The sequence below is a fragment of the Cuculus canorus genome, chromosome 3, assembly GCF_017976375.1.
Source record: "Cuculus canorus isolate bCucCan1 chromosome 3, bCucCan1.pri, whole genome shotgun sequence".
In the NCBI taxonomy this organism is placed as follows: Eukaryota; Metazoa; Chordata; class Aves; order Cuculiformes; family Cuculidae; genus Cuculus; species Cuculus canorus.
In genome coordinates this window covers 25,154,590-25,298,768 of record NC_071403.1, presented here as the reverse complement: position 1 = coordinate 25,298,768, position 144,179 = coordinate 25,154,590, and the positions used below count along the sequence as shown (strand labels likewise).

Genomic DNA, 144,179 nt, shown 5'->3' with positions numbered 1-144,179 from the left:
AACTCAAGTACATTGTATATTGTATAAGATGTGGAGCCCCTGAGAAATCCTCACAAATTCCTGCTTTCCTTTTCCTCTGTGAAGGAAATACACCTCTGCCAAGGTGATAGGATGCTCGAAGAGAAAGGGACAGGATCTGACCCAAGGCATTTTGGTGCTGTCATTACTAAACATGAAGTAATGACAAAACACGCACAGACTTTTGTGGATTATAGTGTAATTACACTAAGCAGATGAAAAAGTAATTAAATAGTGAGCTGCAGTGCTTTTTATAAGACGGAAAAGTCATACATTCATCTTATAATCACAAGATAACACATGAAAATTAATTACCATGTAATTATATGGTCACTATTTACCATCTTCAAATAGTATTTGTGGCCCTTCAATTTGAAGTGCCACTTTAATTTTAAAATATTAAATTACTAAACCTCCTCTGACTGTGATCTAAATCTAGAGAAGCAATCACTGTGTGTGGTAAAGCATGTAAGATAAAAAAGTCACTGGATGCTGAATGACCTAGTTCACTTTCCACATGCGCAAGGAAAAAACAATTGTGGCTGATGGAAATTCACTGAATGTTCCTGTTCTGGGCTTTTTATGTTATCTTTAAAACAGTTCTGGTTTGACAGACCGAGGTTTAATCTAGCCTAGCTCAAGACAGCAATTAAGTGTATGCTCAAGCACAGCTAATCTACTTGAAGACATGAGGTTTAGAACATTCTTTAAGGTCAGGGCAGGATTCAGTTCTGTGGTGCACAGGAGTAATTCATGGCTCTGTGCTATGTTTTTTCAGAGGCAGCACAGCAATGTTTAGCAGTGCTGGCAAAACTTAATATGGTGTTCTAAAAAGGAGGTTCAGTTTTTTGCCAACCCCAGGCCACTGCCACCAGAGGAAAAAGATGAACAGAAGAAAGGGGACAGAGATGTATGAGGAGCCGAGGGAAAAATCTCAGGGAAACTGGCTTGCTGTTCTAGTTGTGACAAGAGGGATGGCAATGGCAGAGCACAGGGTTTGAAGATTTTATGAGGGTCAGAGCACCAAGCAGTGGCCTCCACCTTTCAGCCTCTCCAGCAACAAAACAAGGCGATTTTTCAGGGCCCTCAAATAGTTATTGTGAACAGTGAATCATATCCAGCTCATCCTCCTCAGCAGTGTCCTGCCTAGGGCATCTGCCTTCTTTGCCTGTGCCTTGACTCTGCTCTGTTTTCTTGAAGTGAGAGGTATTTTTGCTTCATGTTGGTATGATACAGTTATTTGGCATATGAGATCCTGGGTAGCAGCCCATTACTTTGTCTTGACATGGGAAAACACATGTTGCTTTTTGGGATGAGAGGAAAAACTGTTGTTTTCAGTAGTCACTTCAATTTAATTGCTGTGGGAATGTATTTATGATAAGAATATTGGTCCTATAGTAATTGCTTTGAGACTATCAAATATCACTGATATCTGGAAGGTGATACTTAAGGTGATGGGAAAGAAAGACTTTGCCTGCCCTGAAAAAAACCTTGAAAATTAATAGCAGCACAGAGCAAATCATTGATTTGGATCAAATGAGAACCGATGAAGTGGAAAAATGTGTAAAACAGTGTCTGAAACTTTATAAGACTTCTTCCCACTCCCTGACTTGTTCCTAATACCTAGCTACACGTAGTGTATTCCATCAGTGCTTTGCATATATTGGCAATTTTGGGTTCACGAAAGTCAGGTCTTGCCAAACTAACCTGATTGCCTTCTATGACAAAGTGACCTGCCTACTGGATGAGGGAAAGGCTGTGGATGTAGCCTTCTTGGACTTCAGTGAAGCCTTTGACAAAGTTTCTCACAGCATTCTGCTTAGGAAACTGTCTGCCTCTGGCCTGGACAGGCGCACACTCTCCTGGGTGGAAAACTGTTTGGATGGCCCGACCCAGAGAGTGGTGGTCAATGGAGTTAACTCCAGCTGGAGGCCAGTTACAAGTGCAGTTCCCCAGGGCTCAGTACTGGGTCCAGCTCTGTTCAATGTCTTTATCAATGACCTGGATGAGGGGATCAAATGCACCCTAAGTAGGTTTGTGGATGACACTAAGCTGGGTGGAAGCATGGATCTGCTGGAGGGTAGGGAGGCTCTTCAAAAGCATCGAAACAGGCTGGACTGCTGGGCTGAGACCAGTGGTATGAGGTTCAACAAGGCCAAATGCCGGGTCCTGCACTTGGGGCATAACAACCCTATGCAGTGCTACAGACTGGGGGAAGAGTGGCTGGAAAACTACCTGGAGGAGAAGGACCTGGGGGTGTTGGCTGACAGCCAACTGGACACGAGCCAGCAGTGTGCCCAGGTGGCCAAGAAGGCCAATGGCATCTTGGCTTGTATCAGAAACGGTGTGACCAGCAGGTCCAGGGAGGTGATTCTCCCTCTGTACTCGGCACTGGTGAGACCGCACCTTGAGTACTGTGTTCAGTTCTGGACCCTTCACCACAAGAAGGATTTTGAGGCTGTGGAGTGTGTCCAGAGGAGAGCAACGAAGCTGGTGAAGGGGCTGGAGAACAAGTCTTATGAGGAATGGCTGAGAGAGCTGGGGTTGTTTAGCCTGGAGAAGAGGAGCCTGAGGGGAGACCTTATCACTCCCTACAACTACCTGAAAGGAGGTTGTAGAGAGGAGGGAGCTGGGCTCTTCTCCCAAGTGACAGGGGACAGGACAAGGGGGAATGGCCTCAAATTCCACCAGGGGTGGGTCAGGCTGGACATCAGAAAAAATTTTTTCACAGAAAGGGTCATTGGGCACTGGAATGCAGAGGTGGAGGAGTTACCACCCAAGGAGGTATTTAAAAGACAGGTAGACGACGTGCTCAGGGACACAGTTTAGAGGTTGATACGAATGGTTAGAGTCAATGATCCTAGAGGTCTTTTCTAACCTAGTGATTCTGTGATTTTGTGACATTTGCATAATGCTCCACGCAGCTGAAAGTTGAATGACTATAAACAATTCAAGGCAGCAGAGAATGAGGAGAATGCCTTTGCAGAATCCTGAAGCAGAAATGCAAAGGCCTTTATCACTGATTGCTCCTCTAAGACAACATCTTGTGGCTGGCCTCTCTTTGAAATCTACATCATCCAGAGCTACTGGAGGGGAAGCATGAGATATACAGAAAATCCAAACCTAAACCTGTGTGATATGGCTGGCTACTCCCAAATTCTCTTGATCTTTGGGAGCTGAAATTCCAGGTCTTGATCTGAAATCTTATTGAAAGGTTTTTCTTAATTGTCTCTTTTTCTTGAGCATGTCTTTTGAGCAATTTTGACCTTTTTTGGAGAGTATATGGAAGCCGCTATGTGAATGCTATTATTCGTTATCCTTTGTGTAGTTTGTGAAGACATCTATTCAAACACATGGGTAGGTCATAATTTTTCTGCTGACAACATAAAGGAGGTACAGTGCTGGGCAAGAAAGCTAAACTTTGTGTGGATATTCATGATTTCATATTTTTTAAAGAAAGAAGGGATTAAAGACCACCCCCCCCCCCCCCCCCCAGGCAATTCTGAATGCATGAATAGAGTGTCTTTCATCCTTTACCTTTTCTGCTTAAAGTCTTGTAATCTGTGCATGCAACACTCTGTGTCAAATGAGATTCATTTTTCATGCTGGCAAGCACGGTGGATCAAATCATTATAGAAAATCAATAACTTTACTAATTTTAGACTGAAATTAATTGATTTAACTTACTACTTGTGGTCCCCAACTCTCTTAACTCTTGGTCAGTGAGTTGTTTAAATAAGACTAGTTCTGTGTTCTCTCCTTTGCCTTTCAAGTTTTAAAATATTCTCTTCTTTGAAAACCTAGCTTATTAAGCCTCTAATTTCTACTGCTTTTCTACATTGGGCTAAAGAACGCTATGCTTAAAAAAACAAAATACCACTCATTAATCATCAATAGAGTGAGAAAGTGGCTTCCAATTACCTCTAACCATGAACAATAACTGGGATAGAAAGACTTCTTTGAAATCACATTGTGGCTTTTAAATACAAACACTAGTTATTCAAAAAAACACTTTGGGGTTAGTCAGAATGACAGTTTCTTTAGGAGTACTTGCACTTGAGAAATTACTTGTTCTCTTTGTTCTGTTTATCACAAGCTGATCAAAGAGGAGAAGCTGTCCACAGTTTTGTTTTCTGAGCGAAGTTTTGGAGGACCATACTAAATATTCAGCTAGGGTGGCCATACTTGTCCTTTATTTGTTCTGATACAAATCCAAAGGGATTGCTGATTGAGGAGTTACTGTAGGTTTACAGCAATACAAAGAGTAGAACTGAGGGTAAGATGGTGTAAGTGTATTTGTATGTTCACGGGAAGGTATTTATCAAATGGTGTACTGAATGAACTGGCATATTCACATATTGGTAATAAACTAACAGATGTGAAGCTCTTACTACTTCTAAGTCTTTTGCTGTTTATCACAGATCAGCTTAGTAGCTCATCTTTGAATATCGTAAAAGATTTCAAACATATACCCCATTTTCAAGTTAAAAATTAATGCAGCCATATATTTGATATTTTTGATTGATGAGATCCATACTTGCAAAAGAGAAACAATTTCATACTATCTGTTGTTCATATATTATACTGACCATACTATATGAAATTGATCTGGGATGCTGAAAACACTTACTGGAACACAGCCTTATAAAAAGTCAGCAGCTGGAAGTTATGTGCTTTTTCAGGCACTTACATGGGCCCTTGTTTTGCAGTAATAGACAATAATTTTTCCCTTAAAGTTCTTTTGCTTGGGTTCCTAATATTTGCTAAGGCACTTATGTGAGATTTCCTGATGAAACTGGACTTAAAGGACACTTACTGTTACTGAGTATCTCTGAAAAATAGGAGACTTAGATAGTTTCATAATTCATAATGTTAAGGCTAATATTAATAACAAAAGACTTCGATTACAGCCTTTTGTAATTTTTCAGATCAAGAATTATATCGCCTAGGCTTGCTGAACGTAGGAGCTGTGGGTCATAAAAATACCATCTGCTGGGACAAAGAGACAGCCTGCATAATTTCTGAGAAGATGATGCAACTACTGCCAATACAGCAATTGTGTCTTTCTTACGCTGTTTAGTGTGTTGCAATTAAGGGTATGTGCTTGAAACTGCTATATAGCCTTCTGGTAGCTTTTCCACTGGCAGTATAAGAGACAATTTTTACACACAATTACAGAAAGTGTTTCACTTGAAGTGGTTTTGGACACTTCTGCTTCTGGAGTTGAAAGACATCAGAATTACATTAATTATATGTTTTTGACACCAATTTACCCACCATTATTTTGATGCTTCTTAAAAATTTAAACAGAAGCAGAGCAACAGAATTAAATCACGCTGGAAAGAAGGTAATATTCACAGTAGGGAAAAATATGTATGCATTGACACTCAAGACACGGTTGTTGCCAAAGACTGTGTTTTCATTTGAAACAGCAGCATCACACATTTATTAATCTAATAATATTAAGGACTATAGTGGCAGAGAAATTTGACACTGAAAGCTTTGCATGCTTGGGACAAAGTGCTTCGCAAAAAGAACATGCAAAACACGATATAGCAGAAGGAGTCAGCATAAAATGGCACCTTTCATCTCCAAAACACTTAATAAACAATAACATACACTGTAAATTTCTCAAGCCCCATTTCTATAGATTCAGAGAATATAAGCTAGTTTCACACTGTCATGAGTCATTTTTAGCAATTTCAGTACTGCTCAGTTTCAATTTCTGTGCTCTTGACAAACATAACTTTGTGATGAACAGACTAATATTACAGCCTCTTGAACATAAATATTTCAAGCTACAGTCTGCTTACAATGGGCAATGTGAGTTATGTGCATTTAAAAAACTGAGAAGGTAAGACAGCATATGTAGTGTGTGATATTCATTATCACAGAATTATTTAAATGTGTAAATTAATTGCTGTTTATCAGAAGTTTTAAATTTCATACTCACAAACTTAGTCATTTCCTCTAGATGTTTAATTCTATGGTTGTGCAATATATTACATCTAACTTCATATCTATTTAGTCAATTATAATTTAAAAAATATAGTTGTATGAGGCATGTGGTGTATTTAATCTAGCATAAATAACGTGATTGCTATACTAATAAAAACACACAAGTGATATCACAGCAGAAAGTCCGACTCCAACAAAAAGGGTTAATATCTTGCTTTATTATTTATTGACATATATATGCATGATCTTTAACCTCATTGTCTTTCCAGAACATGGTCAATATATCTTGCACTTCAATACACTTCTTATAGTATTATAAAAATGTGGAAAACCAGGAACAAATATATGCTATCATTTGTATGGTAATTATTTTAGGTTTTCTTAATTACTTAAGCAAGCAGTATGAGTAAATCCAACATTAGGTGAACTCATTGACCTAACCAAGCACATAACAGCTAGATTAAAAGTTTATATGATACAATATCTGTTACTATTTTGTTTCATATCAGTGGGAATTACAGTAATGTAAAGTTCCTCTTGAACAATCTGTCAACTTTACTGGCTTTATCCCAGGACATCTCTATGCCATTATTCATAGAGTAATTTCCAAAAGTTAAGTTAAGACTGGGTTGGAAATGTCAATACTCTACTTTATCTGAATTTATTAAGATTAAATGACTTGCTTTTTAGAATTTTGGTTGATTTCAGAAGAACATTTGTTGAGATAACAAGATGATTGTGTATTTTGAGTGCAAAGTCAAATGTTGGAAAAAGTCTATTGGGCATATTTCAGTATTTTGCTAGGAAAGTGGAATGCTTCGTAATTAAGAAAGGCTAAAGGTGATTTCATTTAGCCACATGCAGAATTCATCACAGTTTCACATTAAAACACCAGTTCTTTAATGGCAGCTCTGGCTTCATTCTGGATCTCACTTGTCTTTTAACAAAGGCACAATACCTGTCATGTCTTGATGAGAAAAGAAAAAGTTTTAACAATGTGACTGCTTGACATAGCTACAAATGATGGGATGTTTTATTCTTTGAAAGATTTCTTTTTCTTGCATCTGTATCAGAACAAAGTGTGTAAGGAGACTACACTGTAGCATGATGAGGTATAAAGGTTATAGCAACATTAGTGTTGGAAAACCACATGAGTAATCAGACTAAAAGTCAATCATTCAGGTCACGTTGCATTTTGATACATCTGACAAAGAAAGGGAAACATCAAAGATTTTTAAGACTTTTAAGAAGACTTATGGGTGTCATTTTTATAGCTATCTTCATATTCAAGCAATACAAACTAGTCGTTCAAACAGAAACTGCAAATAAAAAAAAAGAAAGCTATCAAAAGTAGTTATACTGTTAAATCTATGATAACTTTGCATGTTTCATCAATGAAGTTATGAAGTTTTAATATTTTTTTTAAGTATTGTTGCATGTGGATGTTAGAGAGTAAAAGAGCCAGCAAGTGAGATTCCCTGTCACCAATGAAGAATTCTCTGAATATTTATATCTAGAGGTTATTTTAAGTTTTTTTTTTTTTTTTTTTTCTGTCTTCCTGCCAGTCTAATATAGTTGCTTTCAATTGAGTAGGAAGTTTTAAAGGTGAAGCTGGTGAGGGGGCTGGAGAACAAGTCTTACAAGGGGCAGCTGAGAGAGCTGGGGTTGTTTAGCCTGGAGAAGAGAAGGCTGAGGGGAGACCTTATTACTCTCTACAACTACCTGAAAGGAGGTTGTAGAGAGGAGGGAGCTGGCCTCTTCTCCCAAGTGACAGGGGACAGGACAAGGGGAAATGGCCTCAAGTTCCACCAGGGGAGGTTCAGGCTGGACATCAGGAAAAAAATTTTCACGGAAAGGGTCATTGGGCACTGCAACAGGCTGCCCAGGGAGGGGGTTGAGCCACCATCCCTAAAGGTGTTTAAAGGACGGGTGGATGAGGTGCTGATGGGCATGGTTTAGGGATTGTTAGGAATGGTTGGACTCGATGATCCAGTGGGTCCTTTCCAACCTGGTGATTCTATGATTCTATGATTTTAAAATTCCACTAAAATTTTAAACCATATCACAAGAATATTGATGTGTTGTATATAAAAGATTTCACAAAGACAGGTCTTTGTATCTCTATAGAAGCTTCATAATAGCCATAATTCATGTATAGCAAGTTCTAAGAAACTCTGCAGGAGCCCTTCAGTCTTTCAGTCTGAATATATCATAGTGAAATAGAAATACCTGGTAAGAATACAGGAGTTACGTGTTAACCTAGAGTAAAACATAGAAGCTGACATAGCTCTCCAGATCGGTAGCCTGTCTACCCAAACTATTGGCCTATGTCAATGGAGTCCAGAGCTGCAAGGCCCATGCAGATACTAAATAAATCCATGCCATATTTTGGAAATTCTCTTGCTTCCTGAGATATCCCCAAAACTACTGTAGGCAAGGATTATGGATGAATGCAAATGTGACCATCAGCCTGTCAGTGTAGAAACAGCCATTGTACTGAACTAGAATACATACTAAGAAGACACCAATTTTGGTTTTGTTTTTTGTGGGGAAACTTGTCTGCAGTACAAATTCTGCATTTGCATGATTAAAGCTCCATATTACATCTATTGCCCTAAACTTGAGCCCCATGTACAATTTTAAAATATCAGTAAAACCCTGCAGCCTGACATATTAGCTTACAGTCTTAGACAATAAATAATTCCATTTATACTTTTACAGACATATCTTTGCTTGTTTCACCTGTTCTTTAAGCCAAGAGAAGGCTTTACTACCCAGCTTTAAACTGAAGGTTTGGAGCAACATGGTAAGCCTTGCTCAGAGCAAAGTGCTGCCTAATGAAGCCATGTGGTTTCTGGACAAGAACTTGCTTGCATCCACTCAGCTCTGAGTACAAGCAGAACAAGCTCAGTGCTGTCGGCAAAAGATCTGACAGATCCTGAAATAAAGTAAACTAAAGCTCTTCACTGGAAACTTAATAAATGGCTAAAGCACCAATTTTGAGAGCAAAGGGTAAGACAAAACTGTATTTGAGAAACAGTAGCCTGAAGGCAGCATTTTCACATAATTTTGGAGTGCTTGTATATAGGTACAGTACTGCATCTTACTGTGTGAATAAAGCATAGATGTAATTGAGAGTGATGAATGGACTCTGGTTTAAAAAACATAATTTTAGGATTATTTTATTTTTTCGACATCCCAATAGATTTAATGTGGAAGATCTTCTTGGGCAAAAATATGGAACCAATGTATATCTGCCTTCGTGTGCATGTGTAACACATCCATGTACTTGTACTTCTCTGTGCCTATGTTTGCTCTTATTCACAGATGCTCCAGAAGAAAAATAATGAATGCACTAGAATAACAGAGGGGAAGTCAACATAGACACTGGAGGCAGAAAGCAGAATGTTTTTAAGAGAGTCAGGTGAAGGTAAAGCTAAGTCCTGGGTGTACGTTCTGATGAATAGTCCATCATTTGTTTTTCAGTTTTCATACTTGCATTATACATCAGATATTCTCTTACGGCAGGCAGAAATCATGTGGGAAGAAATCCTGCAGTCCTTATGCTTCAGTCAAGAAAGCTGTCAGAGAGATCAGTTGTTCCTGAGTGGATTCAGACCAGTAAAACATGCTTCTTATCTGTTGTTTTCCACGAATTCCATAGGATATTAATATGCTGAATGCATATTTCAGGCACAATTAGGTCTTGCTGTGCACAGAAGCATAGCACAGAGGCTTAGACTCTTTGATGCCCAAGGCCTCATCTCTTCACGCCTCTCTCCTCTCCACACTGCATTAGTGTAGGGCAGCTGATGGAAGAGCAAGGGGAAAGGAGAGTCTCTGTGACTAACGTGCTGATTTGGTTGTTTTCTCCCAAAGCAAGGCAACCACTAAGGACTGAATTTTCATTCTCTGAGTCTCAAGATTCAAATCACTGTGCTCCTAGGGCGGTGCAACTACATGCTGCTGGCTATTCAGGGCTCATCATAAATCAACAGTCTTGCCCTTAAAAGAGCTGGATTTTCTGAAAGCAAGAAAAATACTGTTGGAGAGAAGAGGGACACATTTCAAAGTGCTGTAAATAGCTTATCTCTGTTAAACTTGGTGGAATTTGACTGCTAACATCAGTTCAGGATTTTGACAATATTTTGGCAGAAATGAGCCTTGAGGTTCAGTATAGTGAGTTCATTGTTCCTGTTATTTTCTCTCTAGGTTTCACAGCAGGAAGAAATGAAATGAGTGTGAAATCTTGTTAGCTATCTGAAGACCATCTGTATTTTCCTAATGAATGCTGTACTCCTCTTGGAACCATGAAATATGCAATATAGTATGTTGATTCTAAAATGAATTGTGTGGAATTTAAACTTTACATATACTCTAAACTTTCTTTTATTTAGCAAATTCTCCTGTGAAATCTACCAATGTGATATTAATCATTTAGCAGCTGCTACAAGAAAGAGCTCTTAGAAGGCTCACCTTAATGCCTTGCATTGGAGTAATTACTTAGTGGGTACAGGCACTTGATTCTATCCAATAAGGAATTCTGAATTTTAGGTCATTACTTTTTACGATGACTATATCCTTTAGTGTAAACCTTTTATTGGTTGTAAGCAGCCTATCCATACTAGAGCTATAAAACACAAGTATGGGAGAGGAAGAGTTATACATGCAGCCTACCTGAAATTCTTTGAAATCCTTTGAGGAAACCTTTGAATAGTACCAAATGTTAATGCAGAATAGCAGTAAAATATTCAGCTCAGTGTCACAAATAAAATTGGGTATTTCATAAGTGTCCCAGAAGACCTATGAAATGTCAAGGCTTATAAGCCATTACTAGACTGCTTAGATTCTGAATTCAGAATTGGTTTGGTTCAAGTTTTGCATTATCATTAACACAATTATGCAATACACTGAGGTTTCACAGAACCTTTTAAAAATCAAGATGGCATGAAATGTGGTTGTGGGATAAGAGACAGGCTGTGCCAGAGAATCTCCACTGCTCTCACTTACCAAAATAATTGACAATTCATTATATGAATATCGTGGAATCTGGGATATATTTGCAGCTCCTAAGAGCAGATGCACATACAAGCTGCAACCACTCACTGTTTGAAAAGGATACAGGCATGTACCACCCCTGTAACGCTGCCTGACCCTGGTTCCCATGAAAAGAAAGTTTGCACTACTGAATGGAAGAAGACCCTGGTAAACTTTCCCACATTCTCCATATTCTTTGTTGTAGACATGGAGAGTGGGATTGAGTGCACCCTCAGCAAGCCAATGACTGGAGTTGTTCATGGCCAGGCTGGATGAGGCTTTGAGCAAGCTGATCTACGGGAAGGTCTCCGTGATTGTGTCAGAAGAATTTGATCTGGATCTTCCAGCCCAAACCATTCTATTATTCTATTAAATAAGACAGAAAAGCTTGGCTTTATAATCTGTGAATTGCTGGATTTATAAGAAAGCCCCGGCTATAAATCACGTATTGGAAAGAAAAACTTAAATAAAATAAGGCTTATAATAAAAACTGGCAGGGACCATTAACTTTGAGCATTGTTACTGCTCTATGACTATTTCAATTAAGCATCTGCCTAACTTTGAGACTTTAAATGGTCTCACTGCTGGCACTAATTTAGAGCAGAGCTTGTTTAGTGACTGTCCTGCAGCAGATTGTACTTTCTAATGTGGCTGCAGCAGAGAGGAGATGCCTTAACACAACTTTTTTAGGTGTATGCCTCTATGATGACTTTACCTGAAGAGAAAACTGCTGTATTAAACAGAAATTAATTTCCGCTGTTAGGCAGCCCCTGGATTGTTCCAATATACAACTTTCCAGTTAGCTGTGATGGCATTTTCAGAACTGGGAATTATTTCACTCTGTGTCTCCCTGGAATTCCATGCCAGTGTTTAAAAGGGTCATTTGCAAAGAAAATCTGACTTCTCATCACACACTCTAATGCAGGGATTTGTCTCTTAGGTGAAAACCTGTGTAGGCAAGAGATCTGTTTAGACTTACCCACAATGTATAGAACATTGTAATATATATAAGTTAGGGAACTGTGTCATGGGATGTTGTTTAGACAATACATTCATTTCTTGCAAGATACGCATTTTCAAATTCAATAATGTTAGGCACTTAAGGGTAGATAGGATTAGTTGCAGGCTCTGTTTTCGCAAGCAGGGAGCAGCTAGGTAGGACGTATACACGTGGGTACTGAAAGTAAAATGAAAAACAGGAATTGCTAATGACAGTAGTTCACACTGAACGAGGAAATAATATCAAATGAGGCCTTGATGAGTTTTCTGTTTGAATTAGACTTTTGTTTTCACTGTTTAGAGCTTGCCACAGGCTTTGGGGGTGTTGATGCAAAACTGATGGTCTCTGCATGCCCCTGTGGAAGTGGGGTTTTGTACCTTGTAATGGCTCCATATTCTTTCTGTAGAGTTCTGAAATCCTCTGCCTTCAGTATAGCTTATTTCAGCCTGCAACTTTCCCCACCTCCACAGGCAAGCATGGAACAGAGTGGTGGAGATATTTATTTCCACAAGCTAGCAAGGATTTCATCTTGTAAACTGTTGGATATCAATATCTCATCTTGAAGTCAATCAAAGTTGGGGGCGCTCAGTCTTCTCCAGTATCAAATAAAGAAAAACCACAATGTCTTCCAGAAACGGAAAAGAAAAGAAACTCTATACTGGCTCTAGTCCTGTGTACTTCCAGGGTTAGTGATTCTTTTGAAAGTGAATTGCTGCTGCTTTTTGTAATTTTTAATTTACAGTGGCTTAATATCACTTGCCTTCCTAGATGAATCATAGAATCATTAGGTTGGAAAAGACCTTTAAGATCATCAACTCCAACCATACCTGTCCACTACTAAATCATATCCCCAAGCACCTCATATACTTGCCTTTTAAACACCTCCAGTGATGATGACTTAACCACCACCTATCTAAACTCCCCCTGACACAGTTTAAGGTCATTTCCTCTTGGTCTCTTCTCCCAACTGATAGGTGATAGGATAACACCAACCTCTCTACAACCTCCTTTTAGGTACTTGTAGAGAGCATAGAACATAAAAGCACCAGCCAGTGCTTCATGTGCTCCAGTGTGTATTTTGCATAAAAGTATTCAGAACAGTTTACCTAGCTGATTTCGGGTACTTCTTAAAATAATCCAATTGTAACTACTACTGCAAACAACATACAATTTTGAAATTAAATGGAATCATGAAAAAAAGTCACTCTTCTTTAAATGGAAAGCTAGGGATTAAATCAGGCCAATTCAAAACTGTTGATGTTGTTCTCAAGGCTACCCCTACATTTAAAGTTATTCAGATGTTAAATCAGCTGTAATGTTTCTGCCTATAAAACATAAGGTCAAATCCTGACATACTGATTAATTTGTTATTTTTGCTCTGCATTCACAATACTGCAAAGCTAGGTAGTTTTTAGAACCCTGGTGATTTATTCATAAATCCACCTTTAAAACAATGATGAATTTTAAAATTCTGCTAAACAAAAGTTTGAAACAGCTATAACTATAACTACTTCCTTTCAACAAAAAAGTTAAATAGCGACTTTAGCATTATTTATTTTAATATTGCTGGAGTAATGTTTTCCCCTATACGGGCTTTCCGTGTTGAATATCTTTATTTTAAGTTAAGAAAAAAAAAGAAGTAAAATTAAAAGCCGAGTGCCCATCAGACAGCATAGCTTCATGTAGACTTCAGAAGGCAGAGAATGAAATAGAAACCATCTCTCCAGGAAGAGTGCTTCATAATTTATAAGTAAATTACACAAAAATCAGTTGCTATATGTTTACTTCCTCATATGCCATATGAAGGATGTTATCAACTCATACTTCTTAAATAGCTCTTCAAAATGGGCTTGTTCTGTATGGTTTGCAGCTGTTCACATTTTTAAAAGTCTGGAGAAAATGTAGAAATTCTGGATGTAATTGCACCCCTTCAGCTTCGTATCTCAAAGAGTTTTTAGAGATAAGGCCAATATAAAATTCAACACGGAAAACCAAGATTGAGTAGACTTGACTTTGCCTCACAGACATGGTACAGCAAGAAAGCTAGGTTTCCTTTTCATCACCATTCATTTATCTGAATGTAATTTTGAAAACTCAGTGGTTATTGACAATAATTTAAACACAGAAATTGGATAGTAACATTAGATTGGTTTTTATAACTGATCATACAGGAAAGGCAGAAGCCAGTGCTCTAAAATTCAGTGCAGGTCCTGGCAGAGTTACTTAACCGGTTCCAAACACTAAAAGGAGTGTATTTTAGTTAGCACAATGCCTTCCTGCAGCTGTTTTACTCTATCTAGTAATAGCATTGCTTTGACTTTCAAATCCCATGCTGCATTTGTCTGACTGAGATCCAAAGTGCAACCCTAACTCCATTTAACTTAGAAGACATGGTAGGGTCTCAAGGTAAAACACACTTAAAATGCTTCATTTCTCAATATCTTCTCAGACTGCAGCCTCATCTTAAACATTGTTCCAAATAACCCTCAGACACAACTAGTTGTTAAACTTTTACCGTTCAAAACTTACATGCAGAAAGCTGTTTGAGTCTTGATTCTACCCCTTGCTTTGGAAAATTAACATTTCCGCAGAAAATCTTCCTTTCCAATTTACTCTATGTTTTACTCACATCATAATCCCTTTCCCTCTCCCTCACTCATTAATCCTCTCTGCACACTGCAACAGTTCTTTGATCGTTCATCACTGAAAAGTCTGTGCAAATCAAAATGATGTTTTTTTTCATTCTGGACTTCTGAGGAAGGATTTGCTTCATCTAATTTAACTGACCAGAATGTATACATTTAGACTTTCAACCATTGAACTAAACTTCATTTGCAGTCAGTGGAGAAAGACAGACATCTTCAAGTATAATACATATTCATCCTATATAACCGAAATACATATCTTATTAATCATTCCTCGATGATGGTAGAAAGGAGAAAGCTTAGGTGACAGGACTTAGATATAAAGCTACATGTACAGCTGAAGTTAAGTGAGATGAAGCAACTTTACCAAAAATCTAGTTGGTTCCCAACCATCCCAGCTGAGAGGCCAGTGTTCCCTATACATTTCCAAATTACTTCCTCCTTTTTTTCTTCTATGCCAAATCATTTTGTGTAATAATATTTCCAGCCAATTCTGTTGTTCGCTACTGAGATGAGAGACAGTCAAATTCACATCAGATAACATAACTGCACTAGACTAGTTGGCTTCTCATTGTGGGATTACTTAGGAAACTAGTGATGATTTCAGAAAAAGTGATCTCTTCAGGGTTGCTTGGGTCTACTCAGAGGTTAAGCATTTACATTACCTATGACCTAGATTTCTTTTGAAGATCTTTGATTTCATAATAGGTATGATTGTTATAATAGTTATAATTTCAGCAATAATTGATACCCCTAGAAATTTTGTGTGCAGAACGAGTGAAGGTATTAGCCCTATATTACTTATTCCTTTAAAAGAAATGGAAATAGGTTAATAAAACCACAAAAGTTATATTTAGGCAGCACAATACAAAATAGTGAAAGCATCAATTTTTTTTCTGTTGAAGCATTTCTGTCCTTCATTTAATGTCTTTGATTTTCTAGCTGAACATAGCAAATTTTGTGGCTTGTGAATTGTAATTTCTATGAATGATCTTAGTTGTTTTACACTTCTTTGTTATATGCTTCTGTTTCAATCTGCCTGATTTCTATAACTTTTAATCATTTCACTCCCATCTTTTACCCAATAAATCTCAGTTCTACAGTGCTGCTTCCTCCTGCTTATAGTTCTTCCACAGTGGCAATGAAAATCCCTTAAAACAGTCTCATTTCCTGCTTTGCTACTATGACAGTGCAATTGCTGTGTTACCAGTCTGAAGTTTTGCCCTTTTTTTTTCCTGTACAAGAAGCAAGGGGCTGGAGCTGAGCTGTAGTGCTGTAGGAAGATGTATCTTCTCTCTAGATACAGCTGTGCATCATAACTCCATGAGACAGGGATAAAGTGGTAGGTAGAACTGTTCCCTTGCTGTATGGTGGGACATCAGGAGAGAGAATTCTCTCTTACTTTACACAGTTGAAACCACTCAACCTTATTCACATTTATGCTACAAGTACACTTTTGAAAACTACATAGGCTTTGGGCTTAGGTCCATACATTTCCTCTGCTATAATTCTTCCTTTCCTGGAGCAAACTGACAGATGATGGGTGACAATTGTGTTTCACCTTTCCCACCACACAGAGTTATGAAATTCATACCCCCATCTCCTGGGCTGAAGCAGGGCTAGAATAATCATCACCTTATAGAACACATCTTTTGATGAATGTACATGATAAATGTAGCATCCAGTCCAACTCACCGTATTATCAGACAAATAACTTTTAAGAGAAAGTCATGATGTAGTTTTCCATTTTTAGCTGCTTTGAATTTTATCAGTGAAAATCTGCTGAATTAAATAACACAGCAATAAATAATAATGTAACCTAAGAGAGAGGCCAGACTGCATTAATTTTTGTCTGTCCTAGCCGCCCAGTTTTGTGGAGCAGCCTGTTAATTTCACACTGTGATGCAATGCATATTTAATTTTCAAGCCTTCGCCACATGAAGCAATACAGAAACACATGGGATATTTAATCTGAGAGGACAGTTGAGGCTGGATTCCTTGCCATTTTCTGGTAATACTGAAATATCCTCATTAATGATCTGAAGAACAGAATAAAGAATAAACTTATTAAAATTTTAGATAATGCCAGGCTGGATGATTTGAAAGCACTTTGGAAGAAGCAGAGAAATCAGAATTCAAAGGCTCTTGATAAATTTGAAGAAAAAAATGAAAATCGAGGAGACAAAATTCACTGAACACAGGTGTATTGTTCAAGATTTAGGAATGCAAAATCAAAGGTGTAAGTACAAAATGAGTAATAACTGACTTGTCAGAGATACTACAGTGAAGGCTGTAAGAGTTGTAGCAGATCAGAAATGAAATATGAACCGTGCCAAGATATTATACCAAAAATCAGTGTATCTCATTTTGTGATACATTAGCAAGAATGGTGTAAAAAGGAAACAATTACTTCCTCTCTTAAGTGCTGGTGAAAAACTGGAACTTGGGCAACACATTTAAAGAAGGATCTATAAAAAAATTAGTGAATGACAACTTAAACGAAAGAAAAAAATCACTTCTGAAGCAGTCAGGCTTATTTAATCAAGAAAAGGGAACAGATGGGGATGTGGTAGCAGGCTGTGGCTACTAAAATGTTAATATAAGGAAATTCTCCACAGTTATCAGAGGCAAAAGTTGCTCTGCAGCAAAGAAGATTTAAGGCAACTACTCAGGGGAAAACCAGCCTTAACCCTACTTTGGAGTATGGGAATGTCCTTCCTGGGTGGTGTCTGGCATTCTATTTGGCAGAGATAATGTAGTTAAAAATCAGTGTACCTCAAGATATCACATTCAGTTCTTGGGTTCCCTCACTGAAAAAAATGCCTCTGATTCTTTCAGATAATCTGTGAAACCATTCAGCCTTGAAGAACAGTGGTTGTTTTACTTATTTACTGTGAAAAATATTTTAAAAGATATGAATATAGATTGCCCTAACTTGAGAGACAATGCAAGTACAAGCAGAAATACATGGAAGCTTATTTATTGTGCTCATAATTTACTGTAAGATATTGCCAAGGTGAATTACTTCCTTCCAAAATATTTAAAGGATGAAACAGATGGACAGGGATTTTTTCTTGCTATACATCTATTAAATTGTAATTTATGCCTACCAGACTATGAGCTTTATCCAACAGGGGACACATACATGTACAGATTCAGGTCTACTCATAGATTATATCCTTACTAGACAAATAGGTGGATATCAATCTAAAAACACAAAAGAACTTAGAAAACAAAAACTAAGACCAAAAGATATGCCTAAATAATTTAGAACAAAATTCAGTGAAATTAGCTTTATAGAATTTTGGAACTAGAAGAGGTTTTTTTCCCCCCAGCGTTCTTTGAGCCACACAGATCCTTTGCTTTTGCAGCATAGCCTAGTATGTGGTAACAGCATGCCTTGGTAGTGATGTTGCTCAGTAAACCAGATATTGACCTAAAAATGCTGCTAGGTCACAATATCTTGGATAAAGAATTCCATTTAAAGGTATGGCCAGTGGGCTCAGAAGCATTCTGTATATGAAAACTGAACTTGATCAAATACAAAACCAGGATCAAGTAGAGCATTTTCCTGAATGAATCAAGGAATCTGATTGCTGGATTTTGCCCCTTTGCTCCACTCTCGTGAGATCTCTCCTGGAGTATTGCATTCAGTTCTGGAGTTCTCAGCACAGGAAGGATGTGGGTCTCTTACAGTGAGTCCAGAGGAGGGCCATAAAGATGATGAGAAGGTTGGAGCACCTCCAGATGGAGGACAGGCTGAAAGAGTTTGGCTTGTTTAGCCTAGAGAAGAGAAGATTCTGAAATACCTTATAGCAGTCTTCCAGTACTTAAAGAGAGCCTACAGGAAAGATGGGGAAGGGCTCTTCATGAGTGACTGTAGTGATATGAGAAGGGGGTAGCAATTTTATGGTGAATGTGGGTAGATTAAGATTAAATATTAGGAAGCGATTTTTCACAGTGAGGGTGAGACACTGGAACAGGCTGCCCTGGAGAAGTTGTGGATGCCCCAAGCTGATGAAGTGGAAGGTGTCCTTGTCCATGGCAGAGGAGTTGAATTGGGATGATCTTCAAGGTCCCTTCTAGCCAAAACATCCTATGATTCTACAAATCTGAGAGAAATTAAAGGCAGAGTTCAGAGAGCATTCCACAGTCACTTTAGGGGCAGGAAAGGAAAGCAGTTCTGTTGGGATGAAAGCTGTGGGAGTGGATGCGCTTAGGCAAGGAGAACTCTGCTGACATTCATGAAAGAGGGCTGAGGGACTGTATCTTTCACTTTGCTGTGGCTCCCTTAGGCTAATCACACTGGTGGAATAAGTTAGCAGAAACATGTCTATATTTTACCAAGAAATACAGTACCAAACCCTCTACTTGTGATTCCACATACAATGTCATGATGCTGACAGTAGTAGTGAGACAGCTCTATCCGCATTCTGCTGCCTCTGAGATGTGTAGCGGCTTACGTGTCCCTGGCAGCACATTGTTTAGCACTTCTGTGAGTTAATGCAGGTGCAGTCAGATAAGCTGTCAATCAACCCGCACAACAGACTGACTTTGAGAGAAGCAGTGCTGTTAGACATACTGCCACCTGCTGCCATATCTGAGGCTGACTGAAAGAGTTGCACACCTCTATGGTGACTTGAAGAGTGCACACTAAGGTATTTTAGAAATTGACTGGTGTATGTGATGCTGCCATTGGTCTCCAGGAATGAAAAGCTCTGGCACCTGTGTCAGTTTTTAGATGTTGTCATAGAAAGCTCAGTATGACATTTCTGTGTGAGGATATAAGACATATCAAACTAGGTTAGACTAGGAGTCTGTCTAGTCTGGTGTTCCTGTCTCCAAGAGCAGACACAAGCAGATGCCCAAACGTGTAGCTTTCTTAAGTTGCCTAAAAATTGTTTTTCAATGACAGTTTGGCTGCATGTTTGTTTATGAGCAACTTGTGTTTGAATGAACAGTTGGGTAGTGGTTGTTCTTTAGCAAAAACTCTTCACTGTGATTCTCGTGTTTAAAAAATATTATCTGGATGTTTGGGAATATAGTCTTTGTAGGTGAAACAAGAAGAGAAATACTGTGTCAAAGTAACTTAATGCAGTTCTTAGAAAATCAAGACAGTCTGAGGAAGAAGGAATAGGTTTGAAACTGGGTTAAAAGTGAAGTAGCAGTTGTTTCAATACAGACATAGGCTTTGTCTGCCATATTTCAGAAGGTGAAAGGTTGAACTTGCGTTTCTCCAACAGTGTACAAACATCCATATTTATACTGCTGCATTTTGGAAGGAGATGTGTATCAAAATGAGAAATTTTAGACATTTCCTAAGGCCTAAGTGATCACTTTCTCTCCTTCTTTGCCTTATCTACCTGTGTTCCCTTTTTCAGCTGTCTCTTTCATGCTTCATAACTCCTCAGCATATGAGCCAATTTCACAGTGTTAGTAGATGCAGAGATAATATGTTCACATAATGTTCGTCAAAATGTGCAACTAGGTAGTTCAAATAGGCCCGTAGCCTCCCTTATGAAAAAAAAACCCCTGACTTAAGAATGTAATCCTCCAGAGACATCAGAGAATACACAAGAGAGAGCTATTATGAGTGTTCTAATTGTGAGAAAATTTTTAATCAGATATCATGCCTAATTATATGCTAGACAACCCAACTACAAGACCTGAATTCATAAAACTAGGCTCCCTTGCTTCTTCTGCTAAAGGATCTTAAAATAACAAGATGTCTATTAAGAGGATGGGGCTGGTGATGAACTTCACTCAAAGACTTCTGTGGGAGGTATTGTTATGTTTAGTAAATAGAACAAGAAAGAGTGGCATGTTTAGGTAAAATGTGGTGGTGGAGACGGGTGTTTAGAGAAACTTTTTAAAACCAGAACGCGTTGTGAAGCAAAAGCCACAGAAGTAATTATCTTCAGAGGAGATAACAAAGCTCATTAAGCATGTATTCTTATATCTTGGGGGTGTAGTATCATACAATGGAGATATTACCTCAAGTAGTAGAACAATGCAATCAACAATGCTTTGAAATTAATGTTTCTGGACTTCACAAGCAATTTCAATTATTTTATGCTAATATATTAAATTAGGAAAACAAAAGTTATATAAGGCTTTTAGATAACATTAGGGTGCTGAGCTGGTAAATGAATGAAGAGAATTCTCCTGTACTGGGAATAAGGGACTGAGAAAGGACTGAAGGAAGGTAATTGGGAAATGTCCTCAAATTGAAGCAGTCAGCTATTGAGAGAACAATGAGAAACCTCTATAACACCAGGTATGTCACCAATAGATGTCTCTTTGGGTAGGAAGATGGAAAAGGGTTCAATTATTTTAGAGACATACTATTGAAGATACTCACACCAAGCATCTCAAATACTATGTCTAGTCACGCAGATTTAGGAAAGGCATATTCCTCTCGACAGCTAAGACTATCAGGGTATCGCAAACCTATGATGTGAAAAGCAAATGGAAGAGCAAACTGAAAATGGAGAAGGGATGGAATACAATGAAAATACATCATGAAGATAAGCTTATGGGAGGGGAGAAGGAGTTTCTTCCCTCTTAAACTGAAGAGCAGTGCTGTCGCTACATGAGATGAGCTTCCATGAGAAGAAATAGTTCAACCACTAAAGCACTGAGCTCCCGGGGCAACAAAATAGCTGTTTCATAAATGACTTCAAGTTTCAGCACGAAGGGAATGCTCTGGTTTCCTGAGAATTTCTAGTTCTGGGTATTCTGACCTAGAATGTTTCCTCTCTAGTTCAGTCTTAAGTTTTAGATATCAGACTGGCAGCAACTGTAGAAAAAACTCCAGAAGGCTACAGAGTAGGGAAACGACTGGTAAGGAGAAGACAACTACCTCTTCAGTAAGGATGTTAGAATCATAGAATGATTTGAGTTGGAAGAGACCTTAAAGGTCATTTGGTTCCAACCACTCTGCCATGGGCAGAGACACCTCCCATCAGACCAGGCTGCTCAAGGCCCCATACAGACTGGCCCTGAACACTTCCAGAGGTGGGCCAGCCACAGCTTCCCTGGGCAACATGTTCCACTGCCTTACCATCTTCATTGTGGAGAATTTCCTCCTTATGTCTAGTCTAAATCTTCCTTTTCCCTATTTTTAGCTGTTCCCCTAGACCTATCATTACACGCCTTTCTAAAGAAAAGTCCCTCCTCAGCTTCCTTGTAGGCCCTCTTTAGGTACTGGAAGGTCCCTATGTGGTCTCCTTGAAGCCTTCTTTTCTCCAGGCTGAACAACTCCAACTCTCCTAGCCTGTCATTGTATGGGAGGTGCTCCAGCCCTCTGATCATATTTGCGGCCTTCCTCTGGCCCCGTTCCAACAGTTCCATATCCTTCTTATGTTGAGGATTCCAGAACTGGACACAACACTCCAGGTGAGGTCTCACAAGAGCAGAATAGAGGGGCAGAATCACCTCCCTCGTCTTGCTGACCATGCTTCTTTTGATACAACCCAGGATACAGTTGGCCTTCTGGGTTGCAAGCATGTGTTGGCAACTCATATCAAGCTGCTCATCAATTAGCACCCTCTAGTCCTTCTCTGCAGGGCTGCTCTCATCATCCCCCATATTGTATTGAAAGTAGTTTTAAATGCTTCTCATTGTTTTCATGTTGTAGTTGCCTTAAATGCCTCTAAGTGTTTGTGCTGAGAGTTTAACAGAACCTCTAAGATATCTTTATTAACAATGCGGTCATCTGTAAAGTCAACCACTTTGTAAAGGTATGCATTAATATTCACCACATGGAGATGCTCCAAGGTAACTTAGTCACAGGTTTCATACTGGGTTTCAGAAATTTTGAAGACTCCCAAGGCCTGTTTTCTGACTAACTTTCAGGGATAATTCTAGAGAATTCCTAAGTGGAAAGGTTTAGTAGATACCTTGCAGAAGTTCAATGGCTCGAAGTGAGCTGGCTCAGGCGCTGGGACAGTGCAGGCAGGTGATTATATTGCTGTGCAGCTATGCTGTACAACAGCAGAGCTAGGTCATTCTGCTCATGGTCTCACTGGTCTGGGCAGATAGCCAAGCTAGCTAAAGTGTAGTATGTCATTTATAAATTCTACCTCAATTCTTTAACATCAAACATGAAAACATGAGTATTAATGCAAAGTCCAAGTTTGTCTGGAAAATTAAGGCTCTAATTCTGCAAACACTTCTGCAGTTGCTTTACTTAAGTACGGAAGGAGCCTCAAAATAATTTTTGAGGCTACAATTATATCTAATATTTGCATCATCAAGGAAAAACACTTGAAGTGCGGAAATGTCAGATTTATTTCATTAACTCTTTGATCTCTGTGGCTCAATGGGATTGGGAACAGTTAGAATTATTATTATGGTGCACATTCCTGCACATTTTTGCTGATAAGATAGAGCTCATGAACCATGTTTTCATCTGTAAATACATATATGAGCCTTATAAAAAAAGGTAAATGAGCTCTGTCTTGCTAGACGGTATATTTATCTGTGAAAAGCATTCATCTTGAAGCTACAATGTAATGCATCAGAGACATGTAAAATCACTACGAAGATTAAGGTCTTGGTTCTGTAATTTTTGTAAGAGGTTTTGAATGATAAAATTAAGTGCTATTGCATTTAGAGCTGGTAGGGAAAAGGGTGCTTTTTACTATAAATCAAATAGAACACAAAAGAATTTTTCAGGCATCCAACACAAAAGACATGAAAAAAAAGGGAGAGAAAGCAAGCTGCACTTCTAACATTCTCTCTTGTTGACCTAGATCTCATATAGCTGATGGGTGGCCTACAGGCTCAATCCTGCTTGCCAGGCAGTGCTATCCAGCTCTTAGGAATGCCTGGCGATGCATCTGTACTTATTATTGCTGGGCAGCTTGTCCAGGGTTGTGGAGAGCTCTGTGGGCCCGTATGGTGCTCTGTGCTAGCCAGAAGCCAGGAGTCTAGGTGCAGACTCAAGGGCTGTGCTGAGACAGAGCTGACAAATCCTGTAGGACATGAGCTGAGACTGTGCAGGCAAATATTACTGTAGTAAATTATCTGGTATGTATAACTGTACCTGTTTTGTTTTTTTTTTTTCCTGTTAATCAGTGAATCTCAGATAACAACTGACTAAATTTTTGTCCTGCCCCCTAACATTTACTTGCTGTCTTTGAGCTCAAGACTAGGCTCAGTATGGTATAATCACATGACAGCTTGGAGCTATATTAGAATAAAAGGTTTCACAACCACTCTGGATGTAATTGGCACATCCAGTTGATTACACTACAATATATTTGGTTGGCAAAATGAACTAATCAAAAAGCATCTGATTGCCCGTGTACCCTTTTACATTTCATTTTACTGCACTTATCAGTGAATTAAATTTAATTTAGTGACAATGAAGGGACAGTGGTGTAAGGGTGTGGGGCTCAATATTTCAAGGTTGCAGAGGCTTGAATCATTCTAGCAGGAAATAGATTTTTTCTTAAGTCAAAATGCTGTCTGAGATTGTAAAAATATAGAGTTGGTGTAGGAGAGGGCATGATATGGCTAAGGAAACCAAGTGGACATAAGGTGGAGACAATGTCAACAAATGCCAGAAATTGTAACAGTGCTAATAACAACACTGAGCAGCTTAAAAAACAAAGTGAACTTCAAAACTCGACAGTATGTGTCTAAAAGATGGTAATCATTATTAGATTATTGCTATTAGATGATTGCTCCTATTGCTGGAATAGCATCATTGTGGTATAGCAGCAAATCAGTGACTATATAGAAATTATTTTGAAACCTTTTGCAAAAACTCTTCCATTTTGATTAACCACATCTCACTGAGTATATTTTCTTCACACATGACAGAATTCAGATGACAAGCATGAAAATGGAGTTGGTGACATTTTCTTCATTCAAGAATTCTATCACTGAAAAATAGCCTCTTTTCAGAAAAAGAAATATCTCATTAAAAGCATTGAAATTAGTACACGATTTCCCCCAAATAATCTTAATATTATTGTAGGTGCTACTGAAATAAAAACTCAAACTTTTTATTAAAGGCAAAAATTTTGGGAGTGGTTTTGATCTTTCATGAAAGTATCAAGTAGAACATCACAACTTATTTTGACTGAGAAAATGAAATGTGATAATTTTTCACCTTCCAATGCCAGCAGCTTTGTTTTCTTTCATTTTTTTTTCTGATTCATTGTACATAAAAATAAATTGCAATAGCAATTGTCATTGAACTGCTAGTTAATTTTTTTTTTATGTGATTAGGCAGGATTAAAAATGAAGGCAATCTGGATTAGATCAGATGCGTTGCTCTCAGACTTCATCTAATTTTTAAACTTGTGAGTCCTTTACCTGTAGTGGGAGTTTAGAAATTCATGGTACCTCTACATGCAGACATCTCCTCTAAGATATCTTAAGCTATAGCCAAGTCTTTTGCCTAAAGGCTTGTTGTCCTATCCAAAGATTTTATTGGAATTAAAATACATGTTGTGACAATATATTTCTTGAAAGGAAGTTGCTGTTTTAGTCATTGTGAGAATTTACATGGGATATTATGTGGTGTGGTGAGCCAGGATGTAGCTAGCTAACGGCCACAGAGGCAGGATAACTGTTTATCCGTCTCACCTTCCCTATTGCTGACAGGTGTTGGCTTGCTCTGAGACTCACACTGGCTGCACATTTGGTTCAATGAACTATTTTGTGCTGAAGGACCAGCCTGTGCGCAGCTTATGTGGGACTTATTGCTTGTTTTGATGCATGAGAAAGTTGTGTCCACAGCAGCCTTATCATTCACAGATGGGGTTTCAGCATCTGTAACAGCCCCTTATTACTGGCAGTGTTAGAAACTCCCACACTTTCTATGCGTGATCATCTTTTTTAGGTTTCACTTCAGTGCTGTGCTTTGAGAGGAGGATTATTAAGTCAGCTTCTTCTGACATTCAGAGGCAGAGGCCTGTCTTTCCAAACACACAAGGCTTTGTGTACAGTAGGTTGGCGTATCCATGGGGAGTTTATAAGTGAGAGGAAGAAGCGGATCATTTCAGAAAAAAATCTATTTTAAACACAGAAAGTTGTATGTTCTATCCTAGATTAACTTTATGATGTGATATTTGAAAGCAAGGAGGAGAAATGAAAGGGGAGAATGAATGAAATGCTGCAGGGATTTCTGTCATGTGTGAAGAAAATATACTCAGCGAGTATATATAAAAAAAAAAAATCAGTCTCACTATACTTGTTGAGTTCATGATGATGATAGATTTAGTTTCAGTAAATGGTATAAATTAATTAAACTTTTAAAGAATGTATCCAAATTAGCAAAGTTTTATTAGCTCAGGAGAAAGAAACTTTTCCTGTCTGATAGAAAGGAAAAGGATTTTTGAAGAATCTAACCAATTCTTCCAGCTGCATTGTTGCAAAGTATAATAATCTGTTTTGGATAAACTTGGCATTCACTGGAACCAAATGCTCTGTTCTACTGGGAATACGGCACTATTCATTAAATTTCTTCAGTAACAGATATTTCATTTTTTTGCATACATATTTAAAAAAATCCTAACATGATTCTGCTAACCATTTGCTATTTTAGAATACAGCTAGACTCTGCAAATGTAGGTTATTTGTACAGTAAATAAAGCAATGACATATGAGCATGTAAATTACTACTCTACTCCTCTGAGAACTTTTTAAGTTAATATTTGAGGGTAAGATTACACAGACCTAATAAAGCCCCTTTTTCCTGTAGCAGATGTCATTTACAATCAGAAAAACCTAATGATTGTTCAGAGTGCTGCATAATTATGTTGCTACAAGCAAGACAAAGTAACCTCAGCTGCAGTACCATACCGATTCAGCTGCCTTGCTTGCTGTACATAGCAAATTCATGTGACAGTCCACATGAATTCAGTCTGATCCTGAACTCTTATAGGAGGTTCATGTGTAACAGCTTAAAAAGAACTAAAATTCTGCTCTTGAAATCTCAGCCAGAAGTCATGGGAACGACCTGCAACAATCTTTAGATCAGGATCTTGATGAGAACTACTGCAAGAAGAGAAAGAATGACATTAGACCTATGAAATAATGATCAAAGACTGTAGTACACTTAGAATGTTCTCTTTTTATTTTAAATATACCTATTACAATAATTTGTTAGGCTTATATAGAGCACTATTATTTACATAATTCAGTGTTTATCCTTTGGGGAGAATTCCAGTGCTCAATAAATAAGAGTCGGTGAGCTGCTTGTTAACCATCTTGGAATCAGAGTTCTCAAATATTAATTTCACATAAATGCTTAAAGTCCTTGAAATGGTAAGAGTTACCTGTATTTTTATACAGTAGGTATCTTCTGACTGCAGTCAAATTGTGTTGAAAAGTCTGAATGTAGCTATATGTTATCAGAAGAAAGTTCAACAATGACATCAAATTAAAAAAAATACTGAAAACCATCAGTGGTTGAACCTCTATTTTTCAGAGGCATCTCAGGGTTATGATATTGTTCAAAGGGAACAAATAAAGAGTTTGGTAGAATCTCTGTTATAAAATGTCTAGATCATGGGGCAAAATATACAATCACTAATAAATAAAAAATACAGCTTTTTACAAGATCTCCTTTTAACATGGCATTTTAAAACATGCCTGCAGGTAATAATGGTTTTCATTATTTATATTAAAATTAACTTTTCCATGGTTACTATTTCTTACACACGAATTTATGCATTATATATATACACTATAAAACACACAAAAGATTAAGTTGTCAGTACAAGGAATATCATTAGTTGAGAACATGAAGCAAGGGTTCATATCAGATCCCACTCAATGCTATGTGTGTAAGCTCAAATACACAAAAAAAGGACTTTGGTCCTGAACTTGCACTAAGACAGTAAATGTGGTTCCACGTTTCCACATGCAGAGCCTGCTATCTCTACTGAGATTGTAGCAGTTCCTACACGCATCAACCATCTTGTTTTCATGTGACCCACCACAGAAAGTGGATTTGAATCAGGAAAAGCAGCTTGAGAGAGAATTATCTTAATTCTCATCAACGTATTTCAGAGGTCAAGTCCATGGCACATTATGTGAGTGGCTGAATATCTGTGACATTCAGCTATGGCACCCAGTTTCATTTCCCCAACATACAGAAAAAACAAAATGGAAATGCATCTCATAGCTACAAGGCATTTATCCTGGCAAAGGGAACATTGTCATCGTCACCATGAAACAGAAACTATCGTTTATTTACGGTGTGCCTGCTTGTCCAACAAAACATCTTCGGTTTCAGTAGCAATTACAGTTTGGCAAAGAGTATTTTCTGAATTAACTTTGTTACAGTTTTGAATCTCTGGCACATTTAAAACATCCACGCACCTATTGAAAGAATATTTTAAAGCGGAATTAATGTTTGATATAAAATAACAGTTGTGTTGTAAATGTGGAAAAATAGTCTACAAAAAAATAAGTATAAAAGTGATCTCAGATGTTTCATATAAACAAGTCCAGGTGACTAATCTGCGTGTTAGAAATGGCCCTTGGTAGGCTGTGCCACAACAGTACATCACATTTTTCACAGTTTACAATAGCACAGTTAGATTCACAATGTGATGACACCTTATATAAGAAAAATAGTATTTTACAAACTATACATTTGGCATCTATTTTTAGATTTTCTTCTGTGTCTTTTTCAGCTCCTTTTTTCTTTTTCCTTTCTTCTTTTCTTACAAAATAGTGCAAAATTACAGTGCGTTAATAGAAGGTTTTGCAAATCCTAATAAAAAGTCAGTATATTTAACTGTTTTGTCCATTCACTGGAAACAGCTTGGCACATTAGGATTTTTTATAGATGGAAAAGTTTCTCAGTTTCTTCTCTTCAGTGTATCCATTCAATCTTTAAAGCATTAAATTGCACCAAGGGAGTTAACTTTCCAAAGTTTTTAATCTCATCTTATCTCATCTCTTATAGCATATATGTTACAAAAGAAAACAGCAAAGGGAAATGTAGGTACTGCAGTTAATTTATTTGCCAAACAGCATATATCAGACTGGATTTTCTTATCATGCTATAAAGGAAAGCATTGATGGGAATACTTTTCATCTAGTGACTGCTGAACTGTTTAGTTATAGCTTTAAAGCTTTATAGGAAATTTATCCCAACTTTATATATATATATATATATATATATATATATATATATATGTGTGTGTGTGTGTTGGTTTACTACATATCTTTCAAATTTTGCTATCATGCATGTCCCAGTATCTAGATCCAAACAGACTATATTAAGTTGGAGGGTAGTGTTTCATCAAAGTGTGTTTTTCACTGGACTAATTCATATAAAGAATAACAAACAATTTCTTTTGCTGCCAATTTGCAATAATTAATTTATTTTCTTAATGATTATTTACTTAGGAATGTTAATGCAGAGTTCTCCCATGAATGAATACTTCATTTGTACAGACTGGCACCATACCTCAAAAAAATGCCAACACTCTTATTACTTGGAACAGCAAAGCCTTCTGTGTAATCATAAACAGGCGTGGTACAAGCTGCAAGAGTCACAATGTTCTAAGCCACAGAACATGAGCATGCTCAGAAAACTGTAGAAGATGTCTCATGAGTCTCAGGTCAGTTCTTTGCCTCCTTGGCTGAAAGCAGGAATGAGAAACCTGACTGAGATCATAGAGTCATCTAGTAGATGTTGCCAAACAGCAGTCTGTACCAACCTACTCATAACTCAGGCTATTAACCTGGAGGTGAAAGTCTCCCTGACACATAAGCAATTCTCTGAACTATTCACTTCACAGAGACTGTTGGTTTCAATTAATTGTGTAGAGAATATAGCGACATAAAAGATTCCCAATTAATTACCTTTCCAGCAGAGTAATGAAGTGACTTTTTCCAATATGAAAACTGCAGGGTGATGTTTCCAGGCCTAATTATTTCTCATAAGTTTATGGTTTTATCATCTGTATCGCTCTGTGACATTTGTGCTGTGAATTAAAATTACTACGGCATGGTTTATTTAATCAACTTCTTTGCATTTCTGTACCTTTTATGAACTGTCTAACCAGAACATCTAACAGTTCTCAGAAGGTAGAATTGGCTATAGCACTAGAACTGGTCATTCAAATATTAGAATGGAAACTTCCACGAATAAGAAGGTTGTGTTTTATGCCAGCCATGCCACTCTTGGTTCAATCCTTTATTACTAGCATGGAAATCTCCCAGATCACCTATTGACTCTAGGGGAGTCCTTGACTAAGCAAGGAGTGAAAGATGAAGCTGAAGTAACTATCTTGTACGAATCATATAGATTGATTTCTAACATTTAAAAATCACTTGCATTAAAAACAAACACACAAACCAGAACTGTAAGCCAATATTAATGAAAAAAAAACACCAACTTGTAGATAAATTCCCCTTCTCTCAAAAAGTCTTCTCAAAAATGCACTAGCTTTGACCAAGGAAACACTTGATTAACTTTCACCACTATGTTTAAATAGGTCAGAAGCCTCCTTGTCAGCCTTCACAGAGCCACATCTTGTTCCCACTTTTCACACACAGTCATTCACTGACAGAGCCTTATCTAGACTGAACCAAATATTTTCCTTTATAAGGAAAATCAGGTATGGTTCAGACTAATACTCTCTAGAGCACACTCACTCCAGTTTAGGATGCACACATAATTAGGTTTTATGCTTTCTTCCTACAACAGTCCTCGAGATACTATCTCAGCAAGCCTCAGATCCTCTCACCTCCTTATACCACATGTAAGTTCGTCCACCTTGCACAGCACAGGTAGGCTGTAAGTTGGAGTGCCATGCTGAGTTGGTGGCATGAGGCAATGGTGGCACATATATTATGCTGAAGCACAAGAGTACAGCAAAGCTATGTTGGATAGACACTAAGTCAGAACTAGTACAAACAGTTTTCAGTGTAGAGTAGCCAGTCGACTCACAGGATGGACACAAATGATGCAAATGAGGCCATGCAAGTCTTCCTCTGTTGACTATAGGCTGTGTTCTCCAGCATAATTCTCAAAGGCAATAAAAGCACTGTTTGAAGTCCTGGCGCATTAAAGCATTTAAGATGCTCTTAAATTTAAGCACCTGCTTGACTCTCATGGTCATAAGCATGTGCTTACGGTATTTCTTGAATAAATTCCAGAAAGTATTGTTGCATGAGAACAAGATTTACATCAAAATCAAAAAAGGCAAGAAAATTATAAGGGTTCTTCAAGTCAGTTAAGAAATATGATTAGCTTACTGACAGAATTCTCTCTTCCCCCAAATATTATTTTTGTTTAATAAAAGAGATAACAAAAGGCCATCAGGAGTCCCATTCTTGAATAATCAGCAACAATTATTGGTTCTTTAAATGAAGCTTGCTTGATTGGAGCTGGAAGAAAATTACATCCTTTTTTTAAATCCCAGTTTGAGAAACAAACATGACTAGCTAAAAACAGTAAGTTGCAGTTTACTGTGCTCGGTATTACCAGTTTCTCATATCTTGTTAAGCCTGCATGAAGTCTACAAATCCCCATATTCATGCTCTCTCAGTGCACGTTAATTTTAATTTTTAAATTCTGCTGGCCTTGCTTAGGCTGCTTGTTCATTGTGAAGTATAAACTATCTCAGAGGGCAAGAGGTATTCAAAGAAAATGGCAACTGTGATCACTAAGGAATGGCAACACACTGTGCAAGAGCTGCTGCAGTCATTGAGTGTCTGTGAAATGAAAGGAAAACTCTGCTTTACAAGGATCAGCTGCCAGTTTTGTCTCATGTTTGCTCACATTTAATGGAGTATCAATGCATCTGCAGTTAGTATTTTATCTGGTTTGGGTCTTATTTTCCACACTGAGGAAGTCAGAAATGTTGATAGCTCAGTGCACAACAGAGAGCCTAAAAGCATCCAAAAGAAGCCATTGTAAAGAAAGAATAATGATTGCTCTCTGTCTTTAATGACTGCCAACTTAACTAACTGTGACAAGTGCATATGCAAGATTATTGTGGGCTGGAAAATAAAACAAACTGAATACCTGAAATAAAATTGTTTAGAAAATAGTAAAAATTGGTGTGATTTCTCATCTTTCATTTCTTTTTTCTTGTACAATTTTCTTCTTGACAGGGGTACCAAGGCATAAAAACTACCTTGTTCTCTATTTTAATTGATTCCATGTAATTTACCTTTCTGTAATTAATTGGGTTTTCTAATTATCCTCCACATTATTTGAGTCTAATGCTAACTGTTCATGTATGATGGCTCACTGAAGAAGCGCAGACATCACAATGCGTAATATTATATATAGACAGAAATCAATCTTCTGTGAGTTAGGTGTGCAGGTCTAGGTAGACTGCTTTTATGCATGCATGCAGTCCAGATATTTTACATCCATTGCTTCACATCATTTATCACGTAGGCTCAAAACTCCAGAAGATGTTTCATCTTGTGTCAGCAAACCTCTTTATATCCAGAACTGCTTACGGCTTGATACCTGTAGATTGCTTTGAAATCTTCATAAAATGGCTGGCTCGCTTATGTTCCAGCCCACACTCTTCAAGAATGTCAGTGAGGCATTAGGGTCATGTCTCTTGTTTAGGATTTGGTCATGATCCTTGGTCATTTCAATCTAGATTAGATTTCTTTCCCGTTTTATTAATCTTTGAAACAATTTCTGCAATACATCCTGAATGGAAAGTATAGAAGCCTTGTGAGGAGTTTCTGTGAGGAAAAGTTCTATCAAAAGACTTTCATATTTCTTCAAGTTCAGCACAAGATTAGCCATGTAGACTGGGTTCAGTGCTCACAGAGGTAATGACATTACTTGCAGGCTTAAAATTCAGCATACATTTCAAAACTTTCCGGTGTATACACCATTACATATCTGAGGTAACAAGTCATATATCTTATTATTGTGCTTACTCATTATTAATATAAGAATTTATTGGCTGAATCTTGATACCAAAAATACCAGTCTGATTTGATGTGAGCCCTTGTAACACACAGAGCAACTCACACTGTCAGAAATGAGGAATAAGAGAGTGTGCATATTCTCTGAGATCACTGTAAAGAACTTCCAAACTGCATCAAGGGAATCAGGTTATCTAGCCAAAGTAGTGGCATAAACAGTGACTGAGAATTTCGTAGTCCTCCCAAAAAGAAAAGGTACGATAACCTACAGGACAGAATGTAGGCAAAAGCCACTTCCCTTTGAAATTACAGAAATACTACTCGCATTACATCCATATCAGCACTTTTTTTTAGAAGACTGGCCTTCATTTTATAGCATTAATTTGCAAGGTAAGCTCATCTGGTTTCATACTGGAATGCTGGTGAGTTTAAGAGATTCACAGTATGCTGCAAACTACTTTTTAAAGATAGCAATAAATAGTATAGATAAATATCTGGATCAGAAGAAAAGCTTTTGAAGCCATAAGGCTTCAGGCGCAAGTGTTTCTATAACCTTTCCATGGAGTTTCCTGTTTTATAAATGTAGCATTACTCTTACAGCTTCCTGTGTTTCTTTTCCAGCTGGGGTAAAAAATATATCTGACAAATCACCTTATCTTTTGCTGAGGGTTTATAATTTTTTATCCTTTATTCCCTTACTCCAGCAATGTTGTTGTCTGCCAGTTTAATTTTAAGTACTTGGTCAACTGCTTTGCTTGATCAAAGTCTCATGCATCACATAAGCTGAAGGTTGCTCAGTTAAATTTTTTTTCCAGTAGAAGGTGAGATTTGTAAAATTTTGACCTGAAAAAACAAGCCTGTTTGCTTTCACTTGATACCAAAACATATCCATCATTTATGTCATTAAACCAACCTTGTACATATGTATATATATAGTAATCAGGTATTTAAGCCTTAGCTGTAAAAAAAAAAAATCAAATCAAATCACACATATTAAAGTCAGACATTTTAAACAATCATGACAATCATCACATTTTCGTACTTCGTATCAGAGTAAATTTAATACTTAAGGACTTATATATATATTCAAATTTTGATAGCAACTCCTGTTCTTAAAGGGTGCATTTGTTTATATTTGTCACATAAAATATTTTCAAAACCAAAACCTCATAAGCTTAATGAGTTGAATGTTTGACTGTGTCAGCCTGACAACTTAGTTACTGAATGTCAGTATATTTATTTCAGAAAATAAACTGTTTGGTCATTTTTTTCCACACATTCATGAGCCATAATGGCAAGACATTCAGCTACAATTAAAATTGAAATTGGGGATAAATTCACAATTATTCAAGAAATTATATGAGAGAAATTTCTAAAATTTCTCAACAAGCCGTTTCTAAAAATCTGTTATTCAGGATGAAATCGCCGCATGAAGCTGATGTGATTGAATGCCTATGTTAAAATCCATTTATCTTTGTATCAGTGTAACACCACTTACAGCCCTGGTCCAGGTAAACAATACTTGAGACTTAATGAGACTTAAGGACATGCTATATTTAAATACACTCAAAAATGAGATGAATCTGGGTTTTGGTCACTAAGGTTGTTCAACTTCTCTGTATCTGACTTCTTTATTCTTCAGAAGGTAAGAAGAGATATATTCCTAAAGTAATGTAGTGGAACTATTTGTCAGGAAACATCATCTTTTTAGAAACAAAGGCTGTCTACTAGTGTAATAGATTTTCAAACTATATTTCTAGGTTCATCACCCTTAAAAAGGGGTGCAATTCATCACACAGGAATAATGGTAGGTGTTGAACTTTACTGTGTTCTTATAATATAAGATGAACCATAAAAAACCTTACTGTCTTTTTAAATACTACACACATTCGAGATGGGAATAGGAAATTATGTTTAAAATTTTCTCTGGCTTTTAAAAGTTGTGTCCACATTTTCCAGCTAGGTTAAACAGCACATGTAATGTTAAAAATAATAATAAAAAAGTGTTAAAAATTACTAATTTAAGTGTAAGACTGGGACATATTTCACAGAAAATGTGGAAAATCTTGTTTAAAAATTATAGTAAACAATCAACTACTTTTCAGTGCACATAATTAGTATGTACATTATAATTTAAAACTGAGTATTGATGAGTGCTGCCAATCTTTTAAAATCTCTTACAAAATATAAATAAGATATCCAAGAGAGGACAGCTGATGAACCATGACACGAAGTTCTGTTCTCCTTATTTTGTCTGTTTTCCTCTCCTCACCCTTGGCCGGAAGTTTCTTCTGGCTTCTTCAAAAAAGTGTGTCTGTGCACGCACATACACACACACACACATTAATTCCAAAACCATTTTTCTAAATTTCCAATGGACTTGTATTCCTGGTGTCTTTTCACATGATCACAAGCAAGACATGCATGTGATTCCCAGAATCTAGGAAGATGCACCGAGAAATCCTTCTTCCAGTTGAAATAACTAAGGTACATCTTGTTATTTTTGTCAAGCATCAGAAGATATTCTGCCAGCTCTCTAGGGGAGAGAAAATCTTCCACATGTATGAAAGAGTCTGCTGGAATGTAATTCTCATAGTTTTCTCTGGAAGGGCCCAATACAACTGGGACTGATCCAGCCAGAAGAGCATTGTAAAGTTTCTCAGTAATGTAATCTTTGTGGATTGAATTTTCAAAGGAAAGGTAGAATTTGCAAGTGGAGATAGTAGGAATCAAGTTTTTATCGTTCACATAGTCTCCAAAGGCTTGTCCATAGGTATGGATTTCAATGTATTTGCTAAGCTCGTTGTAATACTTGACTCGAGCATGCTCAGGGTTCCAATTACTTACAACCCAACAGACCAAGTTTTCCTTACTCGGCACTTCAAATGTAAAGGAACTTGTACCGACCATCATGAAGCCGTAAGGCACCTGAATATCCGAATCACGCCGATAAGTCAGGGTTAGGTTAAACAGATGTTCAATGCCACTCTTTTGAGGAGTATGAGTTGGAGACTCCAAGTTCATCCAAATCCACTTCTGGAATGGTGGCCTGGCTTGCTGAGGTAAATTAGTCAGATCCCAGCTAATATCCCTGTGGTGAATGAGAACAGCATGGGATTTGTTATATAGTGAGCGGTCAATAGTCAGATGGCACCCGTGGATATTGAACATTGTTTGGCAGGATGTTAGATCAAATGTCTGACCAAATGGCCAAACCCAGATCAAGATAGTAGTTTCATTAAGATTATCAGTTTTGGAAGAAAAGAAGCTCTTCATTTTCAAAACTGAACTGGCTGATTCTATAGGACCAGAGATCCAGCTATTTGTTGGTTTGATATAAATAAGTATAAATGCCATGAAACAACCGAGGACAATGAAGATAATAAAAAATGGCCGGAAAATTCCTTTAGATGTCGATGTCATAATTTGTTCTGAGAAAAGAAAAGGGAAGAAAAAGAGAAAAATCAATATCAGATATTAAATTATACACGTCCTGTTAAGCAATCAGACATCAGACATAAAACTAGATAGAACCTCAGTATCACCAAGCTGTAATCTCAGAAATTTCCTCTAAGTGGAAAGGGTATGGGTTCTTGCATGTTACTCATGACAAAGTAACAATATTTCTGATCTTCACGTTAAAAGCTAGTTGACATAAATTAAAAGCAGGATTTAATGCACCTCATACTTGATATAAATCAGTAAATATCTTTAGAAGCCATTTTGCTTAGAACTTAGGCCAAGAGTCTGAGGGACATATAAGACAGACAAAATTACCCTTTGATTATGTCCTTGTGTCTGTGTAAGGGATAACATGCTGCATTTTTGGTCCATTCATATTTGCCTGTATATGAGCATATCGGATTCGAGGAATGAAAAAGGAAGGGACTGGAACTTTAATTCTGTAATCAATACGGCTATTAGAAAACTAGTTCACGTCTGATGGCTACATGGGGCTGAACATACACGTCTCCTCCAGAAGATTCCTAAAATAGCTAGGGAAGGAAAGCAGCAAGATTTGCTGTCCTCAAATGCAGAGCTGGATAGTTCACATACGGAGAAAAAGGAGTAAAACAATGCCCTTAAATGTTTGGTTATGTTTTTATGCCATAGCCCTGTGTTATAAATTAGGAAAAGCAGAGATATGCTGCATCTTTGTGAGGTTTTTCCATGGGGAAAACAGAATTCATATAGTCTCATTTGTACTCTTTCTGGTTGTCTCTTTCCAAAAGAAGTGATAAATCACTTTCCAGAACACCACATCCACACGGTTCTTGTGAAATCTAGCAAAGTTAGGGACTGCTTATTGCTAACCTTTGCCCCTGAATGTAGCCCTAGAGGTGTTCTATACATAAAACCAGCTAACAATGTAAAGAGCGCTATGACATAAAAGGAAAAAGGAGTGGAAGTTAGTTACCAAAAAGAAGTGTTCTGATTATACTGGCGTACTGTAGAAAGGTGATTTTGCAGTGCATTTCAATGACTATAAAATTTTCCTGGCTTTCTTTTACTGCATACTTATCAATTATTTAGGTTTCTAGGTTTTTGTTACTTTTACTAGCTAGGCCGACAAAAAAAGTTTATAAAAATCCCATCCCTAAATACATACTTGAAATATAGAATACAAATAAATAAATAAATAAATCAAAGCCACAGAAAGTAAAAAGAGAATTCCAAGCCTTTTAAGGCAGTTTCATAGCTTATCTTCTCTAACCAGTAAAAAAAGGAGTCAAATTGAGAATGAAGACATGGTAGAATGTGACTCAGAGGTCCATTAATGCAACACGACTTTGGCTGCTTTGTGAGTGTAAAAAGGGAGTTATGAGTGTAGCATTACACTTACAATAAAAATGTTTTCACATTCGTTGTTGAGAAAATTAAAAAGAAGGGAATGCCATTCTTAGCTTTACTCTAACATTACTCTAACATTAGACCTTGAAGAAAAAGGCATTTGCCAAAATGTCTCCCCTGTCTGGGGAAGGCTGATGGTCTTAATTATTGCTCTGCGTTAACCTTGATTGGCTGCCAGACACTCACCCAGCCACTCTCTTACTCCCCCTCCTCAGCAGGACCAGACGAGAAAATAAGATGAAAATCTTGTGGATTGAGGTAAGGACAAGGAGATCACTCACCAATTACTGTTGCAGGCACAACAGACTCACCTTGGGAAAAATGCGATTTATTTCCAATAAAAATACATTTGGATATTAGAGATAAAAGTCAAAATAATACCTCTCCCCTACAACTTCTTCCCAGGCTCAACTTCTTCATTCATTCTCAACTCCTCTACCTCCTCTCTACCCCTAAACAGTGGAGGAGGATAGGGAATGGAGGTTTGCTGTCAGTACAAAATGATTCCTCTCAGTCTGACTTTCCTCCTCACATTTTTCTCCTGCTCCAAGATGAGTCCTTCCCATGGGATACAGACCATTCAGGAAAAGAACCTCTGTTCCTGCATGGGCTCTCCATGGGCTGCAGTTGCATTAGGGCATAGACCTCTGCTCTTTTGTGGGGTCTTCCCAGGGCTCCAGTACCTGCAGCACCTCCTCCCATGCTCCTTCTCTTATCTTGGTGCTCACAGTGTTGTTTCTCACACCTTATTTTCCTCATTCCTTACAGCCTGTGCCTTCTTTTTAAATACACTTTGCCTGAGGTGTCACCGTCTTGGCTGTAGGCTCAGCTGTGCCCTGCAGTGGGGTGGTTTGGAGCTGGCTGGAATCCTCTGTGTTCACAGCTCCTCTCCTCACAAGGCTGCCCTGCAGTCGCCACTGCCAGCACCTGGGCATGGACACCCAATACAGTCATATAAGATGTAGTGGTACGTTGAGTCTGACTCTTTCATCTCTGTCCCTTTGTTTTGGACATACTTAGCAGAGCCTCTCTGCTTTCAGCAAAACAAACATGAAGGGAGTAAAGGGGAGGAACTGCTGTGTCCATGACTCTTCCACTTATCCTTACCAGTTTAAATTCTTCTGAAAGAAATCTGTGGATTTACAGCAACATCACACTGGGTCTTTTTTAGTCTATGTTGATTTTTGCTGGAAAATATGTCTAAAGGGGAGGTTATGACCCACAAGAGCAGAAGGCTGTTTCTCTGCCTTACTATAGTGAAAGTCAGAATGAGATCTCCGAGGAAGAAGGGATTTAGGTTGAGCAGCTCTAGGAGATGAAGCTTAAGGAAAAGACAAGAGCCTGAGCTGATCTTCATGTAACACTGTTCTTCAATTCTGTGCTGTTGAAACCAACACAGAGAATAGGTATAGCTTTTCACTGAACAAATAACGTGAGCTGAGTGAACAATAGGTTGGGAAAAGTGTCTATTCACAGAGGCTGTTCATTTTCTAGGGATTGAAATGGTTGAGAAATCAGAAAAGGACTTTAACATTGTGCTTTGTAACTTAGTCACCCTCCAGTTAAAAGCCCTTTGACACAAGTCTCTCTGATAAGGATTATTTTACACTAAGCTCTTCTGCTAACTAATAGAAACCCTGCATCATCACATCGCAATTCTTGCTACATAGGAAATGACCAGATATTATGTATTCTGTTCTCTGTCTGAAATTCTAGTGTGTCAGCAGTGTTGTATTTGTACAGGAAGTCTTTGAATAGTAGTGCCAATATGAGGATAAATGCTTGCTGTCTGTGCTACCCAGAGTATCAATATGAACATCTTACACCACTAAACAAGTGAATGTAGGTATTTCATCCCTTACAGATCTGTTTTGCATTGCTTTGCTGCCCCTTGGATTCATTTGCTCCCTGCTGATCTGGAATCACGGTTCTTAGACTTTGCCTTTCACCAGAACACTAGCTTAAAGTCACAATATTAATTTTTAGTTTTCCATCCTTTGGTATCAGAAAACCAACTGTTCATTTGGCAGACTCGTACATCTGCTAGACCTATAGGCATCATTAGCATGCATTACTTTGAAGCTACTGCTAGCAGGATGGCAGAAAAGGGTTGTAAAAGCAAGACCCATTAAAACCTGGAATGACAAGCTTGCAAGGAAGCAAAAGGTCTGAGCAGACTCCTAAAAATACCACTTACCTATAACCCAAGGAGCAGAACAGGATTTTGTCATGGAATACTATTTTTCTATTCCATTTTGTGTTAACTCCAGTAAAGCTATTAGGACATGCCCTGGGAATAGCAGTAATTGCTAACCTCAGATACAATAAATCTGTGTTTCATAAAGCAGATTGAGGAACCTATGGAACAGACCAGCAAACTCTGCCTTCATGGCTTTTGGGACTGAGTACTACACACACGCAGCAGTACAGTGAAGATGTTGTAAGCAACTGTTGACAAACATTGTCTTCTTGTGGAGTACCTTGTCTGTATTCCTGGGAAGTGTAGGATGCTTTTTTTTTTTTGTACACTAAAATTAATGGAATATTTTTTGACAATATTCTCCAAAATGCAGAGTCTTTCCCATATTTTATTTCCTTCCTCCCTTTTGTGTCCAAGGTAACCATCGGTCTCCTGCAGTGATTTTCACTATAAAGGTGAGCTAAGGAGACATTTGTTACCAGACATCCAGCCAAGTAACCTTAGCTCACCCTTCCTCTTTCATGGTTTTCCTTCTACCACAGAAAAACAAATTTCCCTTTTGCAGATCTGCCCCCTCCCCCCCCCATCAATCCCTGGCATGACAGACTCTGAAAAGAAAACTTTGTCAAAGAAATGTGTTTACTGAGATTTTTGCCAACTGGAATAATTTGGTACTTTTGATAGTTTTGTTATAAAGTACATTTCAGAGTGTTGTGGCAAAGCAAGTATTTTCTAGATGCCTTTTTTCCAAGCTGAAAGTATAATATTTCATCAGTACAAGACTGTTTTCTCAGTACAAAACTTAGCAAGGCTCCTTTTTAAGTGCAAAGCTTGGCATTACATCAGCAAGCAACTCCATTTAGTAGCAATACAAACGGGGAGATAGAAATAGGGTACCAGTAATGTTAACCCCAAGTACACCCGGCGAGGCTTGTAAAAATATATTTGTTTCGTGAACGCATCATGCTCACTTAGAAATAAAACAGAATTTTATGCAAATTGTTTTATCATTGCATCATTAAAACAATGAATTCTCAATCACTCAAGAAGGGATAGACCTGGTTTGTTTTTTTTTTTTTCTGGTTATGCAGCACTGCAGGAGACAGAAAACGTAACCTTTTGGGTTAATAATACCATTGTCTGTTTCCCTGGTATATTTTTTACACCAGTTTCTCTGGTATGCCCTCAAGTTTTTGCCAGTAGCCCAAAATATATTGCTACTTGCAGAAGTATAGCTTTTATAACTACTCTTGTACTGAGATTTTCCGAAGGCAAAGGATAAGATTTTAAAATTAAGCTGGAACAAAGATTTTTTAAATCAAAGGAAAAAAATCACTTCCTACTTTCCTCTTAGAATTCTTAAGTGTTCAGGGCTACCTCTTATCTTCATCATCAGTTGGTCTCAGGATAACTCAAGAAATACTTAGCAACCTCAAGATAGCCTCTGACGATCCCTCCTGGGATCAGACTGGACATTTCTAGCACAGGGGACTTATCAAGATTGAGAAGCAGAAGGACACTGAGGTTAACAGATGTGTCAGAGGTAGGCTGATTTAGAAGCAGACAGCTGGCTTGGTGGATACTCCAGGACTACTAAAAGGACAGTCAATGTAGTGCGAATGGATAGGAATCACAAGCAGACAACCGTTATTGTAAGAAAGAAGGGTCATTTGAAATTGGTCTCCCTGTCTTCTGGCATGTTTCACCAGCATTTGCCATGGCATATCTTCATTCATGCTAAAAGCTGTATTTTCTTAGACCACAATTCCAATTAGCTGGAGCTTGTCCAACTGCAGTATTGAAAAAAAACCCCAAAATGATTGCCTCAGGATAGTCTGAATGCGACTTCTTCTTATCTCCAAGTCACGAATGTGTGGATGTACCCCAAGATGCTTTTGCTGTAGCTCTCTGAAACTGAAGAATGCTTCTTTCGCTGAAATGAACTTTCACTACTCCCAGTTATGCCTTCTCTGTTGCAACTGAAATGGCGAATTTTCCCTCCCACTATCCACACATGCGCTTAATTCTATGCCTTTCCACGCCTGTCCCACAGATTTCTGAAAGCAGCTGAGTATGAAAAGGCTCAACAGAGCTGCTTATAGTTAAAGGCTGGAAATGAATGAACTGCTAATCTCAGACTGCATATTTTTGTTCTATTTGCAACGTTCTCTTTCTTCCCCTCTCCACCTCCTTTGTTTTCAGATTATTTGTTCAATACCTCAGATTCCAGGTTTGTGTATTTGCATTTTCAGAACCGTATAGAATAATTTTATTCAGTAGTGGAAATTTTTATTTTGAACAATTTTAGAGAAATCATCTATAAGCACCTCAAGGACAGGAACAATTAAGATTGATTGCTTAGGGATGGCGCTGAACCTGCCACTGAAGACTGTTAAGAAAAGGTTAAACAGGCATCACTCAGCAATGAGAGATCAGACTCTGCCCCCAGGTCCTGGGGCTGGGCTATATAACCTCACTTGATTCCTTCCAGCCTTGTGCTCTGTGATAATGTTAAACACAGATTCTTGTAAAATGCACCTAATAAAAACACAAGTCGGCAGTCTAAAACTGCAAAGAATTGCTGAAAAAAATCAATAAAGACGTCCCCCATCTTGAAATCTGTCTTGCAAACTATGAAATAGCCATACCGTACACAGTGAATATGTTAAGAAAACCAAAAGATTGTGTGGACAGCAACAACAAAGTCCCTATTTTCAAAAGCAAAACATAAAGCTTCCTCCCAACTGCTAGCTGGGGTACTGCTGCTTATTTTTTAGCATCTCTGAATCTTGTCCCCTCAGGCCTTGCTGAGGAAAATCCTATTCTCAGCTCCCTTCTCCCAATTGCTGTGCAACACACAGCGTGCTGCTATGGCTCAGCAGCCCCCAGCCTTCTCCTGTTCTTGTCATCTACCCTCCCTTCCCCACAGCAGTCACACACTGTCACTCTCCAGCTGCTTAGGCAACAGCTCAGTGGTTCCTTTCTGTGATCCAGCTGTACAGCAAAAGGCATTAGCCAGGGATGCAGAATCTTGCAGAATAACAGAGGGAAATGGCTATAGCATTGCTGTTCAAATTGGACTGACCTTATCTCTACTCCCACTGGCACATATGAAAAAAAGAAGCAGAATTACCCCAAAATCCTATCTGCAGGGAGCTTTTCCCAGACAATCTGGCATTAGTATGTCATGGTTTAATCCCAGCCAGCAACTAAGCAGCACACAGCCACTCGCTCACTCCCCCTCAGTGGGGTAGAGGAGAGAATCAGAAGGGTGAAAGTGAGAACGCTCGTGGGTTGAGATAAAGACAGTTGAATAAGTAAAGCAAAAGCTGTGCACAGCAGCAAATTAAAACAAGGAATTCATTCACTACTTCCCATTGGCAGGCAGCTGTTAAACCATCTCCAGCAAAGCAGGGCTCCACAGTGCATAATGGTTACTTGGGAAAACAAAACGCCATAACTCCAAATGTTCCCCTGCCCGCCCTTCTTCTTCCCCTAGCTTTATATGCTAAGCATGATGTCATATGATATGTAATATCCATTTAGTGAGCTGGGGTCACCAGTCCCAGCTCCCAACTTCTCGTGCACCTCCCACCCACTGGTGGGGTGAGAAACAGAAAAGGCCTTGACTCTGGGTGAGCACTTCTCAGTAGTAATGAAAACATCCCTGTATTACCACAGTTTTCAGCACAAATCCAAAACACAGCCCCATACCAGCCCAAACCAGCACAAGTGTCATGACTCCCCAGTTCAAGTGTCGGGATACCCCACTTCACACGGCACCTGTATCTCTTTCTAAATATAAGCTTTTAGATTTGTCTCAGAGGCAACATGAATACATGCTATTCCCTCCCTGGCACAACTGGAAAATACATGCATGCAAAGCTTTCAGAAGCTCAGCAGCATCGCCAGCCTTGGTAACACGCAGAGACAGGACCTTTTATATCTCAACTTCCACACTGACTTGTCTACATCACAACTAGTTTATGACCGAGAGCATTCTCTGAAAAGGGGTACTGGCTTTCCATACCGTGCTGGCTACAGAAAAGGGAATTCTTCACTACAGCAGCTTAGTAGCAATCTTTATCTGCCTTGCCAGCAAAGTGCTTTTTATCTTCCTGAAGATAAAGTTCATTCTAGCTATGCAGCACAAGCCAGTTCACACTTCTGAAAAGGCTCTGCACCAAATGAAGCTCATCAAAGAAAAGCTGCTCCAGAAGCAAGTGGTCTCTTTTTCCCTTCTTTCCGTGTGGTTTGGAGACAGCAAACCGCTGTTCTCTCTGATTCTGCCAGAACTGCAGAAAGGGCTCTTTAGTAGCTTTGCGGCTGGCTTGTAAAACTGCAGCTGACCATCTGAAATACTAATAACACACCTGAACAAGCTATGTGTTTGTGATGGCCACCAGTCCACCAGAAACTCCTAATTAGCTCACACGAGCTATGCAAATTGTCTGAGCTAAGCCAAGGAGAGATGGGGCATCAAGTATCAGAAAAATAATCATGGGTTTTGCTGTGCATGTGTGCTAAACTCCATGACCCAGAATCACGGTTGTGGTTATTCCCTAGTATACAGTACCCTGGTACAGTGGAAAAACACCTCTCCATGTAAAAGAGACAAATCAGAATCAGGAAAGAGCAGAGGATGCCTGCTTATAACAGTGAACAGTTACTGTAGGGGACATTAGTTAAGTGGTAAAGTGAGGCTTTCGGTGCCCTAAGCACCAGCTGTTTGTGTAGATATGATTAGAGGCTGTGTGCAGTAGTTACATTGTTGAATCTTGCTGCATAGGCAAGCTCAAAAATTTTAGCTGGGATTTAATGCTGCTTTTTTTTTCCAGATATAAATATATAGATCTTGAGGATTCTGCCAGTGGCAGCATAACTCCTGAGACAGCTCTGTAGCCTGGCAAGAAAGCCTGAGAGGCCTCTAAAAATACCATAAAATCCTCATAATCTGATCTCTACTTAACATTTCACTTCTCTGCCTACCTAGCACCTTTTCCTTAAGAAACTCATTATGCCTCTGGGTTTGGGATCTGTACTATGTAGTTGTTTTTTTAGGACACAGGTCAATGTTCTTGCTTCAACTTGCAGTCTTAACTGCTACAGATACTAGTTGCCAGAGAAACAACTGCCCTAGAGAGAAAAGGGAGCAACTGAAGTGTTCAAATGTGTTACAGTCTGCTCAATGGTACAAAGGGAGAATGGCATTTACCAAAATAGTCAGGAAGAATATGAAGTAGACAGGTGATTTAAAGGCCTATTTAAATTTTTTTAAAATATACTCATAGTCTTTAAAAATAAGACTTATTTTTCCCCTTCTTTTTTCCTCTAACAGGATGGAAGGATGGACATTGATTTTAGAAATACAGCCAACCAAATTACATTTCTTGACTATTCTGAATAAAGAATACTAAGTATTTGTCAAGAGGTCTAATGATGGCCAAGAGTCCTCATCCAAGTTCTGCTACCTGTTCTAAATGAATTGAGCTGAGGTTCTCACTGCTCTCTTTCACAAGAGATCACCAGTAACTCAGAGCTTCAGGTTAGATTCTGTTTATAGAGAATACAAATCCTTGATGCTATAAGATGCTGAGTGCCAAAAATGATGGCTGTTTGTTTTCCACCTTGGAAAAGTTCAATTCATGTAAGCTACGTAATGCACAGCAATTGTGAGTGTAAGGACATTGGCATGAAATTAATGGACAACCAGAGAAAAGGAACAGTAGCACGAATCATTTTCCCATTGCACACCAAGAGTTATGTTTTCAAGGTGACTTGTCTTGGCAGTGGTAAATGCTTCAAAGAGAGAGGCTGGTAGGTGTAACATAAAAGGTGATTATTAAACAGGACTCTGAAATGAAGTTCTTTGTCTTGCTGCAGCAAATCAATTAGTAAGTCATTATAAAGACTAGCCAGATTTGGATACTGAAAAGAGGAACACAAGACTTCTAAGAGTCCAATCCAAGTGGCTTCTTATTCATGCCAGAGATAAAGAGCAAGATTCACACAAAGTATATTCAGAATAGTTAATAACAATATTACAAGAAGTTTAAACATATGCACACATAAACAGAAACAAAAACATAATCCCCCAAACCCTAAACCATTAAATAGCAAGAATGAAAGCATATTTTAAATAGAATATATATGTTAGATAGTATATATTATAAAAATAGCAAAAATACAATCTCTAAATCTCTCAAACTGCACACCTCTCTGAGAAAAAAAAAATTGCAGTTGAGAGAAACTAATGGTTAATTTCTTGGAGTGTCTCTTTGTATGTAATACAAAAGGAAGAACAGAGAGCTGGAACTACTAGTACAACGAGCTGAGAAATACAAAGCTTAACCAAAAGTCACTGAAAAGACCTTTTCTATAGAAAAATAAAAAAAGAAATCCTTCAGTCAAGAAATAGCAAATACATAATAGCAATGGGTTGAAGGAAAAATAGTCTGAAAAAGTCTTCCAGGAGTTACAAACATCTACATGTTCTAAGACGTTTTCTTGTTACTACCTACTCTCCAGCTTAACATACCCACTGGTGCCTCTGAGAGCAACTCTTAAGGTTAGAATATGAGAAAGAAAAATATTCTGCATAAGCTGTTGACAGTACAATGTACAAAGTAGATGAGTAGTTGGTGCAGAGATCATACTTCATTTGAAAAGACTCAAGCTACCCATTATTGTCTTCTTTGTACGCTTGTTTAAAACTTAAAGCAGTTCATCCTGATGCTCAGTTACTGGATTTTACTGTCATATATTATTCTACTCTTAATAGAGCAAAAATTACATAATGAACTGATAACATTTTTACCACTAGAGTAACAAGTTAACATAAAATTATTTACTCTATCTTAGAAATACAACTTGCCAAGCAATCTTTTTCCCATCTTAAGGTTTGCAGCCTTAAGACTTTGCAGTCTTTCTCTGGTACAACGCTACTGTACATATCAAAAAGATATATTTAAACAGGTGAAAGAAAAAATTTTTCATTTGCCTCTACTACACAAGGAAGACACTATATAGCCATCTTACTCAGAAAGACACTTTCTAAAGAAAGTCAGCAGAGATAGCTAGGAGGAAGTACAAGGAGAAAGAGAGAGAGCAAGGGAAATAAATTGGAAAAGAGGGAGAAAAAAGAGCTATATATGAGGTCAGCAGCACTTTATTTAATCTGTATTCCTCTCCTTTAAGGACACTGGAAAAACGATGGCAGGCAGTTGCCTTCGCAAACAGTTTGTGAATTCCTGCAGTTAACACAGCTTAGCAAAAATGCATAGGACTAATTTGATGACAAGACTGATGAGAGACCTAAACTCCTGATTGATTAGGCTACCTGAAGTCCTAAGGAGCTCCAAACCAGTAACAGGCACTACCAGTACGGCTCAGGGGAAATACCTGTATCTGGCTCTGAAACTGCCACTCTAAAAAACCTGTGTTCATTTGTTTCTAAATGCTAGTCATGTTTAAACTCTCTCTGGCCCTTTGCCTTTCAGGATTCTCTGCAGTTAGCAGCCTAGTGCCAGCACATCCCCAGAAGGGGCTCATTCTTCACCGCGAAGAGCTATTAAAAATCGATAAACTGTCTATTCCCCTAGCTCTCAGCCCCGAGGATGCAGATGTGCCCACAGGAGCAGACTCCATCTTAAATGCAGTGGTAGCAGCAGTTTTTTTGTTTGTCTGATTTTAAAGAAACAGACACAGGATGAAGTTCCTTTATGCAGCAATTGAAGTTAAATATTACCTATCAAATATGAATCATACTTCAGCCTGAAGTGATTCAGACCTAGATATTTAATTTTCCTTAAAGATTACCTAGCTCCTAGGTGTAAATGGCTGTTGCCTTTAAAATATTTGAAGACATTTAGGATTAGAGGCAAAGAATCATTTTCTCCATAGTTGGTCCCTAGCTGCTAATGGAGATACCAGTATTTTCCCTTGACCTCTTTCTATCTCTTGCCTATTGAATCCCTAATGATTTATGCCTAGAGGCACATCTGCAGCAGTAGAAGGTGGAGTCAACTTCCTTCTCTGTGCAGTTTACAACCTTGTGAAGGCGAAGTGGCAGGGGGGGTTTGAATCTCCTTTGCTGGAAACATCACAAAACCAGATCTGTGTTCTGGGCAAATCCTCCTCTGGGTGTGTTTCAAAAAGTGTAATTCCCTTTCATAAAACAAAGAGGCTAGTTCCCTGATCTCATAGGAGGTTTACCAGCTCCAAAATTCAAGGGTGACCCACTCCTTCAGAGTGCCGGATGTGTCTCGGTGAGGGATGGCGGAAGACATACTCTGGTTCTTTTCTTGGCAGCCTCTCCTACTGCTTGTGCTGTGTGTCTCCATTCCTAGGTGCCCAACTAATTTCCTGCATTGAGTAGGTGCTCTAGGCACCTTAACGAGGCTTTTGGGCTAATGGCTAGCAATGGTAATACCTGGTGCGCAAGCTGGATTTGAGTGCAGCCTTTGGTCTACATGATCGATGTCACACAAAACAAAGACGAAAATACCACAAAGTCTCCCTCCCAGCCAAACTAAATAGGATTTCTGCTAGAATATATATAAGTTATCATAAAGGGAGTGAAATCAAAAGCAATAATAATAATATTAGGAAAACTTGATCTTACTGATGATCATACTGGTATGATGAAGGACAGCACAGTTTTGCCAGGGCAATCAGAGCCTGGTGGTGCACAACAAGTCTCATATAGCGGGCAGAGAACAAATTGGTAGAAGGACTTCCTGACTGTTCTATCATTTTTACTTATATTTAGTTGAGTTGCATTTAATCTCCATTAATTTAAATGTAAATAACTTTCTAGATAGTTTTCAATGCCTATAGCACGAGACGACATTTGGTCTACTTTAATAAAACACACTTAAAAACTAGAATTTAAAAGTACCATTAAAAGGACTATTACTAAACCAGCAAAATAAAGTGCTGCTGTAGTAATAATTCCACTTTGAAATGCCTTCCTAAAAGAATCTTTTGGACTTTTACAAACATTAATTGAATTCTACCACAGCACAGTCAGAAATCTATTACTGAAACTGCCTTATGGAGAGTAAAGGAAAGGTGGAAATGAAGTTCCAGAATGATAAAGTAATTTCCACAATATCATAAAGATTTTTACAGGTATTTGACAATGATGACATCATTTTACATCAAAACAGATGAGTCTGTAGGATAGAATTATTTTCCTTCAAATGTCTGCAGAAATTAGTTATATCATTTTTATTCAGACAAGATATCTCTGGCAGGTATCTTTGTTTCGAGTGTCTGAAAACACGTCCTAATTTTCTTGATTGTAGTAAGTTAGTAAAGGGAAATGGAAGATTTAATTAGATATAAGTCAATAACCCCTTGATCTGTACAACAACAAAAAATACAATCCTTTTTTTCAGAACTATAGTCGAAACTCTTTCAGCAAAGCTGAACTCTTTCAGCTGAAGATTTGCTGAAAGAGAAGAAGTGTCAGAGACAAAATCTTGCTCACAGGAACACTGGAAAACATTCTATTAATTTTAGTATAGTTAGGGATTTGCTCTTTCAGCTGATTGCAGAAACATGTAAGAGAGAAAAAAGAGCTCAAAAGCTATTCCTTTGTGCTTAAAGTTAACTTTGAAATGAAAAACCTAAGGCAACCTAGGAGACAGCAAGACAGACACAAGTCAGAGCTCAGGGAATATAAATGCTGGAACAAGTAACAAATAACAAAACCTCTCCCTTATACACAACACATACACAGCCCACATAAGCTATAAACTTAGAAAAGATTTAATAACCTATTGAAAGTGTTTCTCGGTTTTCATGCATGCAACAATTTATATATAAATAAATATTTACATATATGCATACACATGCAAATATATATACACTCATGCTATTTATGTGGTATTTATAAGCTACCGAATTTCTTAAATTTCCTTAGTCTCTCTTATCGGATCTGCTTTATATTTCTTTGTATCTATACCCTTACATACATCACACATATGATCATGGATATATAGGAAATTACTGCCCAGCCTGCTGGGTGTGGGAAGAGGCTGTGGTCCTAATGAGATGCACTACTGCTTTGCATTCTGACAGTCAGCAGGTGCAGAAGGCAATGGACCCACCACTACTGTCATATTGGCAAATAGGAAGGAAAGAAACAGAGCACTGAATTCACTGAAGCACTGAATCAGACAGCAGTAGATGGGAAGAGGAGGTGGAAAGTAGAGACAGGGATTACTATTATATGAGAAATAAACTCTTTTTCTTTCTTATATACTTTAACCCTTTTGTCAGAGAGGACATAAAAGAGCATTGCTCTCAAACTGTTCTTTCAACACGACACAGAGGAGCAGGCTGAATGCTGCAATCCTGAAGATCATTTACAGCTCGAGATGCATGAGATGTCCGTATATATATGTATGGAGATGGGACATCTGCCTCTGGACTTTTGGAAAAACTCTGGCAAGGAAGAAAAGGCAGTTGCTCATCCAGGGATGCTGATGAAATATGTCATGGGGGAATGGAGTGGGTTTACTTAAGAATTGTTTTTAATAGGCAAACAAGCATGTTTATTGACATAGTTGATATGAATACAAAGCTTTAAAGATAAAGGATTCTTAAAATTCAATTTACTTTTCATTCACGTTCTATCCCTTTTTTGCATTTTCTATGTCAGCAATGATTACCAGCTTAATTTTTATTCCCAGTTTCTTTCAAGATTTCTGTGTTTTTAGGTTTTGAGTCATGAATATAATAAATATGATAATTGTTTTCAACCAGCTCTTTCTAGTGTGTTAATTTTAACTGTCAATACAAAGGCCTAAGATTTATGTATATGCTCTTAAAAGAAAAAAAATTCTAGGGACATTTTAGAATAAATTCTTTAAAAGTTTTTTTCCATATATCTACTGCTTATTTTTTGAGTTATTCTGTGCAGGTTCCTAATTCATACCTTAGCATCTGGTTTTGTAATTTATGGTTCTGAAATTATGCTTTGCAATGCCAAAAGGGAAGATTAAAATGTAAGTAAAATACATGGGAATTTATTATGGGAAATTATTATTAAAGGCTTGTGGGGATAGGACCGGGGGAATGGGTATAAACTGGAGAGGGGCAGATTTAGACTAGACATTAGGAAAAATTTCTTCACCATGACAGTGGTCAGACACCGGCACAGGTTGCCCAGGGAAGCTGTGGCTGCCCCATCCTTGGAGGTGTTCAAGGCCAGGTTGGATGGGACCTTGGGCAGTCTGATCTGGTGGGATGTCCCTGCCCATAGCAGGGGGATTGGAACTACATGATCTTTAAGGTCCTTTCCAACCCTAACTATACTACGATACTATTCTATTTAAACACTTCTGTGCTCATAAAGTGCTTGTTTTGCTCTCTTCAGCATGTGAGAATGAGAGGAGGATGAGCTGAGTGTGCACATCCAATTTTGTTTCTTAACGCTGCTCAGACTAACTGCCTGGCTGGGAAAATGTACCTTTGTCTTGTGTGTAGGAACAGGCTTTTACTGATCTGCTCCTATTGTGAGACCTTCAGCAATAGAGAAGGTTTCTTCTGCAGAGTGGTATTCATACTGCAGACTGGTATTCATACTGCAGACTGATTTACCACTACAGAAAGTTTGGCCAAGTCAGAAAAATGCAGGCATTGTATGAATACATATGAACACAGGGGTCAGTCTTTGGTGTTCCTTATGGGATAAACAGCAGGTGGCATCTAATGTATGCTTATGTAATAGATAAATATATCATATATATTGTATTTATCAACTGAATGTATTTTACCTTCTTTAAACAACTAGAATAAAAATATTGCTTGTTTCAAATTGTTAGAAACCAGAGATTGAAAACTTAGCTGTAAGTCATGTCTACCTTATGTCAATCTCTTCAAGCACACATTTGCAACTTATTTTATTTCTTGGATGGTGAAGGAGCGGCAGAGAAGATGTAGCTGCTGGTGGCCACTGGCAGTGGAGAGGAAAATATACACAGTACGTTATGAAGTAGATGTCCCTTTATAAAGCATAAGAACCATTTCAGGCTGCCACAGCCTGGTTGTTTTGGAAGCCCTGTTGCTGAACACAGGCAGGGTTCATGCCTGAGGACCCCAGAGTGGTCCAGCCCTCACCTTATTTTGGAGCTGAATATCCTCATGAGTATCAGGGAACAGTTTTGAAACAAAGACTAATGACTCCTAGGAAAAGAATATAGTTTGTGCTTTTCTTTTAAGAATCTCTTTAAGAAATGAACCATCAGGGAAATAATTTCAGAAATGCAATATGGGTCCGAAGTAGGTGACTAATGCAGACAATGACCACAGCAACGAAGCCACGAGAATAATTAACTATGCTTGATGCTGTTTTGTAATCCCAACAGTAAAATATGCCAAGATCTGGTATGTTTGTCAAAGGAACAGAAATAGCTTGACATATTAGCTGTATGTCTAATAGTACATTAGCATAGCTAGTGTCTCTGAGAGTTCTTTCTGCGTGTGTTTGTAGTTCCTAGTGAGCTCCCAAAGACATCTGTTATTAGCAATTGATATGACAGATGAGGAGAAAGACTATGTTTAAAGATCAGAGAAGGAGTACTTTCAAAAATTGAGTCACTTTGGATTTTTAGAGGTGTAACTACATGCAGAAAACTTATTCTAGATGCCAAATAATGTAATATTAACTGGAAAATATAGTTTTTCAGGCACTCATGAAATATTTAGAAAATTTCTTACAGTTTAAAGGAAGTCTTTCTGCTTTAAGCTGTGTGTTTGAATGCCAAGCAAGCATTTTTTCAATGTCCACGGTGTAAGCATTTAAGTGGAAAGTAGAAGATCACTTAACAGAACTTGTGTGCGATTGACAGATATTGGAATTTGACTGCAGTTCTGTGTTATTTAAGATGATAAGAAATGAAATGCGTGCATCTGCAAAAGCTGGTTTTGAATGGATGACCTTCATTTGCTGATGAAAGTAAAATGAAATAAATTACATTTCAGCCACTCTGAAACTGGAGTATAATGCAAAACTGAATTCTAAGAATTTCAGTAGGAGACTTTTAATAGGTTCTGAAAGATTTTTATATTTTTTTTATCTAAGTAGAAAATAAAATATGATAATCTCCCAGGAGACTTCTGGAAAGATATTTTAAATTGTCATTTTGTGCAGGGAAGCAAGACAGAGCTTTGCAGAGCTGATGTGTTTATAGTATGATTGCTTTAGCTAGATTTATTTTTCCATTGGGATTTTACACCACTGTTTTATTTATCTGCCACATAAAAGGGAAATTACATAAAAGTGATAGTGATTAGGCACGTGTGGCACAGCATTCAGGTCTGGAATACCTTGATTTACAAAACCTAAGAACACAGAAATATTTCCACTGCTCTTCTTTGAAACTCAGAGGAAAGATTTTTTATTTCTTTCGAAAATTCCTGCAGTGTATAAGCTTTTGTTCTCCGCTACGTGAGGACAAACTCAGATTTACAGAACAGTAACGATAAACTTTTGTGGAAACGACTCTTTTTTTTATATTGGACAAGATGAATTAAGTGCTCTTTGTTTCCTATTCTCTCTCCTTACATTGATTCTTAAATTATTTTGGATTCTGATGCATTGGGCATAAAATTATATTTTCATCTGTGAAAGCTCACGGACACTTGATCACAAAATGTTTAATATATGGGGTTTTTTGTCTGCCACCAGTTTGTCAAAACAAAAACTTATCTAAGAATGCTGGGTTCGTTAACATATTCTCAGGGATTTTTTTTGTCAGATTTTCAATAACTTTTCAAGGAAGTCCACGGCTGCTTTAATACCCATGGAACTCCTTAGGGAGGGTTTGAAAGATTTCAGTTCTGCCCTGATAGCAAAATGAGAACATTTTCAAAAAAAATTTGTAGAGAATGAGGAATCATTCCAGCTATCAATTGATGATACCCTTAATAGCCAGAAGATTTCTCATCTTCTGTCAAGCCTAGAGGACAGGTACATGCTGTCACATGCTGACAGGATGGGGTATGACAACGGTATCACATCTTTCTCCTGAGCTGTACAACTGAATTACCTTTTAAAGGAAAATGAACAAGGGTGGAAGAAATACGTCTCACTTCAATACAGACATAGCCTGAGTGATTAGTAGATTCCAGCAGGAGACAATCCAGCAAGAGACAGTCCTGCAATTGTTGCTCTAATAGCAAGCACCCAGAGAAGTACCATGCTTCGTAATTGCCCCTAAACTTCTATAAAAGGGTGCCTTGAATGATCTCCCTCGAAGAGCTTACACTTGTAATGTGCACATGTGCAATGCCTCTGAGATACGTTATGAAAAGTTCAGTCTCCACGCTGGTACTATACTACTTACCCCTACAAATGGATGTCCGTGGTGAAAGCCTCATGGTCTCAGTCTCAGACATCATTACTCCTACTGAGAACAGCTTCAACCCACTCTCTTGGCTGTCTCTTCCCCCCGCCCTTCTAATTTTAGGCTACCTTTTCTTCATCTTTTGACCCTGTTTCCATCTTTGCTTTGCTCCTTTTGGGGGCAACATCACACCTTTTCCATGTCTCAGAATGACCAACAATTAGAGAAAACTCACAGATCTAGTAACATTATAACAACTTACTGAACTAAATAATTAATATTGTCAATGATTTCCCTGTCCTTCTTCCTCATTTACAGTCTGGTCTTTACTATGTATTTGTCTGTTTTAAAGCACTCCAACAGGATTTTGTTCTTGATAGGGCTCAGCATTTTAATCCAATAGTTATAAATACAGTTATTTATAAATGGAATAGTTATTACATAAATGGAAATAGCTTGAATAAAGGCCATGAGAAGGCTGGGAGAAAAGCAACTGGAAGCAGTGAATTTTTATTTCAGGTAATCTGCTCCTCTGAGAGAGGGGAAAGATTATCAGTGCTCAGACCAGTAGTACCAGATAAGGGACTGGTAGCCTTAGGACTTCAAGTGTGTTCAGGACAGACAGGACCTTCAGATTTCCCCAGAGTAAAGGCTGAAGAATAGTGGCAGTTTCTTGACAGTGTTATAGCATTGTTTGTTAAAGACATTTTATATTATATACACATTCTACTGTGTCATTTAAAATTGATTCAGAATTGAAGAACCGTGGCTTTACCGTTTTATTTGCCATGCAGAATTAATTTCCATACCTACGAGTGTATACTTGACTAAGGGTGCTACAGTTACTTGCACGGGGACATGGTACAGCATGTATTATATCCCTCACATTTCCTGCAGACTTCTTTCTTAATCTTACGTGCATTTCACACCAGCCTCACTCTGCTCATCATTCATTACTAGAGTTATTTCTCGTTCCCCAGCAGACACTCTGAATTAAAAACATCTGCAGGATCCAGATCACTGATGCTTTCAGGTGAAACCTTGGTCCAATTAATAAGCATGAATTAAAATCCCATTAATGTGGTTATAACGCTGGTGTTTTGCACATATCCTCTGTACCTGTGGTTGCAGGCTTCATGTAGATTACCGTGTAGATGCCTCATTTGAAAGAAGAGGCTTTATGTCCTTCCAACTGTGTTCAGCTCTGTCTGCTTTCAGCTCCAGTTACCTCCCTGCCCTGCTTCTCAGGCCTTCTGGAAGAGTCTGGATGCAGGTGACGATGCTGCAGCCAAATGATACTGCTGTGAACCAACCGAGTCACATTTCCCATGTTGCTTGGTATGCTGGTGCCAGAGCCCTGCTGATAGCCTGCTGACACAAGTCCTGCTCGAATGATTAGTGGGGCTCCATACTGGGCCTCACTTCTAATATGGTTTTTTACCTCACCAATTCGTAACCACTGCTCTTGGTGCTCCCCTAATGGTTGGTCGCAGTATAAATACGACCACTAAGCAGTATAAATATGACCACTAAGCTACCAAGATGTCTATACTCCAAACAGTTCATGCTTTAATGCCATAAAAAGCAGCATAATAAAAAAAGCCACAGAATGATATAGAGAATAACTAATATAAACTATACAGCACACTAAAATCATTCCTGCTGTAGCTGCTGAGGAGAAAAATCATATAGATAAAGCAACACAAGGGGAGCTTGGTAAATAAATGATACAGTGAAGGCAATTCTTAGCCCTCTGTCTTTTGACTTTAATGGAAAATCCTCCTAAGCAAAATGATTCCAAATGGAGAGTTGAAGAAGGGTAATAGATGGACTTTCTTCAACAGGAAAAAGGATACAGGCATGTATTCCACAAATTTGGGCTTTCCTGGTCCTCGGTCACTGGCACTTTGCCTTTTGATTTACAACTTTGAAAACTGTTGTTACTCCTTGAATTATAAGACCCGCTTTCTCCATAATAATTGTGGCAGATGTTTGCTACCTTGCTTCTTAAGTCTGAAAGTATATTTCCATTGTAAATACAAAGTATGAAACCCAGTATTTGAACGCCATTCCCTTGACTAACACTCTGTCACTGTCATTTTAGCATCCTAATTACATCAACATTGTCCTTTGTGACTCATACTGCAGATTTCCAGTCAAAATGTCTCTGATGAGGGAAGTATCATTATGGCAATCAAGCAGTAGAACAACATCTCTAAATAATCTCAGCTTGTTCAACATGCCAACTGCACTGCAGAACATAGCTCTGAACAGCTGAACGTGGCAGAAAAGTACACATTGCTGTGAACTGCTCTGACTTACGTAGCTATTGTGGAGCAATTAATTATGAATAAGAACTGCCAGACTCCAGTGCATCTCACTCCTGGAATCCCATAACATCGAAAGAAGGTAAAGAAGCAAAACAATATAATTTATGGCTGTCAGTATTTTTCCTGTATGCTTGCATACATGCAATTCACAGAAAAAAAATTCCCACAACATAGACTTGAAATACACATTTTCACTAGTTGTTTTTTATTCACTTGCATGGTAAGCCTAAACCCAGGAAGCCTTAGATTTCTGGGTAGCCCAGAACTGTGAATACACAGCTTCCATTTTCCCGAAGAATTACATTTCTAGGAATCACAGTTCTAGGGCAAATTTTAAAAAAATAACCTTGCGAACCCCAAAAACTAAGATGAAAAAAATACAGTACTATTTACAGCAAAACTTATTATGGGACTGTGGGAAAGCAGCTCTTGACTTTCACTGTTTAATACTTCCAATATGGTTTACAGAACTCACTTATTGTTCTCTCAAGGCAGAGAACTTTTAATGTGCGAGGTTTGAAATAGTCTCAAATAAATGCTCTTTTCATAATTTTTTTTAAATTTTTTCTTTTGATGCCACATGGATCTGAAATATGACTGCAGATTACTTTGTGTCTGAAGCAAAATTATGCCGAATACAGTTGTCTGCAATGCTTCTTATGAGCTGATTTATCAACTGAGTAGGCCCAGAGTATCTGTATTTTAGAACTTATTTGAGATATGAAATGGATATGGTCTGAACTGTTCTAGCTCTATTACTGTCACAGGATGACCACTATAATTTAGAGAAATTTTCTATTGATTAGATGTTTCCATGCTGTTCTACTGCATGTGAGAACTATGCTAGTTAGCATGTGCTGTAAACTATTTTCCACACATTATTTGTTTGTTTGTTGTTTTTGTTTTTCTCCTAAAATGATTAATGAACTTCAGTAGCAGAGAGTCCCCTCCTCTGTTGAGTACTGCAGGACCCAGACACCTGCAAAATAAAGGCTCCTGCTTAGGCTTGTCTCTTGCCTGAAAATGGTATAGCACTGCTGTTGTCACAGAATTGCCACTTGATAAAGAAAGCAATGCCTGTGGTTTGCCAGCACCTCCTGGAAACTCCAGTCACTGACCTCACTTCTAAAACATGAAGAAAGATGGAGAATGGATTTACTTCATGGCAGTGCAAAAATACGCAGAATTTTTATTCTGCTGGGGAAAGATATGCTGAAACAAAAAGAAATGTTTTGGATCTACTTACGCTATGAATAGTTAAAAGCATCTCTTTTCTTATTTTGTTCAAAAAAAAAAAAAGAAGTCAGGATGCTTACAGAGCTCTCAGATCTTGTATCTGTTCTTGGGCAAGAACCTCACACCCATCCATTACACCTGCCTATTAAGAATAGGACATCGATATGCAGCAAGTCTTTCCAAATGCACATGTACTCCCCACTCACATTCTAGTTTCTTCCACAGATTTTCTTCTGATTCTCAGTCTTAATACTCAGTCAAGTCTTAATATTCAGTTTTTAACATTGCTTACAAAAGATTGCTGACTGTTACAGCGTAAGTTTGGATATACCAAGGTATCTCTAAGGCATAGCTAGACGGAGCTATTGCCTATAAACAAGCTTCTTTTTTTTTTCAGAATAACTGAGAAAAACATAGTGACTGGGCTGGTATTAAATTTTACTATGAATGAAAGATTTGTCTTATATAAATAAAATCTCCCTCTAGACCAACAGGGAGAGTTTTATTTCGGTGTAAACTCATTTACACATTTAAAATATCATTTCATCCATTTACATAGAAAAGCACACTTTAGACTCCCATAAAAGAGAAGCTATGATGGCAGTTTTGACAGAGAGTGGAAATGAAAGTGACCTATTAGGAGGATTCACAGACTTTCAGTGTGGATGACATTGTACCTGGTTTGCTTGAGTAGTGGGACAGGTGACAGTGACACTGGCAAGTCAAATCTCATGCCTGATTTAGTTTCCTCAAACATAAAATGGAGTTAAGGAGACTCACCTTCTTTGTATAGTATTCTGAAAGTAGGTACAGAAATTGTCATGTAATTAAGACTGGCTCCCTTGTACTGACTGCATCCTCTGTTAGGTGAGTAACTGGGATCTGCGATGGCTTTGGACTTGCAAATTGGCACAGACGAGATCCAGCAGACTGGAAAAACAAAAAATGAAAAGTGATCTATCAAATTACTTCCTAATATCAATGTCATGTCAAGTGCACAAAGTAGACTGTACTGATTGCAGAGGGAACTCTGATTTGTAGCACTGGTAGGTCCATATAATCAGATTACAGCCTTGGTGTGTTTATATTCCAAATAATTCCAAACAAGGACTTCATGAGGACTGGCTGTACTGATGCCCTTAAACACAACCCAGAGCAGAGGTGGCTTGCTTTGAGTTTAGACGGAACAGTAATGTGGCATAGATCTAATACTTACCTACAGCATAGACATTGTGACATTCCATATGAATCACATATCATTTTTATTAACTTATGTATAAGGGCAATGAGGTCAGAACTTTGCTCACAGAAGGCATATACAGGTAATACTACAATGCACAGCACTTGGCCATCTGAAAGATTGCTATACACTTTCTTTGATAGACACCAAGCTTTTTAGGTTAGTAAAATACAACCTCTATTTTAGCATGACTTGAATGCCTGGAATAGGCAGTTCATGGTCTTGAGATGATATATAGAAGAGATGGATGGAACCGATGGATACAGAGGAAGAACAGAGTAGATAAATACACTCCGATCTGATATACCTATAATTTTTACATTTCCTCTCCCTTTGTATATCATATGTTTTGAGACTATCTGTCTCTGTTCATCTGTTCATTACTTTCAGTGAAGTTTCAAGTGCTTTTTAGCTGGCATGGCACTGAAAAAAAACGGAGCAAAAAAAAAAAGTAGACTGTGGCAGATACACATCAGTTACAAAACACAAAAATGTATTTACGAAGGTCTGTTCCATGTTAACTTCTGTTACTTTTGAATTGTGCCATTGTGGCATTTTGCTACAAATTATAATCCATTTTTCTGTATCGTAACTTTGAAAATGTCTATTGTAAATCTGTAAGATTATGCTCTTTGTAAACTCATAATCACAGAATCACAGGATGGTAGGATTTGGAAGGGACCTTAGAGATTGTCTAGTTCAACTCCCCCTGCTAAAGCAGGTTCACCTATATCAGTTTGCACAAGAAGGTGTTCAGGTGGGTTTTCAGTATCTTGGAGAAGAAGATTCTACAGCCTCTCTTGGCTTAAAGCTGCTAGTCCTCATCATATCACTACACTCTGTGATAAGGAGCCTGTCCCCAGCTTCCCTGTAGGCCCTCTTTAAGTACTGGAAAGCTGCTATAAGGTGTCCCTAGAGCCTTCTCTTCTCTACACTAAACAAGCCCTACTCTCTCAGCCTGCCCTCATAGGGGAGGGGCTCCAGCCCTCTGATCATCTTTGTTGCCCTCCTCCAGACTCGCTCTAACAGATCCATGTCCTTCCTGAATAACTGAATGCAGTATTCCAGGCGAGGTCTTGCATGAGCAGAGTAGAGGGGCAGAATCGCCCCCCTCAAGCTGCTGGTTACAGTTCTTTTGATTCAGCCCAGGATATGGTTGGCTTTCTCGGCTGCAAGTGCAAATTGCCCCGACTCAGGTGCAGGACCTTGCACTTGGCCTTGTTGAATTTACTGAGGTTCACGCACACTCACCTCTCAAGTCTGACAAAGTCCCTCTGGATAGCCTCCATTCCCTTCAGCATCTTGACTGCACCACCCTGCTTGGGGTCCTTGGAAAATTTGCTGAGGGTGCCCTCAATTTCACTATCTATGCTACTGACAAAGATGTTAAACAACATTTGTCCCAATACTGACCTCTGTAGAATGCCACTTATCATCAGTCTCCACTTGGGCATTAAATCATTGACCACAACTCTTTGAGTGTGAACATCCAGCCAACTCCTTATCCACTGAGTGGTCCATCTGTTAAGTCCACATCTCTCCAATTTTGAAACAAGAGAGTTGTGTGGGACAGTGTTAAATGCTTTGCACAAGTCCAGATGACAATCTGCCCTTAGTGAAGCCATGTTGGATATCACTAATCACTTTGTTTTCCACGCGCCTCAGCAGTTTGCAGGATGATCTGCTCAATGATCTTGCTGGGCACAGAGGTGAGACTGACTGGCCTGTAGTTTCCCAGGTCTTTCTTTTGGCCTGTTGAAATGGGAGTTATGTTTCCCCTTTTCCAGTCAGTGGGAATTTCACCATACTGCCACAACTCTAATATGATGGATAGTGGCTTAATAACTTCACCAGCCAGTTCTCTCAGGATCTGCGGATATATCTGTTCCATTGACTTGAGCATCTTCAGGTTCCTTAGGTGGTCTCACATATGACCCTCTCCTACAGTGGGTGGTTTTTCAATCTCCCAGTCTCTGTCTCTGCCTTCTGTGACTTAGCTGCTGTGGCTTAAGCCCTTGCTGGTGAAGACTGAGGCAAAAAAATCCTCAGTCTTCTCCGTACCCTGGGTAACTAGGTCTCCTGTTTCCTTCCAGAGAGGACCCACATTTTCAGTAGTCTTCCTTTCATCATCGACCCACCTGCAGAGGCCCTTCTTGTTGTCCTTAACATCCTTATCTAGACTTAATTCTGTCAGGGTTTTAGCTTTCCTAGCCTTATCCCTGGCTGCTCAGACAATTTCTCTGTATTCCCCCAAGTCTACCTGCCCTTTCTTCCACCCGTTGTAGATTTCTTTTTTGTGTTTAAGTTTGTCCAGAAGTTCCTTGTTCATCCATGCAGGCTTCCTGGCAGTTTTGCCTGGCTTCCTCTTTGTTGAGATGCATCACTACTGAGCTTGGAGGCAGTGATATTTGAATATTAAGCAGCCTTCTTCGGCCCCTCTCCCATCCAGGCCTTTATCCCATGCTACTCTATGAAGCAGATCCCCAAAGAGGTGAAAGTCTGCTCTCCTAAAGCCCAGAGTAGAAAACTTGCTGCATACCTTCCTCACTTCCCCAAGGATCTTGAACCATTTCATGGCCGCTGCAACCAAGGTTTCCCTTGAGCTTCACCTTTCTCACAAACACTTCCTTATTGGTGAGAACAAGATACAGCATTGAACCTCTCCTCATTGGCTCTTCTATGACTTGGAGAAGGAAGAGTTATCATCAGTGCATTCCAGGAACCTCCTGGATTGCTTGTGGTCTGCTTTGTTGTCCCTCCAACAGCTGTCGGGGTGGTTGAAGTCTCCCAGGAGGACCAAGGCTTGGGAATGCAAGGCTGCAGTTTTCTGTCTATAGAGCACCTCATCCACTTGCTCTAGCTGGTCTGGTGGCCTGTAGCAGATCGCCAGTATAATGTCACTTGTCCCTGCCTTCCTTTTAATCCTGATAATATGCTTGTTGCATATACTAGTTCTCATATCAAAGGAGAGAGACAGACATCTCCGTAAGTAATTCAGCTCATCATAAAATAGCTGTCTGTGAGGGAGAGTAGGTGCTTATTTCGTCCTGGGATGTAGAGACATCTGTCCTCTTTTGGAGTCAAACGGATGAAGCAAGGTCAGTCCTTTCTAAGCTGGCAGATGAGGGATGTAAGGAGCAGCTGTCTATAACACTGTTCTGGAAGACAGGAGAATGAAATCCAAATCCCTTCTGTGTTTGATTTGTTTTCCTGTCTTCTAGGACAAATGATTAACAACTAAGCTGAAAGGAGACATTCAGAAATAAAGATCTTTCTACATCCCAGGTGAAACTTAAATACATGGCTACTGTAGCAGAACTTGAACATGACCAAAACACTGTGGCTGTGGATGCATCCACTCCATCTGTGATGAATCCCAGAACACAGCAACTTCACGTGAGACCCTGCAGAAGGTGTAAATCTCTGCTTCAAACTTCAGACAAAACATATTTTAAGCACATCTTGTGATATTGTAGTTGAGTGCTTCCAGCTACATGTCAAGTAAATACTACTCTCTCCGTGCTGACTCATGTGATGCTCAGGTATGCCTGAAAAATGCCGGCAGGGTCTAAGTATGCAGGGAGCACAGTGAGAATACACATTGATTTGAGGTTCCTAGCAGGGTAATAGAATGTGCCACAGGTCAGTCACACTAGAAGTGTGCATAGTTTCCTCAGAGTTCAGAAGCCAATATGTGGACTCGTATGTTGAAGACTTCACTGACAGAAACTTGGATGCAGAGGTCTCCAGACACAGGTAGCCTAAAAATTCAGCTAATGTGTCAGGGGAATTTTTAAAGTTTCTGGGTATTGTCCAGTGATTAATATTCATACGTTTAAATTCAGCCCTCTCCATAGCTTGTACTTGCCTTTGAAAATGAGATTTTAGAAATCATTATATAAGATGCTTTTAAAAACTACCCTCTCATTTCTCTAGAAAAATGCAGATTTTGTTGGTTCAAACAGAGCCTTAATTTTCATAACAACAGGTTTGCTTAAAACGTCGTGAAGAAATAAAGAAGGAGGATATAAATGCTAATCTTTTAGGGCTTTGATCTTTTTGAAAACGGAATCCAATTAAACCCCCATATTTGCTAATCTTTCTCTTAATAAAGTTGCTGTGGGTGTTATCAGCTGTTTAAACCACGAAAACATCAAGAAACAGTGTGATTATGTTCAGATTTGTGTTTAGATTTTTGCCATCATAATCCTATGAAAAAACTGCTTGAATGTATTTAATATTAAAATCAGCAAATAATTTTAAAGGACAGAATGTAATTAACTTCTTAGATATATTTCTAGTTTATACTATGCATAAGATGTATCACGAGTGAGAGATATAGCTGAAAAAGACTGTACCGTGGCTAAAGAACCAAACACAGAATCAGCAGAGTTTGATTCCATTTTCACATCTTCAGCAGACTTATTGTGTGACCTTAACCAAAATATTTAATTATTCTCTTCCACAGTTTATCTCTAAAAAGGAAATAACGAGTCAACTTGCTGAGAGGTTGTGGGAATTAATTATTTAATATTTATATCTTCAGATAGAACAGAGATAGAATTGAAGAGTATGATGAATGATCAACGTTATTTTGCTATTAACAACCTCTGAATTTATAGCCTGGCTATTTTATTGTACAAAAATTTTCACTTTTTATAGTCCTGCATATGGCAACTACTCTGCCTGAAATGTATTGATCAACAAATGCAAAGTCCTTCTCTTGCCTGTCAAATCTAATTAATGCTCAGAGTACTCTCAGAAGTAGCAGAGAACAATAACATGCAAGTCTACCTTCATTGTTGTCACCTGCTAGTTCTACAGAAGGATGAGTAAAGGGTATCTTCCAGATAATGTATATTACCACAACCTGAAGGTTTTAAGAAACCTAAACCAATACAGAGCACATTGACTTAATATGCAGGTCCTGGAGTCTGAAAAAAGCTAGGATGCCTTCTGCTTCTGGTCAGAGTAGAAAAGCATACTCACAGGTAACAGAAAAGATTTGTTTTGAAGGTGATAGGCTCCTGAAGCACAGATCTGGCCAACGCAGCTGCTGAACCTGGCTATCTCAGATAGTATATTAAGCAAACCACTCAAGAAGTAGTTAAAAGAAAAATGCCGCATATATGCCCCAGAGGTGTGCCAAATGCACTGTAATGGGTGCTAATGAACTGTTCAGAGAAATTACAGAGTAATAGTCATGATGTACAAGTACTGCCATTTTAAATCAACAAATAATTGCTAACAAATATCTTTAAAAAAAATCCTCTACTTATTTTCAATATACAGAGGTAAATAATCCTTTTAATTCAAACATTTTTTTGTAGCAGTATTTCATGAATTATTACTTTGAATTGGGATGTGTTGACAAAGTTCTTCAACTTCTTTAAATATCTGATGCAGCTGAATGAGTTGAACTTCCCATCTGATTTAACTGTCAACACAAACTAGGAGAAGGTGGCGTGTATCCTTTCTGGTATTAAAAGGAATGAGGTGTTGAATAGACGATTGCTATCCCTGCGGCTGTATCTTAAGACGAGTCCTGCATACCAATGTCTGTTCCTGATCACAGTCAGGGTACACAGCAAAGCCCAGGTTAGCTCACAGCTCAGTTGTGGCGTCTCCCTACAAATACACAAGGAAAAGTAATTTTAACTGTAGAGCTCAGGCACAGTTTGAAGAGCAAAGAACTCATGCAAATACTTTGGAGAAAAAAAAAAAGAGAAAGTAAAACTTCATTATTTCCTAGTAAGGCACCCAACAGGTTTAGAATAGACAACAGAGAAATGCAATCAATTTGTCTATGCTATTCTTATGTCTGAGGATGATGCCACTGAAAAGGGAGTATATCAGTCTCATATCTTAATATGAAGTTTTTACAAATACATTTGATTCATGTCTTCATGAACAAGGAGGTCCCCTGTGAAAGGAAGATTAATGGCATGAGCCTTGGGAGGCCATCCATGGTGTTTTTTAACCCAGGGGTAATAGTAATGAATTAACCTATGATCTTGCAATTGTGTTATAAGCAAAAATTATGCTTTCTGAAAGTAGCAATCTATATGGGTTCCTGAGGCTTGACTAAACTGTCTAAATCATTTTTTGTGAACTCTGAGTGTGGCAAAATTAAAACAATTTTAAATACCCTAACCTATATAAATGCTGTACAGGAAAGATCTTCCACCTCTGGCTTGAATCTCTCCTGACAGCATCAGCTTTGTTTCTGAGTAGCCCTAGATTGTGCCTTGCAATAAACAAGCATTAACAACCCCAGCTGCCTGGGGAAGCTTATATTTTTTGATCTTGACGAACAAATGAAAGTCCTGCTAGTTATAAAACATAAAAAGAGAGTAAAAGTAGGAGAATAAGAACTTCTTGAGAATAAGATCCCAGGTGTGATTATCCCCAATGCAAACATTTCACCCTAGGGCAAAGATCTTTTTGTCCAGTAAGGAGAAAAAAGAAAATACATGTTCATGCAGAAAAGCCTAATATCATTATTAAAAACATTTTCTTTAGCATGAAGAAAAATCTAATGTTATCATACAAAATATGTAACAAAAAATAAAATTAGTGGATTAGGACACTATCATATCTACATTTAATTTGCATAGATGTAGTGTCATGTGGGGTATGTATGAAATGCGATGACATCAGAAATGTTCTAAAGCTTATCTATGGGCTTAAATTGGACTGTTTAATCTGAACTGGTGTAAAAAGGATGCAGGGGAGTGTACATATGACTTTTGCATATACAAGTCTTCTCTACCTTCTTTCACAATAGGGGTCTAAACGACAGAGGTACCAGCTAAAATGTTGCAGATTACAAGGAGCTCTTTATAAGTCAACTGCCAACACCAACCCAGGATCTAAATTCCATCATGCAAAAAGGCCATTGCAAACATGAAGTGAAAAAAAATCCGAGAAAATAAAATCTGTCCCCAATAAACACAAATCCAAATATGATTTATGGAAGTGGTGAGATAAAGAAAATATTAGAATAAAAAATTTAGGAAAGTAGGGAACAAAGATTACTATTCACTTATTTGGTTAAAATGATAATGTCACCTTTGTCATCTAAAATGGTATTAGTAACATCCAAAACTATAAACCAGTTTTACTGTTATGAAGAAAACCAATGTCTTTCAGGACAGAATCATAACCTCTTTTATTAAGCTCAAAGACAATTAAAGATTTGTAAGTGTGGACATTCTTAAATTCACAAAAAATAACATAGAGAGGAAAAAATTATGATTACATGCTGTTGAATGACAGCTATGGACATCGAAGTCACTGACCATGACAAGTGAAAATGACAGATCTGAACCGCATAATAAATAAAGCCCAAACGTATTGAGTTAACTAAGGATGTAAAGAAAAAAAACCTAAACCATTATTTTTGACTTAAAGGTCCAAAAATTGGGAATGCCCTTAGTAGGACAAGATGCCCCTACCTCAGACCAGTATGATTACATTTTTAACACGTCAATTACATTTACAGCCCTGGATATACATTTGCAACCTATCAGATTAATCTAATTAAGTAAGTGTCAGACATGATTTGAAGCAACAGAAGGAAGCAATGCAATTGGAATACTAAAAAGGCACAACATGTTTATCCCTTTTTTTGCATGTTGTTCTGTCCAACACTCCCCTGTGTTTGTCACACCTCTTTGATCCAAACTCCAGGAAAAACAACCACACGTGTGAAACATTAGGTGTTTTATTTTGTAGACTCATAACATTTTTTTCACCTTTCCTATAATACCATTATGCATTTCAGTCATAGTTTAGGTCATCTGAAATTTAAACAAAAGAGTTTCATCTTTTTGTGAAGTTCAAAAATGTTAAAAAAGAGTTGATTTTTATATGCTTCATACACATTAAAATATTTCACTCGGTTGACTGTCATTGACTATCTCAGAAAACACCACAGTATAGTTCCTGATTAGCCTCTGGTTTCCTCTGGATTATGACAAATTTTTCTTCAACACTGAGGAGGTCAAAGCCTTTTGAATAGTCGCAGCTTGATACTGTGTAGGGCAAGGATTTCAACTGAGTGTTGTAGCTTGTGTTTGAACTGTTTGGTCTGCTAAGGATACAGCTAAGCCTGTGCCAAATATACAGCACATTTTGGAGGACAGCTCCAGGAGATAACCACTATGCTGCATATCCTTATCTTTAAGCAGTTGAAAAAATCTTGGGTTAGAGCATTTATTAGATATGCACTTATGAGGCCAAATTGTACTATGGGAAAGTATAATAACTTAAAATGAAATTAACAGCTACTTGCTACAGTGAGATTTCCCAGTGAGTGACTCTCTTGGATACCCTAAGCAGTTTCTTACAGAAAATATTGGAAATAGATAGCAGCACAAAACCTTGCAACTTGCTAAGCTTGCTGGCTGCCCCTCTCCTCCCTTTTCTCTCAGTGTCTCTGCTTACACCTTCAGGGAAATGAAAAAATGAGTGTGTGTCTTTGTTCTCTATTGCTCCATCTCAATGGCATCAGCTCTCAGTCACTCTCATTCTCATGAGCTTTCAGTCTGATCGCATCTAGGAATTGTGCTTATTAAGTCACCTAAAACAACAGTTTACAAAGATATCGCTAGTACAATGTACATAATACAGAATCAAGGTCAGGTTGCTTAACTTACATGTTTTTTTCAGATGTTTTTCACTTTCTTACTGCAAATGTGAGCCTGGGGACTGGAACAACAAACTTGATTCTCTCAGAGATCAAAAATAGAGTAATTAAAGTAATTTCTTCAGCTCTACCTGTGAAACTGGGTTTTTAGACTGGGCTTTTAAGATCTTTTATTGCTGTTTTGAAGACTTGTTTTGTGGGTTTTTTGTGTTTTTTTTCTGAAAATGCTAGCTAATATGCAGACAAAAAAATTGGAGGGCACTACATTATCTGATAAATACTAAAATGCATGTAAATAGTGGTTGTACTGTAAAACATATGTGGAAAAGAGTATGCTTAAGACTGCAAACAGAAGTTGACATTTGCTGATAGCTCTAATCTATGCTATTATATATCACCACAAATATTGCCACCTTTTTTTTTTTCTCCATCATACTACACAGAGAAGATTTAGATCACTGGGAAATCTGAAATATCTTTTTGTGTACAATATATTTTATTATGAATGCTATCAGCTCAGTGGAGTCTGCCTTACACTTTTTTGTTACGAATGTTGTCTTGCTTATGCAATAGATGATGAAGAAAGCCTACTCCATAAGTGAGTTGATTTGGGTCATGAGTGTAGCTCAGACTCTGCATGAGCACAGAGCCCTCTCCTTTATAAAGGTGTATGGGTTTGGCTGGCTGATATACCACTTAGTTACTGTTTCTAAAATTGTATAGAAATAATATATCTTTTGGCAGGTTCCTCGTTAACCCCATCAGAATAGAAATTTATTCTATTTGTATTATGAACATTCACATGCAAGAAAACTTGCAACAGGGAGCATTTTGCCTGAGCCAAGGTGCAATAAATGAGTGCTGCAAAAGATAAGAATAAAGACAAAGCAGAAGTAAGATCATACCTTTAAGCATGCATGTCCAAATTGCTTTAGAAAGCTTATAACAGTCCTACATTAGCCATCTTGTTTGCTGGTGAATTCATAACAGAGTACTCCTTTTTAATTTTTTATTAACTTTTAAACTTTTTTTTTAGTTTTCATTCCAAACAGTGTGTCTTTAGGTGTTAATGGGAAGATCAGCGTTAGAAAGCTGTTGTAATATTAAGGGGCTACCTAGTACGAACTTGAAAGATGTTTGCCACGTGAATAAAGGTAGACATGTTTCAAGGTGATGTAAAATAGCAAAACCACAAAGGCTGACTTCGATGTGGTAAGAAACAGAGTAAGGAGATAGAGCTTCAGAACAGAGGCAAGCCTGCTGTAGTAACTGACGCGACTGTTTAGGCAGCTGGATTTCATATGAGCAGAAGTGTGCAGTGACGAAACTGGTTAAAAACCCAAGAGCAGATGAGGTAGTTAGCAGCAATAGCAGGAAAACACAATGTAAACTCTTTTGGAGGAATGAGTGGTTGTAGATGGCCTTAATATGGCAACAAAGGCAATGGAAAACGAGGAACTGAAAATTTCCTGTGGCAAGTAAATGGGTCACTGTTTTTCATACCATTTGGATTGTCTGAACACTCTGCAAGTACTACCTCATGGAAATCCGGTCTAATGGTGAGAAGGGGTGGACCATCTGGGTAAGAGAAACACAGAGTATTCCTATGGCCACACACTTAGTAAATGTTTTCATTGCTGGTCCTGATTTTATTCCCTATATTTCCAGAGTACGTTAGTATTTTTCTATTTAGCAAATATTTCCCATTATGTTCTCAAGTCTCCCCCGTTGATTTGTATTTGCTCAGTGCTTGCTGCATCCCCCGAATGATGCGAATTCTTTAAATCTGATTGCATTATTTATTAGTTAAGTGCTTTTGACTAGAAAAGTAACTTTATATAGCCTCTGAGGTATTGGAACTTGTGAAGATACTGTTTTGACTGCCATGGAGGCCAGCATTATCTTCTCTTTTCTCTTCTACAGTGTGGCCACCCCAATGGAGGTGCTCTCCCCTTGACCCTTTTAATGAAGGGACTTTCTCTACAGGATATGTCCTCTTTGAGCATAGGTGAGGAGGAAACTTTATAAAAAGTATTTATACTCAACAAGTAGAAGTTAAAAGATATGTATTGCCAGTGCCACAGATGGTACTTGTATGAATTATGTCTCAATAATTGCACTGTTTCTAAGTTATATCATTTTCTTACCCATTTTTCCATCAGTTTTCTCCATCAAATCACAGGTACATTATCTAAATGCAAAATCATCCTAAAATTACCCTAGCACACTACAGTCCTTTCCCAAACTGAGTTTCCATCCCAGATTACATTTCACAAATCAGCTTTCCATCCTTCAACTACTCACTTCTCTTCACTTTAAACATTAATCTCTGAGGTGAAATCATCTTAAACACTTTTTGAAATAAATTCTGCACAGGAGTTAAGCCTAATATCCTTTGCTCCGAACTCAGATAGATCTTCTATGCACTTCTGCAGGCAGCAGAGTGGCCATTTTTTTCTGGTTCTTCTCAGGAGAATTATGCTTTTTCTTTCTGCAGTATATTGACTAGAATCCAACTCCTGGGGTAATATTTTTTTTCTAATGAAAGGGAAAACTGGAGAATGACAGAATACAGTGCTCAGTGTCACTTGTCTTAAGAACTAGAAAAGGGTTCAGGCAACTACAGTTTAATGGTGCAATGCTGAAAACTTACACACTTGGAGCCAAGTATAACTTTGCACTGAAAAGTGCACTGTGTTACTGGGAAGTGGAGAACTTGCAGCAGGGTTTGCAATATTAACTCAGGTGTCCCTGTTCCCTTGAATGAATGAGACATCTGGAAGCCTCCAAGAGGGATTTGCACCTGTTAGTAGGTGAAACACTTCGATACTTAAACCAGTCCAGAGGAGGCTGAATCTACAACATCATTTCTGTTACAAGTAGGCATCTACTTGTAGGTAGCCACGTCTCTTAAACTAGAATATAGTCCCTGAAGCCTAGCTCCTGAACTTGGCTACGAAATTGGGTATTGACTATACTTTGTTTCCTTTAATAGGAAAGACAAACAACTGTTTGAGCACAACACTTAGCTGCAATGAGTAGCCTCAGAAGAATGTCCAAACCAACCAGCAGTAAATCATTGTAGAAAGATGGTGAGATAACTTTTCTTTTTTTGCCCTGTTGTAGCTTGTCAGACAAGAATGTGAAAGACATGGAGGCAGTTTAAGACCTTAGCCTGAAAGGCTTTAATCTTGCACATATTGGGCGCACAGAACTTCAGACTCAGGTAGTTTCTCTTTCAGCTTGCTTAAGCTGATTGACGGTCAATTCACATTTCTCATTAGAAAAGGTGAGATCACCATTTCCACCACAGGCTCTTGTCTGTTACTCTAAAAAGATTAAATAAATTCCTTTAAATTACTATCTGAAATGGCATCACTATATCTAAGAAACTTTTCTTTGCATGTTGTCTGTTGCTTATCTTAATTTGACTTTTTATTTGGTCAGCTTTCTTCTCCTCCTCCTCCACCTCCTTCTTCTTCTTCTTCTTCTTCTTCTTCTTCTTCTTCTTCTTCTTCTTCTTCTTCTTCTTCTTCTTCTCTTCCTTCATTGTCCCAATATATTTTGATACAGTTTCTTTCTCTTTTTTCTAGAATTGACTTTTTTTTGCTGTTTCTTTTAGTCTGTAATATATTTTTTCTTATGATCTTTCATACCCTTTATTTAACTACTTATGATACAGATATACCCAGCTCATGAAAAAAGCTCATTTAACAATGATTGATAACAATTAATTGACTTCAAGACACAGAATAATTTTAATATAGTTTGCAATGTAAGCCAAAAAGTTTGTATCTATGAATCACTAGAATCACACTGTGTTTCTCCACAATTCAAATGACTATAAAGATGTTAGTATTCCTTAATGCACTAAGTTTCTAAATGAACTATAAGAATAATTTCTACTAATGCACATTGGTAGTTCTACCAACTGTTGCTCACATGCGTACAGTTAAGCACATGAAAAAGCATTTAATCGGAATAATTTTAAGACAATAATCATTTTTGTGTAGTTATTTAGAGAATATTGTTCTGGACCAATTTGGACTCATGTTCCAGATTTTTGTTTGTGAATGGCAAAACTAAGACACATGCACATCTTTCTTCACACCTGCATATGAGTACTAAAATTTTTGGCACCTTCACCAAAACAAAAAGATCACCTTAGATAGCTGTAATATGGACATTATCATTGTAGCTTGTCTGTATGATATGTTAAAAAAATATGTGGTTTCCTTCCAGAAATTCTACTTGAATGAAGAATTCATAAGTTGCCAAATTATAGCTTATAAGAATATTGGCACCAGCATACATGATTGTATCCTGTGTCCTTTGAAGAGACCGCAGCTACATGTAGGTAAATATGACAGCTAACAGAACAGGCTTAATAAAAATCAACAATATATTTGTTTGAATAAAGATTCCATGATCAGGTTATTTACTAACAGGCTGGCAACTACCCAAGGGTACAGGGCCTTAGAGAGAAAGAATACCCTACACATACAGTGAAGACAAGTGATCTATCTAGACTTCTGTAAAGCCTTTGACACAGTCCCACACAACACCCTTCTCTCTAAATTGGAGAGATATGGATTTGATGGGTGGACGACAAAGTGGTAAGGAACTGTTTGGATGGTCGTATTCAGAGAGTAGTGGTCAATTGCTCAAAGTCCAGATGGAGATCTGTGACAAGTGGTGTCCCTCAGGGGTCCGTACTGGGACCAGTGCTGTTTAATATCTTTATCAATGATATTGACAGCAAGTTTGCAGATGACACTAAGCTGAGTGGTGCGGTTGCCACACCGGAATAATGGCATATCATCCAGAGGGACCTGGACAGGCTGGAGAATTGGCCCTATGAGAACCTCATGAGGTTCAACAAAGTCAAGTGTAAGGTCCTGCACCTGGGTCATGACAATCCTCATTTTCAGTACACGATGGGAGATGATGTGATTGAGAGCAGCCCTGCAGAGAAGGACTTGGGGGTGCTGGTCAATGAGAAGCTTGACATGAGCTGGCAATCTGCACTCGCAGCCCAGAAGACCAACCGTGTCCTGGACTGCATCAAAAGAAGCGTGGCCAGCAGGGTGAGGGAAGGGATTCTGCCCCTCTATTCCTCTCTTGTGAGACCTCATGTGGAACACTGTGTCCAATTCTGGAATCCTCAACATAAGAAGGATATGGAGCTATTGAAATGGGTCCAGAGGAGGCCTACAAGGATGATCGGAGGGCTAGAGCATCTTCCATATGAGGACAGGCTTAGAGAGTTGGGCCTGTTCAGCTTGGGGAAGAGAAGGATCCAAAGAGATCTTATAGCGACCTTCCAGTAGCTGAAGGGGGACTACAGGAAAGCTGGAGAGGGGCTATTTGTAAAGGCTTGTGGGGATAGGACCAAGGGGAATGGGTATAAACTGAAGAGGGGCAGATTTAGACTGGACATTAGGAAGAATTTCTTCACCATGAGAGTGGTGAGGCACTGGCACAGGTTGCCCAGGGAAGCTGTGGCTGCCCCATCCCTGGAGGTGTTCAAGGCCAGGTTGGATGGGACCTTGGGCAGCCTGATCTGGTGGGAGGTGTCCCTGCCCATGGCAGGGGGGTTGGAAATGGATGATCCTTGAAGTCCTTTCCAACCCAAACTATACCATATTCTGTGATACTGTGATACGATGATACTATGATACTAAGACAGGTTGAGATTTATAGAAAATATTGTTTTAGAATTTGAGAACTGTTGTCTTGGGAATATATAGCAACACAATATTTCTGCTAAATTTCTGCAGTACTGCACGCTACAAGCCTGACCTGTGTTGGCCCTGGAATTTTCATTTCTATGTACTAGGGCAAACTATATACCTTACAGCTATTCCCTGCTCACTGTTTCCTGTTGTTCCTTAAAACACGGACATTTGACACACATGAGTTGGCAGTATTAGAATTAGCACAAGATAAGTGACTTTTTGCTGCACTTTTTTCTCATCCACTTAGGAAGATTAAATGATGTAGAACAAATTCTATATGCAGAAGACATTTCTTTTGCAAAAAATTATAAAATGCTTAAATCCTGTTGTATGAAACTTTTCTCTAAAGTGAAATGCTCTTTATGTTGCAAATAGGCAGTTCCAACCAGCTCATGTTTGTCTTTTTGTTGGAGTGTCCTTCCAATGGAAGTGATTTATGCCACCAAAATAACGATATAGCTAGTACAGTCTTTAGCACTTATCCAAACAAAATAGTTGCATTGCAAATAGTGTGTTTTTCTTTTTATACGCAGAAGAATTAGACTATTCTATCGCTATGAAAACCGACAAAGAATCCTGTTCCTACCTGACAGTATTGCCCTACCAATGAGCACACTATTGCCCTATAGAAGAATCCAGATTAAATTACGTGAATTGAACGAGTAAGGGACATTATCTACAATTAAAAAAATAAAATAAAATTGGTATTTCACTATAATCTGCAAGTGCGTGATGGGAAAAGGAATAGTGAGAAAGAATAAATAAGTACATACAGCACTTAACATTTAAGTTAAATTGGTTTTCTTTTAAATATAAATTCACTTTTAAAATTACAAAATTACAAAGACATCAGTTACAAGAACTAGTAGTAAAGATCTCTGCTGAGCTTTGCAATTCCACCTATAAACAGCACTTCTCTGTATCTGCCAACCTTTTTAGAGAAAGGATACTTAGTTTTAAATGAAGGAATGAAATAATTTTTATATAATAATAACATTTTCTTAGTTTATAGATTTTAAATCACAAGTATTCATGATACACTACTAAGCTGCAAATTAATAATCTAAACTGTTCAGTGGTTCCATGAAATGCTGGTGTGGACCTTTTGTAGTCTTACCAATCCAGTCTCTATCTTCATAAACAAATATTATTATCTACCATTTTTGCCAGAAGTTAAGAAAACAAAGTCAAAACCGAAACAAAACCCAAAGTCTAATTTCACTTGCAACAGTGTGTATTTTCACAAAGACTTGAATGATAGAATTATTTGGCTTGGCTACCAAACCTGTCCTATCTATTACTTTTAAGCTAATGAGAATTGATCAGATGGATGTAGACAACTACAAAGATGATCAGAATTAAGACTATGACAACCAAAGTTCCTTATAATAAAAGTCTCCTTTTTTGAAAGCAGAGGTGTTAATTTCTGTGGAATGACAATTAAAAAAAGTCAAAAGCTGTGTTCTGCTGAACAGTTCTTATGTGGAAGCACATAAAAAAGGGTGATGGTCTCTTAAATACCATATTAATTTTTTGTGCTTTCAAACTTGCATTTTTTTATCTTTAACAAATAAAATGAGCTGAAAACTACATGGAATTCAGATAAATATATGATTTCCACTGCTTTCTCTAAAACTTGTTAAACAGTGACACTATGGCCTTTCACATGAAGCTTTGATTATAGGCACATTCAGGCTGCAGTACGAGGGAGGTGTGTGCACCTGCTTGCCATTTTGCATTGCAAAGAGGCCCATTGATTTCAGTATGTCAAGCTGAGCCTCTGAACATGTCTTTGCAGGATCAAAGCTTAGCTGCTTTCTATTTCAAACAATAATACTATGACATGCCTAGGTCAAACTTCTTTTCTGTTTCAACAATCTGTTTCTGTAGTTGATTTTCTTAAATAGCCTGTTATATATCCTACTGCACATAATTAAGTTTGTAGTTCAGACTCATATTTATTTAGTGATTTATTAAAAAAAGCTGGTTATGCTGTGTTGCTAGTTTTGTCAGGAAAACATAGAATGAGTAAAGCAGGTCAAAATTTTTGCAGGCAAAATAAACCCAAAACAACAGGTCAGGTAGCAACAGAGAAAACTTATTTAAAGCCATAAGAATAAGAAAACTTAGAATGAAATTGGAAAGACAGAAACAAAATTGTTTTCCCCAAGATTAAGTGCCTACGAATTGCACAACGCAAAGATTGGCCAGCTATTTCAATTTAGAGCATAACATAGCTATTTTTCAAAGCCTTGAAATAGCTCCATAACCAGACATAAAAAAAGTAATGGAGTAATGCACAGCGAAAAACTTTCCTTACTTCTATCTAACAGCATCTGAAAGTGCAGGCAACCCAACGAGACTTTTGTGCCTTATATTTTAAAACATTTGCAGGAATCTTACCACATGACTGTCTCATCTCAGAAGACTTTTCTTTCTTTTATTTATACCTACTTTGTGAATTCATACCATACGGGTTTGCTAGGTAGAAAAGTCAATGTCTTTAAAACTGATTTTCTGATGTGTGAGCTTTGCTTTGTAGATACAACGGAGAGTAGTCAGATTTTTTGTCAGGCACTCGTAAATCAGTCGACCAGGCCTGCCTGTGGTGGAGGTTAAACTGGTGAATAGTTAGAAACCGAAATAAGCTTTATTGGCTGGCATAGACTCTAATAGCTTAGAGACAGCCAAGAAATCTCCAGTTTACAAAACTACTATAATAATCTCAGGTGAATTAATCTTGTCTCTTTTTTATTCCATTCAGCCTTCAACTTGATTATTGCTTGGAGAATATTATGCTTTGCATAATTCTGCTTTTTGTCCCTGCTGTCAGAGGACAGAGTGACCTGTAGTATTTGGGAGAAAAACGGTACGGAAAGTCCTTTTCAGTCTGCACAGGTCTGGCAGGTCACATTCTCAGGTTAAATACGTTTTTCATAGGAGTTAGTATCTACACTATTGAGCGTGTATGAACTGAAAGACCTAACACAGAAAAATCCAGTTCAAATGACTGAAATTTTATAAAGTGACAAGGAACCGAAGAATATATGAAGTATTAGCTCTGCCAATGCCAATAACATGGCCTTGAGGTCTGGAAGTTTACTTTTAAGCACTCTTTCACCTCTTTTTCACCTTCTGAAGACATTGTCAAAGTTTCTGGGTGGTGGCACTGATTGCTTTAGATTTATCCAAGGTTTCTTCTGGAGCGAGTGATGTACTTTGCATTTTTTCTAAGATCCTGCCTTCTGGTTTTGATGATCTATGGACTCTTCCAGATGGTGAACAATCTTCATAAGGTAAGACAATAAATCATAATCAGAATAAAAACACTGTAGTCTGAGACTGAGTGGGAGCAGTATGGTTTCCTGTGTCTAATGATCTTCCAGCTATGTTCCATATACTGGAATTACCAGCTCATCCACAACATACTTATCCTACTGATGCCATGCTTTATCTTCCCCACTGAAATTTGCAGCACTTTTTTTTCCCCGGTTGCTCTACTGACTAGCAATTAAATATAATTAAAGACAATTACTTTATAATTTGTCTGTGCAACTGTGTTGTCTCACCATTTGCTTCAAACTGTGCGTGATAATCTGTTATCAAATACAATATGGAGTAAAATTCGTGGTGATGCAGAGGAATGTAGTTTTGCAACTACTATCGACAATAACAGAAGTCACACAGCTTGATCTTTTTAAAGCTTGCTGGAATTTAAGTGTTAAAATATTCCAAAAACTGTTTAAGAAATTCACCTCTGTCAAGTGAAAATCAGTTTCTCCTGTACCAGTTTTGGCCAAAAAGTTTTTAGCTGTCTTTCAGGATAACAATGCCTTTTGAATAGATGATCTTTGACTTTCCTTATTCACTGAGCACTTTCCAACTTTTGTGCTGAGTGAGTCAGAGGTCCTTTGGGAAAAATACTATGTAATCATGTAATTAAAGATTTAATATGCATATTCACATGAGGGTAGACAGAAGACTGACAAACAGCCTTGATTCTGGCATTTCCTAGCTCACAGTGCTTTGGCTTTCCAGCCCAATTAACATTCTCCAATGTATTTTTTGTGGGAGAAGAACTGATTTATGTGAGTGAACATTTGTAAGAAAGGTGATTCAAATAAGGAAAGGAATAGTCTGAATTAAATTCAAGTACTGCACAACTTCCCAAGGAAGGTCATTTCATTGTGCGTCACATAGACCAAGAAACCTATTTTTTTCTTTACTCTAAAAATGCATTGGCTTGACATCATCATGCCATTGTATCTTTTTCTTGCCTTTGAGGCAACTTCTCTACTCTTCATTGTAGCGTGTAATTATTATTCCTGCCAGGTATGTTCAACTATGGCTGTCTAGATATTCAGCTTGTAGATTAAAGGAGTGATTTGACTGAATTACCAAGTTAGTCTACAGAAGATTAGGATTTGGACTTCAGTAGTTTAAAAACAGGGCAATAGCACCTTTGGAAGGATTCTTACAGGCTGTTAATCAGCTGTGCTAATTTTTGGTAGCCGAGAGCCTGTTTGGTGCAACTGGCTGCATTTTGAATTAAAAAATATACTCCTAAAAATATGTATGGAAGCTAGATAATAAGAATTGTATAATCTCCCATTTCTCTTTCAGTTCCACTACTGGGTCTATCCTGCCTTGAGGAAACTGAGATCTTTTCTGATTAAGGTACCCTTGCTCAGTTCTCATTCATCCCAGCAGCTTGGTGGACATTAACTGAATACGAGTTCATTAGCTGTGACCATACATCAACAGGCTAGGACTTTTTTAATGCTACAATTCTGAGATTACATTTGAGTCTTCAATTGTCTTACTAAAATTAAATGGGAAAATAGAAGCACACAGTCAATTGAACATATGAACTCCAGCTACTGAGTCATAAAAAGATGACATCTTTACCATAATTTTAACATTGTGTGAAACAAGTAGCAGATACTTCTCTTAGTGAACAAAGCTCCATCCTTTTCTTAGCATCTGGACCTGTAGACTTCTAAAGCAACAATGCCATAATAAAGACAAAGGTGCCCGCCATCTGTTCTGTTTTATGAAGATTATTTGTTGCCCTTGTAATCCTGGAAAATTTCCAGCAAATGTTCAGGCAAATTTGAGTATAGAAATAATCGAGCATGAGGCATAGGACCATTACTGTGTCTGCTGTGCTATAAAGCATGAAGCAGCAAGGAAACACAAAGGAGAAGATAAAAATCGAGCACCAAGGAGAAGGAAACAAATGTTAATAGAGATAAAGGATAGTTGGCATTTTTATCTGTTTTCACTGAAAAGTAATAATTCTATGCATTGAAAAAAGCAATGTTAATGTGACTTCAAAGCCTTTAAAGCTAGAAAGTATGGTGTTGGTGAATTCCTCATCAAATGCACAGGTGTCCCTGGTGGTTTTAGGAGAAGCTGCACTGCCTGGGTGGAACTCAGCTGACTGTGAGGTCTGGAGCTTGTGACAAAGATGATAAGATACTTACATCATGTGTAAAACATGTGCAAACATCTCTAAAAAAGGATATGGAATGAATACATGGACAGCACTTCAAACTAGGAATAAATTATTGTAAAATCATTAGGTTTGGAAGAAGAATTGACAACAGGTTAACAAATAAAATTTCTATCTCATTTTATCTTTCCTGTATTCACTGACTGTTTGAGGTTGTCCAGGCCTCGCTACGAACTAATGAGGTGCTCTCACTGTCATCTGTTCAGAAGTGCAACAGAAACAATTTCATACTTTCCAATGAAATGTCTTCTAGAAATAAAAAGAACCAGGTGCAAGTATATCTAGAAAACATTATTCTGCCCAATAGAGTCAGGTTAAGAGGAATGGTGTTTTGAGCGAGACAGAGAACGAATGGTTCTATTTCTATTCAGAGATCAGCACAGTCTTCCTCTATGATCATGGGGAAGACTTATATGAGCCTGGATAGCTGGCCAGAAGTTGAACATCTACAGATGCCAGAGACCCTTATAATCTTTTTTATTAGGCCTTTTATGGTTTGTTTGTTTATTTGTTTGTTTTTAGCTTGAGTTCTTCAAAATTTTGATTGGAACTCTATGAAAAGACAAGAAAGAAGTTTGAATATGTCAACCAATCCTCAAAACTTGAATGGTAAGAAGTCTAAAGTTTCCTTTTAATTTTGTTTGAGTTTTGTGAGCTATCCTTAGATGTTTGGTTCTAGAATCTGGAATCAAGCTAATACAAGATACAGATTAGAAAGGTCATGCAAAGTCAACGCTGCTATCTCAGTTTTCCATCAGTATAAGTATGCTTACTCTTCCAATGTTCTCCTGAATTGCTGTTAATGTGTTTGCCCAGCCAAAAACCAAACTATTTTTTATCTTGATAAGATAAAAACAAGGTTGTGGTCCATGGTGAAGACAATATAAGCTGCCAGAATTTTCAGGGTTACTAGAGTACTAAGAATACATGCTGCAGTTCAGGATTTCTTTAGATGTTTTTGCTTTTTGTAGTTAAAGCCTCTTTTCATGTTAAGATATGCATAAATAAACTAAAATAAAATCGTATGTAATGAAGGGGTGCTTTTGAAGATGCATCATAAAAAAGAAATAAAAGAGACAACACCTCTCTGTACTACTCAGGGGAGAACATACTCCTGAACATGAAGGTTTCAGAGGATTCTGATAAAAACAGAGCACGACCATGAAATGGAAGCAAAGGGATAAAAAGTCCTGAAGGAATTGATTTATGAGAAAGATCAAAAGTGAAAACAAATCTATATCTAAACAGTGACTAAGGATAAAATAGAGCAATAGAAGTTGGCATCTTTTATAGCCATGCAGGGAAGTGTTACTCGAATAATATGGGGGGTTTGAGGAATGGCAGCCCTGTGAATTAATTCCATGATGATCTGGTAGAAGAATTAAGTAGGCTGACTAACAGTAGAAAAAGAATGGGATAAAAAAAAGGTAGTGATTGTATACAGGGACAGAGAAAAGAAGACTAGACTTTTAATTTCAAATTCGGAAGCATATTAATGTTAAAATGGAGCCGAGAGAAAGAATTAGTAGTGCGGTCTCCTATGGTGGCTGCACTCAGGCTACATCACTTGCCTTTTTTTTCAGTGATCACCTTTATCACACTGAGTGAGGAAAAGAGAAGGATCATGTATGCCCATGATGCTAAGTTGCTTGTAAGGCAGGAAAGACACGAAACCTTCATTCACTGCATGGGACTGTGGAAGGAATTGAATCTTGCTCACCGTAATTAGTGCCTAACTTTCCAAACTCACCTCCTGTAATTATTTGTTGTATGAGGGCAGATGAAATAATTCTCTAGTGACCACAGATATATTGCTATCCACCTAGAAAAGAAACCTTTTGTTGACATGAAATGAAATACTGTAGAGCTTTTCTGGTGCGTGAGTTGATGGAAAGGTCTTGATACCAGGCTCCAAAGGGCACTCTTGAGTTTATGAATTATAGAGTTTGGCAGGTACATATGTAGAGGGAAAAAAAGCTGGGATGAAGGTGTTAATTTTCTTTTTTTTCTCTTTTGGATGACATGAAAGTCTGTGGATACTCTAGTGAGGTAAAAACACAGCATGTGTATGAATGGCCATGCCTACCAATGACAAACCTGGCTCCAGGATTTTGGCATTGATAAAACACTACGTGGCTTATCAGGGAAGAGACATATATTATCTGAAGATTCAAACAGATTCAAGATATTCCCTGGCATCTCTTCAACGAGAAAAACTTTTAAAGATGTCTGTCTGAAGATGACCAAGACGTTTCTTTGTGAGGGGTGTTTTGTTAAGATACAATCTAATTGTGTGCTAATAGGCACAGCTGCAATCCAGAGGGTCCTAAACTGGCTGGAGGAATGAGACAGGAGGAAGATTTCTAAACTCAACATCAAACGCCAAGTCCTGCGCCTGGGAAGAAGACCCCTTGCAATGATATAGACTGAGGGCTGTCTGATTGGGGAACAGCTCTGCGGAAAAGGACCTAGGGTCTTGGCAGACAGCAAGCTAAGCATAAGCCATCAGTGTGCCTCTGCAGGAGAGAAGGCCAAAGCATCTGGGGCTGCATGGGAGAAAAGCCAGTGGATCAAGGGAAGAGGTTATACCCCACTATTCAGCACTCAGATGACACCTAGATTCTGTGGCTAGGTTTTGGGTACCCCAGTATAAGATAAACTGACAAATTGGAGACAGTGAAGAACCACCAAGATGCTCAGAGGGCTGGAGCACTTGCTCTGTGAGGAGCAGCTGAGGGACTGGTGTTTTTTGATCCTAGAGCAGAGGTTGCTTTGAGGGCACTTAACAACTCCCTAGACGCAAGAGGAGGTCATTGAGAAGAGCAAGATATGATTGTCTCCAGTGGCACATGGTGAGAAAAAAGGAGACAATGAGCATAAACTGAAAAGACAGGTTCAAGCTAGATATAAACTTTTTCATCCTGAAGACAGTCAGGCAACGGAGTAGGGTGCTCAGAGATGTGGTATAGTCTCTGTTCTTGGAGATTTTCAAGACCCAGCTGGACACAACCTTGAGCAACCTGGCTTGACCTCAGATCTGAAACTGCTTTGAGCAAGAGTAGACTAGAGTTGTTGTGAGGTCCATCCTACCTGAATTCTAGAATTCTTAACCAATAAATATCAAGGACACATATAAAGCATATGCAAAATTAGGTGAGAATATTTACAGTAAAACCAGAAAATAGTCTCTAGGCTGACTCCTGTAGTCTTTATTCAGGTGAAATTGTCAGTTCAGTTGGGTTATCTTGCATGGTCTGGGCAAGTGAAATTTAGTGAAGGATTTAAACGAGAGTACTACACTGAACTGAAATCAGAGAGGACTGTAGCTAATGATTTTACTAGAGCACTAAATTAAATACCCAAATACGCTGAAAAGTATAACAGACTTCTCAAATAATTTCAGTAGGACTTCAATTCAATCTTATTTAAATGAACAAGCTAATTTCTGCTCACAGTTACACTGACTTAAGTGCTTGCTTTTCCACATGTTTGCATATGCCAAAAGGAGTACATTCACTAATATTCCATAATAGTAGCAACTGAAATATAATGGTTCAGTGTACAATCAAGGGAAAATGAGCTGCACAAGGAACTGAAACTACTCTTTTCAGATTTACCTGCCTGATTTATAAAATCTCTAAAAACCAAAACAAAAAAGTCATAGCAGAAAAAAAAAGTATATTTTTTAATGGATTGCACCCTAGAACAAGAGTCACTTTATTAATTTTATGTATTATTTAATCAAGAAATACAGAACACTTGTTATGCTACCATGCCATTTTAAAAAGCATGTTAATCATGCTCAAGTGACTTACAACACACTTTCCCCAGGCTTCATTTTGTATCTAATTTATTTAATCCAACAAGCATAACAATGCAGAAGGCAAGGTAGTCTTTTCTAGTTTAAGCAAAGATGTGGTGGGGAAGAAACTATAAAATTTAATTTTTGCTTGATTTGACATCCACAAAATTATTTTAAGTAGAAGGACATCATTTTTATCCTGTAATTACCTTTGTCAACATTGCCAATTTTGTGCCTAGGCTTTGTAAACAAAAAAATGCTTATTTTTTTTTTCCTGGTTATCTTCCCCACTGCCAAAAATATTATGTTTGAAATGAAAGGTACTCATGGTACAGCTGGAAAATCTACATTAAAAATCTGTTTGCGGTATCTATATTAACATACCTTATTGTTATAACAAAGGTACAATGAAAGCAAATTTGTTATGAACTGGATGGACTCAGTAAAAAGTGTACTCAGTGTAAAAGTGGATGTAGATTTTCTTTTATGTTTACTGTGCTGGTTTAATATGTGTTTTCTCTTCTCTGCCTTTCACCTTTTGGAAGTTATCCAAGTCATCTCAATATTTGAACTGTACATTTGTTTCCTACTTACTTTAACCCCCTCCTTCCTCTCCCTTCTTTGGTACACATTCAACTCCCCTTTATTCCAACCCATGACTTGACATTTGTTACTCTAGTAGTGGATGTCACAGAATCAGTAATATTTCATGACAGATATACCATGGAGCAGGAGAAGCATGCAGACTATTGAAAAAAGGAACAGAGAAAACTTCAGTATTGTAGTATGGGAGGGCAGCTGAGTTGAAAGGAGAACACACAGACAGTTCTCATTGTCCCTTAGATATCAGGAGCCTAGAACTGATAGATGGAACAGCTCTGTGAGGGATCATCAGCAGAGAGCAGCTGTTGGGATGGCCTTGTTCAAGACAAATAGGAGGAAGCCAATGTTATAATATATAAAATGTCATAAATATTTTTTATATATATATGCACTACTGTTGCTATTATAATTCATTTCTTTGTGTTTCTGGTTTCAAAGCCAGAAAATCTCTAATAGTCCTTTCTGTATATTTCGATATCAGAATTGATCTCTTTTTAAATGCTCTATTTTAGTTATCACCATAGGCTGCGTAATTAAGAGACTATTGTGAGTAGCTGAAAATAATGTCTGTGGAAGATGTTAAAAATTTCTAATCATGGAATTCATCCCCGTGGAATATGAAAACGTAAAGTAAACAAGTCAGAGTACTGTTAAACTTTTATTCTAAGAACAGGACTGTGATTAAGTCTGTTATACACGGAAAAAGACATAAAATTATTTATTACAGCTATACTCAGAAGTCACATAAGAAACATGCTTCTGAAATTATATTCTAATACAAGGGTATATACTTTTCTATCACAAGAGATATGATATTGCTGTCTTCTGATGAAACAATTACTATCTGAAATCACTTACAATGTAAAGTGACGAGAAGTATCACTTCTCCTAAACTGAAATTAAAGATGGTAACACCTATTTTTTCAAAGCTGGGTAGTTTCCAAACTATATACCTTAGGATTTATTAAAAATTTCCATCAAGCAATTAAGGATAACATGTGTCATCATCACAAATAATGAGGATATTTTGAACGCAAAATATAAACATTTACTAATATTTATTCAGGACAGGAAGAACTGAATTTACTGGGACTTTTTATGAGGACTTGAAGTACTTGTATGTCATAAATTATTAGAGAAATACTGCATTCTTTCTGATGAAAACATTTAAATAAACCAAGTTAGCAGAAAACAAGTTGTATTGGCCTGCGTAAATCACTGTGCATAATTTCTGTCTTAAACTGATGGTTTTTAATATAGTGACCTGCTGTGATTTTAAAACATGGAGTGTCTTCTCCTAAGTTTTATATTAAAGCACAAAGATTTGAATCTTAATTTTTGCCAGTCTAACTGAACAGGTGGCCACACACTACTGCCATGGATATAATATAAACCCCTGGTCAGCTGAGATCAGCTCAGTTATATTACCCAGATTTCCCAAGAGAAAGCGGGATCATGCTTCAACAAAGTTAAAATAAAGTGGCAAACACATATCTGAAAGAAATAAATACTGCCCATTACAGGTACACTATGTAGGCCATATAGTAATGAAATTTCATAACAGGAATGTAATTTGGTTGTAAAAATGAATGAAATTATGGGTGTGGGATAACATAACATAAACAGAAAGCTTTTTAAGCATGAAATGCTCAGAATAATGAAGAAGTTACAGCTCAGAATGGAGAATCACAGCGTATTTCCACAGAGACCTTTGTGAACAATTGCCCTGCACAGTAGACTTTAACAAAATATTCTATTTGGCTCTTGTTTTTAAGGCCCCTAATGGCCGTCTTTTTTTTATTTCTTAATATTCTATTAATATCTCTATAAAGAAGGAAGATGAGACATCAATGTGTGCCATCATATGCATATTATCACAGTCTCTAAACAGCTTCTTTGCATTCCAGTGCTTGTGCACAGGTTTTCGATATTCAGACAAGAGCTACTGCTTATGCCATGGACTGAAATACCTCAGTTTCCCTTTATTTCTATGTGTTTCCTCTCGTATGAAGCATAATATAGATTTTTAGCAATACAGGGGAGGAGGGGACAAGCCCTGTCCTGCTGATTGAAAATGATTCTGCAAGAGCCATCCCACTGGTAGTTCACATTAACAAAAACCAGGCAAGCAAGAAAAGACACATTTGTTGTGTGACTCAACGCACATTTTACTAAAGGGAAAATTACCTCTTAAAAGTGTATTCCTGACACATTTTGGTGCACATGTAGGCACACATATGTTAATTAGAATTTTGCGATTTCAAAAGGGAAATACTTCAAAAGCATGTTTACATTTTGAGTTGGGTCCTTCAAATCAGGTACTAACATTTACAGTGTTCTCTAAAATGCTATGATAGATGTCTTAATTTGTAAGATCACATGCCATTTCCCAGATAAAATGCTTTTATATCTTCAGCTCTGAAGAGATCTTATAATTATATAACTTATTTTTCTTAGTTACATTTTTTCAGTTTTTAAGCTATTGCTACATTTCGTAATTCTAAACACATTTTATATTGAACCACATTTTTAACATTTGCATTGATCAAGTTTTTATGTGACCTTCCCTTTTTCTGATCCACATTTTGACAACTGTCTCTGTGTACATTTATTAAACCAATAGCCAGCAATGTTTGTGTTTTGCAGATAAATCCCTGTATTTGACCTGTAATCTATTCATATACTATTTCATAAGTATTGTGTAGATTGAAGCCTGAGCATGTTTTGTGTTTCTTTGCAGTCTATTGTCTAGAATGAAAATAGCAGATAGTACTTTCTCCAAGTACTGAATATGTCCTCAAAATATTATTAAACTATTCAATTAATGTAAAACATTTTAAAAAATGTATTTAGTACCATATATATCATTAAATGAATACAAATATAGAGACAATGCATCTTTTTGTCTTTGCAGGCTGACGTTTGTGATTCCTGTTGCAAAAAGCTAATACAACTTAGTGAGGCTCAGAAACAATCAAATATTTGTGCGGAAACTCAAAGATCCTTACCCAAAGAAAATGTGACAAATCATTCTGCGTGTAATGTAATGAATATGAAGATAAGGAATGAGAGCAGAAGGACAGACTAATAGAAGTAGATGAGTTCCCTCCATACCAGGATCAGACCCTTGTCACAACTTGGCTAATGTTTGCTGGGATAGATCCAAGTCAGGATTATCTATTAATCTATCTAGGTAAATAGATAAAACAGATCTATGTAGATCAATGACTAATAAGATTCTAGTGGGCATAACAGAGGAATAGGCTATCCAGAAGGGATTTAAAGGAATGGTGGAAAATGGATAGCTATTTCTAGAATGACATACAGGCAGAACACAGAGGAAGGAGCAGGTCATGGGAGAAACAGGAACAAGAATTGGAGGCTGAGGTATCCACATTAAAGAAGGTGAGGTATCCACAGAGTGTGCAGGCAGAATTACTGCTAAATTCTGCACCTGAAGGACTGGATAGCAAGATGAAGGGAGTGTACACTGAGGTATAATCCTAATGGTGGTGAAAAAGTGAACAAAACTTGGGAATGGCGAAGAAGAATTAGAAATGATCAAAAATAAATTGAAATGGTAGCAAAAGCTTGTCTAATTTAATGTGTATGACACAAACAGAAACAGAAATAAATGGTGCAAGGTGACAAAATCATTTAATTTTCAGGTTTTAGGAAGAAAGTTATAGCAAGGATAATAACTGCTAGAGAAGATACAGTTGCAATTTGTTTCTAAATGCATTGTGCTCTGTACTTCAAATGTGCAACCATATGGATCCTTTATTATAGGTCTATATGGTGACTCCAGCTGTGGTTTACTTAGAGACTGATTATTAAGTTTTTCCACAGAAATAGTTTACTGGGCACAGAGTAAAATGCAGTCTCCAAGAACATGCCCAAGTGACTGCCCATAGGCTAGAGAGGAAATAGTGCCTAAGATAATGCTTGATTTGAGCAATGTTACTCAAAGGCAAAGCATTACAAAAATACACAAATCTTGTAATGCAATACTTATTCCATGCCCAAGAGCTTCAGCATTTTTTTTTGGTGCAAGACTATGGAATATTTACAACTGTAATATTTAATTTCAAATAATTTAATTTCATTTCATATGTTAATTTTCTAGTGAAAAGAATCTAAAAAAGTATCCAAAGAAGGGCTGTGCTAATTCCTGAAAAAATAAATAGCAAAAGGACACAGTCCTACGTTCCTACAGGTCAAGAGCCTGAACCTGTGAACATAAACATGCATCTCCATACACATCTGGATTCTTCAATCGCCTTTGCTTTGCTACTAATGAAGTTATTCACTGCTTGGTGAATCCCAGATGCAGAGCCAATGCCTGATCCCTCTCCCATCCCTTCTGAGCTGTGAGTATGGAGGTGCAAAGGGTAAGTCTAACTTATTTGCCTGCCTGAAAACTTTAGTTCAAGAAAGTAAGTTCCATTAATTGAAACAACATTGTTAAAGTATTTAAGAATACATTTGCATTTGCTCAAAAGCTCCAAAATCCTATTTCCTCTTTAGCTCAGGTTCTGGGCCATAACATATCACAGGGACTGAGCAATTTACTGAGCACTTAATTATTGAGTGCAAATTTTCTCAACTGTCTAGGTAATGAGTTTAGCAAAAACAAGCAAAGGAATAAGCAGAAAGAGGTTCAACACAGGCTGACTTTTATGAAATTAATATCAATGCCTTTGCCATTTTGCATGTGGGTAATACTTCCTATATTGCTTTTGCAACTCCAACTGGAAAAGATATATTTCCCTTTTCACTTTTAAATTTTGTTGCTATGCACCATTGATCCAATGCTGCATTTTAACTCCAAGCTGCTCTAAACTCCACAGTCTGATATTTCATTTTCAGTTCATATCTATATTCTTTATTTGCTTCACATCTATATTCTTTCTTATCTGGGCTGTACAGCTATAAGAGCAACAGTCTGCAAAAATGACCCTCGAAACTCTAAAGCACTTTCACATGAAACAGGAATTATGGTTCTAGAGGAAAGTCTTAGGCTCATCTCTGGATTGTTCTCACTATGTTACATCTCGCGTAATCACTCACAATTCTGCTAAGTTGGTGTAAAAACATACAACATCAGAACCATGTTGTTCTCCATCTGTTCTGGAATTACTTTGCGCTGGTAAATCTGTGCACTGATAAACATGAGAAAGGGAAGAGAAGGTAGAGAATAAGACCGACCCCTCCCCCCAGTAAAGACAGTGTAATTTTGGATCATAAGTGAGTTTCTTTAAATAATGCAAATAAAATAAGGGCCTAAGAACTGGTAAGCTAAATGACTACTAAATTCTCTTTCTTGGATGAAATTTGAGAAACTGATTCCATTTTGCTTACAATACAAAATATACGTTTCTAACTTGGTAGAAATAAATGCCTTTATAATGTGGATTACTGGAAATTATTTTAGACTTCTTGTCATACAGGCTCACTTAGCTAAGTCCAAACAGCCTTGCTATTTTCATTCTGAATCAGGAGAAAGAGTCTTGAACAGTGAAAGGGGCAGGCAGAGAGGGAAGCACATTAGTTGTACATGCCGAAGGGTAACCAACATAGAAAGAAACCACTCACCCTTTAAAATTAAATCTCACTGTGTGCTTTACTGTATTCTATCTACAGGATTGCTCTTTTTGCCATTCTTGAAGTTCTCTTCCAGTGCAGAGACAACAGCTACTACTGTAACTGATCTGTATTAATTTATACCATATTTCATAACATACGTATTGACAAATAAGGTTTTTATTAAATAATCTGTATCAACATATAATTACCAATCATACCTTTCTCCTGGATAATTACTGATAAATTTCAAATAAACTGGATCCCTGAGAAATAAATATAATTTCATCTCTAAATAAATATAATATAAGCTCTATTTCTGTAAAACTTCGAAATCATACCTCTGCAGCAGTAGAACACTCTGTTTGTATGAATACGATGTAAATTAAGTTACTGCTATGAGTGATGTGCTAAAATGTATTATTTATTATTTCATAAGTGTCACAGAAATCTTGGTCCTGTCCTGATATGTAAGTCGAATTCTCCTCATTTCCCCCAATTACTAACTGACACAGTCTACAGAACTGCTCTCAGCAAAGTCTAAGGCAAAACTTCATTTGCTTCACTACTGCAGGGTAAGTTCTAGTGGCAGTCTAAAAAGATAAATTTGTCTAATAACATCAATTTATAAGTGGTCTCTTTATGCTTAAGAAATATTCTCTGTAAAGGCATGTACTGATAAAGGACATGCATATGAAACTGAGGTATGTGTACTGGTAAGCATCTTACCTGAATATAGAAATGGAGTTTAAATGTGAGGTACTAGAATGTGTCCATAGTTGTCTATTTCTGGGTATTTTCAGAAGCCTTGGGTCCTGTGTGACTATAAACTCCACGATCTTTGGATTGGGAAGTACCAGAGCTAAAGCTGATGAAGTTGTAAAAGTTGGTAAAGTTCCATTTCTATGCTAGCTATGCTATGCTATGCCATGCCTCACTCCTCCCGGTCCCGGCAAACTGTATCTATTTACCAGGACTCCTACATACACTACTTCTATCTATAAAGACATTTCCAAAAAACAAAGATTTCAGGTTGGCCAAAGGAGGTAATGTACACCCTAGAATCATATTTGGCTGTGACATGTAAGCATACAACTATAATTTCACAAAGCCAGGCCTTAAACTAGGATGCAGCAGAATTGCAGCAACTTTGAAAGCCAGCTTCTGACAGCTTGGGTGTGTATAAATGGTCAATCATAAAACAGCTTATATAGGGAATACCTAATTCAAATATCTCACTCAAGAAAGACAATGACCATGAATCTATTGTCACGCATATAGAACAAAAACCAGGCCAGAGCCTGAGGATGGCTTATGCCTACATGGCTGAGCACAAACCTATTTCTCCTGAAATGGAACAAATTTGTCAATATGGTCAGCTGAAACAATTCTGAGAGTTTTGCTAGAAACAATATTTTGGCATTTCTTAGCACCAGATGGATAAAATCAAGCCTGGGAACACGCTAAAAACTAAACGGTACAAGATGATGCTAGTGTCTTGCTTATTTTACCAGTGTTGATGTAGCCTTAGTGTCATGCATTCCAGTCTTCCCTGAATTTTCAAAGTTATTTTTAGAATTTCAGCAAAATGTAAATACTCTGTCTAAATAGAATAGGACATGAGAAGATCAGCTCAAGACAGAGAAATCACTTCTGAATCCCTGAGTACAAAGGCACTGGCAACAGAGCGTATGAAGTGGGACAGAAGAGGTGCAATGGTGTACATTTTGACCAAAGTGAGGTCAATATGGAGAAAGGTCTAGCATGGTTTTTAACAGCTGTTATGGAGAAATCTGTGGCAAGTCATCAAATGTCTGTGATTTGCCTTTTTCCTTTATTACTTAGTCTTAGTATGATGCTTTTGATAGCAGAGAATATCCCTAGGTATTTTTACTTCTGTAATTCAGGACGCTAGTTACACAGGAACTTGGCAAATCTGTTGCCACCACTCTGATGCCTCCTGCTCTGGAGCTTGTTTGCTGGAGCTGGGAGCCTCTGTATGATGCAGCAGTTAGCTGCAGACAACCTTCCTAGTGTCAGCTGAAGGAAGCTATGACACAGAGGGCTATCCTACAGGGCAGTATGGTCTATAATTACATATATGTTGTTTTCTCCTTTGAGTACTAGCGTCTTCGTAACCAAATGCTCAGGACTGAAAGCACCATTGTATTACTTCAGCTGAGGTTACTGCTCGTGCTTACAGTGAGACAATGTGTTCTAATTAGTCTTTTAAGTACTACATTTAGTTGTATGACCACATTTGAATGTGCTTTTAAAAAATGGGTATGATATTATAACTTATTCAAATTATTTACCACACATACATTTCAATTGCACAACATTCTGTGCAATCTATTTCCTTTCTACCACACAATCTCATCGAGGATGATGTCTTCTTAGACAACTTTTTCTTCAAAGATGAATTTATGATGATCTTTTTTACACATTTATCAGATTTCACAAGGTCCAGGTTTTAAATTTCTCTCTTGATAGCAACAGTTATGAATATCTTTTTTTCCAAATAATTATTAAAGATGACAAGTAAAAATGACAATTAGCAACAAAATTTTTAGGAACTGTTCGATAATTCATCAATTTATGCATTTTTGCTTATTCCCTGAATTTAGTCCTTCAGATTTTGAACTATATGAGTTTATATTCTACCAGGACAAAGACAAGATTTTTATACAGCTTTTTCATGCATCTGTTCTATTTTTTTGCAATATATGTTGTGGAATATAAAAGAGGTTTAACAAGACCAAATGCCGGGTCCTGCACTTGGGGCACAACAACCCTATGCAGCGCTACAGACTGGGGGAAGAATGGCTGGAGAGCTGCACAGAAGAGAAGGACCTGGGGGTGCTGGTTGACAGCCGACTGAACATGAGCCAGCAGTGTGCCCAGGTGGCCAAGAAGGCCAATGGCATCTTGGCTTGTATCAGAAATGGGGTCACCAGCAGGTCCAGGGAGGTTATTCTCCCTCTGTACTCGGCACTGGTGAGACCGCACCTCGAATACTGTGTTCAGTTCTGGGCCCCTCACCACAAGAAGGATGTTGAGGCTCTGGAGCGTGTCCAGAGAAGAGCAACAAAGCTGGTGAGGGGGCTGGAGAACAAGTCTTATGAGGAGCGGCTGAGAGAGCTGGGGTTGTTTAGCCTGGAGAAGAGGAGGCTGAGGGGAGACCTTATTACTCTCTACAACTACCTGAAAGGAGGTTGTGGAGAGGAGGGAGCTGGCCTCTTCTCCCAAGTGACAGGGGACAGGACTAGAGGGAATGGCCTGAAGCTCCGTCAGGGGAGGTTCAGGTTGGATATCAGAAAAAAATTCTTCACAGTAAGAGTCATTGGGTACTGGAACAGGCTGCCCAGGGAGGTGGTCGAGTCGCCTTCCCTGGAGGTGTTTAAGGAACGGGTGGATGAAGTACTTAGGGACATGGTTTAGGGAGTGTTAGGAACGGTTGGACTCGATGACCCAATGGGTCCTTTCCAACCTTGTGTGATTCTGTGATTCTGTGATTCTGTGATTCTGTGAAGATTTAAAATTAAATGAAGGCAAAAACCATTCTATCCAACTTTTCATGGAGCTCTACAAAATCTTTTGGTGTGAGAACATACAGATGAGCAACATCTTACTTTGCCAGTGTAATGGCATGTCACTATGTAGATAGTAACAGCATAAATGTACTTTGTAACCCCTATATGAAGATCTGTCAAAACATCTGTTGAGAATCATTTAATCTACAAATCATTGATACAATGCTCCAGAATAAGATTGTGGCATTGTACCTGCACTTCTATAAATCATATATGAATTGTCAACTCTTTTAAGACTGGCAGGATTTTGGTGTGATTGTTAAATCTTTACATCATGATAAGAATGTAATTTTAAATAATTCCCATGCATGTAGAAGATCCTTTCATACAGATGCTTGAGAATTTTTTTTTTGTGAAGTCCAGGACATGAAGATCCCAATGCAGAGGGGTAGCCTGAGTACTGAATTTTTGAAACAGATTTTTTTAATAAGATTGGGCCAGGAACAGTCTTCACCATCCAACAACACGTTGTCACAGAGAGATACAAGATATTTCTTCCATTCTCCTGTTTCCTTTCCCTTGGAATTATATATATATACACACATAAAAAAAATTAAAACCCCATCTTCCACTAGCATCTTGTATCAGTGCTCTGCACTCAATAGGAGAAACTGATATTCTTCATGAAAACAAAATTAAGGTTCCCAAAAGTAGCATTCAGAACGTATTCATATTTTTTAAACATACATTTTCCTTAAACTCCATGTAATACATAGTTTGGAGTAAACGTCTCAAAGGAAGTTCCGTTATTTCTCACTACACAGCCTACTGTACGTAGAATAGCTAAAAAAGACATGAGAATGTATTAGTATTCTAGTGACCTTTTAGACAGACTGTATGGAAGTCTTGAAGGCTAATATACAGCTAAATTAATTCAGATGGTATGTAAAATACAAGGTCAGACTGTGGTCTTTCCAGATATTTTTTGTCTGAACAAAATACTAATTCTTAATTTCATTTTTAAAAGAAAATAGTACTTCTCTGTGTCCCAAAATATGCAAAATATTTTAGGAAAGCAATAAATAATGACTCTCAAAAGCACTTTAATCACAGCCTCAAACCAAAATAATAAGAAAATGTTTAATTTGTTTCTTGGAGAAACTATTGGTATTGTGTAGAGTGCAAAGGGGATCATACTGAACTCATGACTGGGAAATGTGTTGAGTTCTGCCATTCAATCACAAATCTTTTTCTTCTATTATTTCATCCATCTTTTGCTTAAATCATACATAAATCCAAAGTCATTAATGATGCATTATTCCAATGGTCGGAGTACAGCTGAGAAAAAATGAGAAACAGTATTCAGAGGGAAAGGGATAGGTCAGATCTGGTAAAAGAGAACAATGATCACAAACTACAGGAAGGAAAAGCGCCAATAGTTTATATATATTCAAGTGCCAGTCCTATTTGAGTACTTGTGACTATTTCCACAAAATGAAATGATACCTTATCCGATCCCATTATATTCTATGCAGAAGAGTGAAAACAATTAAATACTGGATTTGAATCTAGAAGTGGAAGGCACAAGATGGGCAGATATAGTTACCTTTTGCCTTATGAGTATCGGAAGCCTCCATAGGCTGGTATTGACTGAATAGGGCTATCAGGTCATAGAGTGATCTTTTCTTTTTGATGATTGGTAATCATTATTTTGTTCCACAGCTGCGGTCCTGTAACAGTCATTGATCACTTCATAGATTTTAAGAGAACACTATAGTCATTTAGTCTGATCTGTGATGTGACACAGGCAGTAAGACCTCACCCAATAACATGTACATGAAATCCAATAATTTATGGTTGAATGCAGTACACCTTTTAGAAAGAAACCAATATTGATTTTAAAATGTATGATGGACAGCATATCTACTACTTTCCTTCATAGATTGACCCAATGGTTATTTTCTCTCACTGATAGCAATGTGTCTCATATTTCCATTTTGAATGCGCCTATTTATAAAGTGTAGGCAGTGGGTTTTGTTGCAGTTATAAATAACATGCCATCCACTAGCCCTCTCCAACTGCATACTCCTATTTTATTATTTTGTTACAGGTCAGTTTTTTTTACTTTCTCCGAAAGATTAGTTCCTCAAATGTTTCCTTGTGAGGAAGACTTTAAGCCCTATGATTCATTCTTTTGAGTAACAGGTCTACAAGTGAGGTTTTTTGGCCCACTCCTTGGGACTGTGAACTACAGATCTTAGATTTATAGAGGCAATATAAGCTTTTGAGTCTTGATTGGTATTTAGCTTTATATGATGAAATAATTAAATATTTGTTCTAATGATCTTATGAAGATGATTGTGAACCTTGCAAATGTTTGTATTAATAAGGAAATAACACCTGCAAACTAGCAAATGGGATAGAATCCATAGATAGCCGAGCATGAAGAAAAGAAACTATTCAAGTTACATAGTCCAAAGAGGTCTCCTTACCAATCTGAACTATCCAACAGGCTGAGGAAACAGAGATTCACATAAAGGAATAAGTTAGAGAATACCAAAATATGTACTATTTTCTGGATCATAATACCCACTGCATAGGCACTACCAATATCATTCTAATTGCAATTTATCTTCATCTGTATGTAACATGTTAGAGATGCAAAATATATCTTTTATATTATATATACATTTTATTTTATTTTATTTAGTGTACTCTTTTAAAATCTGGGATGGTGGTGTATTACTAAGTGCTAGAAAACAGGTCTAAGCTTGAAATGTTCTTAGCAGCCACTCAGAGAGATATAGTGGCTACTTTTCTATCCTTAATACTCTCCTGAAATGTATTGTAGAGGTCCTATTTCACAAACGCAAGTAAATTCTCTGCTCTAGATTTGGAAATTAGTTTCTAGATTTTGAACAGTCTTTTTAAGAGTAAAGCCTTCTCTCTTCTTTCAGAACAGTCTGATTTAAGCCACTGTTCTCAAGCAACTCAAAACCAAATATGTTGGATTTCTTGATTTTTGTAATGGAATAACCTAGTCTCATCAAAAAAGCAATGGAAGTTTTATTATTTGTTCTAATAGGAGAAAAAATTGGCAAATTTGAAAAAAAATTCTAACCATAATTAATCATCTGCCATGTTGAGCTGTAATGAGGAGTCAACCTAGAATGGGTAGGATACCTGGTAATGCAGTTGCCATCCAGTTTGACAATCCTTTCTCTTTGGAAAGCAATGCCACACTTTTATCACTTGAAACATCTTTATTTCAATTGCTGTAAGATCTTATAGATAGTGATTGAACAGTTGATGAAGAAAACAGTACTGTGTTTACAAAGGATAACACGAATAACAATTTATAAAACTATGAAAGAACAACTTTAGGATTTGTTTAATATTATTTTAGCAGTATAAAAGCATCCACTGTAAGCAGTAATCCTTGTAAACATCTAGAGTCAATGGAGTGAGTTGGTAACTCCTGTGTGATTGAATTATTTGGGTTGTAAGGGACCTTAAAGATCATCTAGTTCCAACCCCCTACCATGGGCAGGGACACCTCTGACTAGATCAGGTTGCTCAAGACCCCATTCAGCCCAGCCTTAAACACTTCCAGGGAGCAGGCATCCACAACTATCACCTTCTATACTAAAGTGAATGGACCTTTGGATAAAGGGGAGAGCTGTGGATGTCATTAGCATGGATTTTAGTAAGACTTTTGACTGTTTCTCACAGTGTTATTGTACTTAAGCTAGGACGTTATGTTCTGTGGGGGTGGAAAACTGTATGGATGGAAAGAGGACTGGAGGGTTAGACTCAGAGGACAGCTTTAATAGGTCATACTCTATTTGGCCAGTAACAATTAAGCATCACAGGGGTCTAAATGAGGACCTGTCCTGTTCAACATTTGTATCTGTCACCGGGAGGAGGTGATGGGGTGCACACTCATCAAGTTTGCAAATGGCACCATGGCCCGTAGCTTTGTGGAAAAGGACCTTGGGATCTTGGAAAGCACCAAGCAGAACTTGAGACAGCAGTATGCCCTGGCAGCAAAGGCTAACAGCATTGGAAGCTGTATTAACAGGAGCTCAGCCAGGAGATCAAGGGAAGTGATTATTCTCCTTTTCTCAATATTTACTAGACAACATGTAGATAGTGTCCACTTCTGAGGCTCTTCTTCCCTCATCTACCAGTCCAGGAAAAGCATCAGTAACTTGGGAAGAGGACAGCAGAGGGCACCAAGACGCTCAGGGAGTTGGAGAACTTGTACTGTGAGGGAAGGCTGAAGGAGCTCAGCTGGAGAAGAGACAGCTTTGAGGGAGGCACTCTGAAGAGCAGACCACTAACAGCTATGAGGAGGTCATTGAGAAGTGGAGCTAGTGTCTTCAAAGTGGTGAGCAGTGGAAGGATGAGAGACAACAGGCATAGGCTGAAAAAAAGAGAGGTTCAGACTAGACAGAAGGAGAATGCTTTCTGCTGAGCACAGCCAGACAGCGGAATGGGTTGCCTGGAAATGTGGTGCTGTCTCCACCCTTGAAGGTTTTCCTGTCCCAGCTGGATAGAGCCCTTAGAAAGAGTAGGCCTGACAGGAGATTTCTGAGACTCCTTCCGTTCTGAACTATCCTAAGGTTTCAACTCTTCATAAGAGCTTGTTGCCTTCAAAAGGTGCCTAAACTGCTATGGAAAGAGCCTTGATTTAGTTGACTAATTTTTAAAGTGCCAATGTTAAGCAGGATTGTCATCCTATTGGGGAATGTGAACACTTAGCATTTAGTCAGTGCTAATGAACTGACTAAATTATAATAATAATCACTGAAAATGACTGTTAAATGATAAGCCACTTCTCCATGTGGCTTACCATGTAATAGTGGCCAAAAAGTGTTTTCCCTTGAAGAAGCCATTTTCTGTATGGCATTCATATATCTTCCTCCTTCACCCACACGTTCACATGTACACTAACAAAGCAGCAGCAGTATCAGCACTTCCTCCAAATTTCTGAACTGTATTTATGCCTCAATATTACTCTTACTCTTACTGACCTCAATGTTACTCTAACTCCATGTTTATGGATGAGGACATAAGACACAGAAGGACTTAGCTCTCCTGGTTTCTAGGCTAATTCTATAGACACTGGACTATCCTTCACCTCTATCAGACGGTCTTCCTTGAAAGTTATCATCCAACATAACAGTCTAATCAAATGAAGAAGTCAAGGATCAAGGTGCTGCTTGTCACGCTTTATTCAAACAGTGCCATTTTCTCCCATATCTTATATACTTGCTTCAAAGCAGTACCTGTTTTCAGGTCCAATGTTCTTACAGGCACTTCTCACTAGCATTTGGCTTTTAGCTCTTTACAACTATGAGCTATTAATTCATTAATAGAAAAGTGGTTAAATTACAAATGCAATGTCAATAAAGACCAATGTCTTAAGCAAGAACAAAATTAAGAATAGTTTCAAGGAATATATTGTCTGGAGTACAGATGTGCAATGATAAGATCAGCACAATAAGGGGAACTGGTGTATGAAGGAAGGGAAACCTGACAGACAAGGGTAAATTATGAGTTTTTCATTCTTAGATAAGGATTTTCCTATCTCTATTATAATGTAGGATAACTAGATAGAAGATGGAAATAGCCTTGAAAATCTCTATAAAGAGATTAGCAGGAAGTGGCAGGAGCAGACATACAACCTGCCTGTTCTTTACATTGAAATGAGTAGAGGGAGCCTAGAGATCTGGAGGTGTCTATAAACAATATGAAAAGTTTGGAGAAAAAATATGGGCACCTGTTCATAGGAATAGAAAAAAGTTATATGTGTCTTAAGCCTCTTATCTCCATTCTTTCCATTCAGCAATTAGCAAATTAGTAAATTTAATTTGTAAATAGTCAGCGAACCTTTAATTTACATGATTCTAGTACACATACATTAGCGAATGAACACAACTTTGAAGAACTCTGTCCTTCCTTGTTTTTAACCTCCCAGTCATGCCATCTGGTCCTGTGCAATGGCTGTTTAAATCGTTGATTCCCTTTTTAAGCTGACCTTGGGTTGACTTCTTCACATTCCACATAACTGATTAAATTTAGTGGTAATTATTTTCAGATACTCTAACATACTCTCAGTCCTTTTTCATGTACTTGCCAGAAATCTAATTTTAAAATAAATTTGCACGTATAACATTTTGTTATTTGCTTTGAATGTATAATTATACTCACAGCACTGTGCAGGCACCTTCAATATGTTCATAATGGGTGTAGAGATATGCCTGTAGATGTATTCACAAAGATAATTTTAGTATCATCTTTCATATGTATAGGTAATGGTCTAACAAGGGCTTTAAAATTACACCTGTAGTAATACATGTGTTCCAGTAGATTACTGTCTCCAGTAGAGTAATGTGTAAAACTACATCTCAGTCATCTATGTTGGAAATTTCTTGAATCTTTGCCATATGCTGAGGCAATCCCAGTTCAGTAGGCCTGTCGAATTACTGAATAAAATTCAAATGGCATGTAGGCATTTTGTCTCAATAACTTGATTTTGTATTGTCATTTATACTCAGAAGTTATTATAAATTAATTAAAAGACCATCTGAAACCCCTCAGGTAATTTTCAAACACAAGGAGAACCTCCCTTGTAGTGATACTGCTGTCCCTGTCAGTCTGTGAAGACATTTCAATCAGACACATTAATTTTACTCCACTAAAATGAAAGCGGAAAATATATGCTTATGGCATGTGCCTACTGTCAGTAATGCATAAATCTACTGGCAGAAGTAGGATGCACAGGATGTAAGTCAATGGCACAAAACCAGGGCATTATTTCACTTTAAGTATAGCAGCCTATAACAAAGTAAAACCACTCTATGTGTAGGTTGTCAGGTGTAAGAATGCCAAGATGCAAAAGAATTTAACGCCTTTGACAATTAATAGACATATGTGCTATGATAGCTCATGGAAGTGGTTGGCAATAGCACCCTATAAAACAGTAGTTTAGCTGAGATGTTCAAGGATTCAGGAAATTCACTGATGTCTGTCTGAAAGATGCTTCTTTGTGCACATCTCTTCCCTCAGTCTTATTCCATGAGGTTTTTGAAATGTAACATAATTCATGAGCTGTCATGTGGCTGAATGGACTGGAAAATGATTCTCCTCTTTCTCAAGTTTCATCTTGATTTGGTTTTGTGCATGTGAGATACCCACCACTTTTTCAGGCAATTTTGCTGCCAAACGAAGACACTGTTCTTGTGACTCGTCTTTACTGCCCTCATGCTGACTTCTCTGCGTTAATAATTAGCCATTGAAATATGTTTTCATTAGAGCTGATCTATAGTTTCTTGTAAGCTTTTCATATCTTTGCAGGAAACCATGTTTCTTTATATATTCCTAATAAATTATAATTCTCATTGTTGAATCCTTATTTCCTGCTTATAGGTGTTGGAATCCATATTCTTGGTAAGATAAAAGTAAAGTGAAAAATCACAACAATTTTCAGTTCACTTATCTGCTTTGCAGTTTCATATTCTCATCCTTGTAATTTTTTAAAGGCAAAAATCTCAATGTTTTCCTGTTAGCTACATGAAAAGGAATATGACAGTAAAAGTTACTGAACTCTTCTACAGAAGAGTCTTCTCTTCTACAGAAGAGTCAGTATTGGGCTTTTTTTTGTTGTTATTTTGTTACCATATTGAAACTGTGGAGAAGACGTACAGAGAAAGGAGCAGAGCAAAACAGAAAGGGTCTCACTTACTGAAACCTGATCAAACCAACTAACTAACATACTTTAGTGTTTGAAGGAAAACATAGATCTTCCAGGCATGGATACAGTGATTGTATTTCTGGTCCTAGTCTCTAATACCATCTTTAAGGTAGGTGTATTTGTTTGTAAGGTAAAAATATGACAGATAGAAAGCTGCTTTGGGGCAGTTCCTGAGGCTCAATTCCATGCTCACACAAAATAAATAATACTGTACTGATACTGGACAAGCAAAGTCACGTCAAATCATTTTTGCTTTCCTTAGCCTTTAACCACTTGTTTTTAAAATTAACAGTGTCATTATCCAACACAGGACAGTCATTGTCTTGTAATCTTACTGTTTGAAATATAGCTTGAGAGGAGTGTGTTAAAAATAAAATAAAACAAAATAAAGCAAATATCATTTATTTAATAAAACAAGTATCATATACCGAGGTACCTACAAATTAAAACTTCTGCAGATACATTGTTTTGGATTTTTTTTAATATTTATTTTAAAAAAATATTGAATTCTGCATCATATCTTGTTTTGGGTCTCAAAGCAAATATAAAACAGGTCAGCCAAAAGAAATACCTAGTTATGAAGAATGCCTGTGGTAGTGCCTGTCTCAGCATTTTGAGCCAAGTTCCATAACCAGAACTAAGGGCACAGGAGTGTTGCACTTACATTTTTTGACTGATCAGACTATGCTGTAACCTGTGGAGTAAAAAGTGGTATCACCATTTACTAAAGACAAGGAGAGACCTTGCAACATGCAACTAATCCAGCATGAATCAAAGACAAACCAGAAATAAATCTTAACACACCACACACAAGTGTGCTTTATATTTGGGTCTGGACAGTGAGAATCCCAGGCGTTTAATTAACTGTCATTTTGTTTGCCTCAAACAAGCAAGAGATTAATAATTGAAAAACAACAGCCAGAACCACAACAACAAAGTATGAACAATTCTGTCATCATGCACAAGACGATTTCCATGTATCTCTGGCAACCTTACAGCAAAATTACCTGAGTAAGTCCAAATTATACTGCTAATACATTTTTGCACTGGATACCCTGGACAGAGACAAAGAAAATGAACAAAGGGAAAGGACAGAGAAAACAACACATGGAGAGAAAACAAAAAAAAAAAAAAACCAGGATGCATAAGAGCATAATGAAAAGGGGTAGAATTGGAGAGGAAAAGAGAAGAAAGAGAAAGATGGAGGGAAAATTAATACCTATTAGACAGAAGGAAGCTTTAATAACAGTATTCCCTGAGCTTGAATTTGTTCTTTCTTTTTGCTCATGAGAAATTTAAAAGTATGACCTCCCATTCAAAAGGATCATTCTATATTTTCAAGGAAATTTTACAACTTTTTTATAATTTGCATAGTCCAGTAAATATATAGGGCACTGTGTAAGATAAATTGATGTCAGATTCTATCTTGGGCATATATATGAAAATACAGAGAAGAATTAAGCTTAGCACAGCATATCTAAGTCCACACTTTAAGTCTTTCATGAAGAAGCTTTTCTTTCAGTGGGGATGAAGACATTCATGTTAAGTCTGTTGCTTACCACTGTAAAGTCACACAGTTCCAGTCAGCTAACGGTCTGCATATTATATTAAAAATCTCCTTAGCAGACTGTTGATGTACAAGAAAGCATAGATTTGAGTTCAGATAAATGACCACACACAACCTGTAAAGGCTGCCTGATCACACTTCTTACCAATTTGGATGCAACCTATTGGCTTTGGAAGCAGAATCAAAGCAAGCATCATTTTAGTGTTTACAGGCTATTTAGAGGGATATTAGCCTACTGACATTGTTTAATTTGAAGAAAGAAACTGCTCAGACTGCCCAATAGGGAATCAGCTAATTATATCTTGTGGAAGTCAAACAGATGATAACACCTTTCTTTTAAAAAAACTCAAATATTTTTTCTCAATTTACTCAAAAACCACAGCATTGGAAGAAGGCAGTACGTCCAGACTGAGTCAATGCAAGTATAGTTTACTCTTTCAGGGACCACTGATGCTCCCATCATTTTAACTTATTTTTTCTCAAAAAAATAAGGACAGTTGAGCAATACCATCTCATTTTCATTAACCAAAATAAATAGTTGAGAAAAAATAAGTTAGAATCATAGAATAGTTTGGGTTGGAAGGAACCTTAAAGATCATCTAGTTCCAACCTCCCGACATGGGCAGGGACACGTTCCACTAGATCAGGCTGCCCAAGGCCCCATCCAACCTGGCCTTGGACACCTCCAGGGATGGAGCAGCCACAGCTTCCCTGGGCAGCCTGCGCCAGTGCCTCACCACTATCATGGTGAAGAAATTCTTATTTATGCCTAGTCTAAATCTGCCCCTGTCAAGTTTATACCCATTGCCCCTAGTCCTGTCACTACAAGCCTTTGTAAACAGCCCCTCTCCAGCTTTCCTGTAGGTCTCCTTCAGGTACTGGAAGGTTGCTATAAGATCTCCTCTGAGTCTTCTCTTCTCTAGGCTGAACAGGCCCAACTCTCTCAGCCTGTCCTTGGCCCTGTATTGATACCTTGGTTTCTGCTGATGTTGATAAGTCTAATGGTAGAGCCTGTTGCCATCACTACACTGCTCGGCTGGCTTGAGCATCGTAGGGCTGCACCCTGTCAGCGTGGGCACTGCCTCCCTGCACCAGGGCTGCCTGAGGCCCCCAGCACCCCAGCCCTGAGGGAGCCACTGGACCGCACAGCACCAGGGCAGCGAGCAACTTTCTCAAACCCCCACAGTGGTCCCATAGCCACTGCTGTCCTCCACAGTCCAGCTCTGCACCTAGTGCTGCCCTTGACACTCCCAACTCTTCCATGCTGGTTGAACAAAGGTACAGGGGTTTTACCATCAGATCCAGGTAATACTCCCTGCTTTACCCAGGAGAAAACAGGTATCAACCCTCTAGCACCACCCTCTCCTGGCTTTCAAAAAAGGCCCTAAACTAGGTCACCTCCTGTACGGAGCCAATAGCTGTATATGACTGAGACTCAAATACTTACAATAGAAGAAGAATCAGAAGAGATGGGCACAGGTGATGCGCTTGTAGCGCTTAGGGAAGAAGGTAGAATATGATGACAGTTACGGTAAATGAAGATGATCTTGAGCAAGAGATTGGCCTAGGTGATTCTATGACAAAGTGACTCATCTACTGGATGAGGGAAAGGCTGTGGATGTAGTCTTCTTGGGCTTCAGTAAAGCGTTTGACACAGTTTCTCACAGCATTCTGCTTCAGAAACTGTCTGCCTCTGGCCTGGACAGGCGCACACTCTCCTGGGTTGAAAACTGGTTGGAGAGTGGTGTTAAATGTAGTTAACTCCAGCTGGAGGCCAGTCACAAGTGGGGTTCCTCAGGGCTCAGTACTGGGTCCAGCTCTGTTCAATGTCTTTATCAATGACCTGGATGAAGGTCATGTGAGTGCACCCTCAGCAAGTTTGCAGATGACACTAAGCTGTGTGGAAGTGTGGATCTGCTGGAGGGTAGGGAGGCTCTGCAAAGGGACCTGAACAGGCTGAACTGCTGGGCTGAGACCAATGGCATGAGGTTTAACAAGGCCAAATGCCGGGTCCTGCACTTGGGGCACAACAACCCTATGCAGTGCTACAGACTGGGGGAAGAGTGGCTAGAAAGCTGCCTAGAGGAGAAGGACCTGGGGGTGTTGGTTAACAGCCGACTGAACATGAGCCAGCAGTGTGCCCAGGTGGCCAAGAAGGCCAATGGCATCTTGACTTGTATCAGAAACGGCGTGACCAGCAGGTCCAGGGAGGTTATTTGCCCTCTGTACTCGGCACTGGTGAGACCGCACCTTGAGTACTGTGTTCAGTTCTGGGCCCCTCACCACAAGAAGGATGTTGAAGCTCTGGAGCGTGTCCAGAGAAGAGCAACGAAGCTGGTGAGGGGGCTGGAGAACAAGTCTTACGAGGAGCAGCTGAGAGAGCTGGGGTTGTTTAGCCTGGAGAAGAGGAGCCTGAGGGGAGACCTTATTGCTCTCTACAACTACCTGAAAGGAGGTTGTAGAGAGGAGGGAGCTGGCCTCTTCTCCCAAGTGACAGGGGACAGGACAAGTGGGAATGTCCTCAAGCTCCACCAGGGAAGGTTCAGGCTGGACATCAGGAAAAAAAATTTCATGGAAAGGGTCATCCGGCACTGGAACAAGCTGCCCAGGGAGGTGGTTGAGTCACCTTCCCTGGGGGTGTTTAAAGGACGGGTGGATGAGGTGCTGAGGGGCATGGTTTAGAGATTGTTAGGAATGGCTGGACTTGATTATCCAGTGAGTCCTTTCCAACCTAGTGATTCTATCTATGATTCTATAATTTTGTGAAAGAGGAAATTCAGTGGAATGCTACAAAGCCAAAGAGAGTGTAACAGTTTAGCCACTCAAACCAGAACAGAGAGTAATAAAAACAGAACTGGCAAAGGAGCAAGGCTCTTTACCTTGGCCTACAGTTTTCTACAAATCATCAATTAATATAAATAATGTACACAAATAAAAAGTGATATATCAGTAATTAAAAAGTAAACTTAAATCTAAAACTCGTGGCTTACTTCATGCATTACAAAGCAAGAAGTATAACATTTTACCTCTCAAAGGGTGAATTACTGCTTTGCAAAAAGAAGTATTAATTATATGGTTCTTGAGATTACTTGATTACATCCTGGAACCACTGAAGTCTACACAAAGTTTCACATAATCCACTCGTTAGTAGTAGTCATTAAACATACATGTTTACAAATACAATTTGTTTAGTGCACATGTCCATATTTTAATGACTTGATTCCTCCAATTCCCTTCAATTATTAAGCTGTCTTACTAGTATTTGCACCTTCCCTGGTGGAGAAGCTGATCTACTCTGTCTTTTCCATAGCCTCAGGAAAGCTCTGACCTAGCCTGTACAAACTCCTGTGTCACCACTATAAAACCATTAGCACCACAATACTGAATACAATACAGCCTATATAACTCAGTACCAAAGTGAAGCACTGTTAAGCTGCATGATACTTCTGGATTCTTCCTAGGTCTCTATCCCCAGCAGAATATGCAGGAATGCTTAGAGCAACATGCTCAGCAGCATGCTGCAGACTCATCCACACAATTATTTTGTCTGGATCTGGGGACAGCCTGTGATCTCCGTTTGGCCCTACACATTACGACAATAAGATACCGAAAAACTTCCAGTGACCATAGCGGGACCAACATCAGAAGTTAAATTCTGTTACTGATGACATCACACGAGCAAATGTAAGGAAAAGTAGAAAGCTGTGACAGACTGGATTCACTTTTGGCAAGATGTAACATGCTTCACCTTTCACCACTGACTTATCTGAAGAAGGAATTGTGACAAAGCTGACTTCCCTCTAATGCAATTTGAAAATCCCATGCCATGGGAGAGGGACGGATGAGAAATAGATAAGTATTCTATATAAGCAAAATAAATAAGCAAACAAATGAACAAAAACACATACAAAATAAAGACATCCAGAAAAACAATATCTATTATAGAACCCAGTTACTGCAAACCTGCTGTTTTCAGCACAAATAAACTCTACCATTATGTCAGAAAATGCAATTCTGACATCACAGCACAGTTACAGACCATGGTGTCTATCCATAACCACTGATGAATTTTCAGTATCCTAGTTTTTGACTACTACGTACCTGACACCACCAATCTGTCTTGGTGTGAGAAAGGAACTCGGGATAGTAAGGGGATTATTTGTTCTCTCCAATTCATATGATTGAAGAACTAACCTGTGTTTATGAAAAACTGATGCTTACCATACCTACTGTACTGTCTAATTAGCATGAGGTATAAAACACTTGTGCAATGAGCTGGAGCCTCAAGCCGTTACTTAGTTGGTCCCAGGCCGGTATTCTCCAGGCCAGCTGAAGAGACTAGAGGTTTTATTTTGGCTGTATCTAACGAATAATTATGTTTCATGTCAATCAGTACTGTTTATAGATTACAGATCGCAAGTGATTGACTGTAGGTGTGAACTATGAACCAGAACTGGAAGCTTCACTTGTGTAACGGCAAGTATTTCTAAGAACTTTCTGCTGAGCACACAAGTAACTTCTGGCTCCCTTCAGTTCAGCTGCCACCAACCATTCTCTGTTCCTAGGAGGACTGTGTCTGTGCAATGCAGTTGTTAACTGCTCCTGCCTCAGTCTCTACGGAAATGGAAATAAAACTGAGATGGTACTAAAAGGTTGCTAGGAAACAGCCAGATGATGATGATGAAGACAGTATACTAGCCTCTCTTCTTCAGGATATTGCTTCACTATTTGTCAATCAAAATTGCCTTTGATGATTTGCCAACTCCAAGTTCTTCTAAGGTATTCTATTAAAAAAAGATCAGGAATGCTTTTTGTACCTGCATTTAGCAAGACAAGATTTTTCTGCCTTCTTCAACTGTACATGGAGCTACTCTTAAAATTCATTCAAACTGGGGCTGACTCAGAATGCAGTAGATTATCTTACAAGTTATATAGTACATTTATTATACCTTATATATCCCACACAGCATACTTACAATGAATATTTGAGTGTCTTCCAGTAGCGCATTAAGCAATGTGACTAATGCTTGTTACATGTTTACTCTTTCACTCCTCTCCCCAGGGGAAGATGTGTCTACTGTGCAATGTTTTGTTTTACGACATATAGTGCTTGTCTGACTGTTTGTCTAAACGTTTATGTTACAGAAAGAAAGGTTAAGAAAATCCAATTTGCACTTGCAAAGGAAGGTTGCACTTGAACTTGTGCTGCTCCTTGCCTCCCAGAGAAGTCAATTTTTTGGTCTCAGAGTAGCCCCAGCAAAAGCACTGTTATCTATTCAATACAATTTACCATCCTTGCAAATGTTTCCCTTTGCCAGTAAAACAAAATCGTCAATCACTGTTTTCATTCTGGGACTTCAGTTTGGACACCCTGAGCCCTGGCCACAAAAAGACTCAGTAAACCAGTGCAACTTTGAGTGCAATTCAGTAGCTGATGAGACTGGAAATAACGCTCTGTAAACCACAGCAGCTGCTTGTTAGCTGGAAGAGTTCAAAATTCCCCATAGACCACCATTTTCCTACCAGGAAGACTGTTTCTCTTGCCACACGACACTATTGTGACCTGCAAAGGCACCGCAACCAAGAATGATTCTATTCAAAAGCAGGGTTCTAATGGCATACACTTTGGGAGTAATGCTTATTTGTGCAAGAAGCTTCTGAATGTGAAAAATATGAGGATTGGCAGCATCTAAACCTCCTCCCCCAGAAAGACCACATCCCTGGAGAAAATAATAGATGGGAAGGAAAAGGAAGGATTTGTAGTCCTTTTTGTTTTGATGTTTTGTTAAAGCAGAAAATCTTTGAAAGACAGTAACTTTCCCTAAATGATTGGTTTTGCTAATTTTGCAATAAAATGTACAATTATTTAATAATTGATTTATTAATGTAATAAACTATGTCACTAGAATCTAATTTTGAACCTTTGCTCTACTAAGTTTTTAGTGACCTAGAGGTGATTTTGTAAAAAAGAAGTATAAAAATGATACAGATTTCAGTTTTATCTTTATTTAACACATACTTTATAAATAGTGGAATTCTGTCATGAAATTCTTACTTCATGCTTTATGGTATTTTTGTACTTCAGTTGTATTATTGTCATTACTGTATATTTCAGAGAATATAGTGTTTCCGAGAGCAATAGCAATGTCTTTCCCAGTAACAGGCACTGTCACAAAGGCCCCTGAACCTGAACGTATGGCATAACTTCTGGAGACAAGCTTTGCAGCAATCAAGACCACATACCCAGCCTAGAACATCTGGAATGGCCACAAGGCTCAGGCTTTTCATATTGGTGAACCAGAACATAAAGGGTATGAGGAGATGTTAGTAAATTCAGAAAAAAAGGTTACCTGCTTGCAGCAAAGAGTGAATCTGTGTTTGTTTGTTAATACATGCCACTCTTGTTTCCCTTCCTTTTGATAGGGCAAACACCTTCCCATTTTTTTTAAATTTCTTTACAATTTGTAATAATCTCTAAAACATAAAAAAGAGTTATGGATCAAACTGATTTTTATATGAATTTTCCAATGAAAAAAGTAATGAATGCTCTAAGAGATTATCATTTTTTTCTTTTCTGTACTCCTTTTATATTTTAATGGATATTAATTACAGTTTGTCAAAACTGTATCTCAAATACCTGCTCTTCTGAAAGAATATAAAAATAACCTTTTTCTCTATAATACTCCACTACAGAAAGAAACACATTCCCTTTTATGATCTATGTTTAAAAGCATAACATCAATGGGATATATGTGGGCAAATTAAGACTCTGTTTTGCATTCTCTTGAACCATAAAATAAAATATGTTGTTGGAAAATGTATCACTCTAGGAATGGAGTTTTTTCTGGTCTCATCAGTCAATTATTAGAAAATAAAAATGGATAAAAAATCTGACCTTGATTTCATTGGTGACAGCGACTGAATGACCTATCAATTACTACAGTAGGATAGATAGGGTCCCATGGTTTAAATAACGTTGCTATGGGCTGTAGGATTGAACAGAAGTGTTGAAAAGAGTTTATTGCAACTTCAGCGATACAGAATTTGCTGCTGAAAAGCAAATTGAAAAAGTGGGTACTTTTGAAAAAAAATTAGGAGAAGAAGTCAAAATTACTCTGTACTCTTTACCTTTGAAAAAGAAATCTACTGCAAATCTGGAAATCTACTGCTGATCTTTTCCTTACTTGACTATCCTCTCCTCTGACATTCCTTTATATTCAACTACATTCCTTGCTGAATGAATAAAAATGAGTTTCTTTCAGTTTTTTTCATATTACTTAGCTGATTCATATCAGTCATATCAATATCAGTCTCAGAGGAAAATATCTGGGGGTCTGTTTTGTAAAACACACCTTCAAAAGCTTTCTTGTAATAGCAGCTTTAGTATTATCTACATAACATCTGACAACATTTCATTTTCCCTTTCTAGAGACTAAAAGAACTGGAATTGAAGATCACCTAGACGTCCTGTGTTTATATGTCTATCATCTTTGGATTTGATCCTTCTAAGGGGAAACTAGCCATCATGTCTGTCCAAGTTTGAAAAACTATAAATATTGTTTTTCTTGTTTATATCACGCAAAATTTATATTTCAAGAAATAAAAGTCTCCCTGGTAAAGTCACACACACAAATGTTCTGAAATCTGGTACTAGTTTTGATCTCTTCCATTCAGGTAAAATCTGTTTAGTCAGAAAAAGGATGTGACAAGCCTTACTATGATGATGTGAACAGAGTTGGTTCACTTAACAAAGATAAAAGTGGGAGGTCTTGTGATTACTTTTTGTAAATGTATCAGAGTGAAAATGGGAGATAAAAGAAATACTCAAACTGAAGGATGACAAACATAGTGATAATTTAGCTAATGAATTCCACTAAATATCAATTATAGCCTTAATTCAAACAGAAAAACTTTTATTTTTCTCTTATTTGAGGTTCCACACTTCTTCTCAGTTCAGCGGGAAATTGGATTATAACTTCAGGCCCGAGTCATGACCTCTTGCTGTGAAAAAGGTCTTGCATGGACTCAAATACTATCAATTATAACATATTTTTGTGTTATTTAATTTATTAATAAAAAATACATTATTATTCCTGTGTATGTTTCAATCTTTTCTCCTACAAATTGTTCACCATTAAAATGAGATTTTGTCTTTCTGGAAGAGGCTACAAATATATGTTATTCACTCTGAAAATTAAAATAGATGCCACAATCAATGCCAAAATGCTATGAAAGTATTTTCAAATCAAATGGAAATCATATAGAATGGTGCAGCCATGATATGCTACAAATAACAAACTCCTGTGAATTTGAGCAGAGTGCAAACCCCTAGAATGCCATTAACTGTGTAAAGTAATATAATAAATAAACAGGCATTCTCTTATTTTTCTGTTATCCAATTTTCACACATTTTAATGGCAATGTGACTGTTCATGCATATGATTATATTCATGATCGCATATGGTGACCATTGATATAATTAAGATGTTAGTGGAACATTTATTCATCATGAATGATGTCTCATTTTAACTGATGTCTCAATTTAAAATTTGCACACAAACTAAATGGGACAATTATTGTCAATAGTTGTAACAATGAGGACTAAATCTGTAACTGCTACCTGCAAAAAGGAAATAAAAACCAGTCATCACCTCTGTCACTATACATGTTGACTGCACTCTAATTTAGTATTTGCTCTGCAAAAATTTCTATGGTATGTATGGGCTTCGACTTCAATAGGAAGATGTGCGAACACAATTTTAGATTTCTGGCTAACAGCTAGCCGTCTCTTTTTTGGGTTCAGCTTCATGAAAGCATTGCTGTTCCTTGCATGTGCTTCAAAGTGCTATGGAAAGTGATTTATTCCTGCAGCCCAGAAATGGAGCCAGACCCGTGGTCTCTGCTTCAGAAATCATGTTACCACTATTAAACCTTGTGAGGATATGATCAGTCATCACTGGACTAGGAATCACGATAATTTCTACTGTGGGATTTACCAGAACTTGATGACCTGGAAAAACTGGAAACAGTAATGACAGATGGAACTAGGTAGAGAATACCTCTAGAGAGGCATTAGAAGAAACATGAAAATGCATAAAAGCTACATGATGTGAAGTGGAGAGAGGAATAACTGACAGATAAGAAAGATGGAACCAAATTAATTGATTACTTTAATGGAAAAAAAAATGGAATGGAAGGAGAAGGTGAATGCTAGTAAGCTAGAACTAAGTGCTAGATCAAAAATTAGATATAGTTGGAAGAACCTGTTGATGAGTCCAGCGAGGACTGATGAAATACATGTAATTGATGAAAATAAAACCCTGAAAAAAAATTTAAATTTCAGTGTATGAACCATTTAAGTTTGCTTTGTGTAAGGATAAAGGAATATTATGGGAGGAAGTGACCTTGAACATGAATTTTGAAAAAGAAAAGCCATCTGTTCTATATGAGAAGTCAACTCAGGCCTAAATTTGAAATAACATGAGAGAAAATAGAATTATCTACAAACTAATGTTCCACACTGTGCTGCTTTAGTATTGTTATTATTATTTTTGGAAAAAGGCAAATGGATGAAATAATGTTTCATTTATAACCACCAGTTTTGGATGTTGGGCCTTGTAAAAGCTATACAAAGTCAAAAACATCGAATGATCTCTGTTTAGAGCTTGGAAAGATGGGAAGCAGAGCAAGTATTGAGCTTCTAAATATCACCATTAAATGGGAAAAAAACATATACAACTAGATCACCTAAATTTATGTACCAATTGCAAGCAGCATTTACACGCTTAGATGGTTCTCATCGAGGGCTCAACTATCTCTTTTTATGGTCCCATTTACGCAGACAATTGCTACTATTAGGCAAGTAGTACAGATTCATCTGTCAGAAAATCCATCTTGCAAAACTTAGAGGGAGAAAAAGTTTCTTGGGAAGTAGTAGACTTTTTAAATTCTGTCTCAGACAACAGGCTCTGCAGGTTTTGAAGAACACATATCCTCCTCTGTGTCACATACCTGCCAAAGAATTTGGGTTCTTCTGAAAATGAAATCTTACCTCCTTGAAATTAGAAGGAGCTACATCACTTGTTCCTTGTCTCTCCAGCAGCAAAGCAGCAACATTCTGCTGGAGGAGACACTAAAAAGTGAGCAATAAAGATGCCAATTTTTGTGTTGGCTTTTGTGGATCTTATGCTGTTATCAAACAGGTCTACCATTTATACACTTAAAAATACATGCTAATCACAAAAAGTTTGGAAACATAGTACAGAGATATTTATGAATGGGAAAATATCTAAGATTTTGTGTAAGATGTGATTACTTCCACTTCCAGTGAATTTGGGATGACTTTTGTGAAGCATGAAAAAGGAAAAAATCAGGCTATTTTGGAGAGGAGGACTGAAGAAAACAGTTTATATGGTCTTTTTACATTTATTAGATTAACTTTGCAATCTTATTCGTTTATTTGGAGAGCTCATTTTCACAAAAAGATGATATACAACAGTGTTTCCATCTGTTTAGAGAATCAAAGCAATTGTGATATATGGGTCAAAGATGCCGTATTCAGTTTATACCGTACTTTGTAGCAAAAAAGGTGTGCTATAATACTACTAGAACAAGCTAAAGCAAAAACCCACTATGTGTTAATTTGATAAAAACCAGATACAATAAAAACCAGGTACAATATATTATAAGCACTTAAAAAGCAATAATAAAAGCTAAGAAGTGGAAATCAAGGCTGACATCATTTGAAATGTTCATAAGGTGGGATGCAGAAAAAGTTAAATTTCCCAGTAGTACAGTCAGCGCTTTGATCAGATCTAGCAAATGAATCATTATCAACCCTTCAGTGTATCTGGGGAATGATTCTATCCCGTGGAACTTAAAAATTTTTTCCAAATATAAAGGGTATTTAAAAAATGTGGGGGGGTTGTTGATTTCCCCAACTTGTTCAACTCATTTATGATGCTTTCATACTTTGTCTTTGTTCTCTGGAAAAGAGCAACCGAAGTGAGACTTCTTTGAGGGACTGAATTGGTTTTCTGGCCACTTGTGAAAACAAAATTTTTTTTTGGTAGTAGTAGATAAGAGAGATGTCAGCTGTCTGGACCATTTTCCCTGCTCATTCTCTTCCCGATGCTAGTTTGACTTATTCCCTTCTGCATTGCCAACAGCTTTTCAATCACTTTTCTGTGTCATACATTCTTCTGTGTTATACTTCCTGTTGTATCATGATTTTTGCAGTGAAAATACATTACAATTGAAGACAAAGTGAAGGCAACTGAAGGAAGCAGCCCAGGCAGTAACACAACAAAACAAGATAAAGCCAGCTGTTCTTGCTGACTTCATCGTGTAAAAATCACAGGGGAATACGAAGTGAGAAGGTTTAGTTGGGAACGGTGAGTTTTATGTTGTCCATATGTGTGCCTTTCCGTTATGTCCCAAATCCTTTCTTTTATCATTCCCTGCTAAATACCCCTTTGACAATTCAGTCTATTCTTGCTGCAAAAAGCTTTCATCACCAGCAGAGAAATCTCCACTTCCCTGACAATATAGACCCAAATTCCATTTTGGTCCCTATCGCCTCCTGAAATGTGCTTTAACCTTGTCCATTCACAGTCTGGGCAGCACACTTTCAATACAGTTTTGCCAGGCCTGTTCATGGAAAGGGATAAAATCATGTCTTAGAATGAGATAAATATTATCAGTCACTTGACAGCCACTTCCACCTACCCTAACCACAAACCTCCATTCCCAGGAGACATGTCGTACATTAATCATCCTATGTTACGCAGCCATTGTGGCCTTTGCAAGGTTGTTTCTGACAAGTTTCACTGTGCCTCCGTGATGAATAGCTCTTATTTTTTTGCCTCCCACACCTGTTTCTAGGCACAAAAACCAATATTTAACCTTCGGGGTATGTCATAGATTCAGCTATTATTCTCCGTTAATGAGACACTGTTAGCATTTATAGGAATGCCCCTTTTTATTGGGTTTGAATATCTTTGCTTAAGCATGCTTTATGAAGCAATTATTGAGTTTGAGTTCTCAGCAAACTAACCATAATTCAGTTTCTCTCCTTTCTGTGCTTACATAAAATACTATTAGCGGCTTCCTTAGGTAAACATAAAAATGTGTAAGATGTATTATATCATTAGCTGGTATATAAAAAAACCTGAAATGTTTCTGTAAAGCAACTAGTTTTGATTATGCCTGCTTTTCCCACACATTTTTCAATCTATTTCCAGCTCTGCTCTCATAGGCACAAGGGATTCTGCACTTATAATAGCTTCTTCCCTATTCTCAAAGGAAATAAAACTGATAACATCCTTTTCTATTAAGCAAGCAGTAAATTCAGTGTGCTGACAAGATGTTAATTTTTTTTAAATTTTCTCATTTCCTTTTTCAAATGTTACTTCATAGTAGATAATTTGCCTTGTGTGCATGTGTTTGTAGTTTTAAACCCAGACAGCAATTGTGTTGTTGCTTGTTTCCTCAGTTTAAAATATTTGTAAATTAATCCATTAATACTTTAAACATTAATTTATATATTTTCACATGGGATTATTATACACTTAATTTTATTAATTTATAAAGGTTATGCCACATTAATTCTTCAAAGTAATGCCAAATCATTCAATTATGTTCTTAAACGTAGCTTTTTCTTGTTTTGGAAGAGAGCCAGTTTCCCACTCTTTGCTCTCTCTCTCACTGCCCCTGTCCACTAATTCCAGTGGTCATGAAAAGAGTTTCTATTTCATGACTGCTTCAACATTGAGTGCTCCTCTCTTGTTAAAAAAGTCAAGCATTTCTTACTAAACATTAAACTGACATTTTTATCATGCTGCTGATTATGCTGAGTGAGAAGACCTCAGACAAAGAGAGCTTGTATAAGGGAACTATTCACAGGAGGCACTTCATTTCTTGGGAATGGGAAAAACTTTACCTAGTGACAACTAAAGGCAGCAAAACAGAACAAAACTGAATGCAGTAACAGTGCCTCAGATTTCCAAAGCTGAAAGAAGAAGTGATCGGTTACAGGCTCCGGCATTGACCCTTTAAAGTTAGGAGATAATGAAGCTGAATATCAAACAATAAGAGAAGGCAAGTCAGGATAGATGATGTGATATTTCCTTTTCTTGGTTTTTAGTGTTATGATAATTTAAAAAGATACAGAAAAAGGATGACTGAAAATGCCGTAAGTGCAAAAGAGACATTAAACAGATTGTTTCCTGCTAATAAGCCCAGCAGCAAGACTCAAATTAGGATGAAAAATTTTAAGTCTTTGCATTTCTAAATCAAGACTTAGAAATCACTGTTCTGCCTAATTCAGTGTTCAAACACGGTCCCTGTCCAATAGTTAGACACTGTTGCAACAAGCTAATGGATAAAATCTGACAGGGTCAAACATGATTCCTTTGTTTGGATATTTCCCTCCCATGCCCCTTTCTTCAGCCAGCTCATGACCAGGACACAAGAATTACAACTCTATCAGCTAGCTCCAGTCTGATAATGAAACCTAAATTGAAACATAAACAGATTCCAACAGGTTTCCTCGATTCTCGAGAGGGGACTATCTCTTCCTCCTACTTAACTTTATCTTTGCAATTTAAGTTCCACTCACTGATAATGTTGGCAAAATGAAACAAACAAACAAAAAATGTATTTTTTTGTGTAGTGTAATACTTCACCACACACAGTTTAGCATTGAATCTGAAAATTTGGTTAACTACTTTAATAACTAAAGCGATGTCTTTGACTACTTTCAGAAGTTTATCAAATTAATATTGGATTTATCAAGTATGAGTTCTTTAAATATACTTGAATATATAGGATTTCTCAGATTTTCAAGAATAAATACGTTGAGTCCTGTGATGGGATCCCTGAGTTTGGAAGGCTCTTCTAGCCTCAAGACTAGACTTCATACACTGCAGGTCTTCACAGAGGTTTAGTGTGACATTTTTAGCTCATCAAACTGTACATGCAAAGAAAACAGCCTTCACTTTAAACTCTCATGGATCCTTATCAATAGACATGAAAAATGGGCATCTAACCGGAAATTTTATCTGGTCCCATCCTCTGACAGTGCCCTTGTTTACCCAAAAAAGAACAACTTACTTTTAGCATAAAAGAGATTTAATTTTTTTCCCACTGAAAAAGAGGAATGAACGATTGATATACAGTGAGGTAACTAGCAACTGTTCATTGTTTAATATTTGAAATCACTGTAACTTCATGTGTTTCTTGAGGTAACAAGACCATCTGCAGGTTATGAACTACTTCTCAGAAGTGGGAAGAGCAAAGGAAAACTGAACTTCTCTCTTAGAATGAGGTAGCCTGGGTGAATCTGCCATAAATGACATGGACATGGCTAGTTTTGCTGCCGGTCACTCCAGTGTGTTTGGTTTTTTTTCCCCTTAAGCAAAGTTCAGGTCAGTATTTTCAAATACTTAATATGTGACTACTGTCAGAAGGAGATTTTTGGCTGGAATTCAGGGGACATTCGCAGATCTATATTTCAGAAATGAGGTTGTATAAGCTAGGTATGTAACATCTATCTCTTCATAAATCATTTGTGCCTTAGAATTTATGCTGACATTGATTTTTTTAATACGTCTACTTCCCTTTCTTACTAATTTAGAAGTCAATTTCTATTTCTTTAACTGGAAACACATTTAGAAATTATTTTGGCAATTTAGCCATTGTGTTTTCAACAATTTATCTGCAGTGGCTGTTAGAGTCTTCAATATTTTTTACTCTTCCTCTTTCTTTGCTAAGCATAAAACTGTTTTATTTATTTTTTCTGATTTTGGTTGTTTTCTTTAAGACCCTTCTCTGGATGATCATTCCCACTCAGTTACATGCTGCCATTATTTCTAGTCTGTAAAAAAAAATGTTTTTATCCCTACATATTAGCACAACCTTGAAAGATCACTAAATGATCCACTTTGAATGACAAGTTCACTGCAATTTCTTGCTGATAAAAATCTCTAATCACAGAGACACAAATTCTCTGGGACATAGATTCATCATCCACTAACCAAGTTTCTTTCAACCTTTTTAAAAAGCAGATGAACCAAACCAAACCTTCATCAGGTTGGGTTCACAGGGAAATGCTGCCTCCTTGAGCAAATGACACAGCAGGCATATTCATAATCATACAACTGCAGTAAAATTTTATGACTCGAAGTTAAACTACAAAACTGAAAAATCACCTCTTAAAGTCATATCTTAAACTTGTCTTTATTTGCAACATATTCTGTTCCTTGCAAAAAAAACTAAGCCCCTCACAAATCCTATTCAGGACAGATGAAGAGTAAGAACACTTCTATTCTTTTAATCCTGAAGTTATATTTTCTGTTATTCTATACCAATCAGTGGAGTTTAAAGGTCTTGGAAAACAGTCTGCGTGAATACCAGCATAAACTACCTTCATTCAAAAAGAAATCTATCAGAAACTGTTTTTTTAAATGTTGCTGTTTGTATGAATGAGAAAGTTCTAAAGTTAGAGACCAGAAACAGATTCTTAATCGTTAGTGCAATAATTTTACCCTGAAAACAGCTTACATTTAATATCACAGCAAGAGCTTTTTATACTACTGCCAAAAATATATGCTGAACTGAGTTTAATTACTTTATTAAATAAATAAAAATTATTCGTGCTGTGAAGAGACAGTAAGAACCAGAGCCAAAATAAATTTGAAGTGCTGATAAAAAAAGCTGACCATACCCATGCAATTTTCTAAAATTAATACTAAAGATCTAATTATATGCATGCAGAGGGTCACATTATTTAAAGTAAATATGTGTATATTCACCATAATTGTTTTATTTGGCATTAACTATACATCTATAGGAAGAAAAACTACTTTTTTGAATCCAATAGATACATCTCAACATAGTCATAAAAATTACCTTAATTTTTAAGGACTGAAATTTATCGCTTTTATCAAGATTTGGCAAGTTCTGAAGAATGGACTGATAACTATACTATGGCTATAACACACAGAAATCAAATCACATTGACTGCAACAGTTATTATAAACAGCATGTAACAAAGATTACAAATGCCAGTTGTGCAATATTTTGGCTAGGAATTTAAGGCTGGGGTTTCTTTTGGTTTTGGGAAAAAAATACATTTCCTTAATTAGAAAATAGTTTAGAAAGCAATTTTATCCAACAGGTGTAAACAGTAGCGGTTAGGATTTCTGGGAGGACAGTGCTGCAGGTGCCTTTTCACTCCTTTTACAAATAGGCATATACACCACAGTCCATTCTGTAGTTCCCATAGAAGAAGCAGATCTATTATCCCTGACCTTTCAAGACAGATTCAGAAGCCTGGCACAGTGACAGTGAAGGACTGTGAGTTTAAAACTTCTCCCTTCATCTCTGTGGTGAGTTTCTCATGACAACTCCCCAGCTGATGGGTGTCTGCCGAGAAGCCCCAGAAGACACCTGGAGGAACTGTGCTGGCTGCTGTTGGCTGCTGTGACACAGCATTACCAGCTTCAAAGCAGCAGGGAGTAGCAAATCTTCAGGACATCAAGGATTGTTTCTTTTTCTGAATGCTTCAACACACCTATGATGCTCCAACCTTCCACAAGGCAGCTAGGTCCCACAGAGCAATGGGAATGATTCTGTGAAGGTATTTCTTGTAGGGCTGGCACTTATTCTTTGTGTTTGCAATGCTCCCTAAATGGAAGACTACTAAACTGAAATAACAGGAAGACTATGAAACAAAATACACTTCCTTTGATACTATTTGCCAATGTCCAGAGCCAGATTATGCTACCTGCCAACCACAATTAGCATTCAAGAACAATATATGTCAAAACTGAATATCCTCACAGTTAACCTGAAGTCTGGTCTCCAGCATTAGCCTTCTGAATCTCATCCAGTGGCATTCGTCAAGAATTGGTCCATAAAAGGCTGGTAACTTAGCACTCAAAATTTTTCAAGCACTTTCTCAGTCTTGCAGCAGAATTAAATGGTAAAATCTATCTAAAAATCTGTATTTATCTGCATAGTCAGTTGATGATCCTTCAATAGATATCATAGGACAAGAGCACAATAATCCTTGAGTCATACAGAGAATACACCACTGGGCTAGAAATTAGTTAGGGATCGCACTAAATGAACTGAGATTTTCTGCTTTCAAAAATTAGAGCCTGTGAACCAGACAAAATTTCAAAGAGATTGTAATTTAAATTCAGTAATCTGAATAAGATACAACAAACCAAAAGTTTTCCTGAAAATATTAGAAAGAAACAAATTCACGTATTTCATGCTGCCATGAAATCACTGATTTTAACAGTCTTTAGGATACCATTGTCCAGAATGTAGCATGGGAATAAAATTAAAATTGGAAATTATTATTGACTGTGGGTATAACCAGGAAAAATATGAAAATGCAATTAATTTCTAAAAATATGTGGTAGATAACATACTTTGTTACAACATAATGCTGATAATAAACTAAGAATATATTAATGTTTATGGTGGGACAAGTTCCTAAAACAGTAGAAAACACATAAAGCTAAAACTCAGATACAACCCACTGTGATTAATGATAAAATAAATTACTTAATAAACACGAAGCGCAAGTGAGAGAAATACTACTACCTTTTTTCCACAGGCAAAACTCAAGCAAGAATATCTCCTGTGAAAGTGGGAAATCAACAGACACACAAGATACTAAACAATACTTTCTCTGTCCATATGGAGGGCCCAGAATGAATGTTGGCGTTAAAGGTCTTTTCCAACTGAAACCATCCTGTGATTCTGTGACTTGAGTATTTTCCAAATGAAAGCAATAGTTAGAGGAACAATTTCCAGTAAGTGGCATATGCTCATGTGCAGACCTTTAGCTCTTCTTAACACTTTTCTAGCTCTCGAAACTGCTGCTGTACAAAAGTGTACACCTCTACCATTTTAAAGTGTAGCATCAAGTGATTCAGACTCCTTTCTCCTGTTGCATTTTTAAATTATAATTTAAACTTGCGCTTAAATTTTAAGTTTCAGCAACTTCTGCAAAAGCAAAAGCAAAAAAACCCAGATGAAAATACGTGAGCATCTGGGAATATACAGTAGAATAAGTACAATGTATGAAGCAGTAATGTACAAAGAGCAAGACCTAATGAGCAATTAAAACATGGAGAAAAGCAAAAGCCTAATGTACAGCATTATGAATGTCAGAAAAGCAGATGCTCTGGGAAATCTGCAGCTCGTGGCATCAAATCATAATGAGTCAGCATCACCGACTCCCCACACCCTATCCCATAGCAGAAAGACACATAGACTAAGCAAAGATTCAAATATAAGTCTTAACTTCGGATATGAAGCAAAAAAGTGAGCAGTCAAGGCGAGTACTACTTTGCAAAAGATTATAATTATAGCAGTAGAGGTTACTGTGCTGATTACTCACCCTGATTTACATTCATACTGGTGAGTAGTCACACTGATGTCAATAGTACTACCTGCCTAAGCATATGATCATCAAAGCATGGGAGGTAAATTAGAATTAAGATTCACCAAGGTTAAGATAGTTCAAGTTATATCTAAAAAAGATAATTTCTTAACAGCCAGCCCATGAAGTTACATATTCTATGTAAAAGTGGTATGGTTTTATTCCTAATGGCTTTATTTTTTTATCACAAGAAGTAAAATTTCTATAAGCCAAAAAAAGATGTCTTTTTTTCTGCACAACTCCAGGGTTCTCAAAAGGGATGAGAAAACAATTACTTTGAGATTTTTCAGATTATATAAAGAGTATGTGTAAAGCAGAAAAGTCTCTCTCCTGCCCCATTTTTGAAGCACAAATTTATCTGACTTCAGCAGATTCACTCAAAATCCTTGTCACTCTCCAGGCTCTATCTTAACTGCCCCAGTCGTACAGATTGTTTTTTAGAACTGCCAAAGGAGCTCAAAAACAGTAACTGAAGCCCTATGAGATGGGCCTAAAACCAATGTGATTAAAAGAGAAGGATATCTGGACACTTTTAAAATATGCTTTCCTTGGTTTATTATTTGATGTATTTTGAAGCTGTGTTCTACACTCATAATATCTAGAAACTTAGCATTTGGAAACATCATCCTTCAGCTCTGGTTACAGATCTGAGTAAACTAAGATTAAGGTCCATCTACCCTCATCACCCTGGCAGCTGAAAGGTCCTGTGATTCAGCAGGTTCAACTGTTCACGTTAGAATATACTCATATAACATGCTTATCCTTTGTTTCAGGCCAAAACATCTAGCCTAACTTAAATACTTTAATTAGTACAGGTTTATTAACAGAACAGAGAAGACAGTAATATTTAGTAGGCTTAGAAGCTAGAAAGGATTTTGCATAGAAAGTGGACTGTGCATGCTCATAGCTTTCTCTTCTTTCCTAATGGTGTTTGAGATTTTCCTGCAATGCTCTGATTTCTTAATTTGGACCACTGAGAGAAAAAAATTCACAGCAGATATCATAAAATAATGAGATTAGGTATTACCAGACCTTTCATATGCTCATAAACTGTAGGGAAATGATTCAGTGAATTTGTAAGAGTAAAGTGAATGTAAAGTAATTAATGCTATAAAACAAATCTTAGTTACATTTTTTTGTATGTGTTGTTACATTTAACCCAGAAGTCCAGTCAGGCACTTGTGTATATATGAAAGAATTGAAGTTAATTTTCTACTTGAAGAAGGCAGAACTGGATCTCAAACCTAACATTATTGCTGTTCTGACAGTTCAAGGGAAGGGGCACTACCAATTCTCTCTGAGTGTACCAGCTCCCAACTCAACTCTGCTGAGAATAACAGTGATAAAACTAGTTGACTCCTATGTTTAATTGGTTTAGGATTTCCTTACACATAGAATTAATAAACTCCAAAACTGGAAGGACTTTTAGGTGAAATAATATGCAGCAATCCTTGTGAAAAACAGTAGTCAACCAAAAGGGGAAAAATCCCCATTCCAATGTAAAATATATTTCCTTTGGCAAAGACAAACTTCATTCTACCCAGCCAAAATACTTCCTCTTACAAAACAGTATATAGCATTAATATTTCAGGGGCTAATTTAAATGACATCCTGTCAGATGGCACAATGATAATAACTTCACAGAAGGTCAGGCTTTCAGTGAAGAATGCAATTTTATCCTCCACAGCCTTGCAGTTCAAAAAAAGTATTGACATATCATGAAGAGCTTCAGAAAATATTCTTTGGAATACTGCTGTGAAGATTTATTGATGCATTTAGGTTGTGTATACTTTTATTTCAGCTGTAATTAATGGTATGAACTTGTCTATTAGCCTTCAGCGTGTATTCATTCACAGAAATTAATGAAAGGACTTTTCTGTAATTAAATTAAGTTGCATTACTACTACTATTCAAAAAAAAATGAGTACCAGGATGTTCTCACTTTTTTCCTGATTGGCATATTCCTTAATAAGGATGTACATACATATAAAAATGGCAGCACAAACCAAATGATTCCAATGCTTCTCAGGAGAGCATGTATTCTGTAACAGAAAATGGCTTGTATAAGATGTCTCCAAGTTTGCTGAATTTTTGCAAGATTTGTTCAAGTAAGAAACTGGAAGAAAGCAGTAAACTGAAAAAAACTTGCCAAATATATAGACTGTTCTACTGGTCTATTTGCTACAAACAAATTTCTTATAAATTAAGATATTCTGACAGTGAATTAAGCTGGTTTCAGTTGTGTTGCTTAACTCAGTGTGCAGTGCTACGGGAACACATCTGTGCTGCTCCTAGTCACACAATGGCTTCTGTGCTGCCAGCTCAGGGGTCTCTGTACCACACTCCTTCATTTTCCCAACTGCAAGGGTAGCGCAGCAAACTCATCTGGCTCCTTTTCTGCTCTCTACACACAGCCCAAGTCAACCACAGCTGATGACATTGGACAGCAAAAGTTTTACACAAATATAATTTATGGTCTTAGATAATACAGTCATATTTTCTAAAAAAATTAGGCATATTCTCCATGGCACTCACTGAAGCTCCATTGTAGTCCTATATAGACTCCCTCCTATACAGAGGGAAGGACTCTTAAGAGAAAGGTCCAGAAAGCGCAGTAAATTGCCCTCTGGACATGTCTTTCTTTCTCCTAACTGCAGAGGAGGCCGTGAAGGTTAGCATATTTTTTCGTAGTGAAAGTTAGGCGAGAGGAAAGACACCCATGAGTACCTTCTGAACCTCTCCAGGCTCACAATTTTGGGTTGATTATAAGAGTACAAGAAAGATCATGACCCTGAGTGATAAAATATTGCTAAAGAAGATGGAAAAATATGAAAGAAGATGAGACATAAAGGTGCAGATTATTAGTGACAAAAAAAAAAACAGAGAGGAAAATACAGAAATTAGAATACATTGCCATGTCTGTACTTAAACCTAAAAATTTAGGAGGTTTCACACTGAAGAGTACACTGTCTTTTAAATTAGTTAAATACTTCACAATTAGAGGTACATCTTTAGCTCCACTCGCTAACTTTAAAGAAAATTCAGAGATTTCAAAATGCAAAAATTTAAAGTTGGCTTTCCCAGGCATTTTAACGCCCAACCAACTGGTAGCTGAGGATTTGAATTTAATAGGACTCAGCGACCATTCTAGCATACCTATGCTTCAGAAAGAAAAGCTAGTCTTTCTAGAACTCAAAAAAAGAAACAAACTCAAGAATAATTTCTAAGATTAAGATATTGTGGAATAGATATAGTCACCATACTGTAATAAAACATCCAAGTCAAAATTATTTATGAAAGAATTGCAAACTATTTAGTCAAAAGGAATTGTACATGCAACTAGGAAACTACACAGCATAATTAGAAAAAATAGTCTTTTCTAACTAGTTATGATATAGATTCAATTTTTTCATGAGAAAGGATCAACACCCACCTCACTACAACCTCCTTTCAGGTAGTCGTAGAGAGCAATAAGGCCTCCCCTCAGCCTCCTGTTCTCCAGGCTAAACAACCCCATTTCCCTCAGCCACTCCTCGAAAGACTTATTCTCCAGCCCCTTCACCAGCTTCATTGCTCTACTCTGGACACGCATCAGGACCTCAAAGTCCTTCTTGCCATGAGGGTCCCAAAACTGAACGCAGTACTCAATGTGCAGACTCACCAGTGCTCTGTACAGGGGCACAATCCCTGGTCCTGATGGCCACACTGTTTCTGATACAGGCCCATGGCCTCTTGGCCACCTGGGCACACTGCTGGCTCATATTCAGTCGGCTATCAACCAACATTCCTAGGTCCTTCTCTACCAGGCAGCTTTCCAGCCACTCTTCCCCAAGCCTGTAGCGCTGCATGGGATTGGTTTGCCCCAAGTGCAGGACTTCGCACTTGGCCTTGTTGAACCTCTTACCATTGGTCTCAGCCCATCATTCCAGCCTGTTCAGATCCCTTTGTAGAGCCTTCCTACACTCAAGCAGATTGACACTTCCTCCCTCAGTGTCATCTGCAAACTTCCTAAGGGTACCTTCAATCCCTTCATCCAGATAATTGATTAAGTTACTGAACAGAACTGGACCCAGCACTGAGCCCTGCGGAACACCACTTGTGAACAGCCTCCAACTAGATTTAATTCTATTCACCACAACTCTTCGGGCCTGGCCATCCAGCCAGTTTTTTCCTTTGGGTTGGAGAAGGTCATTAAAGGTTAATAGCGAAAGACAGCCTACTGCCTACCACCAATAGATTCGCAGTTATTGACAGAACAAATATCTCAGAAATATTAATGCTTTTGTCAACTTACTCCTGCTTCAGAAAGGTTTCAGTCTAAACAGGGAGTAATACATTTCAAAGGTTTGTTCTCTTCCATTATCCATACCAGAGAAGACTTACCACAAACATTAGGGCTTTCACTGAAATCATATCTGTGATTTGATAATGGCTCAAAAAGCATTAGGAAGCATGAATGCTTAATTTAACTTGAACAAATGAGGGTTTTAAGGACTTCAGAAAACCTTTTTTAATGCTACAGAAATCTATGTAAAGGTTTGCTTTGTAAAATAAGATGTAAAAGCTAGATTAGATTAAGTTATCGCTTTAGTACGTGCTTTCAAGGATACAGGAGCAAACATGATAAAAGCCTCTGCCATGAAAACTTAAAAAAAATTGAGCAGAGAGAGTGACAAAGAACTTGTAAAGCAAAGAACTTTTTGAGTAAACAATTTGTCAAATTATATCTATGGGAAAGTGATAGATACTTACTTTCAACCGAAACCTAATTCCCTAAACTAACATATTGTTCTAACCCTCTGGACATTAACTTACTTTACACCTTTGCAAAAGACTTGAATATCTTCAAAAACAAATGGAGACAAAGTGGTAAAGTAGTGTGGGAAAGCTATATTATCACTGACTGCACTGTATCCATTATGGGAAAGGAAAGAGATCTTCAGTTTCCCAAAGTGGCTACTAAGCAATTTCTATAAAACATTAAATTTACTGAAGGTTTGTATTATTAGTACCTCTCTGTATTTCTAAAAACTCCTAAGCCTTACTTTAACACCCTAAAATGGAGTATAAAAATAATTCTGTCAAGGGATTAAGTTGCCACTTTGGACAATGCTAAGCTCAGCATTCAGAAACCACTAACACTTCCCAGCCCTCATGCAACTGCAGCCCAGTAGGTCCAAGCTTGTGGTGCTTATGTGCCAGGTCCCTCAAGTCCTGACACTATCAAGGTTCTAAAGTGCAAATCTACTCGCAAGAGACAGCAGTCTCGCCCCACAGAGAGCATCAATACATTTTCCGAGAACATGCTTGCCAGAGCAAATGCATGGGAGGAAAAAAAAAGGAGAAAAAAAAAAAAAGCAGGAAGTAAGACTTTCTGAAACCGGAGTAAATGAAATTCTTTCCTGGGAGACAGACAACCCCACTTCATCTGATCTATAGAGTGTATTGGATTTGAGACTGTCTGTCTCCCGGGAGGCTCCCACTAACCAGAAAGTACTTGTTATTTGGCAGGACGTATTCATTTTCCCCTCTTGGAACTTTTCAGTTTGCTTTTAAATATTTATTCAGCCAAATAGCAAGCAATTGACTCCACAAACCACTCTTCTGTGAAGAAAGGGGGTTAGGTTTGTGTTCCTTCTCCATTAGCTATTTAATCAATTATCCAAATTGGCAAAGTTTCAAGAAGAGGAAGTCACTCACTTCATCCCAAAATAACCACTCAGTCAGAAGTTAGGGCACACTTCTGACCTGAAAGTGCCTGTGACTGAAATTTTTTCTCCAACTCAGAAGTGTGGGTGTGTTTTTAAAAGGTCATCCACCTGAATGGTAAGTGATCTAATTACTGGATATTTGGGCATCAATTAGGAATACGTTCTAATCATTTTGGAGTAAAGGCAGATCTAGCATATATGTCTACTTTCAAGGGACAGTAGACACTTCCCCTGTGCTGAAAGTGCATTTAAGGTCTAAGCTGTACAAGCGTTACTGTCCCACCATATTTCTTTGAAGCTATCGCTCCTTCTGATTTCTGATTTCTTTGGATCCCACTCTTACTCATCCATCTCCTGTGCTTTACATGGGAAGCCTAATTCAGGGCAGAGAACAAGTCTTTACAAAGTAAAGTACCCGTAGTTAGACATTGCAATGCTTGACAGCTGCATCCAAAAAGAAGTTCGGGTACTAAATGCAGAGCAATTCATTAGTTCACTTCTGTTGTCTTGTCCCTACAGTTGGTGAAGCATCCATATCGAAGTGTTTATGAGCTGGACACCATCCCCGAGGAAGACAAGCGGTACATACCAAGTAGTGGGCAACCTGCACACAGAGCAGAGAGCTATGTAAAGTCACAACACTGAACAGGTAGTTTGATATAGAGGGGAATGCTAATCACAAAATCTGTTTTAAATTTCACCCAGACAGAAGTTAAGCACCCTGCTTGGGATTTAAAGGATGTACATCTATCCATCCAGGCTTCAATCATGTTAGCAAAGCAGATATTTATTTATTTATTTTATTTTTAGAAACTGAATGGAAGACATAAAGAAATGGAATAAAGCTTTTCTTTCAAATTAAAAATAAAAGAGACATGCTGATGCTCCTTAATAACACTGTGACTAGATTTGTTATCCAAAATGTCGGCAGTCTCTGTTCAATTCTACTAATTTCCTGCTCTGGCCATGGAATTTCAACCTGCTCCTCCCAGAGACTGTTCCGAGATAAAATGTTGGCCACACTCATAGGAACCATGTCACTACATGGTCAGAATTCAGGAAATAAATATTTATTTGCCCACACAGAAGAGCTGAATGACTCCTCAGCTTAGTGCCTGACAGAACTGCCCAAGGAATGGGTATCGAGTTGCAGTACTTACTCCATGAACTGGCATGATAAAAGATTTACACAGTCCTTGAACATGTTCAGTCTTCAGAAGACTGAAGGTTCTCCTGGGGACATATACAAATAAAAACTGTAAGACTAAAAACTCAGGAATGGGCAACTGGAGGGCAAGGTTGTGGCGGAGTTTGCTGTTCAGAGCCTACGAGACTTCCATTTGACTCAGAGAAGTACCATGAATCCCACTTACCATACATTGGTTTGGTTTGTAAAGTGTGCATGAAATTGAAAGCTCTACTTACAGTACTATGACCTACAGTGGGGAGAAAAGGATCTGAACTAATTAGTCCTTTGAACAGCCCCACAATACATGCAGGACAATAATATTTGGTCCAAGACAACAAACTAAACCTAGTCCATGGTAAAACACATTGGTTACATACCTTAAATGCAGGGACCTCAGCGTCAGCTGCTTTGATCTACTGCTCTGCTCTTATCACATCGAATTACTTGCTAATACAGACAAATACATTCAAGTCACATTTCTGCTGCCTAAAACCCTTAATGTATTTAGCTGCAAGTCTGTGTGGATTTTGCCCTCAATCATCACAAATAATTGTGAAAACTTTGAATTCTCTCTTTTTTTTTTTCCTGAGGCAAATAAAATAACTTCAATAATCAAGTAATTTTGGAAATGATGCAAAGGAAAAGATGAACATTAGGAACTGAAATAAAATACATTGAGGAATAAAAGAAACAAAGGCAGGAATAAGGTGTTCTAGAAGTTACGGAAAGATCAGTAGTGACTAAGAGGGAAAAGATTAGAAAGGAAAATAAGTGGTAATGAAGCAGAAGGAGAATACTATTTTGAAGCAATATTTTGTGGAAAGCTTTAAAAAATATACATACCAGTAGATAGCACAGATTACTATCTAGACTACTCTCAGTGACTACTCTCTTCCCTTCCTGGCATCAAAAGTGTTCTCCATATTTTGGGGGAAATCTGTGCTAAACCAATTTTGTACTGTATGAGGAGGCACAGCTAGAGCTGGGGACTAGGATCCTAGTGTCCTGGCTTCCATATAGAGCGGTGCATCTCTGACCTTCAAGGAGGCATAATTCTGAAGCCATTTTTTCTACTTACCTGAAAACTACAGGTAATCCATACCCATTACATAGCGTTAAGCACTTACAAAAATGAGGCACAATAATCAGAACTACTTCTTTAACAAACCAGTGAAAGGAACAAATATTATCTGCGTAGTAATGCGAGCAAAAAGAATTACAAATGAGACCAATGCAACAAAGTTCAGGAACAGAGATAAATTCACAAATACACCACAAGAAATTACTGGGTTAAGGGGTGGGGTAGGGAGAGGGAAAAAAGCTGACTTTCAGGGAGGAGGATTTTAACCACTTAAGGTGTCTGAGAAGCTCAGCTGCTTATATGGACCAGGAACAACAGGAGTAGATACCTACATATACACACACATATATGTGTATCTATATATGTGTACATTCCTACAGAGTGTTTATATATATACACTTAAAAAATGATATGATTAGATACAGTGATAAATTCAGCAGATTAGACTATTGCCTTTATATGTGTCTTTATACCTTAATACAGAAAGCTCAGGTTTTCCCAATAACATCCAATGGGATATCACATTCTTTCTGATAGACCTAGACCAGCACAAAATTCTTGCAGAGAAGAATTTAAGAAAATTTGATGGTTATATATCAAAACACCTCTTGGAATTGTGAAAATTTCAAGAAAAAAAGTTTTGAAAATGTGAAAAAGATATATTTTTCAAGTTTCTCTTCTGAAAAAAATTTCCACTTCACTGCTTTTTTTATTCATCATACAAAATAACAAATTATTTGGGTTTTATCACAATCAGTCTTCTAAATTTATCTTCAACTAGATTGTCCTAAAAGCATAATTAATGACTGAAGAAAACCTGAGTCCATAGAAATGTTCAACTAACGTTTTCATTCTTTTCGGGGAAAAAAATGTCAAAACTGTAAAATTTCCTATGAACAAAATTATATTTTCATATGGCTGAGTGCTTCATTACTAACTACACAACAGCTTAATAACATTTTTTCCCCTGTGCATCTTAGGTGTTAAGGAAAACAGAATTTGTTCCTAAGATCACTGTGCATAACATGGTCACAAAATCATTATTTGAAAAAGTGAGTTGTCCCTACATCTAGACTGTTTTGCTTCATAACAATAGAGAGAAGAATGCAGTGATGTGAAAGCTAATTAAATTTAGTTCTATTTGAAAGTGTCAAGATGACATGGGATAAAGCAACTTACTTTAATAACAGGCAGTCTCCAAGTTTAAGTTGTACTTCTAAGACTGTCTCTGAGTTTTAAAATTATACCTTATAAATGTGAAAAAAAACCCCAGTGTCTGCTGGTATCTTCTTTGGTTGTCCACTGCTGTACCTCACAGGTTTTGGTCAACTACTTCTTTTACTGAATTGAGTTGACTCATTCACACCGCAGTTTCTATGTACACACATATCAACCGCTTTCCTATTTATCTAATTGACTGCATGAAATTACATTACTCCCAGGATTATGATGGATATCAACTGGGTAAAAATTTCCAGCCCCAAGTTTCATAGCAGTGTGGCTGTGTTTCGCTTCAACCTTTAATAAGTTTGAAATTCCTTCCCACCAACTATTGGTACCACTTGATACGTAAGGCTTAAAATTATTTGTCTGGACTAAAAACCAGATGTAATTATTGTTGTTAACATTTTTGTTTGTTATGATTGCTTTAACAATACAAGTGCTTTCAGCAGCTTGCATGTGCCTGCCCTAGAATACTTGTGCCAAGACGACTCCTCACCCTAATGAGGCCCTAAGTAAACATACTGTACCTCGTTATGTGCATTCTAACAAAAAAATATTTTAAATTTTATTTTGAAATCTTCTCATTGCTTATTCCTTATATATTCCTTATTTAGAATCTCAAATATTATCACTTTGCTGCAAGCAGGCATGCAGGCCACTGCTGGAGGTCCAACAAATGTGGAGGGAAAAAAGTGCAGGAAGGCCCAGAAGAGCATCCAAGCTGAGAGAGGCCAAGTAAAGGGGAATTTTGTCTGTATCTTCCAGGAAGCTTTGCTGAGGAGGCAGCTGGCCATTCCTGTGCTTCCCACATGTGTTGCACAGCAAGGGTGGCTGGCAAGCAGCTGTAGGGGAGGTGGGGAGACCATCCAGGAAGTAAAGTTTGATTCCTTCCCTGAGCTTCTCACTTGCACCTCTATATCAGCGCTAATATTTAATATTAGACATCAATTATCTCTTAGCATAGGTGGTTAAGGCAATTGTTGTTTCGGGTAACCACTCTCACTTAAAACTCTCCTAATTGTTGCAAGTTACAGAATTAGATAGTACTGCATTTTCTTTATCTATTTAGCTAAAGATACATTGCTTAAAAAACTCTTTTAAGTCTGGGAGTTGCAAGAATCTAATTAGCATTTGTGTCAGAGCAAGCTTACTACGGTGTACTTAAACATTTTCCTTTAAACTATGGATATTTAGAACTGCTGAATAATAGTCTTAAGTAGTTTGTGAGAATCGTCTATTCCCAGCTTGAATAAATTGTAAAATTGGTATAGCCTAGGTTGATAGCCATGGCTGTTTAGCTGATAAATTTTATTCCAAAACATAACAATACAGGCAATAATAATAACTCGATTGCTTTCTAAGTGTAGTTAGATGTTCTCCCATTTCATTTAAATGCACAATTCAGCAGTAGAGACCATAAAATATTTCTCACTGCAAATGCTTAATTTCAAAAGTTCATGATTTTCCATTTCTCAAATTAAATTAGGGACCTTCTACTACTGACCTATACTAATATCCCTTCTAATTTCAAAGCATGAATTATTTATATCGAAAAATAATTTTAATGGAGAATTCCAAATCCAGTTCTAACATCACCCCCTCCCTCTGAGCCAAGACTTCCACTGCTTTGCCAAAGAATAGTAAAGACTCAATTCCAAGAAAGTCACAGTGCCTGTCACATGAGTAACTTGACATACACTATCAGTCAATTTTTCAAGTTCTCAAGTGGAAAATACACATTCATAAAGCTCTAGATCTATGCAAACAATTTCAGGATCGGTGTCTTCATTCTGCATAACCTTACTTTTAAGGAAAGTCTTTCTTCTTCTGTAGTTTAAGCCACTGAAGAAACTTCACTGAAATTCTATTCTGTTGAAGTACACAGCTCCACAGAAATCACAATGCTCTATGAAATCAAATTAATTTTGCTGAAGTATTGGTTTGAAAGAAAAAACTCAAAAAAGGAATATTCAATCGATTCTGATATGTTCGGATGTGTATTATAATATTTTACATATTTTACATTTCATTCTATCCAAAACAATTTAGGGAGAAACTTTGTTGTTGGAGGACTTCTAAATTTGTGTCTTTCACTTCAAAAGGAGAGATTTGTAATTTTGAAGCCCTGTGAAATGTAACTCTGATAAGTAGAGAAAGCTGGTTTTGTTGCTGTATGAGCCTGCTTCACCCTGTGGTGTCTGGCATGGTCTGCTTGGCACCTGCAAGCATCTGTCCTTGGTTAGTAATCTCCTCTGGGTACTGCTGCAGGTACTTGAGTTCCTAAGTTGTGGGGAGTCATCTGAAGAAAATCTTTGAATGCATAGGGAGTTAATGCTGCTTATTTATTTAGAAACTATTTAAAAATACCTTGAACTCTTACCCAGCGCCATCATCTGAGGTAAAAAAAAAAATGGCTGAAAAAAACTTCAAGAGGAACTGTGGGGAAATGTAGAGGCAAAATGTAAATAAGATGCTTACCAACTACTTTATTTTAAGTACGGGCAGTTTTCAATCTAGATAGTTTAAATCTGCAACTTGAATCATAGTTCCTATCGGTAGGAAAGACAACATGTACTAAATGTCTATATAATCATGGACTACGTTTATGCTTTTCAGTTATTTTCTTAAAGAATATTTGAGCATCACTCACTCTTAACCAGTAAAGCACAAGAATCAACAAATATATGCATTACACAAAATTCAATACCATGATCACAAAGAAGTCTGCATCTATCATTTGTTCAGATTTTTAATTTGTGCATTTTAATATGAAAAATATTATTAATGTTTCAATGATAGCTAGATGCTTTGAGATGGAAGTTAATTTCCAATTAAAGGCCAGAAAACATACTCTAGGACTGTTTTATTAGGTAAATAAACCAATAATAAAGGTGCTGGACAAGTACAAAATGTAAAAGATACATCCCATGCTTAAGAAAAACCCACACTCATTTCCTAAATGAAAAAAATAATATTCAAGGAAGTATATGTTTTAAATCATTGTCTCCTTTGAAGTTTAGACCTTACAGATCTGTCTCTCACTTCCATTCTAAAAGTGAAATGGGAAAACAGGCTTTCCTGCAGTTTCACTTCTAACATGTTTCTCAGTTTGAAACTGCTGTAGTTGCTGTTCTGGTTAAACACAGGGAAGAAGGCATCTGCAGAAAAGATGAGATCTTTAAACAGCTGGATTACCACTTAAATACTAATTTTCTGTGTTCAGTTGGTGACTTCCATTAGTTCAGTAGCTTTACCTACATATCAGGTTTGGGTTGTAGTATAAAACAATTGCAATAGTTATTTTTTTTTTCATACAAAATAGGCCTTTATACTTAAAATCCATTATAATTAATAGGCTCTTTTTGTTATTTATTTTATCAGTTTTCTGACAGTTTATACTGCTGAGTGGCAGACATTAGGGGATAAAACCCAACACTTCAAACATTAGTAGTGGAATTTTAAATTTAATTTTAAATTTTAAATTTAATTTAGACAGATATGTAAGTGCAGTTAAGTCACTGTCTACAGTCAGAACAAAAATGTATCATTGTATGGCAATGAAATATGAATAGGTATGAGACTGCTTGCTCATAGATTAAATATGTATTCCAGAACCAAATATCTCACAATATGGAATTAGCATTCTGACTAAAAAAAAAAAAAAAAAAAGTGTGAAAGCTTTTTTTAAAAACGAAAGAAAAAACATTTGTGTGTAATTAATCGATTTCTCTCTGTTCTAATTTGTGAAATACAAGTACGTATTTCCAGTAAGATATCTTTGAAGGACTAAATGTCTCAGAGGACTAGTAATCACATTTTTGGAGCCTTTCACCTCTCATTCACTGATTCAAATACAGCCAACATGCAGTAGTGATGGAAAATCATTGCAATTTGAAAGCTGTTTTGTGGCCTGTGTGAAATGAACTGGTTATTTCACTCCATTTCTTAGAGGATCTTGAAAATGCACTCGGCACTCTCAAAAGCACTGGTGCTAAGAATACTGAGCTGCTTGCAGGATCTGGCCAGGTCCCCATGGAGCCACAACCGGGGCTGGTGTCTTTGAGGATGGCAGAGGCTGAGGCTAACAAATAAAATCCCATTCCAGGCAAATTTCCTCAGTACTTTGACCCCTAGGAGCAAAGAGGTCCTTAGCCGCCTGGAAGCTCTCATTTTCTCCATGCTGAGTACCTAGCCAAGTCATTCTGAAATAGGAGCTCAGTGTGGAGCCACCACATTGCACGGCTGCTTTCTGTGCTCCACAAATGCTGGGTACAGTTTCATTTTCCATTTTTACCAATCTGGTAGTATTCATTAGCATTAAATAGACTTAATTGAAGAGGGAAACCAGTAGAAAGGCATCCTAGAAATGACTCTTTTCTGAGGGCAAAAGTGCATTAGTCTCTTTTTTTACAGAGAGGTACATGCCTAGTTAGGAAGAGCTAATAAATTGTCCTTTGTCAAGATCATACCTACCTTATTCTTGAAAAACCTATCTGACAATAGCTTTTCTCATCAGCTACAAATCATCTCAGTTCTATGTTTCCCAGTGAAGGCTTTATATTGTCTCCTTTATGATTTTGTTTCCTTTACATTACGGGCTTTTCTTCACAAGTGGTATGTCTCTTTTTAAGAAAACATACACATCATTTTTTTCTGAACATTTAATATGTTGTATTTGCAGCTTCCCCAGTGGAAAGGAAAAAAATTTTGCCTTCATTAAGCACCAAATATAAAGTGGGGAAATTAAATCATTTGGATGTCATGTCAGCTATATATATTGTCTTCTGTGATGTCACATTTGATTTGATTTTTTTCATGACATTGACAGCATCATATTAAAAATTTGATTGCACAATGACAGTACAGGCTTTGAATTATTCAGCTTATGACTGCACTCTTACAGGAATACTATTTTGTATTTCTCACTATTTTTGAAAAACTGACTTTTAAAAAAATGTAAAAGGAAAGGGAAGTGATTGCTAATAACTAATTAATACCTCAAACTTGGCAGAGGTAACCTCATTTTAATAGAATATCACACAAATTAAAATCAGATTAAATATAACACACAACATATTTCAAAAGTCACTTGAAATATAATTCTCAGGGTGACATTTTGGCCCCAGTGAAATTGATGGCAAGAATCCAAATCAGTTTTGGTGAAGCCAAGACTTCCTCCTAACTGAAGAAAACCCATACATTTCCAATCTAGTTTTAGTAACTATCTGTCAGAATGCTTGTGGTACTTAATAAAATTATCTTTACCCATCCTTTCTCTTAGAATACTCTCCAGCTATTAATGCTTAAAGAAGTCAGTGGCACTTTATCCATTCAACTCCCATAAGGGGGTCAGACCCTTAAAACTAGAACCTCTTTGGTAATTTCTGCAACAGTCTTTCAGAGTTCACACTGTGTATTTTCCTACAACGTTTGGGTTCTGCCAGCTTTCTTTTTTGTTCCATGTTACCTCTGTTTAATGTTAAATAAGTGCAATCTGTTGGTTCATTTCTATCTAATAACTTCAGCTGTAACCCTTTTCAGAGTGACCAAATTTGCCTTTTCTTCACTACAATTTAAGGCTATTTATAAATCACTAAGGATATTTTTAAATCACTAAAGTTGGAAACATCTGCTCTCCAGCTTGATTAAATTCAGCTAGTCCTTCCACACCAGAACCATAAAACAAATATTGTCATTTTAAGAAACTTGGTATTCCCACCACTTAAAATGAAATTTTAGTGATATCAGTTATGTAAATAACATCTAAAATCAAACAATTTTTCCAGAGAACATAATTGTTATTTAACTAGCTAGGCCTAGTAAAACTGCCCATAGCTATACATACAATATTCTTTTTCACAAGAATTACTTCAGCTGAGCTGTCTGGGCAGGTAAGAACTATAGGCTTGAGTACAGCGTGGAAGGGTAAAGCATGGAATGTTCCATACAAGACACAAAATTAAGCCTTCCAGCTATGCCAATGGAAAAAAATACAAATGATCTTTCATGTCCTGGTTCCTCAAAAAGGTTTAGCAGAGATGTCTTCTATTCTGTTCACTGCAGTGCCTGGGGAGAATCTAATACTGATTTAGCTGGATTCAGAATCATGACCGCAGTTATACCAAGAAATGTGCTCGTATTCCTTTAGAAATATCTCAGATTTATTCAAGAGTTCAGTTTGTCATTTTCATCTCTATTCTAACATCTCTGTATTCCAATTCAAAGATGACAGGAGTGCCTTTTTTCACTATAAGCAATGAAAATTAGCTATGGATCACTTACATTACAATATTTTGGTTCATCTATTTAACCTGAACCTAGTCTGTTTCAACACGTGAATCATCTTGGGACAGCATTTTCTCATTATTAAATGAACAGTTACACACTGGTCTCTGCTTTCTTACTGATAAGCAAAACTTATTTCAAAATATACAATTGGAAACAACGTATCACAACTCAGTAACATTTCATCCTGTAATATCAATATCAGTCTGCAAATATTCTGCCAGAAATAAAAATTTGGAAGCTCCCAGGACAAAATCCTTCTATCCTTATCATTTACTGCTGAATCTCTATTCAGGCAAACTCCAGTTGAAGACAACAAACAGTGCCTAAACAAATGCAGAATAAAACTACAGAATAATATACCCCTCTCCTAATTCATGTGTTTTTAACATCTATCCTTATCAAAGGCTTCACATTTTAAAGACTATACAAAAACCACTACTGACTAAAATGAAATCAGAATCAGAGCATTTTCCTTACAATTATTTGTGGTTTGATGGAGAACAAGCTGACCACTAAGGTGACAGAGGAACTTGTTTCCATTATACCCTTTAAATCTTATTGTTTCAGACTGCCACCAGCTGTGGCAGTTAAGATGTGATAAAGCCTTTCTGATGAGTTTCACACTGATTCCTCTCTGTATTGCAAGAAGAAAAGTCATTATCCTGTAAATTGTATAGAAAAGCTAAATCTACAGAATTAGTAGCTTTCACTTCCCACAAATTTTGTGCATGCAACTGAAACACAGGAAACAAAAAGCAATGAAACACACAAAACTCCAACAAAATTTTAAAAAGAAGTAGGAATTGTGGAAAAAATATGGCATTTTTCCCTAGCCTCCTTTAGTCTTAAATGTTATCACAGAACCAGCTTCTGGAGAAGGGAGTGAAAATTTAGTGTGAGTCTTATATTTGTACTTGTTGGCTATATGGCAGAGAGAAAAAGGTTGTTTTTTTTTTTTTTTTTTTAATAAAGGCAGATTCCAGGTTTTTAACATTACTCTGAGCTAGAGATGCTACATAAGAGCGAAGCGCTGCTGCCATAACAACCCTTCGACAGGGAACTTTAGGATACAGAGAGTTACTACACTACCTACAACCAACCTTGTGCATTATGACACACAAAACCCAGAAAGCGCCGGTGCATTCGCACTCTGGGCAGCAAAAGCAAAACAAGCAAGAGACTTGTTCTCCCCACAGCCCCCAGCTTTATTTAATTAATTCTTTTTTTTTGAGGAGGGGGGTCATGAAGGTCCATTTGAGCACCGGGTGCCCCCCGAAGCCGCGCTGCATCCCCCGTGGGAAGGGCTGAGCTCCGCTCCAGCCGGGAAGCGCGGGGACGGCCCCGGGAGGGACACCGAGACCTTTCTCCATCCCCCTCCCATGGGGACGACTTCGGGGAAGCGGCCAACTCTTCTGAGGCGGGTCCACCCCACCTTCAAAAGGTCTTTTGTGAAAGTTAAAGCGCTGCCCCCGGGCGGTGTGGGGCGCTGCAGAAGGTCAAGGGGCTCCCGGCTCCGGCTGCAGAGCGGGGCTGTCGGGATGTCCGTGTGCGCGTCTGTGCGAGACCCCCGTGGGAACGGGCGGCAGCCCCTTCCCCACAGCCAGAGCGGAGCCCCGGAGACGTCATCCCTGCCGCCCCCCAGGGGCATCATCCCTTCTGCCCCACGAGGACATCCCTGCTGCCCCGAGGACATCCCAGCCGCCCACAGACATCATCCATGCTGCCCCACAGAGGCATCATCCCCGCCGCCCCGCAGGGACATCCCCGCTGCCCCACGCGGGCATCATCCCCGCCGCCCCGGGGACATCATCGGCGCCCCGCGCGGACATCATCCCCGCCGCCCCGCGCGGAGGGCGCTCGCCCGGGCTGGGACCCGCCGTTCCCACGGGAGCGCGGTGCCGTCCCCCCGCGCTCATCGCCGGGGCAGCTCCGGTGCGGCGGGAGGGAGGGAAGGAGGGAGGCGACGCGCGGCAGGTGCTGTTGGGGTGGGCAGGCAGGGCCCGGTGACTCACCCGTCCGGGGCGGGGGCCGCGGCGCTGCCCCGGGGGCGCGGGGGGCTGCGGGGCAGGAGGAGCGGAGCGGAGCGGCGGGGCCCGGGCTGCTCCTGGGCGCGCTCTCGCTGCCCATCCCCGGCGCTGCCGCCGCCGCCGGAGGAGGATGCGAAGGAGAGGCAGCCCCGGGCACGCGCGGAGGGAAGAGGGGGAGCGGGGCGGCGGCGCGCAGCGGAGGGGGAGCTCGGGGACCTCGGCGCCTGCTCTGCAGCCCTCCGTCCCTCGGCCCTTTTCCCCTTCGTCCCTCAGCCCTCGTTTTATTATCCCATCCTTCCTCCTTCCCTTCCTCCATCCCGCATCTCCATCCTTCCCCCCTCCATCTTTCCATCCCCTCGCCCCTTATCCCTCCATCCCTCATCCATCCCGCCGTCCCTCCCCTCCCCCGGTGTCCCCCGCGGTCCCCCCACCGAACGGTGGCCCTGAAGCCCCCCGGGACCGCGGTGGGCGCTGCTGCTGCCCCACAGGCTGGTCCCCGCGGCGCGCCCCACTCGGGAAAGGCGACCTGCTCCCCTGAAGGGCAGGAGATGCCCGGCACCGCTTCCTCGCTCCCCCTAACCCAGAGCGGAAAAGCGCTCTCTCCTGCTTTTCCCTTTTTTTTTTTCTTTTCTTTTTTTTTTTCTTTTCTTTTTTTTTCTTTTCTTTCTTTTTTTTTTTTTTTTTTTTTTTTTTTTTCCATCATACGGCAGAGAAAACAAAACCGTGCTGCTGTAGGGAAAAAAGGCGGTAAACAAGAGGAAAACCTACAGGGAATGATAATAGGTGACTGTAGGAGAATTAAATCATACATGGGAGTAGTTGTTAAAAGCAGTCCTGAACCTAAAGGACTTTGCAGATGTTTATTTAGGATCGAGAGTAATTATTTCAACATTAGATATAAAAGAAACAACAATTCGAAGTGCGTTGTGTAAGCAGGAGATCTGTAAATCAAGTATGTCAAATAAACAAGCACACTAAAAGCTGGCTTTCAACTCTTTACCCTTGCTCTGAACTCTCCCTGCATTATATAATGTTGATGGAGTGCTGCAGGTACATTTGGGGAAAAGATAAGAGTGATGATGAGAACATAGCATTATTTATTAGAGTACGACAGTAGCCTTACCTGCCAAGTAGTTGTTTCAGAGGTTCATCTGTGCATTTCTCATCAACCCTCCAAGTAAACAATTTGCTAGATGCTCATTGCAGACATATGATTCCCTGGTGTCAGTGTCTCTGTCCTAGACGTTTCTGAATGGCTTGTAGATTATTAACTTACCATGGTTTTCTGCTCTGCCTTGTACCAGGAGCTCTGCAGGTATCAGCAGCTCCCACTTGTGAAACCAAGGAAGGGAGAGATTGGGTAGGTTTCCATGTAGCTCCACATTTCAAACTGCTGATTTGCTGTAAGGGCTACAGCCACTTAGAGAATTGGTCTGGTCTTATAACAAGTTCATTCCAAAAGACGGGCCTGACACAAATTTCACTAAAACCAATACAAATATTTCTTTATCCATAGTGGGAGTTGGTTCAAACTGCTGTGAGCTCACTGTTGGCCTGAAGGTATTTCTGAGTGCCTCTGTTCTAGTAAGAGCTAGTAAGAACTCCCTGGGAAAAGGAAAAATTACTAAGATGTGTGTCTTTTCCATAAAATTGTTGAGAGAAGTTCAGGGCCCCGATTCTGGTTTTGGCAAAAACATGTGCTAGAAGGCAGGTTACAGCCTTAGAGGCTGCAGGTTAGAGGATGGCAAGTTAGAGGATGTCTTCTCATCTCCATAGGCTCAACCAAGCCACTAAATACAATAGGCAAGGGGAGGCAAAGAGAGGACATAGCAAAATTATTAGGTCAAATTTGGGGCTTGTGTTAAGCCAGTAGAAGCAGAACTCAAATGTTTCATTTAAAGCCATCACTGCTTGCAAGGAAGCTCTCAGCAAACATCTTTCAGTGATTTTCTCTTCTCTGGTCTCACTCCTGGTATTATATTTAAGCAATCCTTTAACTTCTAGATTTCTGTTATTTCCCCCATGCTTGTTGTTCCCCCCATCCTGCCATCTCCAGCAAGGGCTCTAGGCTATTAAGAGAGATGGAAGTCAGGGAATGGAAAGGGAACCGAGCGGTGGGAAAGATTTGGGCTCTGTGTAGATGAAGACATATTAAACAAGAGCTTGTCTAGCGTAATCATCACAGAAATTTGCTTATATTTTTTAAATATAGCTACTACAGGGTTTTAGTCTAAGGGTTTATTTCAGTTCAGGTATTTTTTTGGTTGGCTTTTTTTGGTCCCTCCCTTCTCTTCTTCTGTAGTTGCTGATGGACATCTCCAGTAAGGACAACCAAGCAGTGTAATGCTAGCCTGGTAGTTACAGTGATTCCTGAGAAATGGGAGACTGAGGGTAAACACTTTTTCTCTGAGATCCAGAATAGGAAATGAACTGCTGAGGTCCTGTCTGTTCTCAGATGAATGACTTAACTCTCTCCTAGTTTTGAGTACAAATTTTGTCTGCATGAATGGAAGCACGCATATGGCCACAGAAAATTTTTCCTTCACCAAAATGATTTTTTTTGGAAATTAATCGATTTTTCAAGAAAATTACAGGGCTCACTTCAGATTCTCACATGCTTTTTATGTATATGTACGTGGATCTGTATTTGTGTACAAGGATTTGTCAAGACCTTTTCTGTTTTAAACTGCATGAGCATTTTGTTCATGAAGAATACAAACATTAACCATTACATTTCAGAGGTTTCATCTCTTCTATAAAAACCTTGTGTGAGAAGAGTAAACATTTTTTTCTTATTGGAGAGAAAATGTAAGCCTTTTGTGATTATTCTGTTGTTACCTATATATTGCCTTTGCAAAAGCTGGCTGCTGAGCTTGCTACCTTAGACTTGAAATATATGTGTGTTATTGTATGAAGATGCCAAAATATTTTCAGAAAGCACAGTTTGATAAAAGGTTTTATCTACATATTAGAAAATATTTGGATATTAAAAGTAAAAAAAATGTAGATGGAGACTAATTTCTTTTTTTTTTAACAGCAGGATATTGTAAAGGTCAAAAGAAACTGAGAAAAATTAAAAATAAACTGAAAGGCAACAATCCCCTCCTCAAATAGCTCCCCAACCTCAAAAGTGGATATTTATCAAAATCATGTAAAAAAAGCTAAGGATTTATTTTTTTACCTGACATGGTTTGTACGTTTCAGTCAGGCATGCTTCTAAAGTAGGGATGTTTAAGCACTTAATAAAAACTGACATGCAGTACTGAGCTGTGTGCTGTGCTACTGACAACATTTCCATAAGGTTAGTCCCACCAGTGTTTGCAAAGGCAGGGCTTCTCTTTTCACCCACATTCATTTAGATGATCCAGAATCCGTTCTCACGGGAATCCTGTGTGCATTTTCCTATTTGTAATTGATTGTTGGCTTGAGGGTTAACTGCATCATTTAAAAATCCATCATCCTTTGGCTTACTGTTCTTGATGTTCATTAGTTATGGCTTGCCTTAAACTTGGCTCTGATTCTACAGCTGGATTGACTAATGCCAGTACCTGGTGCTGTGCAATCAGCCTTAATGACCTTGATGAGCGCAGTGGCCCGTTGCAGTTTGCAGGGTTGTGGGATGAGGAGTAGGATCCTAGATCCAGACAGGAACTGAATAGTGAGAGCTGAACCCAAGCTGAGGCTTTGGATATGTTTAAGACTAAAAATAACACAAAATATTACTAATATTTGAATCTGAGAAAGCGCTGTGTGTTTTCAGTTTTTACTTTACAGCAGGCTGAGCATGTTTAACTCTGATATCTGACTGGTTTAAGTCTTCATTCTTAGGCACATTTATAGTACCTGCTAACACCTATATTTTAGAGAAAATAAAATAAATCACTTACTAAAATATCTTCTATATGGAAATATAGACAACCAAACAAATAGATGTTGGTATAACTTAGTCCTATTTTAATCAAGTATAAAAGGGACAAATAATTGAGCTGGGGGATTTTCACATGGAAATAGACAACTCTCTGCAACCAGTTCTGTGCATCAGAGAATTCGCTGCAGAACAACACTCTGCAGGACAACTCTACACAGCCAACTCTCTGTTGGAACAACTCTGTGATGACAGTTAGGGTTAGCATTAAAGTAGGATTTGGGGCTCCCCAAGATGAGCTTTCCTGTGAAGAGCTGGCTGAAGAGAGTAGTTCTAGACCCATTCATTACTCTTACAGATTCTCATAATATGCAGTAAATCTTTACAGTTCAACTCTCCAAGGAGACTCTTGAGTAAATAATAATGACTTTGGCTTCTTGGATAAATAAAGATGGATGTACTGAGAAAAATCTAATTATGGGTTCTCCTGCCTTAACTCCTGTCTTATGCCCCAGCATTATATCATTGATACTTCATATATATATTCCATCAGTATTGTACTAAAATGAAGCTTAGTGCAAGAAAAAAGGAGGATAAACATATCAACAGATTTTTTTCTCTATTAATTCAGCACTAAATTTGGTGATTTTGGAAACAAAGAATGTATCAATTTCTTTGAACCTTAGGTAGTGCTACCAAGTCGATAGAGCTACGCTGCAAGCTCTAATCTGTTCTGTGTACCATCAACAGAATTGTTCACTAAGCGCCATGTCTTTACAAGGAATGATTTAAAGTTTTTCCTGCAGTAGTGTAAAGTAGCAGCAATTCTGTCCTAGTAAGGAAATCTTAATCTTGTGGAAGCAAGGTATCGCATACTTTATCTGATTATCTCTGAGTTAAACAAGCTAAAGATCTAAAAGCTCTGTTTTTTCTTGGTTTTAGTTGGGTTTTGCTTGTTTGTTTTAAATGCAAGTGGTCTTATAAAAGGAGCTCTGAAAGACATTTCCATATCAGTGATTCACAAAGCTAGGCAGCAGAAGCCTACTATGCAGGCAGGCACAACTTAATTTTGGATTGATACATTCTGCAGAATATTTTGAGTGTTATTGAGTTCCTTACTGGAAGAAAATATCTGAAGTCCTAGGTTTTGTGGCATTTTTTACTGCTAACACTGAGAGGAATAAAAATAGTTGTTTCATGTTAAAGCCCAGCATGGTTAAGCGGAGCCTACAGTTAGAAAAATGGACAAGTTTTCTATTTGAAAGATGGTTCTGCATACATGAGATTGAAATCATGGAGACAAGCAAAGCATTGAACTCCATAGTAATCCTTTCTACAGTATTGTTATGGAGAGATATATAGCTTTAGAAGTCTCGCATCCTACTCAGGGACTTAACCGCCCCGACATATGCTGGAAAAGTAGCACGACAAGCTGTAGGCAATCCAGGAGACTGCTGCAGTGCATTGAGGATAATTTCTTAGTCCAGATGATAGAGACCGCCAGCCGAGGAGATGAAATACTGGACCTTATGGTCACCAATACAAGTGAACTCTTCAGTGACATCAGGATTGGAGGCAGCCTGGGCTGCAGTGATCATTCAATGGTGGAGTTCAAGGTCCAGAGGGGTATAGGACAGGTGAAGAGTATAGTCAGGACACTAAATTTCAGGAAAGCAGACCTCCAGCTCTTCAAGGAATTACTTGGTAGGACCCCCTGGGACATGGTCCTCTGAGACAAAGGAGCAGAACAGACCTGCAAAATATTTAAGGAAGCTTTCCATAAAGTGCAAGAGCACTCAGTGCCTGTATGTAGAAAATCAGTCAGGAAGGGGAAGAGACTGGCATGGCTGAGTCGAGACCTTCTGGTTAAACTGAAAAAGAAGAGGGAACTGCACAGGCAGTGCAAGCAGGGACAGGGAACCTGGGACATGTATAGAGACGCTGCCCAGCCGTGTAAGGATGAAGTCAGGAAGGCCAAGACTCAGCTGGAGCTGAACTTGGCAAGGGAAGTGAAGACCAACAAGAAGGACTTTTGCAGGTACACCAGTCAAAAGAGGAAGGTCAAAGAGAAAGTACTCCCATTGACGGTTGGAAATGGGGATCAGGTATCAAAAGATGAGGAGAAGGCTGAGGTACTTAACAACTTATTTGCCTCAGTCTTCACCAATAAGTGCTCTCCTCGCCCCTCCTGGGTCATGGGACAGCAAGATGGTGACCAGGGGGCTAAATGCCCTCCCATAGAGAGCAGGATAAGGTTCATGACCACCTGAAGAATCTGAACATATATAAGTCTATGGGACTTGATGAGATGCATCCCAGAGGCCTGAGGGAACTGGCAGATGTGATTGCCAAGCCACTCTCCATAATATTTGAAAAGTCATAGCAGTCAGGAGAAGTCTCTGGTGACTGGAAGAAGGGTAACATAGTGCCCATTTTTAAAATGGGTAGAAAAGATGACCCTGAGAACTACCGACCTGTCAGCCTCACCTCTGTGCCTGGGAAGATCATGGAACAGATCCTTCTAGAAGTTATACTAAACCACATTGAGGACATGGAGGTGATTAATGGCAGCCAGCATGACTTCACCAGGGGCAAATCCTGTCTGACCAACTTAGTGGCTTTCTATGATGGGGCAACCACAGCAGTGGACATGGGTAAACCAACAGATGAGATCTATCTAGACTTCTGTAAAGCCTTTGACGCAGTCCCCCACAAAATCCTTCTCTCTAAATCGGAGAGATATGGATTTGATGGGTGGACAGTATAGTGGATAAGAAACTGGTTGGACAGTTGCATTCAAAGAGTAGTGGTCGGTCGCTCAAAGTCAAG

The 144,179-nt window shown here is 38.0% G+C and overlaps 1 protein-coding gene across 3 annotated transcripts; it reads right to left on the bottom strand.

The window, feature by feature from the left end:
• Nucleotides 1-30,052: 30,052 nt before the first annotated feature.
• FUT9 (fucosyltransferase 9) lies at nt 30,053-138,723 on the bottom strand. Of its 3 annotated transcripts, XM_054064057.1 has the most exons (4): nt 137,471-137,600; nt 64,107-64,383; nt 58,296-58,445; nt 30,053-35,972 (listed from the first exon to the last, which is right to left on the bottom strand). In XM_054064057.1, exons 3-4 carry the CDS (start codon nt 58,336-58,338, stop codon nt 34,885-34,887), a joined length of 1,131 nt encoding a protein of 376 aa, XP_053920032.1. In that variant the 5' UTR covers nt 58,339-58,445; nt 64,107-64,383; nt 137,471-137,600; the 3' UTR covers nt 30,053-34,884. The 3 variants fall into 3 exon arrangements, with proteins under 3 accessions (XP_053920032.1, XP_053920033.1, XP_053920031.1); XM_054064058.1 differs by lacking the exons at nt 64,107-64,383; nt 137,471-137,600 and adding an exon at nt 138,609-138,723; XM_054064056.1 differs by lacking the exon at nt 64,107-64,383 and having other exon boundaries at nt 137,471-137,640.
• Nucleotides 138,724-144,179: the final 5,456 nt, after the last annotated feature.

Excerpts from the sequence above, each read along its gene's own strand:
- FUT9 (XM_054064056.1), bottom strand. The coding sequence starts at position 137,585 with ATGGGCAGCGAGAGCGCGCCCAGGAGCAGCCCGGGCCCCGCCGCTCCG. Across the intron at positions 58,446-137,470 it reads GCGGCCCCCGCCCCGGACGG|TCTGCTGGATCTCGTCTGTG; the intron begins GTGAGTCACCGG and ends TTGTTTTTCCAG. Across the intron at positions 35,973-58,295 it reads CAGAATACTATACAAAGAAG|AACAAATTATGACATCGACA; the intron begins GTGAGTCTCCTT and ends TTCTTTTCTCAG.